This window comes from Trichoplusia ni, chromosome 1, assembly GCF_003590095.1.
Source record: "Trichoplusia ni isolate ovarian cell line Hi5 chromosome 1, tn1, whole genome shotgun sequence".
NCBI lineage: Eukaryota > Metazoa > Arthropoda > Insecta > Lepidoptera > Noctuidae > Trichoplusia > Trichoplusia ni.
In genome coordinates, this window is record NC_039478.1 from 8205024 (window position 1) to 8341372 (window position 136349).

The window sequence follows — 136349 nt, forward strand, 5'->3', positions numbered from 1 at the left end:
AGTTTAATACATCCGTAACATAGGTGAATTGAATGCGCAGTTTGCAATTTCGAGTAAATTGTTATTTACATTTTGTATTCGGTATACCAAAATAATTAAGTAGTTGTTTAAGAAGTAGGTATCTTTATCCTAAGATTTTTTTATTATTGCAGCGTTCTTCGTATGGTGATGAGTTTTCCAAACTAAGAACAAGCATTCGTCGAGAATCCTACCCGGGGATCGAACTCGCGGCTACTGGTACACAGTTAGTTTGCCACTCGGCTATCTGGCGCTATTTTGTATGCTTACATTGTATGCTTACAAGTTATAGTTGCCCAAAATTTTGACTTTATTAGTCTACTTAACGACGATATTTATCCCAAAAAAAACCGGCATTATAACCAACCGATCAACCAATCTGGGCAGAAGCAATTTAAATCAACCATACATCAAACAATTATGGACTATGTTAAAATCCTCGTTATATCACCATTTATATAATATTTGCTTCCATAAAATTACTAAGTAGATAAACACTAATAGTTTATTGGCAATTTAACGATCGTTTTCCTAAATTCTAGCCGAGAGTACGTTTAATCCATCAATCAGTGTATCTGTTGGGTTTAACAAGAAATCGTAAACATCGAGTGAGTAACGCACGTCCACCATTGATTTACCCAATTAGAATCGACTCAGCCTTCCAAAGTTACTATCTATATCACGGCAATAAGACCCATTTTGCTTTCCATTACTGTTTGAATATAGACTAGCTCATGAAGGTGTTGTTGAAAAGCAGCAATGTATATCAAAATAAAAGGGCACGGGATCGATCACAGGCGAATTGCGCATTTCGTAGTACAGTCCAGCATTGTCGGCGTTCAAGTTGTGACATCTTCCACATAGCGCACATCGCAACGTTACATGTTCAAAATATGGTTGGTGTTCGAAAAACGTCGCTTTTGACCTAACCGTTAATGTATCTGCTGCCATATACAACTGACGTATTAGACAAATTTTATACAAAGTAATCGATTTTCTTGTTATTCACGTTAATAGCTGACCTGGCTGATAGCTATTTTTTGCTGACATTTAGTTTGTATAGTTAATTACTTAACTTAAGGCTGCAAATCGCCGATACCTATCGAGCTAAAAGTTGGTTAATAAGTGACATTTTAGCCATAGAAGGCTTGAAACTAAGTTTGCTTTAGAACTAAATTAAATATAAATCTCCGTAAGAATAGATTACGATAATTTAAATGCATATTGCTCATTAATACTTCACTAAATATCGGAAGTGGTATGTGTCCAGAAGTGGTCCGCAACTGGATGGTGAAAAATTATATTTCTCAGAAGACAAAATAAGTTCAAGGTTCTCCTTTTGCCTTTTTCTTGAAGTCTAGTCCGAACTGAATATGAAATAGTTAATTAATTATACTTACAATTACGAATTCCGAAATCCTAATTTTCTCTTCTCCTTCGCCGTTTGTCACTGGTCTCTTAAAATAATTAAGAAAGTAATTTTAATTAAGACAAAATGTTTAACTTGCTTGCTTTAGGATCGAACCTGCCTTTGTGCATTATATTATCTACAACTACAATACCTGTTATTATTCCACATAGAATCATCCAGAATGCAGTAATTTTCTAGATTTGCTCCAACATCCTTATAAAGAGTTACATTATCAGTTCAGACACATATTTGTAGATAAAGTAATTACCCTTTGCCTCTTCCGCGTGCGTCTGCATAGTTTAGGTCGTATGCGACTTACATATGGATAGCTACCTGTAGGCCTCGATACAGATACACATCTCGGCAGATGAATAAACCTTTGTTATTCTTAGAAACTCAGTGTAATAAAAAAAATCTAGCAATACTGGTAAAAATGGATTTTTAGTAGATGGACTAAAGAGATTTTTGGTGGGATGCTACGTCATCATGACGTAGGAAAATGGTATCGTGATCATAAGATCGAGTTTAGTTAGTCGATTAGTCAGAAATTTATGTTATTTTTGTTTAAATAACCTGTGTTACGTGTCCTTAGACGTCGACGCAGCGATGGATGTTAATCAAAGATTACAACGATGTCACTCACGAAAATGACAAAAAGTTTAATCAAATGCTTTACCTACTATTTAGTATTTTAAAGTACATCTAATGTTAAAAAAAAACGGTTAACGCAGCCATACAACCTACTTACCTAATAAAACCTTATACACAACCTACTTAATGCATGTAACTCAGAAGTAACAACTTACACATCTAATGCAACAAAATGTCTTTAACTTAAATCGAATACTATCACTGTATACATGAAAAACAAGCGAATGTGCATTCCTAGACCAACATGGCTTATGACTGTGTTAGAATCCATATACGTATGGGTCTCGATGGCCGGTCAGTCTTCCCAGGCGAAGCGGTGATGAAACTCACTTACTGGAATACGTTCCATTCTCAGGGAATCTGACAAGAAAAAAAATGTTACGCACACTTTATAGGGTTAGTTTTTTTAAGGGTTGGGTCTAAGTGACAGCGTTTTGTTTATTTTCGGTTTTGTTATAAAAATAATGTTGCTGCTTGTGTTTGGTTGGTTAATCTAATGTTAAGTATGAATTATAATATTATATCAAAAATATCATGAAATTAAATTATTTGTGGTTAATTTTTCTCCTTAATTATTACTATTATTTCTACATGAAAAACTGTTTGCAAAAAAATGCACGATGTCATAATGCAGTCATTATGAGATCGTGCATTTTCTATCTAAAGATTTACTTTGACAACAGCTCCAGCTACAAACCCAAGACAGATATTAATCACTAACGCATATTCAAACAACAAAACACTTTTTTTGATACGCAATAAATATCTATATTTTTCAAAAAATAAATAGCAAATGAAACAAAGTTCTAGTAATCACCGCTAACAGCGAGACCGAACCCGAAGCTCACCGCGACTCTCCCATATAGAGCAGTAACGTGCTGATTAGCCGAGCGAATATAGCCTTTAATTACAATGCAATTAAACAGTCAACTGCACTAATTGATGCGATAACATCTTTAGCCGTGTGTGCGAGGTGCGGTATGTTTTTTTGCGACTAACGATGCCAAATAAAAAATATGTTAAGTACGAACGTTTTAGTTCTGAAAGAGTTCTGTAGGTACGTTCAAAAGCAGCAATGGATATGCACTTTACTTGTGCATTCGAGTTTTACGGTAAATGTCAACACCTTCCGTAATTGGTTGTGTTCTTTATAATAAATTATTTTTAATGGTTACCTGAATAGAAATCTTTATGAGTTGACTTTTTCGAGATAACTCTTAATGGCAGATGGAGAATTATGGAGATATTTAACAGATAAGCTGTTTGACTTTAAATAAGTCAGATTAGGCTGATTAAGTCTGACTTCTCTTTACAAAGTGAAGTCAAGGAGGCTCCGATCATATTGTAACTCTACCTTCGATTAAAATAGTACAATTACTTCCAGAAGAACCAATAGAAAAACCACAATAAACTTCTTTTCCTGAGGGTTACCTTGTTATATGGTGCAGGATGAACGAGACTTAAATTTGTGGTATCAGGAGTCAGAACTGGTTAGTCCTCATACCACCAAATTTACACTAGTCAGAAAGTTTACATGATCCCATCCAAAAGTAGAGTGGTCCAGACCAATAAATTATCGTCAAAGTGCCTGACAGACAAAATAACTATAACTAAAAAATCTTTAAAATATTTTTTTATTAATTGCCATGTCGAACCAATTAATTAAAAACTGAAAACACTCGGTTTCGGAATCTTATCTTACTTCACATCGACCCAATCACTCAATCGGTACTCACTTTACTTACTTTCATAAAACACTTCCGATTTTACTTTTAATTAACAGCAGCAATAAATTTAATTATTGAACCTAAACGTTTTCTCATTCGCTTGCGGAACTTTAAAAATGTGTCAACTCGTTTCCGTTACAGTTTAAAGAGAATTTGTTTTTTCTATCGCCACCCATTAATTAGGTCGTGTTCGTCTCGTAGAAATTTTGTAATGTATCCTCAACCTTATAAGGATTAAAAATAGAATGGATGTGACTCAACCACTCATGATTGTAATATACAAGGGAAGACAGCATTAGCGTTTGGTGTTGCTTCTTGTTTTTATGTGAGCCTGGTACAAAGCGGCTCCTTATTGTAAGACCACCCTGTGCATTTCTCGTTAGTTGCGTAATTAAATTAAATTCAATTGAGTTTTTGTAAAAATAAGTAGTTTTTTTTTAAATTTGTTTCGTTTATGTGGGTTCAATCCCCGCGTTGGACAAGCATTTGTGTGAATGCTTGTTCTGAGTCTGGGTGTCATTGTGCATGTAATTTGTGTGCTTTTGAAACACCCCGCAACACAAGGAATTAAATTCCTTGCTGCGGGAGTGGCTTTATATATTAAAAAAAAAAACAATAATAAAATACCAAGCTCAGCCCTCTTCCCATATATGGAAGATTCAACATTGATGTGATTGGCGATTTCAAACTCCAACAAATTGTACGTAGGCTTCCTCACGATGTTTTCTTTCACCGATTGCCAATGGTGAGAGTTAAGAGTGGACATATAACTTTGTCACATTAGTACGTAATTATAAGTTTTAGTAATTCATAAAAAAAAATACAATTCCATACATTTCGATGTACAGATCACCAAAAATTTATCAGCTCTAGGATAAGCCGAACATTGAACAGTAATCTCTTAATATTAATAAATCACTATTATTTAAATTAAATCCTAAGTAGTGACAGATCACCAGGCCGACGCCTACGCACTACAATGACACATTTTCCTCGAAACAGTGCTGTATTAGTTAATAACATAAATTTCACACAAATATGGCACAAACGTCGTCATGTAATGCTTTACAATGTATGACAATTGCCGTGATTTTAGTCATGTTTCTTGTGGATAGTATCTTAGTTTTAATATGTTGTATTTGAGAGTCAATCTATGAAAAACTTTGCGCAGATGTGATGACTATTTGGTATCACACTACTGGGCCCCAATTCTGCTATTTATAAAAGACAATGAATGATGGAAATTGGATTAAACGGACACTATTCGTATTGTTCTACGCATTTTGGCAAGGCAAAAAATGGAAATTCAGTACCTACGAGGTGGAACACGCTCACGGTCAATATAGTGAATTATCAGCTAGGTGTTGGCAAAATGCTTAAGCATCCTCATTTCAAAGCTAAAGTGTTTCGGTGATCTTCGTTGGTTACGTTGTAGATACTAGATCCTGGCTTACAGGAGTTGCAATGGCGGGTCTATGTCTCGGGCCAAACCCATGTATAAAAAATCTGCACAAACGGAACCTCTTAACTTGGCTTGATGTGTAAGCAGACAAGCCTAGATAACTAATAGTAACAGTAGTCGCTATTTTCGGTAGTTTGAAAGGTCTGCAATACTCCGACAAGATGTCATGTAGTACGTCAGTGGTCGAGGTATATGGTATACAATGGAGTGGTCGCAACACGGCACACGCTACGAATAAGATCACGAGCGACGCGTCATGCGGATTGCGGAGATTAGGTCAGTTTGATACTCGCGGTAAGGTGAACAGATTCGGTACTCATTGTTAATTGACTTCTTGTTTTTAGTAAATTAATGAAAAATGTTAAAATCGTAATGTTTCCAGGGTTTTTGGTAAGCTATTATGCGACAATATTTTTTTAAGTTCTTTTTGGCTTCCCAAGTAATCGATGTACGTGCATGGGATAATGAATAGACTAGATATAGAAAGTGAGAATATATTTAGCTGGTTTTGATTCAGTGTAAAAAGTATAATACATCACTGATTTAATTTAAATGAAATTGCACTTAAATGTGAAATTAAAAGTCTTTTCCTAGTCATGTTTTTAATGTTTAGCTAATCGATAAGAGGTTAGTCTTCCCTAAATAAATTTCATTTTTAGACATAGATCTAATCCAGTGACATATACCAGAGTCTAGTCACAGGGCACACGAGTTCGCGTGCCGTTGCGACAGTGCCGCGCCCAACCGCTAATACTAGTGATGTGCGTGCGCCAAACAATATCGATTGATGTACACCATCATTATTTATACTTTCTTCCAATACCTACTTACGTAGATTAGAATTCTTCATTGTACGTACAGAAAATAGAAAGTTTTAATAAAACGTCTGAAAATTAGTATTGCTACGTGTATTTCACATTTTCTGTGTTTTGTTCTTTTACAATGAGGACATCGAATGAAAAATATTTTGAATCCACGTTAGTTTAATAATTTCACGTATATCCATAAAACTGTATTAACATGATTAAAAGTGATAATTATTTTGAAGAACATTTCACTAATAATACACAAAAATAGTTACATAAAATACAGCGACACCACTAGACTTTGAGACACAAGAGTTTGCGTGCTATTACGACAGCGAGACCGGCCAGTGACGTGCGTGCAACAAAATTAATCACATTGCATATCGATACATGGTATACACTTGTATCAAATACTGAGCTACTTCGGCCAGGAACTCTACCACATCTGTTACAGTAACATGCCTGGTGTAGAAGCGAGACAACGCATTATAGATGTAGAGCGTCATCTCTGTCCCACAACAGTGATGATATAAATTTAAGAGGTGATAGTAGGGACCCTGATAGCGGCACTGGAGCTCGCGTGCCACAGCCGCGCCTAACTAGTGATGGCGTGCTTATAACAATATCGATGCTATATCGATATACTCATTTCCGCATCGACCGTCATTCGTAACGGTCCGTGTTTCCTGACCAATTGCTCTTGTTTCGTATGTTACTGAGGATTGATTGTTACGTATGTAAGACTGTAGAAAACTATGTATATTCATCGACTTTAAATATACTAAAATCTGAGGGATAAATTTGACGTCGTAGGTATTTACTGCAAACAAAATACGTGAAATAACAGTTTGCTTTTTTACGAGTCAGATATCTAATTGTAACGTGTAAGTGTTTATGTAGTCAAATATAAGGTACAACACTATAAAACGGAGCGATAGCACAATTAAATGTAAGTATTTGCAACACTAGGTGCGCACGCGCCTGCCGCCCCTGTCCGCGGCTTTCTACAAGAAACCTAACAAATGCACTAAAATCATGATTTGTCGTTGCTCGTGCTCAGAAACATTTTCTAATGCAAGGCGATGTCACAACTCTTGTTAACTCCTATTGCTGTGTAGTTTGTGGTACGTTCAGACCCATATCTAGCAAATAAAATCATGTAATTTGATATTTATTAAACTAAAAGTAATTTATTGTAGAATGGAACTAAACAAACGTCATCAAAGCCTCCGTACTAAGAGGTTTAGCCTCTTACGAACGAAAAATCCAAGCAGCTAAAAAAAAAGTCACTCCTCAAAATTATCTCTATTCTAATTTTATTATAATAATATATTGTGACGACTTAACAAGAAACTATAAAATTTCTATGGCAACACTTTACAACTTTACCGTCCATAACATATTGATAAACAGACGGACAGACTGCTTAGTCTTGGTAATACGCTACAAAATAATTAGATTTTAAGTTACATTAAAAAATACATAGTGTAATAATAATATTTTTAAATAATACTTACCGTTTACTTTAAATATCAGTGCCTTTTGTCATAGTTACGTAGCCTTATAACCTTTGCCAAACTTTAAATATAAACTTTTTTCAGACCTTAATGTCGAATCGTGTTGCTGAAATGACAAATCGTTATTTTAATGTGTTTGCCAGAAGTGTTAACACGATATGTATGCAATAAAAGGATTTAATATTGCAAAGATAATTACACGGAAGTTGGTCGATCGTGGTGCCCTGAAGCTTAAACGTCTGGCTTCTTATGTATAAGGTTGCTTAGCAACAACCCGGTCACAGCCAATGTCAAAATAATATTTTTACTCTAATATATCAAAGTTCATACGAGGCATGAGTAATGAGTACATTGAAATGTGTTTAAAATCAAATTGCCCAATTCATTTTTTAGATTTATCTCGGTAAGGCGCTCTATGTCCGTTTATTGTTAATAGCTGGTTCCGAACAATTAAGGCATCGTTGTTAAAAATTATAATTAAAACAAATATCATTACGAAAATTTCTGTAACAGATAAAAAAGTAAATAAAATCAAACAGCCGATGATGCAAATAAAATACAACATCTCAAGTAATATTTATAGCTTAAGTAATTAAACAAGAAATGATATATCCAGCTATGGTCAATCAATTAAAAACAAAAGAATGGAAGCATCATAAAAATACCTATACATAACATTCCCAGACATCATAACCGAGATACCGTATCATAACTCAGTTATGACATATTTTTAATAATGACAGTTTCTTTATTATTAAGATATTATTAAATAGTTGCGATTTATAAGGATAATGTAAAGTATTCGATCAGTATTCAGCATCTCCGGAAAGCGTTTGTTTGTCACGAGTTCTTGTTGTTTTCATAGTCAGGTGGAATTACCGAGGTCTGATGAGTCGATGTCGAGCATTGTAGAGCATTGTTTATTTCATGAGAAATAGATTTATAAAATAAAAAAACCCACGTTTGTACATTTTAAAATTTTATCAAAATCGGTCGAGACTTTTTTATAATTGTAAATTATAATGTTTTTGGGTTTGAAGCTACCCTGATAATTTCAGTTTGCTAGCTTATCGGGAAGTGCCTCAAAATTGAGTTACTAAAATGCAACCGGAATGACAAGCAAACAAGAAACGTGAGTTTTGATGTCTTTCCACACACATTCCCATGAAATAAAAGAAAGTGAAACTCATTTCATGAATACTTATACGGATACACATTCAGCTGCGAGTTAAAGAGAATTAATTACTTTATCAGACAATATCATAATTAATAGATTTTTCATAAAAAAAAATATAAACAGAAACATTTTTTCTGTAACTTACGTTAACCCTCATAAGTAATAATAATTATTGACGTCATAAATCTACAAGATAATGAAGACAACATGGCCAGCCATTATCACTTGTTTGGCCACCAGAAGTGATCAGTGTAGCTCCATCCATCACGGCACTGTCAAAGGTACTTGATCGTGCGTCTCATGTGACTCCATGTTTTTACGAATAAAAAACGTGGTCTTTAATATTTAATTAATTTAGTGTACTTAAATTGTGATGAATTTAATAAAGAATTGTGATAGTATTCCACTACTACTACTCTGAGTATTAATTGTGTCGTCAGGAAAGTTTGAAAGAAGACTCCAGGATTGAATATAACAAATAAATAAAACTAAGAAAAAACTAAAAAAAAGACATTTAAGTTCCAATGTAAAAAAATAATCATTATACCCCCAAGATTTTAAAAACACCAACTTAGTTTTAAATCTAGTGAAGCAATCATAGATTGCAGCATCAAAAAAGCATCTCTATAAATCTTTTAAAAAGACAATTTATGTTAGAATGAAAAAAAAACTGAACTGGATTGAACTTAGTTATTAAGATTAAAAAGAAAAACAGACTTAACTTCAAAAAAATTCCTACCTCTGCTGTTGGGTAGATACTTAAGCTACACTTAGCAACGAATACGAATTAATTCAAAATCCTGTAACAATATAACCTAAACAATACAAACAGGAAATTATTTAGCCTTTCGGAGACAAATACAATAATCTAGGCTGAACGCCTACAAACACTAGATACACTAATTCCCTAAGTACAGTCAGCAAAATAATTCGGCTAACAGAATTCAATACGGTATTTGATAAAATTTAATAAGTTAAAACTGTTTTGTCTGACTGAAAAATATTATTACAATAATTAAAAGTAAGGAAAAACACCTAAGTATGTTAGTGGGGACCTAAAACGTCACACGCTAGTATAAAGCGTACTGGTAAGTGACGTCACACGAGATTTTAAATTACTGTATCGTGTTTACGAACTATGAGACAAAATACTCCAATATTTTTTGGCAATGTGTTTGATTTGAGATTTTTTAACAAATACTCTATTTACAAAGTACTTACCAGAGTTATCCAGTTACTTGTAGGAATTGATGTATAGTAAACATGTATTTATGAATATTTTGGTATCTAATAGCAAAATAGCAAATCATTGAACATGATTGTACACATTTACATTGAAAATCTGTTTTTGTCTCTGACTGTACTTACATTAATTCCTTTAGTACAATTAAATACACAAGTGCGAAGGCGGATTAAGCAGATACCCAGTGTTTTCCTTTCACTCTTAAACAGTGGTCAGTTATAATCCTATTGTACTTAGAATTACTATTAACATCAATACAAGTGCTATGTTTGTTGACGGTCGTAAACCAAATTCCTACTAATATTTTTTTATTTTTAAACGACTCCCGCACTAAGGAATTTAATCCTTGTATCGCGGGGGGTTTACAAACATACAACTCACATGCACAAAGACACCCAGACTCAGAACAAGCATTCGTGGATCACACAAATGCTTGTCCTACTGGGATCGAACCCGCGACACGACGCGCACAGTGGGTTTGGCGTGGTGACCTGAACCACTCGGCTATCCGTGCATATATAAACGCGAAAGTTTGTAAGTATGGATGGATGTTTGTTAGAGAGTCTTTCACGCATAAGACACTGAACGAATATTTGCAAAATTAGGTATAAAGATAGTTTATAACCTGAATTAACACATGACAGTTTTTAACCCAATTTTATGTTCAAGTGGGATCATTTTCGATTTTTAGCGAGCCTTGCTGCTGGCAACAGCTAGTGTTTTATGGTTGTGTTCGGTAAAAGGCCCTTTCTTATATTAAAAAAAACTATTGATAAAATGTGTACGGTTGCTATTGGTGATTTGGAATTCAGGATGAAGTTTGCCTATCTCTTTATTCTTATTAAACCTCTTTCAAATAATTTCGAAATTTGAATAATGACTGCCATGGCGCCAGTTGGTTCAAATATTTGTGTAGCCTTGCAAATGTTTGTACCAACATTTTGATTGAACTATAAATTACACACAATAAATGTAATTCATTGTTGACAATCACGATATTAGAGAAATTCATAGGTTTCATGTTATACTGTAATGTTGCAACTATTAATTCTCTTAGAGTTTAGACTTAATGAGATACTACTACTTACAGAATATACACGGTGATTTTTTTGTCGTCTTACAAAAGGAGCCCAGTTCATGTATCCGACGTAAAATACACCTAGGCGCGATTTTTTTTTTATCATCAACTAAAACCATAAGTACGAAGAAAAATTAAACAAGAGAAATCTTAAAAATGATAAAAACGCCGCCGCCCGCGCCCCTCACCATTGTTACAAGGCTTGGACCGCGCTCGCAACAGAGCTGTGTTTCTAAAAAACTACGAATTGCATCATAATATTGAATAAAAATTGCAAAAATAAAAATTTTAAATTTATTGAAATCTCATAAATACCAATTTTTTTATCATGAACGTGTTCTAGTCATTGGATACATGAACTGGGCTGCTTTTGTAAGACGACTAAAAAATCACGGTGTATAACTGAAAACGTTTTATTAGAATCTTACTAGACTCTCTTAAATTAGATCTTACTAGAATATAGCACAATTCAATAAGACGTATAACTTTTTTAACTTTGTCCAAAATCCAGTATTGTAGGAGCATAAAATACATTGCCACCTTCATCTATGTAATCGAATTCCTCAAGTGCAAGTTGGATTTGGAGTTAATGTGGAGCACAAAGGGTTCCGCACAAATAGATTAAAGATAAACAATAGGTTGAGTGCATAATCTGGCAAAACCCTGTTTAATTATCACGGTTCTTGAACTGTAGTCTATACAGATTGATGGTAAGCGGTGGGTCCCGTTTTATACTGAACAATCAAAACAAGGAGTTTCTCATTTCGTCCGATTTTGATAATTTATGTTTGTTAACTAGTACTGGATGATTCGATTTTGTCAATATTTTTTTGATGAAATAGCTGAATAATAAAAATATCATCAAAATTATCACAATAATACGTTTGTTACATAAATCCATAAAACAAAAATCCCTAATGAATATATCAAAGATAGGGTGGAGTAGGAACCGATAAACAATGATATTTATATCATATTGTTATTGGAATCAATGGTTTTATCGTTATATCCAACCTAATAATAGTCATAACGTATGATATGTGAGATCCTAGTATCGACATCCGCAATGTACGGGCATACGTCATAAGTCGTAAGTCATAAATATATCCTAGAGAATAAAGACTAAGGTGGAAGTGCCTTAGCGCTTGGAAACATTGCCTTAGCACTGGGAATATTAGTTTAAAACTTAATTATTTTCTGCTTTGAGCTACTTATATCGATTTTTGTGGTAAAACATCTACTTAAAGTGTTTCCTCAGCAAAGTCCTAGTATCCGAAATATTCTCACTAAACTGCTCTGTATGATTCTTGTCACTCTTTTTCAATTGCTTGAAATATTAAAAAGTGTGCTTCAGTTTCGATATGCAAAACTTCGATGCAAAAATCGCTTGTAATTTCGCATTTCCATTCTGATAAGTTTAAAAAGATAAAGTTGATCATCGTCTCCAAATTAAGACACGTACGCGTTCCTTATTGTCGCTTTCTAGTAATTTTCTATGTACCATGGTCATAACCAACGGTCAGATTATAATTAAAACGGATGTGGCTCGTAAAATTATCATTCCAGATCAAACCGTACTGTGGGCGGAGACTTTTGTACTAGTAATCAATAACTAACCAATTACATTATTTCGTTGAATTCTATTTAAATCATTGTCTCCACAAAAGTTCCAAGAAACTCGGCTCTCGCCACAATTACACGTATGATTACGACATTAAACAATTGTCAAGTCAAATTAAAAGCCACATACTCGCTACACTTTAAATTAAAGCAAATAACTTTTAATGATGTTTGAGGCAATTTCGACTTTACCACCAACGTAATAGTGACATCCAATTTTAATAACGCCAAGAACTGGAACGGTAAATAATAAGCTGCATCGATTTCCTGACGTTTTGTCACATCGCAATCTCGATATTAAAATGTTTCGAGTTCCCATTCTCATGATTTCAATTGAAAAACTCATGTCAACGAAAAGTTAATGAAGTTCTTAACGACAACGAACGGACAGAAAGGAGATTTATTGCTGTACTAATGACCAGTGGTTAAAGAAAAAAGTGTATGAAGAACAAGTCGAGATTAAATTGCGCAAGGCAAGTTCCTTGCTGCGAACATTGAACAATACGAGGGCAATTTGTATTGACATAGTAAAATATGGCGCGAAATACTTTATGGCCACTAACCGTTCATTTGTTTTGGCAACACCAAAGATAAATACGAAACAGTAGAACTATTGATTGGAAAATTATTTATACGACTTTGGGTTGGTTCAGTTTCATTAAAATAAACCTTTACTACTAATGTTCTTGATAATATACTGTTAGGTAAACAAATTCAAATATAAAGGTAAAAGCTACGCAGATGCCGTCTCTAAGCCCATAAAACAGAAAATTGTTCTCACAACTCAGTGCGTAATTGACACACCTGACTAAAAATGTAACTGCTTCACTTACCTAACTCAAGATGAGATATGTATGTTGATAATGACCAGTTATTTCAGCATAACCATCAAGAAATTGCGCAATATATCACATGTTGCAATTATTAAGGGCCACTTGACCACTATGACATTTGCAAGGGCCGGCTAATAAGACACATTTCTCGTGTAGGGTGTACCTGCGATTGTGTAAAACGGGACACCGTGGCGCCTTGTGCGGGGAAAGACGGACAATGGCCGCCGTGTCAACTCTTTAAGCGGAGTCTTACATGGATATACTATGTGGGCGAGTTAGTTCATAGTAATAAATACTTATTGCATTTTAAATAAAATTCTTTGAATCTAAATGTTTGCGTATTAAATAGAATAGGTAATATTTTATTATAACAATATCGACGTATCGTATTATCAGCTATTGTTATTTCTCACGATCTAATTTTAAACTTAAAACGATCGTTTTTTTTTTGTCGCATTGTGTTGGACATTTTCTAGACAAATTCTTCTTAGTCCTCGTATCTTACGAGTCTGAGTACATTACCTACTCAAACTCTAAGGGAAAAATAAACTCAAGACGATTTCTTCTCAACAAGATTTTTTTAATAATCCAATAATATTAGTACCAAAGTCATGTAAACAAACCCTTACATATAGAGTGGGCAGCGCGGTGACTACATGTCGCGATAGTGTCGCGAGATTCCTAGCAAGCAAGACCTTATTGAGAATATACTCGAAGCAAATGCTGCGTGGTCACATCACTATTTTATTTATATGTTCGAAAATGTATTGATATTGAGAAAACTCGAATTTCTCTTGAAACTACGTTTAAATGTGTTTGATGTATTTTAAATCAATGTTTCTGATTGAAATATAGTTTAATTGATTTTATGGAGATGTAGAAGATGAACGATAATTATTATTAAGGTGCGCCAATTCTTTAGAGAACTAGGCGTGTCAGGGACCGATCTCAATCGCCCACTTAATCCTCTATTATAGGGTACCGAGACGGCTGCGCGCGCGCCGACCGGCCGCTCGATAATGAGTGTAATTGCGTTATCTGCGTCCTTGTTACGTCCTTGCTTTCACTGATAACGCCGCTCCCTCGAGGTTACGTCTTATATAACAGAACAGTGATTAAAATCTGCCAAAAGGTCAATATTTTCTGTTAACCCTTGCTCCAGTGAACTGATTATTGACATTCTGGTGAGGATCGATTACGCTGTGGGTCTCGATTCAAGGACTGTGACAATCGGTACTTTCGAATTTCGATCATGTGTCTGATTGTGTAACTGTCGGGTTAAAAGTTTTTTTTTTGTTTGACAACCAAGGCTACTATTCTGCTAGAAGTTGAAACATTGCCACTTGTATGAATACGTATTATCAGTAGTGAATTGACAATGACAATGCTCTTATTCCAAATCAATTATGCAGATCAATAATTCGTTTAACCAACGCGGATTCAATACGATTGGTATCGTTTTAAGGTTATTTTCCACGGCATAAACTTTAAATTTGTATGAATTGTAGGTCAGTCATTCCTACAATCGAATATAATAATAAATGTTTCTGATGCGGTTTTAGCAGCCAATCGTGAACAAGTGAGAAACGTGAGTCGTCTCTTATTGGTGCGACGTCAACTCGTCCTTTAAAACTAACTATCATACATTAGACTGAAGTAATCATTGGTTGGTTTACAATTAAACGTAGCATTTAAATTAACCTATGATGTTTAACTTTGAAGTTTAACCGCTTAGGTATGTACACGATGGCACGTTTATAACGTAATGATTACATTTTAATTATGGTCGCGGAAATGGATTATTAATATACGTTGGATCATTCTCGTATTTAATATTTAATTACAGTAAAGTATTCTGATCCATAGCGTTAATTTATTTATCGTTTCTTGATCTAGATCATATTTATGTTAAATAAGTATTCATATTCAGCGCATATTATTAAATTATTTTTTAAAATTGTAACGAAACATCACGCATTACGTAATGACGTTTTTTTTTCAAAAACTTTAATATTTAATTGAGCCTTTTTATCTATGCCAATCTATTAACATAATACATTTTTGTATTATTACCTTTCATAATAGCTGAAGTAAAGCTGGTGTCTCAATTTTTTTTATAAATAGTCTTTTAGAAACAAAATTATTTTTATAATCGTTGTTAAAAACATAATTAATAAATTAAATAATAATTAAAATGTAGAACTGAAAATAATAATTAAATATAAGTTCATTTATTCTCATCGGTTTAACATTTCGTCATCATCCGATAAAATGGAAATGTTTTAACCGAACCGGTGGGATTTTACAGATGAGTTTGGGTTTTTAGTAGCTAAGGTTATACCTTTGAATAACCATACTCCCTGATGGAGCAACTCAGTCCTAATTAAAATCTAGGAAAACACGTCAAGATAAGTCGGAAGTAAATTACGCAGGTAAAGTCCTGGATAAGTACATAGTGTATTTGACTTTTGAATGCTTGTGAAACCTCAGCAAGTAAATCTTTATTTTTTTAGGTTAAAAACTTTTACATTATTTGTAATAACTCAGACGTAAGACAAACGTTCTGAAACCTATGGACGGGGACCGTTAAATTTTTCAAAGTCATAACTAAAGTTAATTAGCAAAAAGTCTTTTATAAAACTCTCTATCCATCCTTAAAACTCCTTAAACAGCACTTTTTGACTGCACAAATAGCCGACTATTTGTGAAACCAAAAACGACACAAGGATTAAATTCCTTAATGCGGGAGTCGATTAAAAAAAGCAATCATCCATAATGATCAATTTAACAACGGTTTTTTTTCATTGGTTTCTGTGAACATTGATGATAAGCAGTACCAAATATTCTCTAAGATGGTCATGAGTCACACAATTACGTTTCGTCTGGCCAGCAACCGTGATGATATTTAAAATCATGTCGCCATTTTACCGTAATTAAATGGAGAGACGTGGGAATTCTGACATCAGCCTCATGACGGCAAGGGCTATCACGACTTTACTTTATTACATATTTGTGTAATTTGAGTGTCGTTATTACGAAGGCATGCAAGCGAGATTCAGGTTCTATATAAAAATGAGTCATTTAATCTTATACATATGTTTACTTGAGTAATTAGGTAATTATGAAATGAAGTTTGTCTTTCAATTGTTTTTTTCACCTACTATAATTATTGTCGTTTTAGGATTCCGTATCCAAGTGTCAAAACCTCTTTCGTTCTCCTACGAAGAGCTGTCCGTTTGTCCGTCTGTCTATCACCATGCTGTACCAATGCTAGGCATGGTAGCCAGGCAGTTGAGATTTTAACAGATGCTCTATTTTTGTTGCTGTTATAACAACAAATACTTAAAATGAAAGAAGAGTTTAAGCAACGTTTGTTGGTGTTGCTCTAGAACTCTCTTTCATCTTTAAGGCCACTACAGAGAGTAGTACTTTGTTGATTTGTTTGTTATCAGGTATACAGTTCTAGGCAATATGCGGGAACTGAATAAGGTCTTATACATACATAAAGCTAATATATGCCTTGAAATTAGTTGTTTAATTGTAACCTGCTTCCTTGCGAAGATAAGCATGTATGATGAGATGTCCTAACAATTAAAAGGTAACAGTCAGGCTGTACAAAAGAAAAAGTGATAATTAAATGTCATTCCAATAGTTATAGCCATTTTATAAGACACTTTTCTGCTTTAAACACAAATGCCGAAATTTAAACACTACGTAAATTTTATCTTAAGCCTTAATGGTAACGATAAGCCTTTTACTCTTAAGATTACGAATCAGATCCTGCAGTTTTCAATTCTAAAGAGTAACATAACAGTTTATAGATTAAAAACCCAAATAAACATAAAATAAATACAAGAGAAATATATTGTATCGTTTTATTTTTAATGCGTTTACAATATTTAATATCTTTTAATTGAACTTGAAATTAAATAGGTACAAGTGTACTTAACATACGCAACTTTATCGTGTGACAATAAAACCTTAATGATCTAGTGCCAAGTGATAATTACAAATATCTAACTTTACAAGAATTGCTTTAATTATATTACACGGTCTTGAAAAGCAACGATTTTAATTATTAAATCTGTGAACGTACTGCATCATATACGTGAAAGTACATGCAAGGAGGTTGTGACAAGACATGATTAAAACCTTTTTGTTGAACTATTTGTGACATTTGGAACGACAAAATGGCGGCTCTAATTTCCCTACACTTAAATCGTAGAATAGCAATGTGACCGAAATTACTTTGTAAAATTATCTTACGAAGGTTCTTATATATTACTTTTTCTAAAGATACATTTAACTTTTCATCCGATACTTAATAGTACTGTAATAAAAATCGCTAAAATCTTTGAGCTTCGATTTAATATAAAACGCATGATATGCATAATGTGTATCGCGAACTCCTATGTACAACAAACGTGTAAATAACAAATATAACAAAATATTTTAATTGATGTCTAAAGACGTAATAAAGTAACGATTTTATTCACAATGCCAAACACTAAATTTCATGCGTATTAAGTTTATTTTTTCTTTTAAGTATAATTTCGAATAATTTTGATTAAAGAAAAACTTTGGTAGTTCTTTGACTAAACGAGAAACCCCGATAACTTTATCCAATTTGATAAATTTACAAAATATAATGACATATCCATACAATATTCTTTATATTTTATAGCTATATAGTTAATTTGTTTAAAAAATACAATAAAATAAATGATAAATTTTATTAGCGCTCTGAAATAGAGCGCAGTTTTTGATATTTTTTAAACATCCATTCATAACTAACTTTAACTTTTACCTACTTTACACGATAACAGACAAACACGTTTATGTACAAGATATAAAGAAAATACGTTTTAAGTCAATCTTAAATCACAATACATAAACTAGGAACAAATATTTAAGTTATCATTAAAACGATTTTTTCTTAACAAAACTACACTTATACTTAAATTACATTTATTACATTATAATATCTATACTACACTTAAGTGATTTGTCATGTCGCTTAGCATAATGTATATCTTTAATTAAATATTTTACAATCAACAAGGAGAAATCTGTTGTATACCGTGACTCCGTGCCTTTGTTGTTAAAAAGACCTAGAGTCGTTTTCTTACTTTAAAATACGATCTTTCATTACCTAGATCGTATTTTGTTACATGCCAATATCGGACTATAGTTAAGTACTAAAGCGTATCTTAAAGTAGGTAAGCCAAAGCACACAAAAAATAATTTGTTTTCAAATGAATGTAGATTTCACTATGTAAATTTGCATTTAACCATATCTTTTAAGTTCTATATTCGTCTCTACAGTTAGAGAGACTCACTAAAGGTACGTAATATACACCCGCATTACTGTTACGAGTTTCCTACTGAAATTGAACCACCCAACTTATTTACAACGATCCAACAACAATGTTCAGTTCACTTTAACAGTTGCATTCATCCTTCGACCGTTAGCGTCGTTCATCTCAGCACTATTCGTTAGTGGAAGGGCTGCGACCACAAAGGCGGCGGCGGCGGCGGCAGCGCGTACGCCGGCGGCGGGCAGGCCGGCGGCTATGTGGAGATAGCCAGCGACGGCCGCGCGTGCGCGCCGTGCGGGGGCGTGGCGGCCGGGGAGCGCGTGCCCGGGGAACATGTCACCTTACCCATAAATGACCTGATATCATCAAAATACGCATCCTCCCTCTCAGTGTCCGCCGAACTTGGGGAATCGCCACCTTCAGCTTCGTGCTTCTTCAAGTGACGATCGAGATTTGTCTGCTGTCCGAAACACCTCTCGCACAAGGGGCACCGAAACGGCCTCTCCTTGTTGTGAATATTCCTTACGTGACGTTGAAGGTTCGATGAAATTGAGAAAGAACGTTCGCAATACTTGCACTTGTAAGGTTGCTCCCCTGTGTGAGTACGCAGATGTCGTGTGAGGTTGGCACTGCGAGGGAACACTTTCCCGCAGAACTTGCATGCGTAGCGATCGCGCAGCTTTCCAGATCCAGCGCTCAATTCTTGAAACTTAGCATATGCGCTAGGTTGCCTGTCTGGCCCATCAGTACCGAGAAGTGGGGATAAAAAATTGAACGGACTCGGTACATAAGGCGAGTGTGACGAGTTTAGAATTGATTCTGATGAATGGAAAGACGGAAATCGAGGCCGGTACATAGCATCGAGTAAGCTGCTGTGCTGCGGGTGGACGGGCATTGGGAACGCAAGTGGTGGTGATACCAGTTGAGGAGGAGAATCTTCTCTTTTAGGTTCTACGCATTCCACATCAACGTCGGTTGTGTCATTTTCAGGAGTTTTGCTACGTTCTGCTGGGCTTTCAGGTGGCGAATAAGACTTGACTGAATTGCGAAAGGAACGGTCATCATTGTCTACTTCAGAATCCTTATCACTTTGTTTTCTTGTTACTGATAAATCCAATGGCTGGTCGCCATCATCTTTCTTGATATCTTCCTCAACATCTGAATACTCTGAAGTTTTGTCGTCTTCTACAACGTTCTTAGATAAATCTTTAGGCAAAGGTGATTCAGACTTCAAACCTTGGATATCATTGTTGTTGAGCTTGAGGGAGAAGTTGAAAGGACTCTTTTGTTTCATCTCATCTCTTGAAAAGTTGAATGGAACAATTGGTGTTGGCATTGGCATAACAGGTGATGGTCGCTGTTGAGATGTCGCTTCTTCAGCTGATGGTGGTGATTGTTTCGCGTATAAACTCGGTAGTTTGTTTGGTGTGGCTCGGTCTGAGCTGTAGCTGTCTCTCTTAGTTTCATAGTCCAGATTTTTGGGCTTTTTGTTGTCTTCCATAGAATTGGAGCTATCCATGCTCTTTACAGATAAGCGACCTTCTTGTTGTTTTGATACTAAGTTAGCGTTGGACATAGCCATATCTTCCATAGCTAGTCGTGCTCCTTGCACATTAAACAGAAGCGGACTAAGGAACTCTGGTGGGCAAGCAGCAGCCGCGGCTGAGAACAGAGCCGGGTAGTGAGCGAATGTGTTATACGGTAAGGGCAAAGTGGGTCCCCTGTACATAGGGAATGGATTGGTGTTGTTTGGAGTATTCATTCCGACGTTTGGTAAGGACGATATTTGTGGTAAGCCTTGAGGCATTTGACCTCGCAGATTGACTGATGCAGCGGCAGCGGTGTCGCAGAACCTCTTGTGCTTAGTAAGAGATGCGTAGGAAGTGAAGGACTGTCCGCATTTCTGGCATTCAACCAGAGCTCTACAGGCAACGTGCATTCGCTTGTGACGACAGAGGTTGGAAAACTGGGTGTATGCCTGTAAATAAAAATAAAATATATTAAAATTAAGTTTGTTTTTAAAAGAACTATAACAATATTCGAATAGTCATTTAATATAGGTAGGTAATAAAGTATTCAAATATTTTAATGTAATTAAATAATGTTCTTACCTTAAAGCACACCTTGCACTGGAACGGCTTGACGCTGGAGTGTATGTGTGTGTGCTGCTTGAGTCCGGACGAGGTGGCGAAGGTCTTGCCGCACTCAGGGCAGGCGTGGCTGCGGGCGCCCACGTGCTGCGCGCGAATGTGGCGCTGGAGGTTGGAAGGATCGGTAAATACCTGAAATAACATCAGGTTTCGCAAACGGTGAAATATAAACCACCGATAAATTACCCACAAATTAAACAGAACCCAGGGAGATTAAAACCCATAAACTTAAAAGTTAAGTTTATTTTAAGTTAAATTATTAGTAAGTAGTTAGATTGCAGACTCTACTGAATAATTGAATTTAATTAAACCCATGTTTTTTCAGGAAAATATAACTTTCTAAACTACATAATCTTAATTCATAGAAATATACTTCATAACTACAAGTATTCAATTCACACCTTAGGACAGTTCTCGCAGGGGTACTTTCTGATGTCGGTGTGCGCAAGAGCACGATGGCGCAGGAGCAAGGCGCGGGTGCTGTAAGCTCTGTTACACAGTTCACAGTGAAATGCTGCTGGGGGCTGCGCGTGCTCCGTTATCAAGTGGCGATCGAGACTGCAACAAAACACAAGAAATTATAAATAAAAATTCGTTCAGCCGGCTAAATGTCAAGGCTGGCAAAATTTCCCCTTGATATTGACATCCGCGTATGTCTAGAGAAAGTTAGTAAGCAATAAACACGTACGGGGATTCGCCTGAAGGTCGTTTAGATTTAGTTGTTGTTCAAGGATAGTAGCATTCTTTGTAAGGGTTTTGTACTGTGACGTATCTTGTTAGTCTGTTCGTTTCAAAGGAGCCGCGTTGACCGAGTCATGCAGTTGACCCGGTATCGATATCAGTGATCTGTTGTTGTCCTCCAAGCGTATGTACTCGAACATGCTATTGTGTTCGACACTACTAATTTCAACAATGTAACATTTAACATATAACAATGTAAAATTTAGAGATTTGAAATATGAAGGATTTTTTGTCGTGTTGTAAAACAAAACACGATCGCCATTTCTAAAACAAGCAATACATTAAGTATGTACTCAACTTGCAATTATTACCGGCAATTTACTGCACGTACGTGAAACATATGTCGACCCTGTCTCGTTTCAGTACCGCACGCTCTACTTTGTATCCGCAAAAGTAACATTCACTGTACCCCAACATACATCCGTGACATTCTCACAGTGCCAGTAATTTAACTTCATTTTATATTCTAATTGTATTTTATCGCATACCACCAACGACTCTATTAGAAAGTGAGGAGATTACGCTAACGAACTTGAATAGGGCACCGCTATCCACTGACTACTTATAGGAAAAGACAAAATAATAACATCTTTATGCATAGAAATCGCCCACGCGGACATAACTTACACACTCGACCATACATAATTCAGGAAAGCTTTTCGGTCTTCGGCGTATAATGTATAAATGAATTAATTTTTGCAATAAATTCTGTATGAACACGTTTTATGAGCGAATCCATATTTGACGCATATTTTATGAAATATGGAGCTATCTCAGTAGTATATCTATCTGACCCTGGTTTCTACGATTCGATAGAAAATACTGTTATCGTCGTCATAATAACTTGTGTCGACATTTGATGGAAAACGTATATCATTTGCAAAAACGGTCCGAGTGAGTCTCCTTGGCATAACTGGTCTGCGCACGCAACCCTTGCTGCCTCCGGCTATTTTCTAACGTTGCACCTGTTACACCTCGTTAGTCGAGTTTTAATATAAACACAGATTACATCGCCGCTTTTATTAAGGAAATAGAATTGACTAGTTGTTGCACGGGTAGATCTATGTTGATCTATTCGAAAGCGTCGTGCTCGTCAAAAGGCTGAGATGGAACGTTTTCACTGTGGCACGGCGGCGGGCCCGTCGCCGTATCTTTTAATTAATCTAGAGGAATAAAATCTGCCGTCAGTAATGGTACCGTCGCTTACATGCTGTCTGTCTGTCCGTTATTTATATCAACTAGTCACCAACTTGACGAACGGATTCGCATATCCAGGCAATGGTGCTATCACTAATCACATATCTATGCATCTTATATTTATTATTATTACCAAACAAAATTTGCGGATATATTAGGTCATATAAACATATTTTTTTGTTTTTAACATTAGTCTACTATTTGCAACCTAAACCCAACAATTAACCAACCAAAAATAAATTTTGCATCACTTCATCTAAATGAGGGCAAAGTACAGTCCATGCTATTTACTAGATTCGTAATCGACGCACGCGCAGCTGAGATACAACGTGTAGCCCCAGGGCTCGCTTGCAACAGCCGCGTATCACCGCATACGATCTTCAATAGTTACTATTCTCGGATATTTTTTCATTACTACCAACATCATCATAGTAAATGTAAAACAGATGTTTAGTTTAATAGCGTATTACGTAATTGTACCAATTGAAAGTGTATTAGATTTTTAGACATGCTTTAATTATAGCTCTAAATAAGTCCGTGTCTCTGCTCGATTAGAAAAAGTTGTGTAGTGTAATTGTCAGTCTATTGCAGCCGCTTTACATGATTCGAAATCTATCTGCCGATCTTTATAAAAAATAATATAATAATATGTTACATGATCGTTCTTTCACAGCAATAGCCAAATTAATATTTGAAATTAAAAAATACCAAAGCTTTCTGACGCAATTTATCTTTTTACATGTCATTTTGCTTTCATTTTCAATGCTATATAAACTCTACTTCAAGAGCAATTAATAAGGGCTATTACCAGATAACTGGTAGTAAATCCAAGTCGACCCAACATTAAGTTTACAGCGGAGATCGATACTGAACATGCTGTATTCGATATTCACCGATCATAGGAATAATCTACATGTTCACGAATTGATAACATCCAATGAACAACTTTCGTTCCGAGCCGATCTATTAAGCCACACCCACACGAGCCACCGATACTGGCTGGCAACTAAAATGACGCTGATTATGATGTGTGAAAAGTTAAAGAAAGTGAGATTACTAGTATTGCAAGTATCGTTTTAGTAGACAAAATAAACCGCATAGCAATAGTTACGTCTGAAGTACAGTTTTATATTCTGATCTACATATTATAGGGACCGAATACTAAAGTACTCATAAGCCGTTGAATTGAAATTAAGAAAACTATCTATAGTTATTCGAAAACGTTACGAACTCCCAATATCAGTGATTTTAAACGTGGTTTAACACCAAGAATTTTAAAATTTGGAAAATATATATATTTGTATAGCAGCATTTTAGCCTCTACACAGACTAATGATGTACTACCGACGAACGTGCTTACATTTTAATAATCGATTGTAGATCCCGGCTAACGCTAACAATCGGTTGAGAAATACCGTAGCTCAGTCCATGTCCGAGTAGATAGTATCAATATTACCCATCGTGTCGGATCCGTTTGTCTTTACATCGTATGAAAACGAACTTGTTATTATAGCATGTTAATCACCACTTACATAATCCTGAAAGTCAAATCCATCAGTGTTCCTTGAAACATTAATTGACTTATCGATCAAATTATCGAGTACAATCAATACAGCTCAATAACGTGCCAGCTTAATACCTCAAAATTACCACCTATATTGAATTAGAACGCCAACTAGATCAGTAACAAATAAAAATAAATCTGCGTTAGACAAATAATGATCGTAAAAAAGTATTCACGATCAAATGGCCTGTAATTTTAGTGTTTGACTGCGCAATCGCTACCTGATCGATCAGATATCGATTCAAGGTGTGACAGCGGCGATGATCATTGCAATTGTACACTCTGATGAAAGTAAGAGTAAGAGATTCGATAAGACTGATTACAATGTGATTTCGTCATACATTACGATGCATTACAATACGCCTGAACAAGTATTAAGAACGAACGTGACAGTATAATTTAATACATCAATATAAAGAATGGCTGATTCTACTGCTGTATATGAGATACGACAGAAGCATCTAATGGAACACTGTTGTCAATGAAACTTATCATTTGACCATATCTGATAGATTTCGATTACCTAAAAAGCAAATGAATTTAATTTTAAGCACATCGAGTCATATTAAAACCTCTTTAAACCTATAATCATTAAAAAGAAACAATGTGGCGCACATCTAATTACTAATCGATCTCCTGATGCCCTAGAAACGTTGTAAACGTTTAAAACAATAGTGATGGCGCGATAAGGACGGCGAGGATACGTTAGAGCGGTGCATGTCGATAATCTCGATCTCCTGCATTATTGACGAGCCAACGCTTCGATAGAATATGATGACACACGCCATTATGGCCTTCCATCGCTTGTCACGTTGATAATATATTCATGATATAGTTTCATTCGTGATGAGCCGTTTAGTTTATTTGTGCCACTGATCCTTATCAGCTATTTTAGCGACTGTTTGTTTGTTTTTTATTCGATTGTATGCTCGATATAGCAATGAAATTATTTTTAATATTTACCAGCATGGAATGACGTTGGTATTTTGACGTCAGAGCTATGTACAGCGAGTTTATCTGTACGTCACCGTCACTGAAGACGGGTAATCGTCGCGTGCCATCGACCCGCTCGACAACAAATCATCGACGTGCGTCTTATCGAACGAGCACATCTCTAGCACTAAATAAATCGTTACTGGCCCTCTACTCTACGACCAAATAATATTAATGGCTGGAGGTTAATGGTTCTGAAGACGTTTGAAATTGATAGACTTCTGCATCTGCTGGCGGACATCTTGAACGAACCGTTTAGATGAAACGCCCGATTGAATGATTTGAATTTAATTTGTGTAAGAAGTAAGTAGTAGTAAGTACCCATTTAGCTTTTTGATGGCAAACTTTTATTGAATACAAAATAGTAAAAATAATCAGAGATACACATCTATAGCGTGTTACAATGGCAATATTATAAACTGTTTAATGTTAATGCGTGGAACAATGGTTATGATAAGAATTATTTAGTAGCCACTTAAGCTAGCTAGACCTCAATAAATTTCCTAGACCGATATAAATAGAGTTACCGACCGATACAATCATATCGTCTATCGTAGCATGCCTTAGCGAATATCTTTTATAAAACCCGCGAAACTACTTCGAGATATCAAATAACAGGATTTATGTAACAATACCTTTGCCTTATAGGAATATCTTATGCCTTAAGAATGTTGCTTTTAATAAAAGACGATAAGCTCCCGATTTTCTATAGCTCAACTTTCAAGTAGTTCTAAATTATTTATTTTTACGCTCAAACAATAACTATTGGCATAAAAATATCATTTCTTCATACTCTAAATTTAAAAATCTGACGAAGGCCAGTTAGCATAAATTTTGACACATTCAAACACGCATTGCTTTAAATTTCTTATGTTTTTTTTAAGACTGACTTTACTATGTAAATATAAATTGTACTTACATGTCGATATTAGGGAAGGGTATATCGCAGAAGTTGCAGCGGGGTTCTGCGTCTTCTTGGTCTTCTTCCTCAGCTTGAGTTTTCTCAGCAGATGAACTCGCTAACAGGCGGCGACGCTCTGAAACAAAAGCGTTCATATTTTAAATTCAATTGGTTTTTTTTTTATCCAAGTAAAGCTGCCAGAGACTTCAAATTTATGTTTAGAACTCCGTTCTTTGTAGAAATTGTGACACTTCGATGCAAAATAAAAACTTTTTAACAGCTAGATTTTTTTAGAGAGGTCTTAGTATTTGTTTAGGCAAACAGTAAATGAGAGGCATTTCATGTTTAAGAGTGTTCAAATTATCAACTTTTTAATTTCCGTTTGTATAGATTTGATAATTTATATGATTGCCAAAGTTGTTTAGATACAACGTCAATTTATTATGTAACCAAATATGGTTGATTTATTTACTTTGCACGGACAGCTATCTCGAGACAAAACACCTATAAACGGTCATATCTTAGATAAATTAACAATTACTTCAGACCAACGTTATGTAGGTACCTAGAAATACACAGCTTTATTATAACTAATTATATGGCGAAGATACCTATTATGAATATACCTACCTCACTGTTCCTTTAAGGCACCTTTGTAAAATTCAATGGTCTTTACATCATGTCGGGATGACCGTACATTTTTCTTTAGCTTAAGTCATTCATACGGGTCTATGTAAATCAATAGGAACCGTGCAATTAAGCTGCAAACAGTTTTGTAATGTGCATAATTCATCGTCGTACGATGCGGCGTTGACACGACTTAATTTGTTATTCATTGATTTTGCACATTGATAATCCTAGTTGTTAACCGCTGTTAGGCAGTCAAACTAACAGAAACACTTCGGATTACTCAATTTCGTACCGAGTTTGAAACAACGTGAAAGTATATATGTCGCGGAAATTCAAATTCAATCTATATTTGAAATTGTACTAAACAAAGCAATTATTGAGTCTAGGAAACGTATCAGAGATACCGAAGTAATAACAGTAACTTGTCATACGTTTGCACAGAATTATCGTCATATACTGACGTAGACAATCACGATCAGGGCGTCGGAAGTATAAAATGGTTCGCATTGACACATGCAGAATTAATTCGAGTCACGACGGGCGAAGCCACGCCTCGAGCATTGTCTAACGAGCCGCATCCGTGATAAGGCAAGGCTAAGATAACTATGTGATTTCATCGGGCAAATATGAATCGATATTTGAAAATGATCGATGCATTGAATATGTAGCAGTTTCTTACTTTGATTCCGAGAATCGGTATTAGTATTCAAATGTTTTAACACTATGAATATAGAATGGAAATGCATGAGGTATTGTCGGAAGATTTATTACAATTTCTCAGGGAAGCTGCGCTTGTGTTGGCGTTGTAATGTGTGAGAGGATGTGAAGGCAACCAGTTGTGACGGTTATCTTTAAGCTTTACATACGCAAATCGCCACAAATTGTTTCAAACTTTCAAAAGGAAATAAAAAATACTCTAATGATATTAAAAGATAAAGTCCAGTAGTGAAGAACATTAATAAGAAAAAAGACACGAAAATGAAATAACAACTGCACAAAATTAAATTAAAATCTCAAATATAAAAAAAAATAACAACCAATAGAAAATCAAAAAACAAAACAAAAAAATAACATAAAACCAAAATCTTAAAACCTATTCACATACCTGAGAAAATTAGAATTACGGAATCGAATCAATGAGGTCAAAGTTAGGATGTCACTGGATCACGAGGGATGTCACAGGAGGTCATAGGTGAAACTATGTGTATTGTCAGTGCAGTACTGAAGTGTTTGTTACAAATTATCAGGGGCCAGTCACACCCCCACCCCACCTGCGCGAGGGTTAATATGCTCACTTGACCCGTCGGGGAAATATGGAAAATCATCTGTGCGTGACATGTGCGCTGGTTGTGGTTTTAAAGTTTGAATGTCGGATTAATTGCCGATTTCATACAAGTATTTGAGTTTTGATGTTAGTTTTAATTGTTTGATTTAATTATTTTAAAAATTTTAAGGATGATGTAGAGTTTTTTTAGGAAATTGTAGAGCTCTCTTGACCTACAAAAAACAAAACTAAGATAGCCTTATTATATTCGAAATAGTCATTTTTTGGTCACACATAAGGTAAAGCGATGACTTCATTATATAGTCACCAGGATATCTTAAAAATTACGCATACAATAATTTCCTAAACATTCCCTAAAAAGTTTCAGATCAAGATAATGAAACTTTCTTCATACCTTCCTTTACACTCCTAGTACTTCGTACTTAACTTACCTAACATATCTTATACCCAATAGCGTGAGCTGTCGCAACTCTCATCAAAGCGAATCAAAACCTAACTAACCAAAACTCAAAGTTCAATAAAAAAAAAAACATATCTTATACAATTATTCTCACTTTCCCACACAAAAAGTTAAACTTTCTCCACCCACAGCAATAATGTACGTAGAATACGAAATTTGCGTACGCAGGGTGCGCGGTCGTTAAGTTTTCCCACGACGTCACATATGTCGGAGCTGCGCGCGCGCACCGTGTCCGTGACTTACCGATTCCGTAATGAATTCCACCCCAAACGACTACACCTGTTGTTTCTCGCAATTTATAAGTGTTTGTCTAAGTTTGTTTTTAATTTTGTGTAACGGTTATTGTAAACGAGTGTAATGAAAAACTATTATTTTTACGCCTTATATAGGTATGTGATGGAAATTATTTTGAATAGTATAATTTTTTCAACTTCATCTAGTAAACTCAATAATATTTGACCTAAGACTACTTGTAACTCCAATATTTCAAAAGTTTGTACCAAACCATATTAAAATCGACCACTAGTGTAGAGAAGACCATGAATAGGCAATTTCAATCACGGTAACAAACAACAACAATTCAATTTAATCTCCAATGTTCTAGAGCACAATCGTGTACATAATCTGTTAGTCCAAGGTTCGCTTCCTGCGTGAAAATAGGTTCTATTAACGCTCGGGGCCCAGCATCGCATCAGGTGCGTCGCACGCGCATCTTACCGTTACGGCTTGAGGCGAAAACGGCGTCTGTAGAGTCTGAGGTACACGATGAAGGCTCAAGATGAAAATTGAGAGATAATTTTATGTAAATTATGTCAGTATGTTTTGACGGCAAAACAAATTAGTTTGTTTTTTGTTTTGTTTCGTACTACTGTTTAAAATAAGAACATTTCTTCGCTTTGTGTTTTTTTTTTTGAGGAATATCTTTTTTATTGTTTATCAAGATTCTGGTTACTTAACCAAAAAGTATACAATAGGATTTTAATATTTATAATTTGATATCTCCTAAATCCGAAACAATATATAAAGTCACGCACCAAATGTATTGTGGTATAAAAATTATTCAATTTCGCGTAACATCAAGATAATTCTAATCTCTACAAAAAACAGATCCCGAACCAGATTCAACCCTTTACTGGGGGCGGTGTTATTAAATTGAAATATTTCTATTTTATTGTCCGTAATATTTATTTGATTGTTAAATAAATACGCGATGTGGGACGCCGAGCGATTGTCGCCGCCGTAATGGAGGGTGCTTCTATTGTCGTTGGTTAATTTTCTGATTAATCATTTTGGTTGCGAGGGAATCGTCGCAATTGTATGACGTTTCAATTTTCGGTTTTGCTTTCTGTACGCTTAATGTGTATTGTGCAATAATATCCACAGTTCTGTGTTATTGTACGCGGCTCATATTAACAAATATTATATTTTAGATAGAATTGTAAATGCCTATATTGAGCATCTGTTCATTCTCGGACATGTCTGTAAGTACAAGATGAATAAAAAAAACAGAGGCTACACATTATTTTCTTATAAAACAAGGCGTGGCATTATCAGGCTTAACTTAAGCACATATTTGATGTCTGGCTACCGAGAGATAAAAACAATCGATTCAAAATATTTTTCTTATCAATATTTCATATGTATAATCACAATCACGATGTGAGATATCAGGGCTACTGCATGGCACAATGTGCGTGCGCGGTCCGACAAAGCAACGTCATCAATTTTAATCTGCGCGACAATTGCGCGATGACAAATGTCAACGCGAGTCGCGCGACACTCATTCATTACGCGCACGAATGCACGCGGCGATTTGAAAAAACTACAGCCAATGAAGGGTTAACTCCACTATTGTTATTGCGTATGACGGGAGATGGATTACTATGATTACAATTCCAAACTCGCATTATATTCACAATCACGTAACAACAACAGGAATCCCAATGATCTGAGCTCATATTAAACAAGACATATTACTAAATACTTGAGTTAGAGGCTAAAGGAATGAGGTTAGGAATACTAAAGTGACCTTTTAGAAAATATGTCTGAACGAATAAATCTGTGTCATTATTTTATAGCTAGTCTTATCTTGAGTATTGTACGGCGTTTGTATCAATGATGCAACTGATCAGGACTCGGAAGATACGTATGTAAATATTTGGCCATAAATTAAACGGGCGAGGTCAATCGATCATAATTGTCGTGTTATTCAAAAACTTTATCTCTGGACAAATTAATCCTTTCGCAAAAAAAGTATCGAGAAATTATTCAATGAATGGAGCTATAGGTGGCCTCTGTTACGATTAAGGCGCCATCAATCATGTCTTGTGCAATGGAGCCCGGAGCTCTATGACAAATGTTCGATCCTGACTGCAAATCGTTTCTAATTACAGATATTTAAGAGTCATTGTGGACGCAATATTGGAATGTCATGCAGCTTATGTTCGTATGACGAATGTGGGCGAATTATGTGGTTACTTAAGTAAATATGTACAGATAAGTATGTAGTTGAAATGTGATTGATATAGTAGGTAGTTATATTTTGGTGCGTGTTAACTAAGTTTCTATTGTGAAAGTATACATCTTCCTGTCTCTATTTTTTTATATACGTAGCTAAGCATAGGAATCGAAACATTCCAGACTATCGTACTTTTTTATGAAAATCTTAATATTTTTAGAACGTATTTTCTAAAATATTTTCTGTACTAATTTTACACTTAAATAATAAAGCATTATTTATGCCTATAATATAAACCTTACAATCAACAAGGGACAATCTACCTAAACACCTAATCGCATCGAAAGTGTCGAAGAGGGAAAGTCGGTAAGTCAGCGCGTAACATAATTAGACCAAGCCAGCAATTACGTGCAATTGGAATCGCATAAATCACCGGGACCGCGCCGGCGACTGCCGGCTGCGAGCCACCGGAAGCCGGTACAGGAAACCCTGAAGACCCTAGCGACACCGGTCCGTTACCGGTGCGAGTACGGTTGCTGGATGTGGCTGCGTCATTAAGAGCGCAGTTGACCTAACTTTTAGATATACTAGTACCTAGTTTATACGATCTACTGATATGTATCCGTGGAAGTATTTATTCGGATAAAGATTGTAGCTCAACAGATAAACCAATATTTTTCTATTAAAATTGACTACACAAGGAGGAATACACACATGATCGTCATGAACAAAAACTATAAAGACAGCTATATTCTCGTACGGGCGTACACATAACATAAAGTTATCTGAGGTACACAGTTTATTTTCTACCATCAGAATTATTAATTCTAGACTATAAAATTACCTCAAATAAATATTACAATTGTTCTATGCTTCTGTAGTCTCTTCCAGTAACAATATGTACCCCAAACAGTCGCCCCCGCATTAACGGAAGCATATGCGTGATTTTTCACATGAGTCGCGCGTACGTCGCGATTTATCTAAATTAAATATCGCATGCGCGCGTGGCACCGGTGTGTCCAGGCCCTAGGATTATGTGCACATACAGCATGTTTTAAAATTATATGAATTTCTGCGTGTCACGTAATATACGAAATATTAAACAGTATCCAAAACAATCCATCATTGGTATTTTGTGTATTAGCATTGAAATCGAATATAACAAAGCATTAAAAGGGAATCTAATTTCTTTTGAATATTAAACTTATTATTTGATTGTGAAAATGTTTTACTGACTTTTGTTATGTTTGTTAACTGCACAAGTTTACATATTTGAAGCCTTAAGAAATCTCGACTTTAAATATATTTTCGGATTACAGTAACGTCTGTGAATATCATTAAGTACCTCTCCTAGACATTTAGCCTATTTAACCTAATGTTTCTGCCTAACATTTCCTAACAACTGTAAAACACCTTTTGTTCTAAACATCGGCCTGTATGTCCTACAGTATGACTTGTCAAGGGTCTGTTGTCTGGGGCAGAGGGCAGGTGACTCCAATTAACTGTCGCCCGCGTGTCACCGGAGCGTGAATACGCGTGACCGTGATTCAACCGTCCCGCTGATATGATGGTGAGAACCAATGTATTTTGCCGCGTGCTATGTGTATTTTACTGAAACTTTTGTGATATATTATCAAAAGTGGAGTCATTGAGAAGCATACCTATATCTGCATCTTAGATTAGGTTTTTGCAAATGATCTATCAAAAATTTGAAGTTTAGAATCGATACGAACGAGCTTGAATTCCAAAATCAGGTTGAATTTGTTGTTGAACTGTAGCAAAGTTTTATCTAAACCTTACCCATAGTAGCTTTATAAAGTAGACATTGTTAGATTTCGAAAAGGAAGGTCTACATAGTCTCTTACGATCTTCACAAAAAAGACTCACACACATGGATAAAGTAATTTATGGTTTAAATGTTATATATTTATGGTACTCACTAGGATCTAATAGTGAAGAGAAGAGGTCCCCCAGAGGCAGCGGCGTGCGGGGACCGAGCAACAGCTCCTGTCCTGCAGAAATCTCGCGGACAACCTTGAACCATACCTGAAACATTTGTGTGAGGAATATATTAGATACATCAATCCTTCTTAAAATAATAAGGCTAAATACGAATGATTCTATTATGATAGTTGCAGTTATGAAAACGAAAGGTGATCCACAGTATGAAGAGCACAGTTTCTTTTATTAAACGGTAACGGTTTAAGTTTAATTGTGGCGTCTAATGAATATTCTCTTGAAGTATGTCTGAGTATTTATGCTGAAATGTGTATTAATATAAATAGTCCCTGAAATATAATAAGAACATAGGTATATACCCAGCAAAACAAAACTACGAATACACACAACATTCATAATACGAAAACATTCAACTTATTATTCCAAATCATTTGTATTCGAAAACCATTCATAACGATACCTCTTACGTTCGCGTCATTTAGCTAAAAAATATTTCTGAATATCATACCGCGAGCGTGGTATTGAAATATCAAATAGCGTTTAACCTCGCAGGGTACAAATAAGTGAATCTAATCACCGCATCTGTTCGCTCCCCTCATTGACCGGAAATGGCACACAGTTGTTCAGCCACCGATTTTCTGCCACCGGAAGTACCAACGTACCAACATTCAAATTTAATTGGGGTAGTGCCACAATGGGCTGTGAGCACCGTTGTGATAATCATTCCGTTGATTTGTGCGTTATTAGTTTTAATTGCGAGGTTAAACATGGGAAGACGTGTGGAGTGGAATGGGGTCTTTTGGGTGATGGGAAAAGTGAAATATAAGGAAACATTTCAAAAATAATTTTGTTTACTATACTATACATTCTATAACTAATATACATTCTATTTTGATCCTAAACTATAGAATTAAATGTTTTGTATGTGCCTACCGTCTATAATAGCTCTGTTTTGTGTTATGACTTTCAATTCTCCCAAACCAACAATATCCTACAGAAATGAACAAAAAATGTCAATGAATAGGATCATACTTGGCCTCCCAACAACAGATGCTGCACGTTGACCTCCTGAGGGTAGTTGGTGGAGCGCACCAGCTTCAGCCAGTTGCTCTTCTCTGTGGTGGCATCGAGCCATCCACTCACACCATTCTTGTCACGAACCTGGAAAAGTAGCATTATAATTATATATCCAAACTAGTTTTGGGATAACATCTTGGGAGGTACTGTTTACGTATTCTAGCAATTCAACCACTAGGATTAATAACCGTTTTAATAAGAATAGTTTATCCAACTAAAGATAAACGTTTTACTATTATCTAGTAAAAATATAAAAAGTTACCAAGACGCTTAAAAAAGCGCCACCTAGTAACTAGCAACTGAACTTTAGTAGCACCTGCCGTCTTAACCCAACCACCGCAATAAAAGTCGTTAAGTTTTTATATGTATCGCTGTGGCACTTAACTAAGATTATTAATTAAAGAAACAAAAATTAATTTCTAAATATACTGAAGTGGTTAACCATATACTAATCGTATATTTTTTTTGCACCTTAAGGCATATTTAATTCTTTAAATGTTTCTAGCTATTTACGTAAAAGCCAAACCGCATTTAGGAACAGTAAGTAATAATGTAGTACATCCTACAACCATTACAAATTAAACCAATACTAAGCATGACAATGTTATTAATAACGCCATCTCTCGGCAAACATTGACAACAGACTTAGCACCGGACATCGCGCGGCCGCAATAGATGGCGCTATTAGTCTGTGTCACGATGTAACGGGTTCGTCACAGCTTGTCCATTTGTCACCGACCTCCCCAATCTAACCGTCCCCTTTGCGTGATGATTTAATTTTATAAATATCTACGTTCTGGGATTATAAATCTGTTTTTTATGATGGTCGCTTTGTTTGTTCGAATATATTTTTCCAGTTATGAATTCGCTTTTACTCTTTATAATATTATTAACATTTCAATGTTTTGCTTAGCCTGTAATTATTTAGGTCGCAATAATAGGAATGATATCAAATTTAGGTTATCTAAGACACCTCAGCACGGTGATATAGATTGCAAGCATTCGGGATTCCTTTCCTTCATAATTTAACTTCTAAAATGATACGTTTGCCATACCTTACTATAAAAAAAACCCTAATTCACATCCTTTAACTACAATTCCACCCTTGTCTTGTCTAATCCACATAAGTTATGTCCTAATGAAACTCAAATATCGCATAAAATAACATGGTAGGTGCCATAAAACAGTAGCCGAATAACAAGGGGTACCCAACCTACAATTTGCGGACAGACACTCAAAATTCCCTTCGATATGCATTCGATTGAGTCATAATAGCAATAATAGCCGTTATTTTATGAAGATGTGTACCTTCCCGACGGGGGTTCATGTTTGTACTATTAAATTAGGGCTTTTAAAACTTGATCTATTGCTTCGGTAAACAAGACGGAAGGGTGTGAGGGATATCGACCTGTAACAGTTTACTAAGCGTCAGTGATCGCTTGATTGTCTTTTAAGTGTCTCATATATTAGCGTTTTATTTGATCTACCGCACGCACCACTTCATTACACACCCATCTATTCTTTACGTAACCAATTATTATCAATTTGCCACCTAGTTAAGCACCTTGATATTTTATCAACAATTTTATAATCTAAGTCATTTGTATTTTCCCAATTAATTAATGCAAGATTAATTTTGATTGTTTTGATACCTACAAACTATAAGACAAAATGTAGATATTAGGACAAATATTCGAAAACAACTCTAGGGAAGTTAAAAACGACGCATAAAATAAACAAGTTACGATTGCAACATCCGTCGCATTAAATAGTCAAGAAAACAAGGTGGCTAATTCAGCGTAAAATTAAAACACGATCCCTCTTTATCTTTATGGAGAGAGAAAAAAATCTAGAAGAAAATGATGCGAAAAATAAAAAGCATCTGTTGCACAATGAAAGTAACATAACAAGTGAGGTATTAATCAAACGTGAATGTTTGCCTACCCTCCGTTAACGCGTCAGCGACAAGCCTTTACGCGGCATTTATCACGTTATTAAAACTTGCGTCGGGAGCCCTCGGTAAAAAAGATAATTATCTTAGAGCACCCTCATCTTACACAGGGCTGGTGCTGATCCGAGAAAATATCTGCGATTTTAACGACTCGTTGTTATTTTGTTAAAGCTCCTTAGTCGATCGAGTGATTTTGTGAACTTAATAAAATGTGCATGGAAGCGGTTACAAAAATATCCAATCAAAAAATATATTTGTTGGTAAGTCTTATAAGACAAAAATAACGAATAATTAAAGACCTAAAACTTGAAGAACTGACACTAGATTCAAAGCCCAACGCAAATACTACCTAACCCTGGCAAACTGAAACTATTTCTAATAGAAACCCAGCTACTACCAAATATGAAAATTGGCGTGCAGCCCTGTTACGGGCGATGAGTTGCCGGGTGCCGGTGCCATATGCCGGCCATCAGTCATCGATGCCGCCCGAACCCGGTCAAGGATGCACGATGCCGATTGCGTGGACACTTGTTACCGACGCTGGGGTTACTTGAATTATGACGTACAAGCTAAATTAATGTTCGGTGATAGATAGGGCTGTCATATCTAACGATCCCAGTTAAAATTCGAATTCAAAATGAAATCCGAACTGTTCGAAAAGGGAAAAGCTAAAATCAGGATAAAGGCGTTCTCGAAATTGGAATTTTCAGTGGGTATCGGGCATTGGCGATCGACATACTGCAAAGCCTTTTAAATTCGTATGAATGTCCCGTAAAGTGTAAACTTGTAGTATTTGTTCAAATCCCAATTACAGTGAAACTCGCAGAGTACACAAAGCGACTAAAGCACTATATTATAAAAACCTCGGCCGCAATTTAAACGAACTGCGGGTAGATCTCATATTTTGCGCTCAGAGCAGAGATCGCAATTTCCCGGTACACTCGGAAAAGCTACAAATGTTCGTGACTCGTTCACGTCAGAAAATTACATTTCATAAACTTTAGTGGTGTTAAAATGTCGACACACTTTAATCTTATAAGCTCAAATGTATTTTTACGTATTGCAACTGTGTAAATCGAAAATGCAATATCTACTGCTGAGAAAATGACCATTTTCAATATCTACTGTATAAGACATACACAATAGAAATTAGTAACCTGTAATATTTTATTCTTTAAAGCGATTATAAATATCTTTTGATTAGTCCATTTTTTTACTATATTGGCAATTTCTAAGATTTTTTTAATGCCAGTAACTCTCAAGCAAATACCGCTAACTTACTCCAATATCCAAAAACTCTAATTCAAAACGACGCATCGACAAAACGGTTTATCGACATAACTGCGAACATCACTAGCGTTAACTGAAGAGCGTTTCCTGGCGCGGTTTGCGGGGATCACGCGTCGTTGCCCGAATCACACGTCTCGTTTCACAAGATAACAATTTGTGAGCGCTTATTTACCCGCGCGTACCTCGCCTGCGCCAAATTGGACCGCGTTGATCTTACATACTGTGTATATGTACTATGTATCTTCAAATTTAGGTTATACGCTTTTAATGGCGGAAGTTTTATATAAGTTTTTGAGTTTTGTAAATGAAACCTTTCTTTCCGATTGGACTAGTTAGAGGTTAAGAGTAAAAAAATGAGGAAGTATTAGGATAGGTTTGCGTTCTACTAGTTATTATATTATATACATCTTACAAGGCTTTCTTTTTAAAATTATCAGCTTTGTATTAAACGCTACCAAAATCCAAAACCAGTTAAATAGCAGCAAGCCTTCCACAATTTACATATTCTCATGCAGATATAAGTCAGCATTCAATCCTGCAGGCCGCTTAAACCCCGTCTAATTAGCCTAACAAATCACTTAACAAAACGCTTCCGTCGGACCGGACCGGGAAAAAAGCCTTCCGAAAAAAAAAACATACGAAGTTACCCTCTTCAGGGTTTTCCATACATCTTGCTCACATTTCTGGCGTTTCCTTCACTTGTCTGGTTTATCAGCTGTGGAAAAGCATTGCTTCCGGTGTTATCCGGACTTTTATTCGAAGGCTTTTTTCTTTATTTCTTTGTTTTTTTCCTTCGATACGATTAGATAGTGTCTTGTTTTCTGTTACGTATCAGCGACTTGTCGGGGTGCGGTGAAAGTGCTTTTAGCGAGGCAGTTAATGTTTCCTTAGTGTCAAAGTGTGAATTGATATCGGCTTTATTATTGTATTAACGTTTTAGTCACAAATGTTATTGGATTTTAGGCATGAGCAGTTTAGTAATAGAGATCAAACGATAAATATCAGCGACGTCCTTTTTGGGATAAGATTTCACAAATAATTTATCAAAGATTAGCTATTCTTAACCGGTGACAAATAAGTTCGTTCGTCAATTTCTTCTGGGCCATAAATTAGTCGTGAACTTCAATAGGATTTCACCGTACATCATTGTCACATTATCCGGGATACATTATTGTGAAATTACGAACTCCTTATACGGTCACGTTCCAACCATTAACTGGAGACAAAACGTTCTAATTCCTGACACCACCAAATATTCACGAACGGACGCTATCATTGCGCAAAAAAACGTTATACATTCTTTTCGTGTAGCTATTTCACTACACATACATTAGATTCAAGTCTTTATGGTTTAGGTGATTAGAGCTATTTATAGTTTGGCTAGCTGCATAGTGGGTGTTGTGATGTCCCATTGATCCGGCGTCAACAGCTCCCCACTGATTGGCACAAAGACCGTCTATCGTTTGTTCAGTGATCGGTGAACAATCACACCGCTGCCAATTGTCCGTGCATTCGGTTTTGTTTTGTTGTAAAAATAACACAAACAGGCGAACAGTAACATGATATTTGTGTACAATGGAAACTGTACGTACAATACTTTAAAAAATTATTGATTAAAAAACATGCTCCTGTATCGTCACGTTCTTACTCATGCCGAAAGAACAAAAACATGTAATACATACTTACAATCTAAAAGATGTTAACTTCAAAATTTTATGCATGAATTTGGAATCATATTTTTTTTGGACCAAGACCAGCAGTTTTAATGTTATCGCTACAAATGTTCGCAACAGAAAAATTACGAAAAATACTCAATAAACAAGTATATTTTATTTAATCATCTTAAATAGCGTGATAATTTTGTAAGAGCAATCGAATCCTTTGGGAACGAGCGCAAATCGACAGACGATGCAACCTCACATCTGGGTGCGTTAAAACGGATTAACTAGAAGATTACAAGAGAAAAAAACGCACACTGCGCGACAAAGACACCGGCGGCTTCGTCACGGTGACAATTGGTGGGATCCGGAATTATTCGGCTATTTCAACATGTTTTTTTGCTGATCATAGGATCATAGATGCTGTTTTTGGTGTCGTATTTACCAATAAAATCAGTTTTAGGGTGCAACTTTAAGCTGTGGATACGATGCGAGCTTGGGGTTGATCAAATCTGAATCATCTGCAGTCGCAACTACGAATGCATAAATGATTATTACTTGAGGTTATGAATACGAGAATATAAATAACAAACATCATTGTATCAGGAATACTTTACACGTACACTCATGAGTTCTGACCCGTTTTTAAATAGAATAACAGTGCAGCGTCAAAGTTAGCAATTTGGCATCGAACGCATCAACAATCGCCTCTGCCGAGCTTCCAGTATAAACAACGCTTAACCTAACCCAATAACCGGTGCTATATCGCATTGCTTTCGGAGTATTTCGTTATTTTGTCTACACGGATGCTGGCGATGGTATACAACCAACCAGCCAAGAAAGAAACTTTGGATTCCGTTGCCATCCTCTTTTCGACTCTAATTATTGAAGTTTGGCTAAGGGCGCGGGGGGTCTTAGTACACTGGTGGTTGGTAACATTGTGGCGCGAACGTGCCGTGGCTTCGACTCCACAGGCTATTATTGTTCTGGCCAGCTCAGATGAAATATTGCCCCACTGTGCACGCCCGCACTGTTTTGCGAACACGAATTTGTTGGGAAAAATATTGGAGCAAATAAGAAGCCGCACAGAGACGAGTCGTGAGTAAACTTTGCAATGATTACCTATACAATATATAGGGGTATGGAAAAAGTTTCAGCTCAAGAACGAAATGTATATCGGAGCCAATTCTCGGTTTATTTAGCTGTGTAGCAGTTACATAACGATGTATATACATACAAACCTAAAGAAAAACTTACATATTAAACTTGTAAAGCTTAGATGAAAAATAACTGACTAGTTAATTTAAAAATCACGTACTCATATTCTATCTATATTATTTCAAAGAAATAAATTCATTTAAAGTTCAAAAACTTCGCAAAAGCATAAAACACGTACAATCAAACATTCTTCGATTTCTTCAAACCCATCATGAGGGGAGACCGGAGCAAAATGACAATGCAATGCCGGTGTACGAAAGATAAATTTCTATCACGCCCGGGATTAGCGGCTATTGTGCAACAGTGTTAGATTAACTGATAAGTGTCTGCTCGTTAATAATAAGAGTTATGTTTATACGAGTACTAGGGGCGAAACCCCTGTGAAGATGTTGTCAATATTTATGAAGATGTTTTTATTTGAGGGCTACCTTGCCAATTAAAAAGAGAAGCAGAGATAAATAAATTGAAAATAGTAAAAGTCGTGAGGTTTGTCTTTTTTGTTTATTTGGAGAAAACTTCTGACTGGCATTAGCGTTCTTAAAATAATTGAAAATTTGTATTGTTAAACACTATTTAGATTAGCTAAATGAGAGGTACTCATATTAAGATAAATATATAGAGACTTTTACAATATTGTTGATATATCAATTCTATTTGAATCGATAGCTGATCGCATGGTGTCAGATGGCCCAGGTGTCAATTTGACAGCTACTGTCTGTCATAGATGCCGCGTTGATCCACTGCTACGATAATGCTTTGTGGGACAAATAAATAGTACTGCGAGCTTTTTTCCGAAGAAATTTTATTTTAAAATTGCCGATTTTAATTTAGGGTCTATTAAAAGTGTAAGTAAGTATTTACAGGATTTTTATTTATATGTTTTTTTAATCCCTTCACCTTCGTTTCTAGTTTCTCTTCTCTTTATTTTCTTTTAGACAGTTCGATAAGTTTGATATTTATGATATACAGTTTTAATTTGTCCGCCACTGTCACAAACTCTGTGACAATCACTGAGGCCCATCACATCTGTACAGCATTATAAGCAGAGATCAGCGCGGATCGTATAAATATCATGAATGGGGGCAATAAACATAATAACAATAATATTTTTTATTGTTAATATTACAATATGTGGGGTATGACAGCCGCCTACCGTAATGAAGATGTAATAGGGCCGCGTGTATCGCTAATCCTTTGCCGAAGGGGTGCCGGCCACTGAAAGGATGTCACATGAATATGACAGATATTTTGACAGTAATGCAACGGATTCGACGCTACCGATCGGCGGAATTAAAATTAACGCTTTTTAATTTGTGAGTCCAGAGGATTAGATTTTCCTTACTATGATTTTTGAATTTGCCTCATGGAGAAATGTTTTTGAAAATTTCAAATCTATAATTTCTTAGTAAGCGACAGTATCAGTTATAATGTTAAGATATCACAAAATAATATATTTAAAATATGACCCAATGACAATGTAACCGCAATTTAAATTTACCAACCATCGATGTTCACGTTAAATAAACATCATTACCATATTACTCTGGCACCAACGCTTCCCGTCGAAAAATCAACAGTACGCAATAAATCATTCATGGCCGACCTTTGTCAGCCGAAAACCGAACATTACCGATACAAATTTTAATTTACCACCGAATAAAAAATTCATCTCCCAAAAATAATTAGCGAGATCCATTACATGCCAATTTCACATCGTGTTTGACATTTGTACCCTCTGTACCTCAAAATAATAACGATAAATCCATAAATATATTCATATTCTGTCACTTGATTGACGTTCGAAGATGATTCTTTTGTTGCAAACAGGTTTATAATCGAAATTCATACTTTTTTAACTAGATAGGATGTTAATTTGCATGCTTGTGTAATGCAGAATTTGCAATAACAGTATTGATTATTTTTTTATTCCGGTAAACATCTCGCTGTCATTTTAAAGATCTGTGAGAAATAAATTTTATCTTAGATCGAGTGGTAATCGAATAAAAGAAATTGTTATTACTTAATTCGCAAGGAGATGCTCACAAGAGACTTGGTGACGTTTTTATTTGTAAAAAAACTTGCCAATCAAGTTTTCATTTAAAAAACGAACGCGGTGACATCACCTTTATTCAATTTGCCGTTGCCTCAAAATTGTTACTTTAAAAATTGTAAATTTGTTAAAAAAATTACTGATGGGGTCACGCCCAAACCAAAATTAGGGTTTATTCGCAACCTTTCACTGCACTTTGACACGGGATGTTCAAATAAAAGAATCTTTTGATTACCCAGATGTTTTTTACTGAAGATTTTTATTGAGATATCGACGTTTGGGAAACGGTGGTTAGATAATATAACCATCACTGATTTAACAATGGATTTAACCCCTTAAAGTTTATGGAGACATGTGACATTGAATTTAACACTTTTTTGTCGTTTTAAGTGTAAAATGTGGCGGTTCCTTCAGGTCACAATTAATAATATCTAATTTAGAAAATCTCTTTTTCAATCAGACTTGATTTATTATCTTTCCGTTTCTCTATTTTATAAATATTTTTCTTATACTAAAGGATAGTTATTACCAATATTTTAGCTGCAAGTAAATGCCATCAAAGGAGGTTTTACGTTCAGCGAGTTGGAAACGTGGTCAGCGTTTGTGGCACCTCTAATGACGGTTTAGATTGGCACAGTTACCCTGACGACACGTACGTTAACCAGATCAAGAGAGTTGCGGTCACAGAAGCAAAGAATTCAGTTGGAGTGTAATAATATAATTGTTGGTAGTATGGTGTGTCGGTTATGAGAACAAAATATAAGTGTGTGATCTTTAAAATGTATCGTACGTGTACGGGGTATCATGTATGTACCTTTAAGTTTTATAACATCTGTATCTAGTCCTGATCGCAATAAATATTTGATGTTTAAGTTTGAAAAATGGGATGTTATGTCAAAGGGCTGTAGTATTGTCAACGTTATTCGGCACTCCAGTATCCAATATAGTTTTTTTTTTTTATATATGCAATGACAATAAAGTTGACATAAATGTCTTTTTTTTATCTGAAAATTCCAATAAATTAAATTTACTTTAGAACTATCTAGAAACGTTACTATAATTTCCTGTTTTCGAGCTGAAACTGCGAATGGAAAGTTTCAAGTCACACAACAATCATGAAAACATTATTGTTCCTAGAAGTTCAAGAACTGAACTCATTGATAAGGCTTCATTTTGTATAATATCTATAAAGTTGATATGAGCTGGGAACTTATATGTAAGACCGTTACTTACAAGAGTAAAATTAGTACTGCATGCTACTCCGCGTCTACTGCATGGGTCCGCGCGAGTCATTAAGAGAAACTTTTAAAGAAATTAATATTTTAACGCTGCCGTCGGTTTATATTATGGAGAATCTCATGTTCGTTCGGAAAAACTTGCATACTTTTAGTGTAAATAGTGATTTCCATAACATAAATACGAGAAATAAAAATAAACTAGTAGTTCCAAGATTCAGGTTATCCAAAACAAACGCCAAATCTTTCCTAGAGAATTCTATTCGATTTTATAATAAATTGCCAGATACTATAACCAGTTTACCATTAAACAAGTTTAAAAATACCGTTAAATCTATGCTGGTAAAGAAAGCGTACTATAAAATTAGTGATTATATAAATGATAAACGCGCGTGGACTTAGTATTATCTCTGTACATGTGGTCTCCCTGGCGGTCTACTAGATCATTATCTTATTTTCCTTGTTATCTACTATTAGTTTAGCCACAGCTCTATTCATAGAAGCTATGACATGCCTTGACATTCCTGTTAAGGATTTGATTAGGACTACATATTTAGATTATGTAAAATTATCATTAAATTATTATTGTTTTCCTTTTTTTTTTTTTTTGTGAAATGTGCTTTGTATATGTATCAACAGTGTAAACCTCAGCAAAACTTACTTCATTGTAACGTTATTTTATTTTTCTTCTCTGGAGGTCAGTTTTTTATAGAAAATCATTAACATTTTGCTATTTGATACTTGTTTTGCTAATTTACGCTGTTCTTGCAGACATTCATTTTAATGTAAAATGCTACTGTAAAATTTTATTTTGAAAAGAGTAACTTATGGAGTTTCTTGCCGGTTCTTCTCCATAAGAATGACACTTTGGAACCGTGCAACTAGAGTCAGTAATATAACGTTTTAAAAGTGCCTGAGATACGGCCTATTTGAAATAAAAACTTTTTGATTTTGATTTTGATTTTTGATTGAGTAATGGTTTTAAGGCCACTATTACACACAATTACTGACATAATATATTGTAAATTAGATGAATACCACATTTTAGTAGAATAAAAAGAGCATTTTAGAATTATTAATAAGAAAATTTATTTCATAGTGGTTTATTCGCGTTATCGGGACAGACCCGAGGAATAAAATAAATAATAATGAATACGCTTTACGAAATACATTATAATATTAAAAAATGAAGCAAAAATGTTGTGGAAACATTATTCTTTTATGAATGACCTACAACTAACCGAAAATACAGGAATATTTACACTTCGGTAATAACATGCTACGTAGGTGGATACTAATTAGTTAACAGTAATTAACACATGCGATATATATTTCCTCATATATTAACGATTTGTAACTTGACAACAGACATTGTTAGATTATAATATATCTCTAAGAGTATTACCTATAGCAAAAAACATTATTGTTTTTGTACCAGTACTAAGATGATAGTTCATTTAAAGGCCATTAAAAAAACAACTATCTCGGTAGGTATCATTCCTGTACTATTAATTCTATGTTATTAACTATAAAAGAATGTAACTTTTTAACGTAAGAATGTAATTTTTTGAATTTGAACGTAAAGTCTGGTACAAATAAAACCTCATTTTAAAATTTCGAGTAGAATACAAATGTTACAAAAAGTCGTCACGAAAATCGCGTTCTTAATCCAATTTAACAGATCACAAACAGTTTCTTTTAAAATTAACTGTTTTGAGGAAATGCATAACAAAATATAAATGGAATCGTCCGTCATAACAGGACATAGAGATACATATTTATCTCACAATAATGCAATATCTGTACTTCGCAGTAAACTGCTTTATTTCCTTTAAGTCTAACACTAACTACCACCGCCTTTTATACAATGCTGTGAGGGGGAGACGGCGATATAAGGCATATAGCGTTGTCTCGCTTACACAGTTGCAACCATTTTAATCAAAGATTTAGTATCAGGGTCTGACATGACAATGTTTTGTCTAAATGGAACTGTCAACCGGAACTATATGTCCGTCCCACAATAGTGGTTTGACTGTAACTGTACACCCACTGCGCATGCGTTATCTGTCGCGCATATTCTGATATTCGATAGCCGTTTGCGCATCTTAATGCGCTATTATGTCCGATTTGCGTCCGGCCTTTTGTGCTGACAGTTAATAGTGGAAATATTTTGTACACGGCTTTTTTTTTATTTGAATTGGGTCTTAGATATAAGTTGACTTAGAAATTACTGAATTTATTTTCCGTTTTTTTCTCATGGCACACATGTAAAGCTTATTAAAATATACTTTTCAGATTTTTAGATTATCAAAATACATTTAAAGTAAATGATTTTATTCCAATAAATTAAGGATAAACACCAAATTATTGATTGAAACAGAATAATTGACTCACAACTTGCTTATAAAATCAATGTTCTAATACAATACTCATTCATTTCATAACATGACGCAGATTGCAAGTAACTCAATACTTTTACTTAAACATTCGCGTAATCCAGGAATACGATCCAACAATTGATTTCCGCTTCCGACCAGAGATAAACTCGCCACACCCCTCGCAAAAATCTCTGATGCGTTCAATTGAATCGTTCAACAGCCCACATTTGCAGAATAGATACCTGGATAAAGTTACCTAGCCATCCTTCAAACGAAAAAATATAAAACACGATCTCCTATTCAAAATAAGAGGTTTTATCTTAAAATTATTTTGGTATCCGTAAAAACAAGTCTCCCAAAAATGATTTAAAAGTTTGCCCAGACGTCACAGTAATATGAGCGTAGTCAAATTAAAAATAATTAAGTGTGTAACTCGTCACTTAAAGGAGAACACTCAAAGACAATAAAATCGACAGTTTATTGCATCCGCGCTTGACAGCATTCAGTTTCGGAACATTATTTATTAACGAACCGACATTTTTGACACTGCACTTGACCCGGGTACAAGAGGTTCATTCATAAGTAAATTAACTAAAACGAGAAAGAAAGAACGCTTTGTCATCACCTTTTTATGATAACAACCAAAGTGACATTTGTGTTCGAAGTCAGAAAACAGGTGGACTATTTGTGGAATAGTTATGGCGCTTTAAAATATGAGTAACGATGACACTGTTTATTTTTGGTTCTCAAGAAATATTGTATTGGGATATCGGTAGACTGTGACTCATACTAAGCTTATAGTCTACCTGAAGATATGCATCCTAAACTAGTTACCTACATCAGCCTACATGTGTTTTAATATTGCAACATAAATATAAAGCACATTCATTTGAATAGCAAAGACTTACCTCCAAAGCATATCGCCTGTCTTTGGGCTGCAACTCCAACAGCCCGAGGTACGGTCCATACTGAGTTTCATTAGCAATATTCAGTCTCGCAAATATTCCACCATTCTTATAAAGCAACTCAGTGGGTAAATTAAAATCTCTTTCCCCAGGATCATCATCTTTTGTCCCATCGTCTATTTCATCTTTCGGACTTTTTGAATCAGAGAATTTTTGGTTTGGATCCAAAGGCCTTGGCAGGTACCCTCGCCCATAGTCGGGGAAGTTCGAAGATAGATATGTGTCGGAGAGACTGAAGTCTATCGAGCCGTAGTACTCCTTGACGTCTGTCCCAGGCGGCATGGTCTCCTGCTTGATGTGGACTAGGGTGGGTGCAGATTCAGATGTGGCGGAGTCAGTCGGACTCGGCGGTGGGCTGCCAGACTCCTGGCTGTCCGCTGCTGCTGACAAAAAACCACACATTACTAACTAGAACACGCAAGACACGCAGAACTATCAAGAAAATAGATTAGGATCCTTAAAACAAAGAAACCGTAACGAAACGATAATTAAATTAATCTAAAGGAGTGTTTAGTCAATCACAATGTTATCTGGCATTTAGGCGACAGACATTTAATGAACACAGAGTCGCGTTACAATTCTTATTACATCTCATTATAATATTGATTAGTTTTTAATTTCCAGACATCTAGACGACACGTCTATTAATTATTAATATCAATAGAGGCATTGTGTTCATTGGCGTCACCGTTTTTAATCTAATCAGACGATTATGGAGACCCGAATAGGTTTCTGTTTAATTTGTAAGATGATGATAGATGTTTTGCATTACAATCTTAATTATTTCTCGTATTTAAAAACAGTACGGTAATAGCGTATAGTTAAACTGGGACTTATCAATTTTGTCATAATTATTACCTGGTCAATTCTTTATACTCAAAAGAGAAGTACTCAAATAAGAAATAATTGTTAAGTGATCGGTATTCGATGGTTTGTGGTTTTATACCATGACAAACTCTACATTCAGTAGGCTATCATTAAAATCTCTTCAGTAACTGACAGAAAGAGCAATAAACCCATATCTGGTATGTTTTATACTTCGGTAAAGAGCGAATTATAAAAAGGTGAAGACATGCAAGATGTTGATCGCATTATGTCTGTTTCCGCCGCTCACAAAGCGTTTCCGCTTGTCTCTTGTCTTTGGTACATCACTACATGCAAATCCAGACAGATAGCTGTTTGCTTTTTTTATTAATTGAAGTTTAACCTTAGTCTTAAAAGCAAAATATTTCTAGCCAAGCTTTTATTCTTGTCCATATTCTTTTAACTGTTAACATTTAATTTGCACCTTTCATCTCAAATCTTGGTTCTAACTTATCATGGGCCAACATAAACATATGTATTTTATTCGTATCGTTCAGTTAAATAAAATATTTGTAACATGTACCGACAACGTATGGTTTCACCGCATTATTCAATGATGTCTATACCATTAACCAATCGTGTTTACCGAAGGAAACTAAATTCATTCGGTATGATACGCGTGTCATCAATAAACTACCCTAGCAAATACAGCTGAAAGAGACATCCCATTAATCATAACTACCCCTAATGTACTTGTTAAAACAACCCCTATCTTGTCGCTATCTTCATAGCACGTGGCACAGGAAAAAAAGCACAAAATTAGACGATAAACGTTTTAATGATAACTGCTTAGCATAATAAAAGTGCAGTGTTGAATGGGCAGGATGCGAAAACATCGTGTCTATAGAATCCTTTGAATCATATCGTTCGAACGCTGTTGCTAAGCAAGTTCACCTGTCGTTTTTTGTTTTACTTACATTTTTGGTTATTTAGTTGCGGTTTTATTGGTCTAAACAGTCCAATCAGACAACGATTTAAAGATTTAAAAAGTTTGAATTAAAATATTCTAGATCGAATTTAATATTCACAATATTCCATTTTCCCATTCACTTTTTAAACAAAAGACAGTAAAATAAATTGTAAATGGAATGTAAGTGATTTTAAATGTTGTGTGAAGGAAGTTTATGTGGTAGTGATAAACGCGTGACTGAATAGATAGTGTCGATTCTATGAATCACATCGATGGAGACGCGCTGTCTAGTGGCCGTCGCAGGCGCAGACGCGACGACGTTAAACGTTCGCTACGTGACACTTTATACTTACGATTTACCGTTTTTGCACATGACTCTACAGATTATTAGCTGTTTGACATTGTCATAGTAACATTATTTGAAATGTATGTATCTTTCGTGACTTTACATTATTGTAATGAGATCAGGAAGACCTTATAACTTTATCATAGAATGATAAGTTTTCTCAGCGATATAGTAAGCCAGACCCGAGACGGACCTACTTTCGCACCACTGACAACTTATACAAATAAAACCGATGCAAACCCGGGACGTCCACCAACTTATGGAATGGTGTGCCATAAAACTGATGTTCGAATTTCAAATTCAAATTAGCCGTCGCAAGGTCCATTTGTCGCGTTTGACCGCGAACGCTTCGTGCGCGGACAATACGGACGAGCCGTCGTTAAATCTCCGGTTTCCGCAGAAACTCGCGACAGATTTAAAATAAGAACATGCACAGACATAGAATAGAGTGGAGCGGCTGAACGTTGTTACAACTTTTTCTTAAAGAAAGTTCCGTCCGTGTATGCTAGATGTGCAATGCAAATCTACCGTTAAGTTTCGAACATAAACTGATGGGTAGGAAAGATTTAACAGCTTTAAAGGAAACTTATGGTAGTTATTTTGTTATAACCGTAACTGTTAATAACGGATTTCGCAACCTAATATTCAATAACTCATGCATCGTGCAATATGAATGCCGCATGAATGTTGGCTTAGTAAGAGATATGTGAAGTGAGCATCTCACAAGATTTTTAGTCCAGCGGACCCCACGGCAAGCCGATTTCACGTGTTAGCCACGGCGACTGACAATAAGCGCGGTTTACGTCGCTCTGTCACCGACAGTGCACGGCTCGACTTGTGTTGACTCATAAAACACTAACGCGACAAAAGACGCGCGATAAACGCACTATAAAATTATTTCTTTAATGTTGCGTGTTAAGGTTTAAATTTGTTTGTAAATTATTTATAAACAGGTGAATGTGATGGCAAGGCAGGGCTTTGCTCATCGGAGATTCAGCGGCACCGTTGAGAAATTCACTTGACGGTCGAGTCTGAATGGCTGGACGTTCGCGGAAACCCGTACTTTCTAACATTACTTAGGTGCGGTACGCTTTAATGAGTCAGTTGTAACTATGGTTGCTTATGTAAATTTTCACATAAGAAATTAACTGAAAGATGCTTTTAACTTAAACATTATCATATGAAAGGCTCTTGGTATCTCAAAGTGGGTGCGTACTCGTGTGTTTCATGGCGTTGCAATCATTCAAGACATTACCTTTCTATCTTGGACATCGATTAATAACGGTTTGAGTGTTTCCTGTCGATAACATTCTGATTGTATCCTACTAATTTGCGGTTTTCAAACTAAGGCAGAACATTAATTGGTTGTTACTAAGCTCAATTCGAATACTGATCAAATCACGTATGCATGCAACATATGTCTGCTATATTCTCCAACAAGATCTATATTGACATAACAAGTCAGGGTATTATATTGTCTACGCCGATACTTAGCTGGAATTTAAACATTAAAGATATTTAGTAGAGTCCGTCGATATTCTTCGCCAAACCAAACAGACCCGATAATTTGAATCTTTTCGCACTGCAGTAATACAAACAACATTTTTAACAACCCAAGGTGTTCAACAAGAAACAAACATGCTTTGCAACCCGGCGGCGTCCGCCAAAGCTTGCGCTAACACATACCCGACAATATACCCAAAAACTACGATAGATTTAAAAACCATAAACTATGATAATCCTTTTTTTATTTTTCGCACACCCTTGACACAGATAATGTTAAGATGACGGATAAAAAAAGACGGTTAGTGATGTTTATTTGTGTTTAACAAGCGAAATGATTTGAAGAGCTTTCGGTTTATCCTCTTATCTAATTTTACGGTCATTAGTACCTTTGTAGCTTTGAGTATTTGATAATTTTGAAGTTTATTAGATGTTCGTCAAGTTGACATGACTGTACAATTGTTGGTTTAAGTGGAGGAAATATATAAGTAGTTCAAATCTTTTGTTTTATTTGGTTCATTGTCAATTCTAAGTTAATGTAAGAAAATTCAGTGCATTATAATAATATTGTATGTGAAAGTGTACTCTTATTTATTGTTAGCAGATTATTCCATTTAGAAAAATTGTCCAGCGACGGAGCGATGGCTAGCTGGACTAGACTAGAATAATATTTAAGTACACTGCTTTTATAAAAAAATGTTAATCTTAATCAAGTTATCCAGTGACAGTACTTTCAACAGATTGTAATGAACCATAAATTGTTCTAAAATTATAAAACTTAAAAAAAATATTTAACACTTCATAATAACAATGTTTACAAAAAAATAATTAATTACATTTCTCCATCACTAAAACTTACCAGACATCTTCATTTTAAAACTCGTATCAAAATTCAGCATTCGTAATGTTATTTATCATCGTCCGCAATCACTAGATAAGCTGATTAATTAATTACGCGAATAATCTCATTCACTGAAAAGTATCTATCTTAATAATCACAATAAATTAAAACAAAAATCGAATCACAATTCTAGAACAGCACTATCCCTGACGTTCGAAAAATTTTAGATATGATGAAAAAAAACAAATTTTGAAATTAGAAGAATTTTCAGTATAGGGATGTGCTCGTTACCGGAACGCGTGTCGGTGTACTCGCGTACGATTTGCGTGTGATAGTGGTGGCCCGGTATGTGCGGCGTCGGCGACGCACTGTGCCAGAATAACGCGAGAGGAAGCGAGACCCAGCTCATCCCTAGAATCCCGAATCACATACCCTCGCCCGGGCCACCCCCCCCCCTTCACCGCGCGCCCCGCGCCCCGCCTGTGTCTTTGTGTTACACCCCTCTCTCTCACACAAGCGTTTCGGGGTCGCAATACAAGGTTATCGTCTGAAAATAATCGCTGAGCTTTTTCAATGGACAACGCTTTATATTTTGGAAAATAGTTCGATGCAGTTTTTGGACGTAGGATTGGAATTCCTTAAAAAAATGTGCAGAAAATTTAATTCCAAATTCGTACTTATAATTAAAATCTAATCAGCAATCTAATGCAGGCATAGTATATGTACATATGTATAAAGACAATTTTATTAACAAAACGAAATTAATAAAACTCAAAGCAAAAGTTTGTGTTCGTATTTTTGACAAGCCCTTTGTCTTCCTGAACGGCGGACTCTTTTTATATAAGTCACAAGTTGATTACAATAACAACATTATTACAATATTTTACATCGGGAGCGACCTACAAACAATAGGCCTTCAGTTATCGACGGTGCTTTATAACAAATCACTTGTATAACACGACCAGACAACTTGGAGCTCTGACATTTCAGTTGAGTACTTCTCGGTGTGCTGCGAATGTATTGCATCTAGGGGGAGGAGGGGGTCGAACGATAGTGGTCGCTGATACGAGACAAGGCGCCGATTAAGAAAACAAACTTGATTGAATGCAAGCCAGCAATCTTGGACTCTTATCGTATCGTATTCGATCGGTCCGTACGGCTACTGTGCTGTATTTTGCCAATTTCAATCACCAGGTGAATCTAATGAATGAACAAGAGCGAACACATCGTCCTGAAAATTTCAGTTAGACGGAGACCATGACATTTGTTCAACTTCTTCGTTTTGCAAAGTAACAATCGGAGGTAAATGGTAGTAACGGAACCCTTTGGGCAAATAGGGGAATAAAACAAAGACGGCAGCCAAACAAAACTCACCCTTAGAAAAGGTTCTTTATTTTCAATTTTGACAATACCTATTTATAAAAATGAAAGTCGTCAATCCAAAAACCGAAAACAAATTTACAGCAAAACAAACTTATCTGAAATCTGTTTAATAAAATGCAAGACGTCCATTTTCTTATCCGAATAAAATTTCAGTGCACAGTTGCGTTTTATTCAGCGTATCTGAAAATAGCTATCGCCGTAGAATGTGCCAAGCGAGACGGCAGATAACTAGATAACGCTCAAGATCTTTGGCGGGCGCCGTGATTGGCCGCCGCAGTTAGGGGGCGGGGCGTCGCCGGTGATGCACCAATGGGATGAGCCTTATTATCTGCGTCTTTGTCTGTCAGCGGATTCTGTAGTGATGTGGCAGGTGCTTCGGGCTTCGCGAACGAGGTCGGCTGTATATACCTACTGCCGTTGCTGAAAGCACTGAAATTATGTTTATGGATATCGGTAATGGCTGTCTGAGGTTAGACGAGGTTCATTTCCGTAATAAAGGCGGGTATTCAATGGTCGCGTTTTATAACAAAGCTTGATCCATGGGATAACCAGGGAATTTTCCTGATTGTATTTATATCTTTGACGTAACTTATCGGTACCTTAATTATAATTATCGTTCAATATAACTTCATAGATTTCCATTTTTTATAGGTAACGATTCATTTTAGGTTTGTAATAAGTTAGTGAGCAAAGTGTGGCTATTTTTATCATCTTTTCCAATACTAAACTACCAACATACATTGGAATGCATTTTATATTGTATTCATTGCCGCAGACATAACTTTGGTTAGTAAATCTAAAATAACAACATGGAAACAATATTATTTTTTATTTTATCGACAGAGATATGTAAGCACCTGAGTTTAATTTAATTTTTTATTACTTCGCCGGAGAATGACAAACTGAACACGAAAACGTGAAGGTGACAACTAGAATCGATTTGCGACAGACACGATGGCCGATAATCGATTTCCCGTTTCTACCGATGCTGTAATCGATTCCGCGGTTCTTGTTTAATCGATTGTGTGTCAAGTTTTTATGGAAATTGGTGAATTGTAAATGCAGATGTGTTTATTGAGAAGTATTTGCGTTCTTACATATTCGTAAACACGCATTTTCTTGGATCTGCGAAGTTCTTGACTTGGTGTTATTGCGTGGAAACATGTTCGTAGGGAAAAACTGTATCCTTGTTGATTACACATGCGTTTGCGTGAGGTCTTTATCTGATTACTATGTCACAAAAAGTTAATTATGTTTTTCTGTCGGAAATGTCTTTGTAACAGTGCGTTTTTGCAATAGATATCAACAATTTAGAATTATCATATTTTTATGCTTTTTTAGGTACTAAACTGAGACAAAACTCGAAACATACAAAAAAAAATACAATGACTTCTTTATATAAATGACAATTATTAAGTTTACAGGAACATCAATATCCATTGCTCTAAACCTGTACAGCATGATTTAACAAAAGCACGGGAATACAAAATCCAATATAACAGAGAGTAGTTTCTTACAATTTCCCCCACATATCACATTTATCCGGTCTGTGAATATGAAAATTTAGTCCGCGCATGAGAATTTATATCATTTAATATCCAGCATTATGAGTTTGCGAGGAAGGCAGCGAGAGCTACATGTTTTATAGATACATAGGTTCCCGTAATTATATTGACTCCGATGTAACCTCTTTTTGAACCCTTGTTTGCATCAAGTGATACTGGCACTATTTCTCTTAATAGAAGTAGGATGCATTTGTAATTATGGAGTTAAATTATTCCACATCTTGTTTCTACACAATTCACTTCTTAGCTGCTAAGGGTCCGTTTCGTTATCCTTTTTGCGAAATATATAGTACGGAAATATCCGTACTAATATATATAATATAATAAACATGTTTTTTTTACTTCAAGTGACGGTCGTCACTAGCCTCTAGCAACTAATTAGTTATAAGGACCTGATTACCGATACAAACAATTAGTGGACGCAAAAATAATCAATTAAAAATGGATCAGAATCTAAAGAGCCATAATTAAACTTTATGGCAAATAGAAAAATAAGTTAATATTACCATTTCTATAACGTACTGTTATATTATGTAATAATAATTAAAATAGGATATAAAAAGAGACACTTCACTTTTTTCCAAAGGAATCTTCCAATAAGAATCTTCCGAAATTCGACCACATCAAATTTAGAATAACTACAAACTACTGAGCACATACTAAACTACTGCAGTATACATGGCATACCCATATACATGGCTGAATAACTACAATTCATCAACTCTTAACTTCTACACACAACACGAAACTCGAGCCGTCGAAACAAACCCGGGCCTCCTCGACTAGTGATCCGAGTTGAATTCCTAACGACTTAGCTACGTGACGTGGTTCCGTCCATTCCTGCACCGACGGGATTGTCCCCACCTATTGTTAGACAACCCTAGGAGAATGTTTAAGTGAATCGCGGAATTTTGATAGTGGTTATGTATATTTTAGAGGAAATTGTTAAGTTTGAGCTGCTTTGATTAGATATGAGGAGTAGGAAGGATTTTGGGGCTCTTTTTAGTAGAGCTCTAAGCTAAGCTACACTAGCTCTAAGCTTCTAAAGCCAGAAGTGGAAGTTTAAGGTTAGCAACAAAAAATGTTTGCTTCTTATATCAACCGGAATATACAATTACCAAAAACACCTATGAATCCGCAAAGAGCTACGCATATCATTCAAATGAAAATCAGAACATTTTAATTTCATCAACATGAAAGGTAAATTTCAAATTGCACAACGCTCTACATTTGCAGTCTAATTTCACACAAAATTCAAATAGCGATCATAACGTGAAATGCAAAGAGTATTATCTAGATCTATATCAACGTTCGTTTGCAATCGCAGTAAGTCAGTGAATGCCGGGGCATGCATTGTGATCGCTGCTATCGGCTTGATAAACTACCGCCGCCACTGTCCGCCGACTTTCAAAGGATAAACGATCGACTTTAAAATGTCCCTCAGTGGACCGACACAAAAGAGTTCCTGGAGAAACGTAATCTTAGTAGAATGGAATGAGAATTTCAAGTGTCTGATATGTTTGAGATTGATTCAAATCATTTTCTGCTTGTAGAGCTGTTTTAATCAAAATGTAAAGATGACTCTACAATTAGTCGAAACTGATTTCCGCTGTAACGAAAATTTAAAGGTATACAAAATTGTGGTTTTATTGACCCACATTTAAGTCAGAAACTAATCCAAAAAACACACGTAAACGTTCTCAAGCCCGTTAAATCTCCTTAATCAGTGTAAACAGAACGCACCTCCTAAAACCCTCCAAAACACCGATACAAGCCATTTTACTAACACGAACACCCGACCGTATAACGACCGCCAAAAGAATCGCCTTTAAAATGTCCGATTTAAATTGTCCCGACAAAGGGGCGAACCATTTCAATTTTGAGTGAGTAGAGTTCTAAATCGAAAAGTGCGATAGCCACTCGGTAAGCGCCTCCTGGGGCGACTCTATACAATTTATAGACGTAATAAAATAGCATTAGAAAGTAAGCTGTTACTTGCTGTGGATAGAGATTACCTTAAGATCTACGTAAGCACCCATTTTGGATAAGTGGTTAATATAAAATCGCGACTTAGAACATCATTGTTGATTTTCGACATTCCACATTCACTCGTGTTTTCTCCAATAAACAAGGGCAATTTTTCTTTCTTTTCAAACTGACTACAATCTATATTCCAAAAACATGCAAGAACGAACCAGAAGCGACTTAAAAATCCGTTTCAAAGAAGACGGTGGGGGAAATTGTAAAAAAAGATAAGAAAAACAAACTTCAGATAGAGCCTTTCATTTTCTTATACAATCCCACTTAACCTTAATTGTATAATGGTGGTCAATTTGGAAAAGCACACGACAGCAGCGGAAGCAACTAAGTTAATAATGTCTCGAAACATGATGGAAATGTTTTTAGCATGGCGACCGCGCGTGCACTGAACATTGTTTTTATTCCCATCAGTTGGTCACTAGCCAATTATAGAGTTTGAATAAGAGAGATACAATCGACAAAATTAAGTTGATCTTGCTTGTTAATAATATTTGGCTTGATGTCTGTCTTATGACTCAAGAAATGAGTATTTTTACGCCTTTCTGGATGTCGTTTTGTGGTACGGAAAATATATATATTTTTGTGTTTTTGACTTCACATACATGTACTTATTTTTCACTTTTTTCCATATAAAGTGTTATCTACTCTACTTCACAATCACAAAATTTAAAAGTAAAAAAAATCAGAGTGAAGCTAATTAAGGAGCACACTTTAAAAACAATTGCGGTAAATCGCAGTATGTCAAAACTCAGGGAGTATCATGTCAAATTAAGTAATCTTAGTGTAATTGAGCTCGCTATCAGAGAACAGCACCAACTCATCAATCAACCCACCCCACGAGCGGAGCTTAGCTTTCCTGTCCAAGTATAAAACGACTAGCGGAATTAAAAATATAAATCTGGTTTAAATCCATAGAGTTTTCACATATACTAAAATTAAATATTTTTTACATAAAAATCCATTGCAAATTATGGTGAATCGAATGTTCGCACTTTCCTGTCTAAAATAATGTTGTCTTGAGAAAATCAAGTAGATATAAAGGATATATTTAAAAATACCTGTTTACTTACTTATACGTGACTACGAAAGCAGTAAAAACTTTCTTTTACACTTTTTCCGTAGTAAAAAACTAAATAAAATTCTCCTATGACTTGTGGCATCGGAAACCAGTAACAGTGTTATCCTGACTTCAGTTTTAGTAGTCATTACGGGAATCTTGCTAATGCGTCTCGAAGTGTGGCGAGGTGCCGTGTAGAGCCTTACGAGGGGAGCCTTTATTTATCGCCTTAGCTTTTTACGTGCCAGCAATTAAGATGTTCAGTTTTTTTTTTTTGTTTTATTAATGATTTTGTAAGTTTCAAATCGTGTTTTGCTAATGTTTACGTTTTGTTTTGCAAGTTTTATCTTCAATTTGTTGTATTCATTTTATATCAGGTTAATTTATATTAAGAAATAGAATATCATTTATTGTGATCAATCATCACTATTCGATTAATATTCTTCTTGACCAATTAAAAATATATTTATTTAATAAAATCAGTATCATTGTTTCCCTAAGTAACTATGAATTTCAACTTCACAAGCATTCATTCTCACGGAACACAAAATCTTTCGACTTATCCATTTTCGGAATATTTCGGACCCTACCAAGTGAATGTATTCGAGTTGATAACAACGCTGTGCATTGACTTCGTCACAAAGGGCTCTGGCAAATTACACAGCAAGCCGGCAATTACGTGCACGTAACAACAGATACATTTGTATGACAATGATAGAGTTTTTTCGCGAAATATGATATTGTATTCGTTGCGACTTTATTGTGAGAGCAAGTAGTTTTAGAAAAGAAATTTTTGCACATTGATTTATTTGTTTTGACTGTTCATCATGTTAAAGTGATTAAGCTATTGGCTTTTTCTTTCAATCTCTATTTTTTTGTAGTTAATAATTTTACTGATCAATCTTTTTAACAACGATAACTAGTTCATAAAGATAAAAACAAATTAAACCTCTTTTAAAGCCACATTAAAAATTCGAAGTTCAAATACAAAAAAGTAATTAAAAACACATCGTAGTGTATCACTGATAACAGCGACCGCCCGGCCGTCTCCCAGAACTGATATGACATAACCCCTGCACCTCACATCCGAAACTGTTAACAAAAGTCCTACCGCTATCACTATTAGTAATATAGCTGTTATTGAAGCGAGACAGAGCACTACATAGCGTAGAATGGCGTCTCTGTTCTACAGCCGTTACGTTACTTTACGAGATAATGGTGGCTCCGCTGTGTAGAAACAGTCTGATCATCTTCGGGGAACCACGGCGGTGTGTTTGTATGTTTGTTGGTGTTCTAATTACAAAATAATACGGTGATAGGTGTTCGACGAATCGAGATAACTATTCACAGTTTTATCGATGTTTTGTCATTGTTTTTTTTTAGGAAGTGTTGCTCGAGAGAGGTTATTGAAAGGAGGTCATTAGACTATTAGTTAAATAAATTAAATTCCTTAAAAATATGAATAATTCAGATGATTTTTTTTCGGTAAATGACGGTACGGAAGTTACATATACTTTTTAATACATTTAATAGATAATTAGCTTTAGTAGTTTATTTGAGAAACTGCTATCAAACTGCTGTTATTTCCGGACACGTTTAAATATTTGAACCTATCAATTATTACAAAGGCTGATGATCTTATCAAGAAATATATAGGTAATAAGACCTTGAATAAATAATATCAAACCGTGTTTTAATCTATGATACAAATAGGGCAGCACTATCATGCGGCCCTTTTTATCTAAAAAGATAAATAAACTATACCTATAATTCCGGTTTAATGTACGTATAAATGTATTAAATTTTACTTTTCTCCGTGTAGAGTTTAAGAAGACTATTTTTCAAGAAGCCTTACCTAACAACTTAAAAAAGATATATCTATCGTCTCTATCTACCAGTTACCTCGTGTTACACGAGGTATTAAAAGATCAATCAACGGGAGCAAAAACGAAAACCGCTACAAGCTTATACTGCAGTAGTTGCTTTCTTTCTGCTTCTACTACCATCCAGCTAATTCACCACAAATCTAACCCATTTTATATATACCTAGACGCTAATACAAAACCATGGCTTCACATACAACCGAACAAAATCAACGAGACACCATCGTTATTCGGTCTATTCGCCTTTCGAAAGCATTCGGCAATGATAATGGGGCCGTCAGCGAGGCGCGAGGCTCCCGGCTGCGATCTGTCACCAGTGAATGCGTCAAAGGGTTTTTGTCAAGGCGCGAATTAAATCAGCCAGCGGGAGGCTCGGCGCGATTGATCGTACCGGTTATATCCAGGACACCCTGTAGGTACAGCTTCCGAATTTCGAACGGTGTTAGACGTAGATATGTATGTACACACACACACTCAAGCGCGTGATTGTTGAGTGGTTTTGTGTTGCTAAGTATAAAGTAAGTCGATAAGTCGACGACACTTTTTCTGACCTCAACTACAACATGCCGATGCACGATGTATTGATTTTTTCAAAGAATTAAGGTAATCAAAATCGTTTACAATTTAGTATCTTAGATAAATGGAATGCACGCAAACCGAAATATTATCAAAATATAATAAAAGATAAAACTTGGTTTGACTTTGAATCGTATCTTAAGTCCGGTATAACACAAGCATGCCATAAGTAATCTAATATCGATCGTTCCGATGGTGGCAATACATTTAAAAACAAAACGCGACGCCATAGAGAATTGAAAATGATAACTTAATCATTAATCATTTTCCTAATACAAAGTATGAGAAAGACATTACGGGAAGCGAGTTTCATCTGTTACCCCAATGTGCCGATCAAATAATTACCTTCTCGATAAAATATTGGCAGGGCTTTCCCCAGCGCGGCGCCGAGACGCGCGGCGTCCTCCCCGCGAGCCACAACTGTCGATGTCACCTTAATTTACGGCCTTCAATTATAAATTTTACATCGCACGAACTTTATAGCATGCCAAGTCAATATCTACTCTAACAACACTAGCAAAGAAATCTAATTTGAAAGCTTCGAAACCAAGATATAAAGTACAAGTCTCTTTCTTCGTGTCAAGGGAACAGAAATTTTAAGAATTACAATCAAACTTCAGTTTAGGTTAAAATTTTTAGAAAAAATAACATAAAAGTAATTTTAGATATGAAAGTTGTTTTGTTTTATCACAGAATCATTAACATTGAAAATGTAAAGATAAATGTGTATTTAAATTGAGTGATAAGTGATATTAATGGCGGACACTAACCGAGTTTCCCGTAATTAAAACTGTTTGCTACTGCTAAATGATAAAAATGATGATTAAAACACAGTTTTAACGATCGTGCAGCGCTAGTATGGCGTGTGTTACAAAAAGCTCGGTTTCCTCGTAGCTGACCTCTGACACGAGATATCTATCATCCTGCTAATTAAATATGTCGGTTATCGACAGGAATATTTATAACAAAAATAATAAGTCAAGTACCTAATAATAAACTTAGTTATATGTACAAAATGCTGTCTGTAAAACTAATCAACTTTGATAGAATATTTATTTAAATATTTTGAATACAATTTGAGTTACACTTTTGAACTTAATCACTACATCCGGATAAACTCTTTACTCTATAATTGAACTTGAAAATTGAAAACTTAGTAACCTTTTCTGATACTTTAAAATAATCACAACTGTAGCTTAATCCGAGTGTCTAGACATCCCCATTACAAACACAAAGATATGATTAAACTGTCAGAAGCCGCGCTTTATTTTATAAAATAAAAATCATTTGACGAGGGTCTGCCATTAATTTCGGCGACAATGTGATAAATAATGAGAGAGGTGTAATGCGGGGGCTACATCCCTCTAAAGCGTCGCTCTGATGGGCTGGTTTTGAAGTTTTGACGGCTCACATCCTAATTTTCTTTCTGTTGGTGCCCTCGGCGGTTGCCACTTTTCAATAAGAGTTTCTCTTTGTGACAATATTTCAATTTCCAAGTTTTTATGAACGAAAGCTTGGCTCTCTTGATACTCATGAAATTATATTCCAGAAAAATCCGAAATTCCTTTTACAATCTTTTAAATTATCAAATATATATGCGAATGAACACGATAAATGTCTGATATATGTTCTGTAATGTGGCTGCAATATAGCTTATCAGGTTAATTGAATTAGCGGGTGATGACGTCATCTAGTACCTCTCGACACAAACATCAAAGGGCCTGTCAGAGTCACACGTGATTGGGTACGTCTGGTATTGCTAACTAACCTTTACGTGGTGTATTTACAATACTGTATAGATATATTAGATATGCTTTTGTTTTGATACATGTAAGTGAATGTTCGTTATGTGATTTACATAATTGAGCTGTGATACATAAAGCTTGGAGATTAAAGTCGTCAGGTACTGGATATATGAAAATACTCAGTACAAATATTAGTATTAATAGTAGATTAATAGTAATATTATTTTAAATAGTTTTATTTTAATATCAATTCATTATACCCAATACGAAATTATCAAGTTACCTGTCAACCGCAACATGTAATATTAAAATCAGAAACTCATACATCGTAATAAACTAACTTCAAACTGCTCTCTAAGCATGTGAGCGTTCGCCGCGTGCATGTAAATGACGCACACACAGACAATATTAACAACGCAATAAGTCAAACAGATATCGCACACACATTTGGCACCAGTAAATCAAATTTTTAACTGAGTCTGGCACGGCTCGCGCGTGATCCATGAAAAATTGCTTATTTTAAAACGAGATTTTTTCAACGCATAGGGATGTACTTTTTAAAGGATGCTACGGTGTTCACAAATGGTGCACCAGTTTGGTACAAAATGATTTAATGTATTGAATTTTTCCGGTTTTTTCAATCGATTGTACCTACTTTCGAGTAAATTAGATCTCTTACTTGCAAATAATTAGATATATTCAAAATACAAAAGAACTAAAATTAAATCACATATTTCCAATTATACTTTAATAGATGTACTTTTGAATGAGATTTTAATGTTAGTTTTTGAATGAGATTTTAATGTTAGTTAAACCTCCCAGCGTTTAAGTTTATCAATAACACATTCATTATAATTATTACTTAGGCTCCCTTCAATTTAATTACAATAATAAATTAATACGTCCAATAAAAATTAAAAACATCTATTGTAATCCATAATTCGTGAAGTATGGTACCCTGCGCGTTCCATATATCACGCGAGGCTCATCACGTTTTTAATAAAATCCGAAGCTGTATGTTTGCTTTTATACATATATAAGTATTTGTATTTCGAATCAAGTGACTATGAAATCGTTATAAATTTTGACACGTATACTAATTGGATTATTGATAAATAGGAAATACTGCTACAATAACCTAGTCTAATGTCATATAGAAATACCGCCAGTTGAATTATTAACAATCATTTTTTCATCGCTTTCACGTCTAAACCACTGAACTGATTTTGATGAAATTTGGTACATAAATAGAGTTGACCTTGAGAAATAACATAGGATAGTTTTTATCCCGGACTTTTGAAGAGCTCTTTTGGCGCGGGCGAAAAGCTAGTGATGCAATAGTTGACACATGCGTGTTTATCAGGATTGCCTGACTAGTTTTACGTCTTACGTCAGCTGCCGCGTCAGCTCTTGATTAGGGACTCCGTTTGGGTCCAAAACTAGTCGGGCTTAAATTTGTTTCAGAAAGGAGGTTGTCAATTTGCCTGATTTTGTTTATATTTTATGTTTCTTAATATTTTCCTCGAGTATGACTCAGTAGGTTTTATTAGAAGTACGGTTGTACGTTTTTGTTCTGAACAGAATATTATAAAAAGTACTGTATGTACATACATTCCCCTTTTGCTCTCCATATAAAACTGCACACATGTATTCACTTGTGTACTATTTCACCGTTTAAGATTTCTTCATCTGCCATCAAATTATAGTAATTATAAACCTCGGGACCACTTCAAACCTCTCGGGTTGCTGTCCAAATATACGTTGGGGTCCGTTATGGGCCTTGCAATCAAAAGAATTCTATCCAAGTCGGACCCCGTATCTATTATTCGGTACCCCTAGTCTAAGAAACTCTCCTTTTAGCGAAATTGAGTCTTAAGGTGTTGCGTTTAGAATATAAATTAAATTGTAAAAGGGTCATGGTACATTTTTGTCGAGTGTCTACTAAAGAAATCGTCAATAAACAAAAGTTTAAGTTAAATTAATACTCTACTTCTTAGTTTGTATAGTTTTAATATACAGTATGCTGTTATTTTGCTAATAATAAAAGTTCTACTTAGTGTAAATTGAAAAAAAAAACGTTTCTAGGATTAAAAGCAATGCGCAAACATTTGGACAACACTTAAAGAAAAATTCTAATAATTTTTAGGGAAGAAAACATAAACTTAGAATTAATGTACAACAAAAAACACAATTAATCTCAATTTAAATCAATTTAAATAGATGAAATAAACAACAGAATAAAACACCCTGTGTATAGAAAACAGAACACTTGATAGGCCCTTAAAATAATAAAAGCATCCGGACATTTGTACCGGAGTCAGTCGCGACTAACTTCTCATGATTGTTTACAACCCCTGAATGATTGCACCACAATAGACCTGATAAAGTCCATGTTCACATACCACATTTGTTCTTGACTTGTATGCAAGTACTTGTAGAAGACAATAAATAAACCGTTGGATGTTGGTCGAATACCAAGATGGCGGCCATTAATGATTTTTCAAGTCAATGACGCTATATAAGGAAGAGGTATAAAAATACTAGCTTTTTACCTACGTAAAACTACGCTATTAAACTCGTGGTAACCCATATAAGTAAAGTTTAATTAATTCCAAAATCTGCTTCTGAAACGTAAAACAAGATTAAAATATACCTAATTAGCTTAAATATCACTTGGGAACCGTCAGTCCAGTTTAGCCACTTCATTAATATTATCTGAATAAACGTATTTTTCCAACCCAAAAACAATCGAATCAATTAGATAACGTTATCATACATGGTTGATAGGGTGTTAGGTACCTAGCTTACTAGTATCTAGGCCAAGCGCTCATTTACGTGCACATTACTGGCAAGTTTTGTAATTGTATACAAGCGGTGATAAGGCGTAAAAAAGAAAGAAAAAACCGTTAAAAAACAACATGACATGTGGGGGTCACGCCATCACATTACCCTTTCGCATCGCTTCTTTTTTCAAAAAATTACCCAGAAACGTTTTTTTTTTTCGTTTTTTTTGCTAGTGCCACAATTTTTCGGCTTTGTACGAAATTTCGCACGGTTCGTTATGACAATCGGTGTGTCACGAGGATTTGAATGCAACTAATTTTGGTTTCCCGAACCCTTTGATAGGACAATGACTCAGTATCTTCGGAAGGGTTTGCCTATCCTATCCTACCTGTCTATTGATGCGTCAAGGGTCGATCCTTTCGTTGACCTTTTGACACAAAGGTTGGGGTTAACTTTTTTGTGGAATGTGTGAATCTCGGATAAATTTAATTAGCGTCAATTGTTAACTGATCATCTTTTTATCTATGAGCTATAGGGAAGGCATTTTTATCTTTTACTTGACTTTTGAGAAATTGTGCCCTTTGTCGACAAATTTGTCAGTAGGTTACTGTTATAAACATAAAAATATCTTTCTATAAAAAAACATAAATCTTTTGTGATTCCCAGTCGATAAAAGACACAAATTGTAATAAAGAATTTACCTTCTATATCCGTATAGTAAAAAGGAATTTCGGTCTAACCGACTAGTATATCTACATGCTTCTAGTAAGATATGCTACCAAAAGTAATAAGTACCTTTGGACTCAACGACTCCAGATCTTAAAAGATTTTGTCTCATACATTTGGATTATATTTTTCAATTCAAATTCTCCATTCAATCGTTTTGACTTCACAAATAACATGGACATTACAAGGTACGAATTGTAAAGTCACCTGCTGAGGCCCTTAGGTGTTCTTATTCCTTTTTAAATTAATATCACTCAAATATGACTCTTATTTCCTACATGATAGGGTTAAGTATTGCTGATCGTGCCTTCAAAAGAACTTAGCCACAGGGCGTATCTCCTTAGTCAAGGTAGTCATGTGAATAATTCCACACAAATCCTTTTACTGATTATCATTTCAATGACATTAGTTGTGTTATGAGGGGTCATAACAATAGACGTACATAATAATCTGAATTCTGAACAAAGTATATGCAACATCTTAAAAGAGAAGCCGTAATGCTGAAGGGATTGTAACAGTCTACGAGTTATGTAATACATGCCCAATTACTTATTGATAACTTTGTAGCACACTGTTGCGATGGCCTTATATTTATCTAACCATTAATGTGATGTTAATGCTAGCGTTTCACCTAATCATGTCAGCTCATTACAACACGCCAGATAATACCAAGATATATGATGACTTTGTAGAAAGAAATCATTTATCTGCAATTTCGTACAATTATTCTGAAATTGAGGTTACCATCCGTGTTATTACAAGTGATAAGATAATTTTGAAAATCCTACGTTGGCGCCTACACGTTGCTACGCCGTAGACGTCGTAGACACAGATCGATCTGCGGCTACAAGTGACAAAGTTTTTCAAGATGGCGCGGGGTGGAGGGGCGGGCGGTGTATGGGGGGATGCTCATATTTTTTACTGTCGGCCGGGGTGAGCAGTGGAGCCGATCGCTACACCGCTCTCCACTCACTCGGCCTCTTAAAAGCCTCTCTTCCTCTGAGGGACGTTTCTGAGAAATACATGTGCAGAACCGCACGTAAGTGTCTATGTGGTTTTATGACGGAGGGATCTGTAAATGGGCAATCTTTGTGAGTGTCGCTACTTTGATACCGATCGTGAGTTGAATGAGATTCCAAGTACCACTATCGTACGTAGTTATGAAGCTCAGGTGACGCTCTGATACCCGAGACAGACATATGCCTCTTAAAATATAGATAAAGGTAGTAAATACCCTTTACATAGCTGGTTCAAATACGCGAAGTGTCATCGCTTTCCGTGATACTGATAAGATTACAAACTTACCCGAAAACTGGTATTTACAGGAAGTTAAGCCTTATGTTATTATTCACGGTCCATTTAATTTAATTGACATTATCATGTCTTAATATCACTTTAGTAGATAAACAGTATTTATAATTCTCGAAAAAAAAACATTGAGTTTAAATTTGGAGTGATGAGACATCGTTACTATCTATTAAAATGTTAAAGCAGTTGCGATAAATATGATATTTGTCAGTTTAATGAGATTATATATTTCGGGATTCGGGAAATACAAAATAAACGTTGATTTAACATGTGGTATGAAGATGTACCACAAAGTAACTTTAACAAACATACAAATCACATACACACAGACACCCAAGCAACTATTCGGATTCCTTCTCTTTTTCTTTTTAAAGATCGCATAAATTTAAAAATCTTTGCCCGCGGCCTTCGTTCCATGAATAGCGAAAATAGCCTAATTGTTATCCTATCTCTTCACTTAAATTTGACGAAAAATACTAAAAACACGAAGAAACATTACCTTTACATACAAACTCCTTACCTTGAGAATAAAAGTCAAACAAAATCATCTTTAATCGATTGGTATCTGCCACTATACTTTCCTAACTTTGAAAAAACTTAATTAAATTTAAATAAGTTTACACGCATAACGCAACAAGTATTCTGATAATGATTTAAGCATTCGTGGAAAAATTCGTGTAATCAAAAGTTCACGCTAAACTGAAGCACACGTGACACCTGCTATAAGATTGTCAACAAGATATTATTATCTCCTTTGACGTATTTCTTTCTTTCCAATTAAAATTATGTACTATCTTTTGGCGCAGTTGTTTAACCTTAAATCGGTGTTATGTGATTTCAAAATAAGTACTAGGTGTTTCTTTTTAATTTGTGTTAGGTTACTATGTGAAGAATTGAAACTCGATCACAAAAGTACTTTCAGCGTATTACAACAAAAAGTCTTTTTATTCTTTTATTTACCAGCATTAAACAAAGTACTTATTAAATTAAACTTAAAGAAGGGTTACACTTATACGCATTACCTAATTTTGAAGTACCCTTTTTTAAGTTTCCCAAAAAGCCACTTTTACAAAATGAACACATCTAATATCTTTAAAATAAAAGTTAAGAATAAATATAATATTCTATCTTTTGTTTTCAATCAAAACTCAAAATGGAAACTGTATTACCGTAAAGTTACATTAGCTAATAAAATATGTACAAGTGAACAACATTAGCGGTTGCCAGTAGATAAACGCCAGTGTCAGCGGATAATGCGCAGTACTCGGGCAGAGCAAACATCCTGCGCTATGTTTACTGACGGGGTATACCGGGATAGAGGGGCGAGTGGGAACGAGTTAGAATCTTACTGGAAATTAGATACATATATAAGGTTTTCTGAATTGAATAGAAATGAATAATATGCTTATTATTATGGTGATCAAAGCATAAATGTTGACTATACGGGAAAGGCAGAATGCAGCCTGTACCAAGCAGTAGGTCGTATATAGGCTGAGAAAAGAATACGCTATAAGAATGAAAATCTGCAGATAAAACCGAACTTATATTGGTAAGTACGCTTTCAATGCATTATAGTATCACATTATGTATGTACGTTTGTATCAAATTGTAGGAGAAAAGTGACAGGCATCAATTTCTGACTTATAGATAAATCTCAAAGAAGGAAGAGAAAATATAATAAAGTAAAAGCAAAAATTCATAATAACATTGAAGTCAAAAACTTGCCTTTACTCCAACATGAACCAGAGATCAGTACACAGGCAATGTACACAAATCCTGCAGCGTACTTGAAATTAATTTCATATAGCCGCCGGCAGTGGGGGTTAGCCCCACCCCACTGCAGACACGTGCGGAACCACGGATAACCGTGTTTTACCGCGTCGCAAATAGCCCACGGCCTGATTATTATACGATTGAATAACTTAATCATCATTTTCGTTCTCTAGATAATTGGATGAGGTCGATCAACAAGTGATGTTAAAATTGACTGATATAATATCTACTTTTGTTCTTTGTATATCACTATACCTATACATGAATCACTATAGACGCAGTTTTTTTTAATATTCAAGCTGAGAAGATTAAATTTGTTCTTCCTGTATAAAATTCTATATTAATATTAATAGGCATCTTTAAAGAACTGGAAGTTTCTACAAATTGTATTTATATTCGTGACATTCCAATGTTAAATTATCTTCAATCTCTTCTAAAGCCACAAAAATCTAACAAGTAAAATAGAGCATCATGTCTACTTAAATTCGCTCAAAGCCCGTATAGCGCAAACCTAAAAAAAAAATTATATCTTCCCTATCGGGCGATGATGTTGTTAACAATAAAAAGGGGTTTTAAAACAATAAAAATGAACAAAGCCCGAACACAATGGTCACAGTTTAATGTAAGAGTTTGCTCCCATTATATTTGAATATGAGAAGAACTGAATCCCATTCGGATGAAATCGTTTTTAATTGAACCAAGCTTGATATTATTCTTTCAACATTCACACGTATGATGATGAAGTGAAATTTCTTTAAACTGGCACATTATTACAAAACAGGTAAACATTGTTAAGGTTAGAACGATATTTTCCATAAAAATACAAGTTGCAATTAGCTTGAATATAGACGCGAAAACAACATCAATTATCAAATTTTCATGGTTACATTAAAGCGAATACAAAATTACAAGCATAAAAATTAGTTCTCTGTGTCTCACAAACATAAGTGCAATAATCATCTTTATTTGTAAAAAGTTAAGGTTAATTTTGGCTTATATGAAGTTGATGGTATATAACACTCAGACTTCACATTCGTATACATCGCTCACGTACGGATATCTAAATATGCGGATCCTATTAAATCAGAAATAGGTATCCAATCAGTGAGCGCATGCTTCAGTGCATTTATACAGCCGTTAGGTACTGTTATGTTCACGATATTAATACATCGCTAACCCTCAGTTGTGACTACATTCCTGCTTACTTTAAATCAAATTTACGTTCGTTAGTTCACTCAGAACTGTTGCATTTGTATGCTGTCGTGAGCTGTCTCGAAGTTATTTCGTTTATTTTGAAAACAAAAGAAAGGCAGATAAGGTTGCTTGAGGAGGGAGGGAGGTAAATGGTAATTCCAAGTAAAAGATGAATGATTATCCAAGCAATTGACCGAACATGGCGTAAGCGGATATAACATAACTGCACATAATGTTCGTCAATTTTCCGCGTCTCCTCGCAACCTCACTCGAGGGTTGTCAAAACGAAATGCTCCCCCACGATTGACAAAATAGCTCCGCCGCACAAACCCGCCAAAACGATAGAAAACTCTACAAAAGGCTAAAGGTACTCGACGACTCTCGACCTAAACGCTTTAACTATGTTCCAACCCCATGTTCCAGGACTGCTCACTCCACTTGTCTCCAAAAACCCATGAATATTTTATAGAATTTTATGCCCAAATAGCAGGGGAGGAAGAGTTAGCTTTGCGTGCGACAACCGAGATAATGATGGCACTTCAGCCGACGGTTTTGATATTGCTTCTAATTGGTGCTGGTCCTCATGTAAAACTGTTGCACGCGCCACCCCTATGTATATTACTAAGTGGGAATATATGCGCTATTATGTCATGAAGATACATTACATAAAGAATGAAACTACATGAGTGTTACAAAAAATATTATGTAACTTTCCACTCAGTAATGACCATTTAATCGATTATTGAAGCAATTTATAACTAACAAATGTGAGTTAGACAAATACTAGCGTTTTCAAAAAACATAATAATAGTAGGATTCCATAGAAACGACAGCAAACAAAAAACAAAATCGAACGTAACTTGTAAAGTTGAAGGACCCGGAAAAAAATCGGCAACATGACGTTAAAAACAAAAGCAAATCAATAGATATTAGATAAATCGTTAACATTCGAATTGATATTTACTATTAATTAATTTAAATTCAATTTTTATATTCAAATTTTAAACAATTCTAGTTATCAATATCGATTCATGGCATAATACCATGGAACAGAAGTCTTCTTAAAACCTAAACTATAAAATTTTCCCTATGAATTTAAAACATTACCTGAGGTTTGAACTAAACATTAAAAACGCAACTAATATAAACATTTCATATAGGTACTGCGGTCCGAGACAACGCTCGCATATTTAATTAGCGACCGAGACGAATGCAGGCAACACCGGCCGCTCGTAAAGCTGAGCGAAAGGAAGCGAGGAGCCTCTTATTAGTGCTGACAGAAGCCTTTTATCGGTTGTGTTGCCAGCTCAAAGGAAAATATGTTCATAGAATTTTGTATGTACAAGTAATGGTTTAAAGGGAATGTTCGACAGGTTTTTTAATGCCATTTAATAACATGAAAATATTCGAATCTAATTGGAATAGTATTAACTTTGAAGTAAATGAAGAACAAAAAAAAACTAGTAGGTATAGAATCTAAATAATCATAATTGGAATAAAATTAAGTGTTACCATACATATTGCGTATTATGCCACACCTTTTACTATATCATCACATTTAATTATCAATAAAAGACAACAATCATGAAAAATTTTGTTTTATTATTTACTATTTACATTTTACATAGAGCGTCGAGTTAAGCATGGCAACATTAGACAGAAGCCGGTTTATCGGTTTCGGGCGTGCCTCACGGCGCATTCCGATCGAGGCGACCGCGACCGTACTTTACGACCGACACTTAATGACATGCGGTTACGACCGGGAAGAGAATCGATTCACGACACATTTAACTATCGAACTATGAAACCACGACAGTTGTAATGACGCTTTTGAACAATACTCGACCCTAAATAGAAAGAGATGTGGATATATGTACAGGTAGCGCCATCTCTCTTTTTAGATGAAATGTTAGCTTTGATTTGTTATAATACGCGTGGATTCCTGTTATTCATTTAGTTCCGTAGTCAACATTTCATTATTCTATGTCGCATTTGGGTTAATTGTTCTTAGATTGAAGTCGCTTTGAACCATTCTTCCCTGTTCGTGTCCTGTCTTAATAAGTTGCGTTTGTTGTCTTGTGTCATTGTCATTTCATTGACAATATACTGAAACATTATTTCCATTTGTATTGGTATGAAGGAAACGCATGAATGAAACTTCATTCATTGACTCAAGTTTACTACGAAGTTAAACTGTTTAGGAGTTTTTATAGACTTCTTTGAAAAGCAGAAGGGCTAATCCTTAACTCCAATCTTCATTGAAACGCCTCAGGTTCTAACGAAAGATAGGTCCCTACAAGTTCGTTGAATACCTATTTAACACCATTGATATTGCCATGAATGATGTCAGATCACCAATATCAGTAAGGAAATGTGATAACTATCTGGCTATTTGATAAATATTTATTAGATACTGTAATTTAATGGAAACGTCACAAATCCGAATTAAAAACGTCTAGATTAAGTGATATGTGTTGACTGATTAGCTGGAATTGTATGGGTTTTTATGTTTTTTTTTTCTATTGAAAACACTATATAGGTATACCTACAGAATTTTGTTATATTAATGGTTACAAGAAACTTAAGCTTTAGCTTAAAGCGTAGCTTTAGCTTAAAGCGTAATTTACTGTCCTCTTCGACAATAACCATCATTTTACTTGAAGCAAACACAGAAAATACAAAAAGGATATGTAAAAAAGTTTTATATAATTTATTTTAATAATTTTGATATGAAACCTCTTTACCACTTTTTTTCTTCAACGTCGATAGTAGTCTAGTAAAAATACTTTTTGAATATAGAATATGTATGTTATACGACACAATCTCTATAATCTTGTACATGACATCCGCACGTAGATACTGTCAAAACAAAAGTACGTTGTAAAGTGAACGGTGAATATTATATCGAAACTAGCTGACCCAGCAAACGTTGTTTTGCCGATTTCTTTTTTCTAGTTGTAGGTATTTTTAATGCCACATTATAAAAAAAAATTAAAACAAAAAATTTCGTCCAAAAAATGTTTTTTTTTTTGGGTGAGCTACCCTTAACACTTAGGGGTATGAAAAATAGATGTTGGTCGATTCTCAGACCTACTGAATACGTATATAAAATCTGGTAAAAATCGGTTTAGCCGTTTCGGAGGAGTGCGGTAACTAACATCGTGACACGGGAATTTTATATATTAGAAGATTAGATAAAACACGTGTAAATATGAAATACAGTTTATACCAATTAACAAAAATAGACCTTATTCATTGGAGTTAAGACAGTGTTAGTATTACGCAAACTTGTGTGATGCCGTTGGATATAGGTGATCAATAAATTGATATACTTAAAAACTTGATTCATTTTTAACTGAAAAACTATTTTGAATAAAATACCAATAACAAACACATATTTTTAAGAATATTTATCATATTTCATTAAACATAATCTAATTTCCAAAGAATATATATCGATAGCTTGTTATCGGACTCAAATTAATAAATCTGATGCAACTATTAATCATTGAATGACATTGAAATAATATTTCAGCTTATTAAAATTTGTAACAAAGAAAGATTATATTGATTTTCAAATACTTTTATAACATTTAGTATATTACTAGCTGATCCGGCGAACTTCATTCTAAGCTGCATTGTAAATCTAAAAAATCCAGGGCGCAGAAAAAAATATTCAAATCGGCCCAGTCGTTTAAGAAGACAGTCAGTCAGTCACATACACATGGACAACAGAATTATATTTGTAAAAATATCATTTGGTAGTGTGAATGTTACATGAAGTATTTTATAAATTAACAGAGTCCGATTATCCATCTTTTTTCATTACATTACTAATGTTATGGTTACGATATTATTTATTATAACTCATTATTCGGCTCAAGATATATATATTTGAACACCACAATATTTGTCGAATCATAAAAACTCTTACACAAGTTGCATAACATTTCACGTCAAGTCCAAACGTGTACAAATTCTGAATATAATTCATTAAAAATACTCAAACAACGTATATTATCTAACTTGGTATTCGCATCGGCATTACCGTCATAAAACTAAATGACCACAAAACCACGGCAAATAAAGGGCCAATTTAGAAGAAAATATCTAATAGAAACTCACCAGTTCAAAAATCACAACACTCACTTTCAAGCACAGATATTTTAAAACCAACAGTAAAAACACATTCAAGAAATTGTATCTTTGACTATCCATGTAACACACACACGCCCGGCAATGTCGAAATGTTTGTCCATCACTGAAGCGAAAATCCTTGTGAGCCAGATAATAGCCAAGATACGTAGATTAGACAAACGATCAAATTGATACTGTAATCAGTAGTGCCTTAATCGGTATTGATGGCAGGTATGGTTCAAATTATGATTATAAAACAGATAAATGAAAACACGTAATTACTCGGTTGAGTGCTAAAGAAGGTAGAGATAAGACTGTTGAATTCGCCGGAAAAAAATAAAAGTAAATATGTTTTAATCAGGCTTATGAATCGAGTAGGATTGTAGTTAATAATGCAAATAAATACAAACATAGCGAGATTTAGAAGAATCAAGATAGAGTTACTCTTATGATTAGGTATGACTTGAAGGAACCCAAATATTGCATCATCGAAGAAAATACAGAACTTTCGTGGATTAAAAAAATCGTCTTCAACGAAATTCATGATCTTAGAACTCAGATTTAACTGAAATCAGAATTATTCGTTTTAATTATAAAAATTATATAATTATTTTAAAACGGCTCAAGTATTGAGGAATTAAATTCCTTGTATCGCGGGATGTTTCACCAATACTCAAGTCACATGCACAAAGACACAGAAAAGCATTCGTGGATCACACAAACACTTGTCTCCGAGTAAGACAAATGTCCATGGAAGAAGCAAGATGGAACTTGCGCCTCACAAAGTGGGTTTGACGTAATGATCTCAACCTCTGAGCCATTCGTACATTCAACTGTCTTGTGTAAGATAAGCTGAAATTCTTTGATCTGTGATGAGATCCAACCATCACAAAAGGAGAACACCGTTTCCAGCCACACATAAAATATTACTTAAATAAAAAAATATATAGATCCCTTCAATATTATAAATGCAAAAGTAACTCTCAGCAGATGTACTTCATACGTCTATAACTGCCGTGGCTGTTCTATCTCTATTCAGTATCTAGGCTTCTCCATCCACTTTATAATTATCTATTCTGCTATTTAAAACACAAACAAATCAATGATCACGAAAAATGACTCCCGAGAGGGGTTTCCATTACTTTCAGAGTTGGCGTCCAGCCGTCTGATCTAGAATAAAGATGCTATTACTAACCAGATTTTATTCCATAATAAAGATAGGTAAAAGAAATATAAAATCTGGTATAAACCGGTAAAAGAATGGGTATTTTATATTACGTCGCGAAGATTATCACCTGATACTGCAATTCACCGGGTCTAATATTTATCGTAACTACAAATATGACTGATTGTTCAATAATCAGATAACATATGTTTACTGACTGAACTTGATATATGAAATGATATATGAATGAATGAATGAAATTTGTTCACAAATACATATTTTGAATGATTTTTGTATGATTGTCGCAGGTGCATAGCCTTTTCCGGTTAATGAGCAACAACGGAAATTGTTTATGTTTTAATTTGGTAATATTTTATTTTTGTTATTATATAAGACAGGTTTAAGTTGATTAGACTACTTGTGTTTTATAGAAATGATACTGTTATGAAAAATTCAATAATGTTTAAATAATTTATTGAATACTTATGTCAAATGTAGGAACTACACTCATATCCCTTTCTTCTTAATACAAAACAATACTACATACAATTTTCAGATCGGATTTTTAGCCTTCCAGTTTATTCTTTAGTTTTTAGTTTTCCTCACTGTCTTTAACTAAATACCTTCCTACATTAAACATATACATCTCGTCACGTTGGAGAAATCATAAAGATAACAAGGCTAAAAAACATAATTTAAATAGATACTTATAACATAAAATATCGCCTTTATGTGTTTCACAATACGAGCTAATTTACCAAGGATAATTCGCACATTCAAACTTAATCAGTTATCGGTAAAAACGGAATTCCGCAAGATAGTCAATTAACCAATTTAAAAACAATCAGTAGATTAAAAATCGTATTTTTACATTTCCAAGAATTATTTATTATATGCGCTTAAGTTGTTGTTCAAAGCAAGTGGTAATTTACCTACGTAATTTCAGCTATTTTTCTAAATCAACATTTCCTTGTTATTTTTAATTATTATTATTTGTCAACAAACAATTGACTATTGTTGTTCAAAATTAATGTTCTTTAAAAATTCAATAGGAAAATTATTTGATATGTATGTATACTATTGTAATATGAGTATAAAAAAGGAAAAATCAAAAATGTATATTTTCAGACTCACCTGTGTTGTCATCATTTCCTAACGGTTCTCCGTCTTCCTCTGCGCCTGAAACAATAATGTTATATATAGTATTAAAAAATTGGCCTTTTTCTATTTAAGTGTCAATTGTATGTTAAAATTGTAGGATGCGGAAAATGGAAGATCAGGTGTTGCGGCGGATCTTGGGGGAGGCAGTGCTCCGAGATAGGCTGAATTGATTGATTTATTGATAAAGTTTTCGGAGATCGGTTTAAGGTTGGATTGGAGTATTTTTTTTATTAAATTAGTTTTCTCCTAGATAAAGCGAGTGACTGTGAGTAGAAATTCATAACACTCACTGATCAACGACACCCACCAAACATCGGTTTATTCACGAAGAATCTTAACATTTTCATCAACATTTTACAGATTGTGAACCTCAAAGTTTCGCACATCAATATACTTTTCGTAATTGAAACGGCTTGGCGTGAGGAAGCCTTCATTATCTGTTGTGCCGGCACGGGCTAGCACTGAAGAGGGTTCCTGACAGGATATTACCGGATAATACCCGGTAATTACACTAAATTGCATGCGTAATGGATCACACCTACTGCTTGGGGGCCTAGCAGTACTTATGAAAATGTAGCGGTTGTCGATATGAAAGACGAGCTAGCCGCGCTACCGTCTACAAATCAAAAATTATCTCACGGAAACATACAATCGGTATAAAAACGTGCACAAAAATGCGCAAAAAAATTTATGTATTCAGGTTATAGAATATCTGTGCACTAAATTTCATCCAAATCCGTGGAGTGGTTTTCGCGTGAAAGAGTAACAAACATCTATCCATGCTTACAAACTTTCGCGTTTATAATATTAGTAAGATGGAGAGCCCGACAACACCTTTTTAAACAAAATCATTGCATTTGTTGAAGCGTGACGTGCTTATCGAGGTTCACCCGGCACTAAATGGAATTTATCAATTAGAAGATCTGGCCGTATGTATTGTATGCAATGATTTCGCTTCGTCATAAATGCTGATGAAACGTCATATTCCATGTCTCAATAAACTAATTAGCAGGTGTGTCAAATGTCGTAAAAGGTTTATACATTATCTGTATGTTGTTCATTTATCTATTAAGTCCTATTTAATGTAAATAAGTGGTAGAAGGTGCTTGGTAGAAATGACGCTTGTAGAGGTTAGGTCGCTCTGCAGTTAGTAAGTCTGCTCCCATAGCAACTTTAAAGATAATCAGTTGATATTTTCCGTATACGTTCATAAGTATTCAATTCCGTATACGTTCATATTGAATGAAACACAAGAACAATAGACTATCGAGCTAAATAACAAACAATTTTGATACTAGTATTTCAACAGTAATCTCATTGTTTCAACCTTGATCAGATTGTGTGTGACGTATCGGTATCTTATCTGTCTTACGTTAATATCTGCCGATGCAGTGCAAAACTACGATTAAATATCCCAAGATCTTTGCTCTTATCAGTTTCGCGAGATACGCAAACTATTAAGCTTATTACGTCAAAGAATTTTAGTCACGGACGCCAATCGTTCCGAAGGAATTATAATTTACTACGCATGACTTTGTTTTAATTATTTTAGGATGTTGTTTTTTTATTCATTTTGTCTGTTTCTTCCAGACGGCGAGATGACGACCACAACTTTATTTTTCAAAACAACCTAAAGTCAAATCTGGCAAAGTACAGCTTTAGGTTTCAATTTAGACAGCTTTCAACGAGCCTAGGTGCTCAGAAACATAAACCACCATTTAAGCAAAATGTGCCGCGAGCCGTTGCAAACTGAACGCAACCAAACATCTTTAAAACGCACAACTGCTCATAATAATCATAATTACGCGGCTAGCAACCCTCACTATCAAATCAAAACATCTTGAGACGTTCAACGGTACATTACAGACGAACACCTTTCCACCTACTTAGTCAAATAATACCGCGGCACGCGACAGGACACCGGAACAAAGCTCGCTGCACTACAAACCATCATTACGTAGGAAGAAAAGAAGTCAGTCAGCTGCCTCCTACTTCCTCTCCATACAAAGCAATGCTTGAAATACAAGATGTGCTCATTGTATGGTTTATTTTAGGGCACATTCATTACGCCACTCGAATTGGCGCGTGGTCTTATCTTTGTTTGTCTGCTTGCTTGTGTGTCGCGTGCCTTGCTTGCAACTGTTCTTAGATGAGTTATGGTAGATATGAGTCCTGTTGTAGGAAGTTATTGGTTGGTATTAATTGATGTATTTGTAATAGTAAATCAATTATAAAAAGGTTTGTGTTTAATATTTTTATAGTAGTGTTTTGGTATGATAAAGCGAGTTATTCTCTACATTATGTGCACACGAAATCAATGCATGAACAAGTTTTGATTAATTCAATATCATCATAACCGTTCAAAAAAATAAAACGACCTTTGTATTTTTCGTAGACTTTGACACTGTGATAAATAAGCAACGAGTAATCAGTGGATTTGATAGCCAGAAAATAGATAAACTCGTTTCGTATGTGTTGTTCACCCAAATATTGTAAAAAAAGACTATTATATAACCTTAAAAAAAACGGAGCAAGTTATTTTTTCATAGTTAACACGAAAATGTTCGTGAAGCATTTAATGTACTCCTCTTTCGGGTCATAAATATTCATGTATTTTCTAATTACCCCTAACATCTTTGTATTAAAAGACACGTGTCTTAAGTCTCGGAATAATAACAGCCCTCAAATCTGGGGTCAATAATACCGCGTTTATTAGAAACCAGTTTTGACGTCTTAAAGCGCCATCTGCCGAGGGCGGCGTCTTCCGCTGCATTGTGAGCACACCGGCCGGGCGGCCTGCGCACGCGCTTGCAACGATAGTTTCCTTTACGGTGTCAGATGTACTGAGGTCATTCTGTCTGGAGGGTCACAGAACTTGAGGCTTTTTTGTGTTTTTTTTATGTATTTGACTTGCTTGTTCATTTGCTGTAAGAGAATGCAGTTATGAAAGGGCAATATAATTTGTATAATCGTTACATTTTTCTCGATAATAAAATCCCTCTACAAAAAACCAATCACCATATTGGTTCGTTTCTTAAAACTGACTCATGAATTACGTTGCAAAACAAATAATACCAATAATAACCGACCAATACTTTTTATTATATTTATTTAGCAATATTAGCAGCGTATTCCGAACTAATAAACAGTTGCAACCCTCAAACCCGCGGTGGTATCATTCAGACTCGCCGCCCTTGTTTGCCAGGAAGCTAAGCCGTGTAACGGTGTTTGTCCCGACAAATTTATGTGTGTCGTTACCGTACTGTCACAAATCTACTTATCTACCAGAACCACGCCTTCAATAATACGAGCTTTAGCGTTACGGACATCTGTGAGCCAATATAGTTTTATGAATTTGTTACCAGAAATAAACCTGATGAGTACTGCTTACCCGGCCAGGACATGTGTCACATTACTCGCTATATTAACAAAGGAATTACAATACATTACAGTTAGACTTTAGTTTCCAGTTTACAAGAAACCAAACACAAGCGTTATGCAATATAAAACACGTATCAACACGCACACAGACAAACATTAGATGAGTGTATTTATCGTATCGAAGGTACGGGCATTGTCCATTGTGTCGACGCCTTGGCCTATTGTTCCGCCTTGTGTATGTACCCACTCCAGCCACATCGATCGACTTACATATACACTGTTATGACTTCCACTACCTATGTTCTGATATAGCCGCACTAGAAACTACTCAAGGAAATCTTGATGTGTAAACACCAGCGCCAGTTTCCACGGAATGCTTGTTATATGGGAATTTAAACAGAATATTCAAGTACATTTGCGTGCTGCCCTTTGCGGGAAATGACAAATCTATTCCTCCCCTTAAGCTGTAAGATTTAGAGTTGATCATATGAGTAAACCCCTAAAATGTAATATGCTTCGGGAAATAAATTGTTATATTCTTGTAATTCTCGTAATAACCGCATGTTGCTGTCATATGAACAGTATAAATCCTCCCGGGGTTGTGTTACGGCCCGGGATGCGGAATTCGTATTTCGTCACCAAATTACATGATTTATTGTCATCGCGGATCATACTAGAGCGTGTGTATTCGCACAGGGTGATTTTGTAGTTTCAAAAATCGATTTCTAAAATTGTCGGGCTCAAACAAAATAAAATCGAATAAGAGATAAAATATAAAATCACATCGTAAGCATAACATGCAATTCTTTAAAGGAATTGATAAGATAGCGCCTACTCATTTTGTTCACCTATAAAAAAAATTTTGTGAATTTTTTGAAGTTTATTTTTGCTTAACTTAAAATTAAACTTAAATCGAAATATAAATTCACCAGTGTATAACGTGTTAAGCTAGTGAGGGGAAATGAGGGCAATATTGAACGAAAATATTATAATAAACTATGAAGCTATATTGTGAATGTGACAGTCCGCGTGTCGCCGTCCCCCGTACAACGCCATTTAAGGGTTAATACTGCGCCCTGACAGAGGGTCGTCTTTGTAAACTGAAAGGATTATTTAGAACAATAAGTTCCGAACATTTATCACTTTTGTTCACGCCCGATGTACTAATAAAGATTAATAAAGTTTTGACAATGTCTTAAATTTGGTTATACAATTATGTGTTTCATGGTTAACCGAAGATGCTTTATCGAGTTTTATTTTATTGGTTGTACAGATTTTCGCATTTTCGGAAACAAGCTGTACATATAAAAAAAAACTGCAAAAAAACTGTACTGTAACAAAATTTCACTAATACATGATTAAACAGAACACATTTCTCATATAACATTCAATAACTGAGTAAACTCGCCTCCCTCCCCTACTGAGAAACAAAGTTAAGAAAAACTGCATTTCCTCTAACGCGTAATAAAGCGACTGCAGTGACACCAAACATGAATTAACTTTCAACAACCCTCCGTCGCACTATCAATCGTAAGACACGGACACGATCCGTTAAGTGGTCGATCGGACCCCGCGGCGATTTAATTCACTTCTCACGCGGCACAGGGGGCGGAGGGTTAAGGGATTACTTGACACGCGACTCAACAGATATTGTCGATTTAGGGAGATGAGACGCCCGCGAGTAATGATGCTGTATAAGAGGAATTTACTTTACGATACATTAGTCAATCAATTTAGGTTTATTAATTGTTGTTTTGGCGGTAATGTTGATTAGTTGTAATAGTATTTGTGACTACGAAGTATGTAGTCTTAGTAAAACGATGTTTATGTAAAAAATAAGTTTAGATTTTGTTTTTCAAAAGAAGTTTCGCAATTTATCAGTGTTTTGTTTTTTTGTTTAAACCGATTTTGTTGTTAAAAAAATTACTAACTTTATTTAAAAAATTATTGATTTAGCTGTCATTTAGTCCTATCAAAGTTTGTTTCTGTTTTTTTTAAAGTCGATTTCATGTTTTTCTGCTTAAAAAATGTTATTCATAATTGAAAGGCATCAATTTCGATACGATTAACGAAACCAATTGAGACTTATATACCCTATGTGCAGGTTCCATTACATCTTGCGACAAACCTATCGCACTCATTAAAATATTATTGCAATAAACTAATCTGTAACAATATTATCAAAATCGTACAAACTTTATCTCGTTCACGAACCATACTGCTATCAGTGAGGTAACTAATCATTCGTATCACAGCTGTATTATTGATTGTATCGACGGATAAATGTATAAGATAACAAATTATATGAACATTGTTATTGTATATTCATCCTTATCACTCAGATAATATTGTTTTCTTTCGAATAACCTAGCTCGTAGCATGTTATATTTGTGGGATTTTCCAAAAAACACTGACCGAATCAAGGATGTGATTAATTATTTTTAATCGCAAGATTATGGTTTACTTTGAATGATATTAACGTGTATAACATGTAAATAAAAGAAAACAGACGTGACATATTATGACTAACTTCAGTATATTCCGATTTTTAAAGAACTCGTCGTTGACATTTGCATACAAAATACATACAATTTATGGAGTAAGTTTTCCCCTTTTTTTAATATTACACCAACTAATTTTAAGTTCAATTATTCGCACACACCTATTACCTTCTATTGGCACAGCCTTTTCTTCATAAAAATATATACATAAAAAAAAATTATTTACATCAAGCACAATTACAGCTGACTTTACAAACAATAAAAATAATTTAGAAAGAACATTAAAAGCGGATAGAACAGTCATTCGTAGAATACATTAGGGAGCATTATCCACTATTATAGAGATGTCATATTTTGTCATATATTCACCGTTAGCCACGGGGATTTGTTGTCACTCCCCCGGCGCGTGCGCAAATTAGCGTAGCATTGACGAATTTAAAGCGATAGTGTTATGTTGAAGATAACGTTGTAAACTTAAGTGTAATTTAAGGTACTGTTACTTTTAAACTATGATTTAAGGTTCCTGACATATTTTGAAATTAGGAATGGCAGAATCAAGATGTTCAAAAGTTTTTTCTAATATTATAAGTATTTTGCTTGAAGTTTTTTTTTACATCACTTATTAACCTTTTTTTTCTAGCCCACTGTGTCCAAAGGCCTCCCCCAAATCCTTCCACCATCCAAATCCATTAACCTATTGTTTGTAAAATTGTTATTCATGTTCAAAACCGAAACAAAAAGGAATCATAATTAAAAAGGAAGTATTTCTAAAAAGTGATTAAAATAATTTACTAGCAAAGCCATAATAAAATATTATCTTTTTTAATGAACGACATGAATAAAAGCTTTATTTTTTAGGAGATATAAATGACAAATTGTCGACAAAAAGTAACACCTCGTGCAGTTGTAATGGGGTCATTATAGATAATGGTTAGAGGCCATTTATTTCGTATCTGTATTTGTTCATTCGCGCCCTAGACATATCCAATTGTGTTACACTATTATTGTGCGCGGGATTCGGTCGACAATTGCGTGGAATATCAGCAACCCCCAACATATGCTACGGAACCCTACTATATAAATGTATTAATACAGTGACGCTAGTCTTTTGCGTCATCTATGGATTAATCTAACTACTAGCTATTGCTTGCGATTTCGTCCGCCTAGATGTCAGTTATAGCTGCAAAAAAGGAGTCTGAGAAAAGTAAGAAGTGATACGTGAAAGTTGTGTCCGTGGTGTCAAATTTCTATCAGACTTGCTTTTGGCGTGAGGAGGTTACCAAAATACACATACACACATAAAAACACACTCACATATTTTCGTATTCATAATATTCATGTGATTAACCATCGCAACGAATCCTCACACCGCACATTAATGCACATTTTCATAGCTCCGCTACTCATCCTCTTACGACACATTTGTCTAGCACAGCTTTTGTGAAAATCTCCACAATTTTTTTTCGAAACACATTCCTTTTGCACATTTCTCGTGAAAACGCAGCCTTATAATTAATGAATGGAAATTGTTTAAATCAATTGTATCCATAACGTTATCACACTTATCACTTTGGAATGTTTGAATTAAGAATCTTGCCGTCAACATTCAGCTGGTCCACCTGATCCGATGTTAACTGTACACACGTGATATTTGATAGTCATCACAACTTTATATTTATCAGAAATTTTTAATCATTCAGAATAAGAAGAGATTGAGAGATTAGATTAAGTACAGCTTAACATACTTTGATAAAATACCTACAGTGGGTAAAATAGCATAATCTTAAAAAGTTTCAAGTGACGATTGCTCATTACACTTAATTATTGTAAACAAAACACAAGTACCTACTGAGGCCAACTAATACTAAGTACTAGTACAAGTGTGGAAGAGAGACGGCGCTCTATGAACTGCATCGCACCATCTCGCTTGCACAATTGAAATAATTTTACTTAAAGCGGTGATGGCAGGCCCCCTGATACTCCTAACCCCTCTCAAAGGTGGTCCACTTCTTACAAATGCAATAAGTGACAGATCTCGAAACTTTTTTTGCATCCATAAAGTTGGAGACACACGATCCGTCATCGTCCGAAAGCGTTTTCGTCTCGGCCGTCATGGAGCTCGTAAAGCCCGCAGTTTACGACATTGGCTCCCGATCTGTTAAGACTTGCCCACTTCATAATATGTTTGCCGGATTTAAACACATTTCGACAGTTCCTCTATTATCCGTATGAGTGATGCGACAATAAATATGTGAGTTACTTTCTCATTTGTTTTAAGTTATACGCGGTAATGTAGTTGGTTCGTTGTTTTAGAAACCATTTGGACTTTGGAGGTTATAAATAAACAAACTTGTTCCTATAAAATTGTTTTTCGTAAAAATGTATTTATATAAGTAAAAAAGACAGAATAAAGTTAAAGATGATAAATTGAAAAAAAATTGCCGAAAAATATTTTTTCAAAATTTATAATTTAAATATTTTGTTATTTGATTCAAGGTACGAAAAAATATTTTTACTCCATAATAGTAAAATCTATTCTGGGATCAATAGCAACAGCAACTCGCTTCGCCGAAGTATTTAAAACACTCTGAATACGTTTCATTCAAAACCATAAAAGGTCTTTGATGAATTTTCATTTGTATTGTCAATAAAGAAAATATCTACGCGTTCAGAAACATGTCTAAAACATAACAAAGGAACGAATCGTTTTTGTTCAAAATGCGATGGAAATAAGCAACAAAGTTATGTCACCTACACATTTCGAAGTGGAACAAAAGAAAAACGCGAAGCCCGATCGTCGGCGGCGCGCCGTGTCACAAGAAGATAAAACAAAGGTTCGTTTGATCCTTCGCCCTCAACACTTGAGAGGCATCACGCCAAACACGCAATTTACTTGAGACAAGTTGCCACCATTGTTCATAGAAATCAGACGTAACTGCCGGAAGATGGGCTTTTACAGGGCTTCAGCCATCCATCGTCAGCCCCTTGTTTAATTTGCGTAATGTTAAACGAAAAACTAAACGCATGTTACGCAAATATGTTGTGTTGATTTAACTCTGTTACATGTTATTATTATTAAGGTGTATTCACAAAGTGGAATTAATCGATTATTTTACAGGTATAAATCGAATATCGTTTAGTATAGAACTTGTTAAACTATTCGTATATACATAAATGTATTTATGACACGTCTCTATTTCCGACTTGATTATGTACACGATCAAATACACCGTAAGCGTGTGTATTAAGTATTTTATACAAGCTCGCTAAGATTGTGCGCAAAAATTGGGAATGATTTAATTTACAACTTATATAATTGAATAATTGATATGGTACCTAGTCTGTGTTATAACTAAGTTACAATGACAACTCAAAACATACTTTTATGTGTATAAAACATTATTGTGTATAAAAAAAGAAACTAATCCCCCATTCATTATCATTAACTTCAATTAATTAAACAAATCCTTTGTAATTCAAACAATGCTTAAAAAGCTACGCAGCGTAAAAAAGTAGTAGTATTTATGTCAATACTGTAAGCAGTGTCTGACATAACTCGTATAATATAATACATTTCATCCGAGCCGAGTTCTCGGTCCCAGTTTCCCAGACTCTATTGTTCCAATTATCCAAAACAATTAAACTTTATTCGAATGAAGACTGTCGAGTGTTGATTGTTGGTTGGGAGTGACGTCATCTGGCGGATCGAGCGACAACTCGCTAAGGAATTATTGTTATTAATTAGAGAGGGCCCTTGGATTAATTAAGTAGCGCCAATCACATCGTCATCCGTTCCTTGGTGACGCCCGTCTTGTGTCGAACGTCTTTACATCTTGACTACAGACCAACTGAACCATAGACTGAATATCGTATTTGAATTTTTCAATTTGTATTTTTCTTGACATTCCAATTGGAGTTCTATTTGCGTTCGTCATGTTTTTCTTGTATCGTATTTCAAAGGCAAGTGTTTCGTTGGATTTTAAATTGTCTAGAGTATTAGGATTGCTTGCATTGGTTACGGTGGACAGCGATAATAGTGCTAACGGTTTTATGATTAACAGTTATGAATTTTAGAATGAAGATATTATTTATTCAGCAAAATATCTGGGGTTTTGGACGTGGTTAGAGGAATACGTAAATATAAGTTGAATGGTGGCTGATCGTAAATCAGTCAAGAATTCAGTGCAGTTACAATACAAAGTAGAGTGAGCGTCATTTCTACATATACTCGTGTCTACGTCAGTCGTCACTCCCTCAGCGATAACCGAGGAGGATAATTTTAATCGTGCGCGAATTGCCGAACGTAATGCCCGGGCCACGTGGCGCCCAACTCTCAACTACACCCATACTGCGACTTCTACCGAATCTTCAAACTCATCGGTAATTATACTAAATTTCAACTTTATTAAATATACTCGTCGTATTTATGTCGCAGTCAAAACTTGGACAGTTAACGTAATAACGTAAAAACAGGGGACATCATACGCCCTTCGGAATTTAATTTGGCGCTAATTCAGATTCGGTTCGTTTTGAGAACGAGCGAAGTTTGTAATAATCTTTTAATTTTATTGGTATTAATTAAAATGTGTTTCTTTGTATTGATATAATCAATCAAAGAACCAACATAGGACGATGTGCGGATAGGTTTGATGACAAAACAATTATGGGTGGCGATGTATTACGTCTTGCTAAAACCACGAGCTTTATATTTGCATAGATACTTATTAGACAGTCCAATTAACTCCACGTTTTGTCTTTTTCACTATTACATTACTATAAATTATATTATTGGACATTGATAACATCTCGCCGACCATTTGCCACCTATAAGATATTCTGAAACGGAATAAGCTGTCGCAATGACAAACTCTTTACATAAACATCTGTCAGCCATTTTGTAAATGGAATAACAGCATTTGCATGCCACCCCCAGCGGCAACACATAGGCCGACCCATTAATTCTCAGGAAGAACGGAAATTCTTTAATTCCTTGTGCAATTAACATCCGAGGTCGGACCTGAGTCGGTGCTGCGCCAAGTGTCATCGTAAGTTTCAAAACGCGTCATTAAGGGCATCTGCAGCGCGCTAAATAACGAAAAAACTCCACCGAGGACGGGTGGGGTAGATGAGAGATTTTATTTAACAAAGTCTATATTAACCCGATGCAATTAGAGAGCGTTAACGAGCAAGTCGTAATGACTGGCGGGGGACTATTCTCAGCTCATGCGACACGGTTTCGAGTGATAGAGAATTTAGTGCTGCAGAGTTACTTTTGGACGACATTCCGGTATTGAACGTTTATGATAGCATTCGTCATTATTTTAGCGTGTATAACCGTCGTAGTGTTATAATAAATTTTGATTAATTTTGTTCCTAAATTTTAATGCGCTGATTTATTAAGGCTAATTTTGAGTCTGGTTTTATTTCTTTAATGCCTTGTTAGCATTCCAATACCCATTCCTATTTTCTCATTGGAATCTTGCACAGGTTTAGTACTGTTTCAAAAAAAAATGTGCTTCACCAAAATATGCCGACAGTCGATATAGATTCGCGAGATTTTTGCTTACAGAATAGGCACCCACGGCTCGCGTTGACACATTACCGGAGAGTGATGCGAATTCAAAGCTGCCGCCTTTGAATATAATAATCGTTAGGTCGGCGGCAAGCGGCTATTTATTGTTTAATTAACCCCCGCTTCGTCCAGCCGTTATGCCAGCCATTGCGCTTAACACACCCCGATATTGTTTATGTAATCTCCAAACTGCTAAATTGGAGAACTTGAAAAAAAAGAAAAAATCTCCTTCTGTGATATAAGAGATGTTGTTTATAAATCACTTCTTATTACGGTCGACTTTATTTCTTTTAGAATTCTTTATTAATAAGGGCAACAGTAAGGGCAGTTTTACACCGAATTATCCTTAGAAATACTAAAATTCAGCAGGCGTTATTAAGAGAGCAATTCAGCGATCCGTGTTGTAAATGATTACCTTTAACCTAGTTTTAAACACTTTTGTACTTTTTACCATTTACGAAGACGAATGCGTCGTTGACATGTTTGACTATTTCTTCTATATCTAGAATCTATAAAATACATGCGATTGTCTTTGAAGCTGTGATATCGTAGTGGCAAGTTTCAAGTTACCAGTTTATCCCTAGGCAAACACTCACTGGCATTTAAACCTTATATCGCGAGGAGTTTCACAAACATAAATAGGTCACAACAAAGACCAAGCGTGTTTAGATCACACAAATGCTAATCCTGCTCAGATCGAAACCGCGACACGTCGAATACTGTGCTTAGCGAAGTAAAATATACCGTCCTTTACCAGACGAAGAATTATTTAGAAATATCAACTAAAACAAACAGTATTAAAATCAAAGTTGTTGTATTACGGCAAAACATTTCTCTCTTCCTTAGAATTCGCACATGTACAGTTATTAGCTGTGCGAAGGTTGATGGGCACATAATATGTTATTGTTTAATGTGTGAAGCCATCTCCTGTTTTCTCTGTTTACGTTACGTCTGCCTTTGTGACGAACTTTATGATATAACTGTTAACCGTCACGGAACTTAAGAGCTGTGAGAAGAAAATGATGTGTTGGATATGGGATTTTTAGGGTTTCTTACGTGAAGGGTAAAAACCCTACTAGGTACTAGGTTCTAGGCTAAGTTGAAATAAAAAAAAGTATATTTAGCACGAAGAGGCATCAGTATTTTTTTTAATTATTGTGACATACAAAATTTAAAAGTTCTTTTACTTGCAAACCATTACCAATACTACTAAAACTATGAACAAAAATAAATGATAATATCTTTCCTAAGTTGAATTATGATATTGTTATGGCCCTCTATCAATAACTAACTGCAGAAATTGATGTTATACCGTAACTGATCCTTTTGACTCCTAACCTTCGAGTAGATCACCAGTTTACGTTGACCCACCCTTCCCCCCTCGCATCCGAACAAAAACTAACGTTGTAGGGGGTTTGGAGGTAACTGAGGGGGTCAAGTTGTGTTAGTTCGTGTAGGGCTGCAGTAAATGACATGCGCCATCTGGTGAGCGTTATAAAAACAACCCTCTTGTAGCCAATACTCGTGTTAGTCGTGATAGTTTCTTGTAAGGGGGAGAAATCATATCATCGTGTTGTTGCCTCCATACTTACGGAGCTATGCTATGGTTATAGTTTCCTTGAGAATTGTTTTGACGTATTTTTTCTTAAGGCTGAAAACTGTGAAGGGAATTATTGTAAATGAAAAATTGACCTATTCAATTAAAAAATCTGATCGTATGTTCCTAACCAAACAATTAATTATAACTATAAATGCCCCTAGTGATTTCTTAGGTTTACGCGAATGTTAGAAATTAAACCGCGATAAAATCCGTAAAAGTAGTTTCATTTCAATATAAATGTCCCTGTTATTCTATTCTCAGTAACAATATTCGATTTTTCAGGATACATAAGTTGTGGAAGCAAAATTATTATCAAACACAAATTAAGGTAAAACTAGAAAAACAAATATTTAAGACATAACAAAACGTCTTTAGCTTCATATTAGTATGGATAATCATCCTGAAACTTAAAACGTAAAGCACTCAAACAAAATCTAACACTACAAACAAACAATAAACATTTCACAAACAATTTAACCGAAACGCCACAAACAAAATAATTAAAAGCCAATATTTAATGGCCGTTGCGTGATAAATAATCTGCAAGTCAATTAGGGAGTTGAGAATTTCATATAAAATTTCTGTCTTGTTTCCTGCACTGGCCACTATCGCAATATTCGATCTGACTGCACGGTCAAAATTACCCCCCTTTTATGGATATCTCACCCCCCGGGGGACACTTGACCCCGCTATCTGGATTCATCATCTACCCCTAAAACGAACTAATGGCATAACGTGATAATAATTTTACTGGAAGTGATATAAAGTTGGCTGAGTGTAATTTGTTGTGGATTCAATAATTATAGACATTTACCTTTAAATCCGCCTACTTTCCATAATATATACTACATACTTCGTAGTACCGAAACGTTCTTAAATAAGAGAACGCCATTAAATTTTATTCTTTTAGATGTGGATTTAAAACAAGACTCTGTCAAAAAAATCCTCTGAAACCGTAACAGACACGGGCAAACACGGAATTAATGTTTGTTTTTAACCATTTTAACGAAATTTATTCTAACGTAACATTTATACACCAGATGTCGCTCTTAACATTTTCTGGTATTTAAAAAGGAAAAATACATTTGACTTCATTGTCCTTACCCACTAAAATTCGCATTTAAATCAGACGTACCTTTTACTGATATGATTTTATCTAAGCAAACAATTTTTTAATATTATAGAACTGATATTTTTGCGCAAAGAATAAAAAACGAAGTACGCTCAATGGTGTTCAGCATTTCTATAGGATAGCAGCGTATGTGTCATGGCACATCCAGAGAAAGTACATCAAGGAAAGTTTATATAATCACTATCCAGAGTTCACGATTGGCGTTAAGTGGCTATTCTAATAAAACATAGTCATCATACGACTGCGATTTATTTAGCGATAAATAAATCTTATCTAAGAAATATTGTATACATCAACGTCGCGGTCGTTAGATACGTGACTTATTAATTTATTTGTTTTTATTTTGGTACTTAACTCGGCACTATGTGAAATATAAGTAATATAAAATACTTTTTGTGTCGTAAGTCGACTGGTAGAGATTTCTTTTGAAATAAGAAGCCCTGGGTAGGTACATCCTTACTGTGATCATCGCATCAAACTAACTGTGCGCGACATGTCGCAGGTTTGATCAGCGCGTACAATAAGCATTTGTGTAATCTGTGTCGCCGTGTAATTGAGGATGTGATAGGAATGTTTGAAAAACTTACTTCGAGAGTAAATTTTTTTCTATTTTGGGCAAATACTTCCAAGCACTTCATAAATTTAATTAATCATAACATTTTTTCGTAAACAAAAAGATATGATAAATGATAGTACCGTCTAGGTAACAGATGATTAGATAAATACAATTAAGCGCATCGAATTTCCTTGATTTGTCGTCTTAATGCTCTATAATGATGACTTTGTGAAAAAAACAATTTTATTATATTTAGCATATGATTTAATTTTTGTTGAAGATTATCACATCCGCCTGGAACCCTTTCTTTTCCTCAGTCTGTTGCATACTGGTATCGTCAAATTTTATACGAGAAAAATCTCTAATTTCCTAGGAACTAATTTCGATACTTTCAACCGAAATATGGTCGTTGACAATTTTACCATCGTTCAATTCAAACACGGTTACAAAAATGTCGCCAGCTCAGGTCAACGGCCTATATTTTTGTTATGGAAAATATGAAAATAAGTTGACGCTGAGTCACTGGCCGACGCGTGCATGTCTGTCTGACAAGCACCCCTTAATTTCTTCGTCTTTTACGTATTCTGATATATAATTAGATTAACGAGACAAAAGGTTACAAACCAGCCTTTACATCATAAGGTACTTATAACTTTTGGGGTAGGTAGCGGCTTTAAGACAGATGTAGAAAAAAACAATTGAAAAAGAGTTGGGTTGGGCGTTATGTATTAGTCAGAAGTCATAACAAGGAGATAAAAAGTATTAATAAAAAAAACAAATAAAACCGCCTTGATATTAAGCCAGTCAAGTATCATCGTGACGTGAATGATTTTTAAGGAAAAAAATATATTTTGAATTGGATCATACTTTATTATCTAGATTACTTATAAAACTTAATTTCACGTTTTTAAGTCCACAATATAATAATCATTGCGACAAACGAAAGAACAAAAAGGGACAGACCAGTTTAGTTTCGTCTATTACATTCTCCCACAATACGCCCCATCGTTACAATGTTTTAACGCCCACTTTAGCTCTTGTCACCAATTGTACCTATACTAATTAAAAGGTAAATATTCAATTAAAAGGTAAGTTTTAAAAAATCTCCTAGAAAAAATATTTTTACTACAAATCACAACACATATCCTTCAAGTTACGAATGTCACAAATATTTTAATGCAGCTAGAAAACCCCCATTAAGCATAATGGGCAGTTACCCATAAATGAAACATGCACCATGGACCAACAAAACTATTTATCAAATTAAAATTCAATTAATTAAACGAAAAGGAATTCGAAGATGAAATTCAATAACATGAAACTCTATATTTGCATGCCAAACCGCTTCAGATATAGCGATATTCTGCACTCTTCACACAAATTACGACGCAATACGAATACTTTTTCATTAGCCTTCGTGCCAGCTCAGATAGCACACAAAAATCCTTACAAAAACAAAAGAATCAAAGACATTTGACAGGTCGCATGGCACTGGGGGTCTTCTACCATATCCTAAAATAAAACTACGATAGATGCGGAAAAGAGAGGCCGCTCTATGAAATATAATGCGTCGTCTCGCTTCAACAACTGCAACGACATTACATTGGGAGTTATTGGTAGGCCCCCTGGAAGCGGTATGCTAGGAATGGCGAGCGCAAGGATATCCGCCAGTATAGTGGGCACTTATTCATCGCAACACTCATTATCATAGTTAGAATACGAGTATACGACGAACGGTGCATAAATTAACACACACAACTACTTATGAATGCTATTTGTCTGTAAAATTACAGCCAGATAACGGACTTGAGTGTACGTCAAAATTTGCCACGAAATTACATTGGTAATGACCAAACTGGGATAACAATCAGTTTTAGGCTGCCATTAAGTCTCATACTGTTTCGTTCCTTCACTACTAACTTGTCTAATTATCTATTATCATTTCTCGAAAATCTTTTCAATGAATCTCTATAATAAGTATGATAAGCATTTTTCAAAAGTGAAAAAGTCACGTGAAATAAATTCATTACACAATAGTTTAAATGCACAGTGATTTTGAATAATCCTGATAACAGTTACTAATTCTGAGCATAAAAAAACTTGAAGGACAATGAACTTTACATGAAAAATATGTACCACACCATGCAGGAAGTCAAAAGCCAACTCCACCAGCAAAAACAGCGATATCAAAGCTTTCAAATTGTCCGCATAATAATGTAGAGTATTTTTAAACATCATTACAAGCATGGAGTTTACAGGCAGGTAAACCACACTCAATTAAAACACGTAATGAACAATAAGCGACGGGTGGACTCGCCTACAAAACCACTTATGAGCGGCCTGTAAAAAGTACATACCTACCATGTAATCTGGACCTATAAAGCGGCCGTGATAACTCCTCCGATAGTGAAGCAATTTCTGAACGACACAGTAATGACACCTATTATGGAGCTGCCGACATCCTGTCGCATAATAGCCCCACGGCATCGGTCGGCCAGAATGGATAACCTACTTTTGATTGTGGTCGATGTTGGTAGCTTTAGCCGGTGTCTACAACGAAATGGAAAGAAAAACAGTCAGTCCTAGTGTTTTGGTTCATACATATCTAAGAGATTATCGAATGTCAGCGAAAAATACAAGAAAATTGCCGTATTTGCACATACTTATTACTGCAGGAGTCTATCTAGCCTATACATATTTCATGACAATAAAGCAAGTTCACGATTTGGAGCTCAGTTTGCCCGGGAATTAATCCATGTACATACAAAATATATCTATTAAGGCCTATTGCCGAGTACATAATCAACATATGTATTATATAAGAATAATAATAGGAATGTAAAGGACAAACCCATGAATCTCAAGAAATAACATAAAGCTTATGATTCCTTTTATAACTGCCCATCTATAATGGACCTTGTTAATTCATTCACGCGATATCTCCATAAGCACGAACGAGAATTTCAAATCGGCAACATTTTTGTGTAACCGAGGCACGTTGTGAGCTCCAGCTATCAACATATTTTAATCATCCACTTAATATTACCGCCCAATTATAATTAATCTCTCACGAAAGAGCGGTTCTGGTTGGGCAGTACATAAGTCTAGACGAGTAATCTCAGGTGAGATCTAATTCTAAATAACTCCATAATTAGAGCGGGGACAATAAAGCGGGATCCGTGTGTTGTCGTGTGAGGCGCTCGGCGGCGGTCGCGTGACGCCGGTGTCGTGTCGCCTTCGCCTTCGTCCGACAATAAAATTATAAGTCCACCGCAGTGACAATCCAGTGATTTACGCCCGCACACACGCGAATATTCTAATATGAAAAGACCTTTACTGCGGCGTTGAAAAAACTGGAGGCGGACAAGTTAATGAAGAAAATGTGTTCGCCGGTGAGATACGCGCCGGAGTCGGCGACATGCGTGACCAACTCCACCGTTTATTAATGACTTTGCCTAGCTTTTATGGCTGCGACTTAGATTTGATTATGAATATTTAGACGCTACGAGCATTCAAGTGAAGTTTTACGAGCTTTGTAATACTGAATTACTGTAAAATTGCTTCAGTGTCCCCCTTTTCATTTGTTTTTGTTAGGTCAAGCAGGCAACAAAAAAAGAAATCGCATTCTTTTAAAAGCATGTACTGTAAGATTATTGTAATGTCATACCACCTTTCGTTTTGTTGAAAGCTAGATGGCGGAATAATTTCGTCGAAGTATCTGTCTAAAAACGATTGTCATCAACAGTTGGTTGACAAATCACTTGACATTAATCACTCTATTATTTAATAAACACAAATCTAACCGTTGCATCTCCCTTAATAAAATCACGAGGTCTTCCCTATTAGTCAATAAAGCTGAGACTACACGGAGGTTATATTACACTAATCCGGGCAAAGGGGCGAGGGTTACAACGGAATTCCTTTCCCGATAACTGAGGTAAGTGGATCACGGCTTTCCTGCTGTGTACATGCGAACTCCTTGGCTTAATGTCTAGTCTGTATTACCAAGTTATTTCATTCGAATGAACAGTAATTTTGGTAGGCGTGATGCGGAGAAAAGTTAGTTCCGTTCGTTACTGAAGGTTTATGACGATAATGCCTTTTTTTTATGCAGGGCAAATCATTATCATTTTCCCCTCTTTTCAGTTCACCACGCCCTGTAATTAAACATGTAAACAAAAAAGCGCATTGACGTCGTGAACAATAATTGTAATTATTGTTTTCAGTTTTCAGCCAAGATTCGGTAAAAAAAATTGTGAAGGCCCTCTCTATGTAGGTAGGTAAAAGGTGGACTGCAAGAAACGTCCAAGCTTTAGTATGCGTTGTTGTATATACCGTTAAACATGGTCTTGATCATAGACAGAATGGAAGAATCAAGGGGATGCTTTGCCCTATAGTGGGACAGCAATGCATAAAAGAACTAGATCATCAATTCGGACACAAGTCAAACATACTTAAAAAATGCACATAAGCAACCAAATAGTATGTAAAATCAATTATGAATTCTCTTAATAAAGCGATTACACTACAGAAAATATATTGATAACGCAATGTTTACATAAGCTATCCCTCATGTTTACATAACGCATAAGCTACCTCAACCAGTACATAACATATGTGTGGCCTCAACAAGAAAATTATGTATCAATGCACTGTCAGTTTTAATAAGTAGGAAAATGTAATAACAAATAATTTGTCCAAAACATCTTCTATCTTGGTTCACGATTTTGAAAGTCATCGTATGTGTAATACTTTAGATGTTTTCTGCGAATCTTATATGCTCTATCACAATGACTCGTTATCATTTTTTTATCACCGATTTATAATATGTATATAAAGAAGAGTAGCTCCTGTATGTAATTTTATTCATATTAGAATGCGATAGGGAAAGTGTATAAATATTTACTATGATAGAGAAATAAATCATGTGAAAGCAGTCAGACCCTGAGATTTCTTGTAGATGTTAGCATAATTTGGCCTAGACATGCAGTTTTACACAGAAATTAAGGTAACATTTTTTATAAAGTATAATTTAAGCTACTCGTAACAACAAAATTGCCATTTTGATGTGTTTTTTATTTAGTGGATAAACTCGAAACATCGGAAACATTCACATACCTATATCCGACGGGAGAAGGGGATAAGATTGCGGGGCACAGCTAGTGTTATGAAAGTCTAGCTTTTATAGTACACAAAAATACTGTGTCGGCAACTTAATAGAGGCAAAAATCACCTAGCCCATTAAAAAAACAACTGTAGGTACTATTAGGAAGAATAATGAATTTTGTATTCTGGCTTATTATTAAAATTGCAAAATAGTTACCTAAATTATAATCATATTTAAGTGAAGCAAACACGAAATATTATAATATGACTCAGAAACCATTAATCCTAATAAATTACTTAGTACGCCAATTGTTTCGTTTTATCATATTCGGTTGATAACAGCAACAAATGATACTAAAAATGGCATTAAAAATGCGTCAAGCACTATGAGGTAATATGTACAATGACAAACAGAATTCATGGAGATTATCCTATCTTAATTATAAGCTAGTAGGTGTAAAACGTACGACTTGTAGTGTTATTCAAGCTTAATGTATATTCTTGGATTAATTTAAGAGTGACAAATGCTAATTTATCCATTCAGTCTCCTTAAATAATGATTTAAAAAAATCTTTTCACTCGCCCATCATAACACACTTTTATTGTTAGTGATAGGCACCTAATTTTCAGTTACTAACTACATTTTGTGTTCCTAAAATTCCTTTTTTTTGTTGAACGATATTTTATCGGAATGCATTTACTTGATTGTTTTTATTGTTCATTAGTTTTAACAGTTTAAGCACATTTTACGAATACTGCAATAATGTATTCAAGTCGCTGAAAGAGTGCCAGTGTTAATTGCAATTGAAAATAGGTTTGGATGTACTACACTCATTTGAAATGAGTGATATGAATATCGGCTAAGAAATTTAAATTAAAAAAGAACGAAAAAGTCGTCTTGTTGAAATATAAAAAATCACCATCGTGAAAACTGTTTGCAGACATACTTATGATATATCTCAGAGTCTCACACCTATTTCACATAAACACCCATTACTCTAAAAAACTAAAACAATGCGAAAGCGAAACTATTCCAAGCACACATACAATTAGAGTCAGCAAAGCTATTATCGAAAGAAAACCTTCCGTATTGATCTATAAATAAGCAGTCAGTAGCACTCGCCACGTTGAAATCCAACGAATTCTCTCACGAAAGCTAAAGCACGGTGTACACTGGACTGAGTCCTACACAGTCTTGGAGTAAGATTAGAGTAGATGTGGGAGCAAGATAGCGTAATACAAGGTGTAGAGCGTTGTCCCTTTTTGATGACTGCTACGGTCTAACGAAAGTGCTGTGAGCTCCCCTGTACGAGTGTGCACTGATATGCGATTATTTATATTGAATGTGTTTATAACGGCGAAAAAAAACAAGAAGACTATGTATCAGTGGTGTTGGATTTTAAGGATTACCGCTAAATTAAAATTAAAATTAAAATGCAAAATAATCAGAAGCATACTCAAAGAAAATTATCGGGAAAACTGGCACAGATGAGTGTTGAAACAAATTCTCCAAAGGTCGAATTTCGACATTTTTTAATCCTTTACTAACATACAAGTTAATTACGAAGAAGAAAGTTAAAAGTTTTTGATAATGGAATTCTTTGTTTTAAATAAAAAAGTTACAAACTTGACATTCAAAAGTGCTCGAAATAATTTTTCTTCGTAACAACAAAATTAAGTTGAATTTATTTGAAACTTTTTACGTTTCCGATTAATTGTTTTGTTTTTATATAACATTTTTCAACTGTATATAACACAACATCTGTTTGAAGTAGATTTTAGATACTATTGTTTTAGTAGTTATTTTAAGTTTTAGCTATTATAGAGCTCGTTTCTCATGAAATATTTGATTCAGTAGGTGTACAAATACAACACTTAATAAATTACGTATTAAAATGACTCATTTTACTTAACAGTGAGAGCATAACTCCTTTTTTTACCGTGGTGTGAATCTTATCACTTAAACTCACGGGCATTTATAGAACTCTGCGGCAACATCATTCTTTAACATATTAAACATTGTAAATCTTACATGAGCTCAAAACTAAAAAAAAACCTCTACCTCAAACTTCTAAACACCAATCCATTCACAACAAAAACAAATCAAACCAAAACTCAAAGACAAATAATTGTGCTTAATCTACCATCTAAATTAAGTATAATTGTTAGGTAGGGGCCAGCCCTCTATGTAAATAGGCTGTATCAGGCCGGTTTCTTTGTTTGCGCCGCTGATGTGTGCAAATTGAAAGTTAATTACCACCGCGAACCTCGTGACTTCTTTATGGCTGCGCTAAATACTAGAAAAAAGTAAGATATATTTAATGGTAACGAGGGGAATAATTTGTGTGTCTTTTGTTTTTGTTTGTTGAAACATTTCTAGTGTACTTTAAAGCTGTTGTGTTTGTAAGTTGTGGGTTTGCGTTTTGTTTTCTGATACATACATTGCTTCAAATGCTTGCGAATTGCAAAAATGTTTCTAATGCGATGTATCATTGTCTATTCCTTCTGGTACAGCTCGTACTGATCAACTTTTTAATATGTATCAATCATGACTTAGCATTTAGATCTTTACTGAATTGCTTCTTTTTTATTTATGTGTTGGATTTTAATTTTAGTAGGTAAAAAGCAGATGGTAAAAATATTACTGATATATTTGTTAAGTGTCTTTTCAGTATATTTTATAAACCCAATCTCTTTGATTTGAAAAGTATTCATGTTATTTTAGTGCAGAATTCAATTAACTACTTTCCATCACACTGAAAAATCTGTCCCTAAATTTTCTTCTCATGTTTAAACTACTGCACAACCTAGCCTACTCCACAAAAATGTATAAACATTAACGCAAACAAAACACAAGTACCAGCAAGAATATAGTAAAGATTAAAGAGAAATGAAACCATCCGTTTTTATTGTACAGCAGCATAATTTCCCGACATAATACAACAAGATTGCAACTAAACACATACCTATACCTACTACATACGCTTACACACACATACAAACGCCTACAGCGAACTGCGAGTTATTTAATTATTTTTTATTCTCGCTCACAAGCACACATGCGCACACAGACACGTCATATAAACGCCTGCAAGGTCGTAGAGCGCTGACAAATATATTCCATAAAAGTATACGCAAACGATTAGCTTACATGTCGTGATCATATTTATTGTGGCCCGATTTTGATACAAATCGTGAAATGACCACGCTAGGAGATCGACCAGCCATAAGTCACAAGTCACGAAGCAAGATTACGACTAATTGACGTGACTGCGCCCTACGCAGCCTTAATAAGCATTTATAACGATATAACCTCCTATTATCAAAAATACTTAACCTATAAAAGTCGGTACTCCATTAGAATGTTAACGGCAGCAGTTAAAACGTAGCCATATATATTTTTAAATTACAGCAGCTTAGTGATTTAAAATTATTTTTCAGTCATGACACTTGTCTATTGTAACATCCTATTTATATAAGGGAAAACACGAAATTAAATTTAAGAATCCTTGTTAATTTATTTAGCGTCGTAAAACATGATTTTTATTTAGATCAGATTGATTTCAGATAAAAGTAAACTCAGTTTTGACTGAGTGTACATAAATTATTAATCATTTTTGTATTTAAAATCAGCCAATTCCGGTCTTATTCTAGATAGAGTTCTCCTGCAAGTTGCACCTCAACATTCCATCCAGCGACGTTACGTAAAAACACAAAAAGAATTTAATATGTAGTCATATAATTAAGATAACTGGTTTCAAACAATTGAAAAGAAAAAAAGCAATTCTATTCTAATTCATTGGCCTAGCCTTTTCCCAACTATGTTGGGGTCGGCTACCAGTCCAACCGGTTTCAGCTAAGTACCAGTGTTTTACAAGGTGCCTATCTGACCTCCTCAACCCAGTTACCTGGGCAACACGATACCCCTTGGTTAGACTGGCTGTCAGACCTTTTCAAGCTTCTGACTACCTGTAACGACTGTCAAAGAGGTAGGAATAACAGACGGGACCCACAATTTAACGTGCCTTCCGAAACACGGAGGAACTTGTTATGACAAAGATGGTCACCCATCTACGGACCAACCGCGTCAAGTATAGCTTAACCTGTGATCGAATCACTTACGCGGTTATAGCTTAATCTTTAAGCAATTCTATTCCAATTCTAAATTCTAAATCCCAGAAAACAAACGAGTGACTACACCGTTGGTTATATAAGCGGTATATAAGATTGAGATATCGCACACAGATCGTTAGGCTGTAACAGAGTAATTCAGTTTCATTAGCGACCGATCGATAGCCACGACCAATTATTCGCCTTTATCACCAATTAAATGTTTACGATGAACGGCCATCGCTGCTGCCGAGATTAATATGTAAATAGAAACGTATATAAGTGTTCGATTTACGTCGGCTTGGGATAACGGTTTTGTGTTGTTAAGCGATGATTTTTAGCCTTTAAGTTGATTTGTTTTGGATTTAACGAAGCTTTGACTGATTAAATTTACCCCGTATTTCGAGTACGATATTGTATCTACTATATTCACACAATCATAAAATACATCCCTGAGCACGCATCTTGCACATTCTCTCCCAAACCATGACTGTCCAGGATCAACGTTAGATATTGAATACATATTTATGGCCGCAGATAGGTATACGTATCTTTATTAATTTACTGGAGTAAAACATTAAAATAGTTGTTCACTATTCTTAAGGACTCTCAATATTAATATAAAATAAAACCTTTTTTTCTCTAAAATCTTTCAGTCATGTTCTCCTGACCTATTTGTAAGATTACATGTATTAAAGCCTTTTTTAAAGTGTTTACGGTTCGCCTGTATATTATACTGTTAAGTAGAGTATTCATAGTTAGGTCAAGCAGTCAAAGCTTGTGCTCAGACTTAAATAATAAAAAAAAAATCTGAATACTCACGACTTCTCATGATATAAACTATTACTTATTATTAAAGTTTGGTTTAGAAGAATTGATTCTATTTAGTTACTTAATTAAATAGACTAAGCAATATCCAATTATATTAATCCAATAATAAATAATGATTCCTCGGCTTGTAAATTGTAAAACTCATTTTTTTTTTTAGTTTCTCTATAAGTATTTTAGGTGGCTGATTTTTTAGATAAGTATATACATAGAGATAGAAAGATAGGCATATTAAAATTCATTAAAGACGGAACATCATACCGTAATAAGCTTTTTTACATAATTCCATCATCAATTTTCAAATACCGTCTCAAATAGAACCGTACTTCATCGAAGTTTAAACATTAAACGCCAGTGAGAACGCACCTTAATTTAATATTAGCGACCTCGTAAAATGTCATATGTACTCATTAGTGTTTAATGCTCAGCCTGCCACAAAAATCCGCCGCTCCGGTATGCGTGGCCAATTATAAATTTTAACCTAATTAACCAAATCGGATTACAGTGTCGACTTGTTGAAAAATCTTTTTTAGTACATCTGATTTAGTCGTTATTATAGTAGATACTGTTCGTTAATTACTTTTACTTTTGTAATCATTATGATAAAGCTTAATCCTTTTTACATTTTTGTTTATTAAATTTAAGTTGCTCGCTGTTCACTGTCAATCAGTCTATTAACCACTTTTAATACCACGGCTGTGTTGGTAGGGATCTTTTATGAAAATATAAGCTCCCTTGCACACCTTTTCTTTTATGTAATGTTTTTTTTTCCGTTTTCTGTGCATAAACTATCCAATAAATGAGTACTATTACACCTTCATTTTAGAATCAAAATGCCATTCTTATTTGATTACTATTATTGCTATAACTTAACACCATAACAATAAAAAAAACACACACTAAAACCTCTTTCAAACAACCACATATTCTTAACGTCAAATTTAAATTTAGAACCTATAAACGTCACTTGACGCCTACCAAAGGTTCTAAGAAATTGACAGCTGAACAGTCGCGTTCATTTGTTGGCGCCAAAATCTTATCTATTATCGTATGTATCGTATGAATGTATCCTTTTCAAAGTGGCTGTTATTAACAATACACAATGAACAGTACTGCCCTAATGGGGGTACGTGCCGAATATTATAAACAACGTGTTTTGTCTGAGTGTCAAACCAATCTTTATTATGACTACCGATGAAACTCTCGAATTTAATACTACAATGTTTTAAAAGGGATAAAGAATTAATTTATGTATAGGCTGTCATAAGTTATTGATGATGTATATCGATTTGCAAGATTTATGTAACCTGTTTCCTATATTGTTTGGACCGTGAATAAAGTGGAATTTAAAACAATCACTGTCATGAGACGAAATGAATCCTTAATGTACCAAAATCTCTGTGCTTATGTGACATCAGATGTGCTTTAAATTAAGAAAATCCCGATAACTTTGTTTCTGGCCTGAAATAGAGCCGTTAATTCTGAGGACATTCATCTAGTAATACAAAAAAAAATCAGGAAATACTGTACATATTTTAAAAAAATATTTTAAAACGAAAAAACTCATTTTTTGTGCGTGTCATATGACTATTTTGTATATTAGTCCGAAAGTTACCAAGCAATAAAGAAGGCTCTTATGAGGTAATACAAAATAACATGTATCAAGACTCTAACTGAACTGACTCTAGATTAATGGAAACTTTGCTATTAAACTCAAACTATCATTGAAACTTGCTTCCAATATCGTTATCAGAGTGATAGATAGGTTCCAGTGACAGGTCGCGCGATCGTTCCCGGTCCTGTCCTATTGTCCCGGTGACGGATCGAGGATCGACTTCCACTGATGGAATATCTTTGGAGATAGGTTTGTAGGAGTGTAATTGTTTTGGAAGTGAAGTTATAGAGTGGTGATAGTTTTAATGATGTTGATGTCAAAATAGTTTTTTATGTCTTGTTTCAGATGGAATACAGCTAGCCGAGGGGCTAAATGTCTTAGATTAAGGTTAAAAAACATCCACATTTTCAAATAAGATCTTGAAAAAGAGGAAGTTTTCAATTCGGCCTGTGTTTTCTTTGGAACTGTTTCAAATAAGTTTTTCAGATAACGTGTCACTGAGAAGCTCAAAATAATTACCGATTATCTATGCTGATAAAAATCTTAAAATATTAAGCAATCGTAAATTATTTAGATGCTAGACTTTCGTTTGACATAGATAAATAGATTTGCTCTTAATTACAAACATCCTAAAGGATTAAACCCATACTAAAAGAAAATTGTCTAAACTAATAAAGTTGTATCTATGTGCTACATCGCCTACGAAGCTACGGCCGTAGCGAGACATCGTCCGTGTAGCAAAGAGATAGCTGTATTAATAGAATACGTATCATGTCGTAGCACTAAAGCTGAGTTGAATTGTCTTATAGTAAGGTTTTGTTTTGGACTGAAAAAATACTGAAAGTGAATTTCGAAGTACAATGAGCGTGGTGTGTGTGATGTATGATGCTGTATATTTAATTTGTTGTTATAGGTAGGAAAATATTTATGTTTACAATAAAAAAAGAAGTAAGTGAATTCTCTAATATATTTCAAGAGTCGACTTCAAAGTTGAATAAAGAGTTTAATTAAATAATATCAAAAACGTTTAATACACTAGTTTTTTTTGCTCTTAACCAACTTATTCACCAACAGTTTTTAACACAATTGTCTCTACTTTTACTCATTTACAAGACATAATGAAGTTTGTGATTGATCACAATAACTGCTTATAAGTTTCGTGTTTCAAAGCTATTATGATAATAGTGGGCGACGCTAGGAAGCTAGATAGTATCGCATCGCGAACTGGGGGCCTACTACTGACTCCTGAAGTAGCTCTACTGTTGCTGAAGAGAGGCAACGCTCTATACGTTGTAGAGCGCCATCGCTCTCCCACAACGCGCTAGGAGGTGGTAATAGACCCCCTGGACAATAACCTTTGGAAAGAATCATTTATTATAATTACCGTTAGGTATAGATGTGACTTTTCATAGTTTTTGTTGTATTATCGTTTTAATGTCAAATTGTACGCGTTGGTGGTCGAAATTTCTTTGGATTACAAAAACGATATTTCAGTAATGTATTGCTATTAGTCTTCAGTTTTTACTAACATTATCAATATTCTCAAACTGTCTATAAAGATATTAATTGGACGTCATACTTCAACGACTATTTAAACTTGAACTCATTACTTTGTTAAAGTCTGACTATTTTTTTTCACCATCTGAAGATCTTTTTTTTTAAAGTTAATTAATATTAGCAAAAAAATAGAATTAAATTCCATAAGTCAAATATAAAGTTTCTCACTTCGGCTACTTGACCAATCCAACTAACAAAGTTGGTATCAATTCACATAAAGAATAACCAATTCTCATTACATAGACACCTTACAATTCTGCCTCCCATTTCGAATAAGTCGTGACGTTATATAAGCCCGCTATCTAGTACACGGTTGCGGTCGCAGATGTAATTATAACTTATGTTTATGACTGGGACATATTTCTTTATGTGCTGATAAGGCCCTTTGCCATTAAGGCCATTTCCCTACTTTTAATTCAGCTATTTCATTAGTTTTTATTTAGTAACCCTTATCATGAACGGTTTGCTTTGGTGTGAATTATTTTGATTATTTTACCCCTGTGTAATTGCTTTTGAACTTACCTGGTAAAGATAAATCTTTTAGGCCCGATTTTTCAATCGTCAGATAACTTTTATTTGAGGAATAAATATGGCCGTTTGACATATTTTCTATACAAAAGCTGTCAAAACGTCAAACATATTCGTCAAATAAAAGTTATCTGACGATTGGAAAATCAGCCCTTAATGTAGAAAACTTAATGGTTGACTTTGGCCAGAAGGGGCTCAACATTTATCGCTTGCCAAATTATTCGTAGACCAAAATGGAGTGGGCAAATATTTATGGCAAAAAAATCAATGTTCTGATAACAGTCAGTATTCAGAAAGTATGGTGAAAGAAATAAAGTCATAAACATGGACCTTCATAACACTTCTTTTTGGGTGCTCTGATCAAAATTGGCTAACGAGCAATTCTTTACTACATTCCAACCGGCCTTACAGTTTAACAAACATTCATACTTATATTCTTGTTTATAATATTAATACAAGTAGATTTAATTCCTCCACTCGCGTAGTACGTAATTCAGAAATCCCTTTTCTCTTATTAATACAATAACAGTAACTATAACCTTACCCTTGGAGCTGACGGCAATCAATGTGTATTGACCATCGTGCCCCGGGTGGCCTACCACGACCTCTTGCAGTAACAATATTGATGGTGTGGAAAAGAGACGCCGCTCTATACCAAGTATCTCTGCCCCGCTTCCACAAATACAAGTGTTATATTGCGGGGTAGTAGGGCCAACCGCCCAGCCCCAATGAGAGCAACATTAGGTGTCAAGGTCTCTGCTATTCCGACCATTACTTCCTCACTTCCTACTCGCCTGATTATAAGTGCCTGTATTAGATTATATTGTTGCCAAAACAAATGAAACTCGAAGTGTTGCTAAAATCGAAATGAAATCTGCCTTCGTTTTTTGTGAATTACTTATTGGCATCTTACGATATAATTACAGTTTATGGGAAAAATTAAACGTAGTAATAATAAAATTATACTAAATATAACATCTACCTGCATGCCAAATTTGAGTCTGATCTGTCCAGTCGTTTCGGCTGTTCGTTGTTACATCACTATGTCAGTCAGTCACCTTTGAGTTTTATATATTAAGATATTATGTAAATTACTTTATAGCTAGTCAAGGAGCTCGTGGCTAAGCTATAACCGCATAAGTGATTCGATCACAGGTTAAGCTATGCTTGACGCGGTTGGTCCGTAGATGGGTGACCATCTTTGTCATAACGAGTTCCTCCGTGTTTCGGAAGGCACGTTAAATTGTGGGTCCCGGCTGTTATTCCTACATCTTTGACAGTCGTTTCAGGTAGTCAGAAGCTTGAAAAAGTCTGACAGCCAGTCTAACCAAGGGGTATCGTGTTGCCCAGGTAACTGGGTTAAGGAGGTCAGATAGGCAGTCGCTCCTTGTAAAACACTGGTACTTAGCTGAAACCGGTTAGACTGGTAGCCGACCCCAACATAGTTGGGAAAAGGCTAGGCCAATGATGATGACTTTATAGCTAGTCAATTTCTAAAGGCTCATCGCGCCAAAATGTGTAATAAGAATAGAATGACAAATAATAATAATACTACTATCCAAACGTAAAAAAGCAAACAATTTTCTATCACAGTATGCTTTCACTGTTACAATTCTTTCAATATTGTTCATTTTCCAACCAAACGTGAACATTTTATCTACCATTGGAAACAGGAAAACACTTTTATTATTACGAAAATATAGGTTTATCGTGATAATTTTATAACGATAGCACAAACGAGCAATTACTAAGAAAAATCCGTGAAGTGCGTTTGTACCTTATCAGTCGGATGCTGGCTGCATTCACTATGACTCACAGATCACATCGCTGAGATCATGCGTCTTATCGCACACTGTATGTACTTGTATGATCTTACTAATGCTCTAATCGTCAAAGATTTCTTAGGCCGCAAGAACGTATTCTAATGTTTGTAAGACAAAAGAAAAATTGTAATACTTATCATGATCGTCTCTTTGGCCTATCATCAATATTATTTAAGAACATTCATAAATATTGCTTCCAAATTTCAGTACCCTAATATAAATCATCACCTTAAATATGAAACCATCTATTTGTAAGTTGGTCTTACTCTACAAACTTGACTGCACAGATAGCCGAGTGGTTGAAGTCACCACACCAAACCCATTGTGCACGACGTGTCGCGGCTTTGATTCCCGCGTAGGACAAGATTTGTGTGATCCTCGAATGCTTGTCCTAAGTCTGGGTATCTTTGTGCATATGATTTGTATGTTTGTAAAACCTCCCGCGACACAAGCATTCATTGCAGGAGTCGTTTTAAAAAAAAATATACTTCAATACCTACCAGAAGTATTCGACTTTCATCCGTTCTACTGACCACAACTTTACCACGACAGATAATTCATCTCTCATCTTTTCTCACGTTTTAATTCCTCATACTACTTAATGTCACCACTGGAGGCATTCATCAAAGCATTCAAATATAAAAAACATACTTAGATTATCATCAAAATACTGACATTGAAGCTATTTAAATAACAATTAGTCACTCAGACATAAGTCTACTTAGATATGAGTAGATATTATTTTCGTTTCCACCTGCAGGTGAGTCAGTGCCCAAGAGATATGTCATATCGATGTAATTTCATATACAGATAGACAAGAAAACTTAGTTCCGCATCCATTGATAATGTTAAAGCATTTTTTAACTATTGAATTTGCTAATTATTACTATTGATTTAAATGGAAAAAAGTCTTTTTTTACTCTTGTAAATCTTGTTCAACCCAGATATTTAAGTTCTTCAGAAATTGATAGTAATACCTTGTGATAACAAATACGCATTAAAGGTACAAAAACTATATTTAAGTGTCTTGATTCTGTGACCAACTGACGCTAATGTTTTCCACGAGGTGATCCGTGCCCACTTTGGTGAGCGGTATATTTTCCATTTATATTTTGGCTTATGAAACTCAAAAATAACATGACTTACAATTAATTTACTAAAGATTACTTATTTACTTAATGAAAACATGAGTCTGATATTATTCAATTCAAATTAAAGATAAAAATACGGAAGTTAAGAAAATGAACATTAGACTCAACAACTGTGTCAGGTGTGAAGAGATAACTTTAACTATGATAATGATTCACTGTAGACTTTGATTAGTGATAAGTATGTTTGGACTGTGACTGTGAAGTTACTGATAATAAGACAATACAAACTTCACTCCCTGTACTATGATCTTTGGAACATTTCTGCCGCTTTTATTGAAGTGAGACAAAGCTGCAATACGCGTAGCGGTGTCCCGTTTCCTCAACAAAAACAGCCCTGGTTTATACATCTCATAGTAAGAGCCGAAATTGTGCGTAGTTTTGAACGGAAGTTCAACAATCGGTCTATTTATTAGTTATGTTATAAATAGTTTTAATTGTATTAGGTATCGTTCAATGCCCGCTGGACTAAATCTATGCTTCCAGAAATAATTGTACTCGAAGTGTTGATATTAATTTCAGCCCTTAAGACTTGATATCAAGTGCCAATTAAAGAACTAATTAATTACACTCTACTGACACCAATAAAAGAGCTGAATTTTATGATTACTATTGAAAAGCTTACACCTTGACTGTTCCGGTAATAATGATTGATATCAAAATAATCATTACACCCACGATTTTTATTTAAGTATTTGTTGTTACAGTAGCAATAGAAATACATCATAATATGTGAAAATTAAAACTGTCCTTAAGTACCTTTACCCAAATAATAAAAACGTGTAATTTGTTAAATAAAAAAAGTATTTGCAAATTACTAAAACTAAGCCTATACTCCTAAAAGAATTAATTAAAAATCCTTTCAACCACTTGAATGAGCGTCGTCATCATTGGATACCTTACCTCTATACAATCTTCAAAGCGAAAATACAGACAAGAGAAACATTTCTTCAGTTTTTCCTCCCGGAACACATAACCCCGTCCGTAATTGAAAGGTTGCTCGGAAAGCGAAGCCCTGCCGCTGCCGACCTCGATTCCTTGACTCTCGGTTTAATTATAGCTCGCCTTCGCCCACATTTCTCTAAACTAGTTTGTTTATGCCAATAGTTGTCTTAACGCTAGCTTCAGATGCAATTGCATGGATGCACGTGTCTGTAGAGAAGGGATAGGTGATGTCTGGTAGGAAAATAAAGAATGATTCGTTGTTGGTTATCAGGTGTCAATATTCGAAAGTTCTCGTACTTATGTGTGGCACTACATGGGTTAAGTGAGTACTGATAAAAGCTGCCTCATTACAAATGTGACAAATGCTCTATGTCGAACCGGAGTCATGAAACTTGGTTCGAAATAACCGTATAGTGAATCAAAGAAGATGACCAGCAGGAATTGTTGATAAAACTAAAAAACTGAGGACTTTGTTCATTTAACTTTGAACCTATCTGAACAAAGTATATCTACCAAAACCCCTTCGTATATTTGCTGGAATTGCTATAAAAGCAAATTATTCCTTCATCAAATCAACACGGACAAAGTGAAACGTAGATCTTAAATCAGCAGCCAATTGAAAATCCCTTATTCCTAAACAAACACACGACGTATAATATTGGGGCATAAAAAACGTCGACACAATGAGGTAATGCTTATAAAACTTCAAGGAATCAAAACAAAAAGAAATCAAAACATTTGTTATGGTTACCGAGCGCCTGTCAATATGTTAACGACTCGAGTTAACGCCTTTCCCTAATAATTTCTTGTTTTACTTACGTTTGACCCGCAAATCGTTCAGCAAAGGTGGCAATGCCAGCGGACACGGCGGAACGGTAGGCTACAGCTTTTTAATACCAAAAGAATTACAAATTATCAAAGAAATGTAATTTTACATTGATAATGTCTTACGTTGCTTCTCCTTGAGACGAGCATTAAAAGTTTAAGCCTCGTTTAATTCTACACGTTTTAATGATAACAAATATTCAATGCCATTACTGAGTTTCCATGGGACTGAATAAAATTGATCTTTATTAAATGATGTAACGGTTTACTCACGCGTATTTATCGGGGTAGCCGCGGCGGGATCGCGAGTCAGTTCGACTCGCGATCCCGCCGCGTCTGCTCATGATTAAGGACTCCGGTTGGGTCCGAAACTAGTCGGGCTACCCCGATAAATACGCGTGAGTAAACCGTTACATCATTTAATAATGAATCAGTCTCACGATAGTTATTATAAAAATTGATCTTTATTATTTTCGGTAGTGTCACGAGGAGAAATCAAATTTAAATTCTTAATAATATCATTGATTTATTTTCGAAAAGGATGAAATCCTTTAAAAAAAAAGACTTTATTCTTTTAATAATACGAAACCAAAAGTTGCAGCCAAAACGTCTATTGAATGAAAGAAATTCACCACTATTCAAATAGTCATCCTTTTCATTAGGTAACTTGTTTCTGTTGGAATCACTGACTAATTCATAATGATTTTCTTAGACATTGCAACGTGATTCATGCCAACTGACGCATGACATGACTATGCACAACATAACACGTATATACTGCATCTCTGACGAAACAGCACGAGTTTATTTTCAATTGGTCGCTCTCATATCTGAATGCGATAGTCAACTGTCAAAACAAAATGCTATTAGGGATAGTGATAATTGCTTTTTTGCAATGTTCGTCATTTATGTAATTTATATCATCATTTTAAATTAATTAAGACACACTTTAATAAAACGCCTATGTTATTAAATACAAACTGTTCAACTCATACCTATAGTTATAATATTTCAGGATTCGAAGATCAGATAACTACCATTTCTTCAATATGTTAAATCGAAAAGTTCACGATTATTAATGAAAACGAATGTCGCCGACCATTTGAAGTCTTCTATCCATGACTGCCATGCGATGTAGGTACATTGACTAGACCCTCAGGAACGCAAATCCATCGACGGATAGTTCATAAGTACTTGTTTGTGACGTAATATCGCTCACGCTTGGACCCCGCACATTTTAGCTTAACACCTTGTTATTGAGTATTGAAACTCAATCTTAATTGTGCCGGAAAACAATTTGCAGGTAAAATACATAATGGCTGTTTTATCGTCAGCGTTTTATCATGGCATTAGCAGCCGCTCGCCTTGTATAAACATCTGCTGAATAAAGCTTTTCTTGTGGAAGCGAGATCAAAATATTGATTGTGGGTACCTATAGAACATTCTAGCTACTAGATTCTAGGTTATTTTTATTTTGTGCCTGAATTATTTTAATTTATCTGTAAATTACTTAAAATAAATTAGAGACTTTTCTCCAGTTTGTTATTTTTGGTTCGCTTTTTACCAATAATGACAAGATCTCACAAAAGAATTTTATTAAATAGGATTGTAGTATCAACTCCTATTCTTTATGTTAATATTCAAATAAGAAACTGCCCAATAAAGAATGGATTATTTCTATACGACAATAGTAGAGTAATGGCATATAAATGTTAGCACTGAAATATTATAAATAATGGCGTCACTAGTTGGAAACTTATTCACTGCATGCATAAAACAAAGCTGAAAAGAACACGGCCCAAGACGTCGTTTCTTAATTTACGAGGGCGTTTTGTGGCGAGTGGTCTCGTCATATCCGAGCGCCATCTGCAGGTAAGTTACGAGCGCGCGCAGGCACGCACGCACGCACACATGCGCGCGCGCACGCACACCACGCCTCGCCGACTGTCCACCGGCCGAACAATCGATCGTAAATCAGCTTCGATAAAATTATAGGAGGGAACACAATGGATGTCGCGAGGCAACATCTGCGACGCATAATCTGCCCTCCTGCCATCGCAAAGAGTCCGCTTTCACGCGCCACCTGGCTGCTCCCGCCACGTAACTCTCCGTCTCCGAGATAAAGTCGACATTCGCACGTGTACAGACAAGAAGTGTTTATTTTGAGAAAGTCGCGCCGCGCGATTCTCACCTCTATGGGAGAAAGCTTTGCGGCGAGATTCCGCTGCGTTTACCAACACTCTCGTAATTGCGAAATTCACGCTTCGCGGTGCGGTACAAAAATAAGATTATGGATTCTGCTGAGCTCCAGCGTTATTGTGATTCGAGGATCCGTCCGTAGGTATGTCTGCGAGCTTTACGACTACTATTCCTGGAGGAATAAACCGTCGTGCTTATTGAATATTGTTCAGGTTATTTATGGAAGACATCGCCATTGTCCAGAGCGCGACGCGAATTCTTAGCCCTGGAAGTTTGTTTAGAGAACCATTGTGATTGCGTATTTACAGTTCATTGGCTAATGTTACCTTAAACTAATCCTTTCATGTCTTTGTGCTGGTATTATTCAACACTAGAAGCCTGTCAGGAGTTCAAGTTCCGCAAAGGTTAGACATGTTACGAACTCCTTACAAACCTGCCTAACCTAATCAATAGAATAAACTTTTGGTTCGGTAACTTTCTGTTTACAACGTAACTTAAGTTTAACTCTAATACCCTCGAATTTTCTATAGACGCAAATCGTATCAACATTATTGACATGATAACATCTAAGAACCAATATCGAGAACTTAATCGGTACATCCAGAGCATCGATTGTAGAATCGAATACAAACGAATGGCTCGGGCTGGGCAATCAACTGGCTCGCACAAAGGGGCAACGGTCAGGGATCGAATTTCCCGACACTCGGTGAAGATCGTTGGGCTCCGCACACGTTTACGATCGTCGTAAAGACGTGGCCAGATATTGAACGAGCACATATACATCCTTATGTATTATACCTATGTATGTGTACTTATACAACCTACTCGGAGGTGTACTGCCGTGAGAAAGTTCGAAAGAGGTTTAAACAAATATTACGAATACAAAACCTTAATTACGCTATGAAAGTTAATGACTATAGGTAATATATGTTATATGTATAGTTATTTAATAAGTTATACATTTTATACTTTATAATGTAAACGAGATAAGGAATTTGTAACATAAAAGTGGTAATAAATCACTTTTTAATCAATATCTTAGCTGAGGAATTTCATAGCCATGACCTGCAAAAATCTAGAATATGTCACCAGGTGATACAATATTCCTTTAATCATTCTACAGATTGCACTCGAAACCATTCCGTCCCATTTACTTTCAAACAAATGGTCTTAAACAACTAGACAATACATTAGTCTTTACTTAGTCTAACTCTAACTCAATAGGTTTAATAAACGAGCGACCCCTTTTACAGCAGCAAAACATAAAAACTAACGTATTTTAATATTATCACATAAATGACATATTCCACAAAAACAGCTGAGACAATCAACATTCTTTCCAACTAGAAGGACAATAACCCTGCAGAGGTAACAAAAAAAAAAACAAAAATAACATGTCAATTAAAAAATCCAATGGGTATGTAAATTTGAAACATAAATCGTATACATTTACACGCGTTATAAACATGGATAAAGTGCAAGCGTAGTGCGGATAGCGTTTCGAAACCATTTCATTTTAATGACACGATAAAAACGCCGAGATATGAATGCTATATCAATATAATCTTTATGTTCCAATGTACAATATATCTAGCCTATACTGCGCTCAACGTATAGACATACTGTATGTGTTCTACGGAGTACGCCGGTATTTTATGATTTACTTTATTAGAAGTATAGTTGTGTTCGCTAATTAAGTTTGGAATTGACACATCACGGCCATTTTGTATCCTGGTTCGAGATGTCTGTATTTTAAGAGTGGATATTACTGTTTTTTTCGCATAATATACATTTATTACATTCATACTTTAGATTATTCGAATATTACAAAAATGGCTGCTGTTAAATATTTGGATATGTTTTTATTTCGCTTATCCGATGGTAGCAGTGAAGGAGTTACAAAAAAACAGAAGACAGAAGGGAAGGAGGATACGGTACTTTCATAATTTTGTTGACCTTAACTTAGGTACTTTCGAATTAAATGTTTTCTAAGTAAATAACGTAAACAAATACAACAATACATTGAAGATAATACATGGCCTCAATCTTTAACATTCACGACTAAACTTACTATTGAACTCTAAAACGTAACTTGGTATTCGTTGATTATTTATTTTATAGTTTATTTACTCACAATATAGTAAACAATATAAATTACTGTATATATTTTATTTCATAAGTAATTCCTATCACAGTATACATAATACTGGCAGTCAACAGTTTGCGTAGTAACAATATTTATAATAAGATTTATTTTGAATTCATCAGTTAAGAAGAGAAATTAACGATAAAACTGTCTAGATAAAAATTATAATCTTCTTAACAAGATCGACTAAGAGAAAATCACGATCGGAATAAAAATACGTTTTAAATACATTTATGTATCAAAAGTGAATATTTTTTGACGGGTAGATCCTACTAATGTCATAAACTCGAAAATGTATATGTATGGATGTTTGTTTCTCTTTCACGCAAAAACCAATGAACGCATTTAGACGAGACTTGGTACACAGATAGTTTGTAAGCAGGATGTATGTAGGATAGTTTTATTCCGATTTTTGTTCCCGTGAGATCGTATTCAATTTATAACTGTTTATGTGATATTATAATTTAAAAACAAGCATTAATTACCTAAGATAAATAAAGTTAAAAATCATGATTGTACACGGATGTAATCAACCGAATCACTAATGTTACCCGAACTGCTGAAAGTTAATGATTAGATGTTTCAGACTTTCATGCCCTAAAATAAAAAATGGAACCATGTTATTGAGCATTCGCCTTGTCTGTCTTTACGTCCGGCAGGCCGTCACCAGGCGGTATCCCATGAACAGTGTTAGCTAGACATATGAAGTGTTCCTAGATTATATGTTTCTTTTGACGTTAAACAAACAAATACAAAACATAAGGAATGAGGTTATTCAACGGTGGCAACTGTTACTGTCATACATTTGTCGGTGGGTTTCAAAATTATTTGTAACTCAACCGATTTCTTTTCTTTCCCCACATTTCCCGGTTTTTAATAAATGAAAAAACTATACTGTTGTATATTTGGTACAATTATGTAACTTCTACACTCTATAAGTACATAGTCATTATGTTTGTCCGCTTATCATATCGTGTTGTCTGCGTAAGCATTATCGTTAAAAATAGACTAAGATAATCGTTTATAGTATGTATTTTTATTCTTTTCTGAAAATTATACAAACTTTTTTACATGGTTCAGCTGAATCTATATCTATACTATAATTTATATCTATATATATCTACAATATATAAAGCTGAAGAGTTTGTTTGTTTGATTGAACGCGCTTATCTCAGAAACTACTGGTTCAAATTCTGTTTGTGTTAGACCATTCATCGAGGAAGGTTTTAGGCTCTATAACATTACGCTGCAACTTATAGAAGCGAAGATACAATGGAAAATGTGGAAAAAAAACAGGGTAGGTCTAAATCATAACTTATATCTTCTAACCATGCGGACGAAGTCGCGGGCAGCAGCTAGTATAATATACATGCCGGATACTTTATACCTAAAGTGTTAGAATTCATGAAAAGGCTACGTTTTTCATTTTTTATAAAACTGAAATTGTTTAGTGTAGACTACCAGTTTCCATATCAAAACTTGCATCTTAAGCATATGTTAGTATGTAAGCAAAGTTTTAACATCGGGAACCTTCATTTTGACACTAAATATCCGAGTAATACCAATTAATGCAAATTCTTTGCGCAAAAGTGGACAGCCTTCCATTAATAAATATTCTAAGATTCTCTTGCTACTTTACAAACGATGCAACACCCTGTACAATACCAATTGTGCCTTTATACCTACATGACCACACAGTTTTAGCAGCTATTATGTATTCGCATTATCTAAATTACTATCAATATGATAAAATGATGATTAAAGCCTAATACGGTTTATTTTCGGGCACCTTACATAATATTTTTGGCAAAATAACAGAGAAACTAAGTACCTACCTTAATCAGTACTTTCAAATGTCAATGTCATTATTGTACTCAGTTTTGTGTGGACAATTGATAATTATTTTATGTCTTTATCGCGGCGCAAGCCGAACTCATAATTAAGGAAACCCGTTGGGTCCGCAACTAGTCGGGCGATCCCGATAAATACGCACGAGTAATCTTCTTAAATAATTATAGCTACGTATTACTTTATAGCATACATTGGCATCTTCATAAGTCGTTTTATTAGTGTCTTGTAAAAGTATCTCTTAACGTAGCATCTTCGTAGCAAGTGTCCGCAGAAGCGGCTACGAAGTTTAATTAATTGGAGCTATGTGACTGTAGTATCAAAATTCATTTTTTGACGTAAATCAGCAACCAATCTTCTATTTATGAAAAAGAAAAAGAATTATCTTTTAATGAGCCCCATTGCTACCGGTACTGTTTTTTTAATATCTAGCTTACCAATGCAGAATTACATTGCATTTTGCAAATTCAGTTCTGTTCTTGCTATGCTGTGTAGTCGTTTGTTGCCTATTTAGGTATACCAAAATCCGTGCTAGTCAGTAAATTCCCTCATATTTCCATGTTACATAAGTATATACATACAATATACAAAATAAATATAGAAAGAGGCTTTACAACAGGCATGATAATGCTACGGAACCGATCTTGTGTGGGTCCCAATCGCACTTAGCTGATTTTTCTTAATCTAATAACGTCTGTTTAGTCATCATATGTTCAGTCTCATTGAGATAATTAAAAAAAATGATTATTTACCCTCCCTTCCACAATATATTTAAAGCGGTCTGAAGTCTTGATAAAATTTGTCCTTGCGTTCAAAGTTTAAAAAAGTAAAGAACGGTCAAGAACGGATTCATATGCGCGTGTTTGCAGGTTCATATCTGCCTATGATTGAGGCATTTACAAGCCAGTTTTATATATATAGACAAATAATACGACTTAGCACAGGGGCTATTATAACAGTTCATGTGACAAGTTGTATGTCCTTTTTAACTATTTTAAAAAGGACATAAATCACACTCATGAACCTTTAATCCTAATCGAACAAGAGATGATCAATACTCATTCTACAATTATAAATACTCTTGTACAGCAATAAGACATATACCTAATATTACATATTTTCAGACCAGAAAAGTTCTCTCTAAACCTCTATCTGCGTCGGTAATACGCTCGCTATAAACTGAATCGTTAAAACTGATGATTGGTAGCGATTGTGCAACCAATGTTTAGGAAACAGATGTCTTGATACATTGATAACAGGCTCTCGATGTTGACTCTACACTTAATATACAAACAGAAGACTGGCTCTTATTGAAGCCTTTTGGTGCATTATTAGCTGATGGCGAAAATAAGAAGAAAAACCAAGAAGGTGAAATACTAACAGAACTCTACATTAAACCCAGTTGCTTGAAATTAAATTGAATTGACCTGCATTTTAAAATCCAGATCCGTTAACTGACTACAAAAAGGTGAAGTCCTTAATTTTTTATTAGAATAACATTCTACTGACTCATAAAAGAACTATCAACGCCCTTTAAACGAACTCACAATAACTTTAATTAATTATTTATTAAAAAAAGAGATAATTTAGTTACTTGTTGTACCATCCTATGTATAGATTCACTAAAGTGTTTGCAATCATTTATGTTTTCGTTTACTCAAAACTAAGCCAATTAGAAAAAATTGTTTTAGTATTTTCCTCCTCATTAGTCTCTTACCTTAACTCTACTTAAAGGCGAGTTAATAAAATACGAATAAATTGGTAAATACTGTAAACTCATGATTCAAAATAAGAGCTTTAAAATAGTAAATCAGATCTAATCGAAGAAAGTGCGTGCAATAAAACAGTGTAACAAAACGTCCTTGTGACTAGGCTGAACATCTGTAATCGTTGCACCTGACTCATCTGACCAAAGAGAACAATCAACAGAAATATCAACAGTACCCGCTGAGTAACTCTCTTATCGCTGGTAATGTCAATATGTGGTCAGGATGCCTTTTGTTAGCTACACTTTCATGTACGCACGAAAAAAACAAACGAATTTATTTTGAAGGCCCGTTTTCAAGTCACACATACAAATTGATTGAATTGACATTTCATATAAGTTCGTTTATAAAACAAATCTTCATAAATAAACAATTGAACGGGTACGTAACTTCCAATAAATTCGAAAACACAAGAACTCTACCTAAAAACAATAGATACATATCACGCAGTAGCGTACATACGCAAAGTAAATAATGAAAAGCCTCCGTGCTCATCCAATGACAAATGACAACGGAGGGAACATCCCTCTAAAGCTAACGCACTGTAAAGTAAGCTCTACTGCGCGTTTATAGAGCGTGTTATTGCGCGGCGGAGCGCGGAGGATGTCCCTCGCTATCTTGTCTGGCGGGGGAGGCGCCGGCCAATTGGCTCGCGCGCTCAGCGCATCACTGTCCTTATCTGTACATACCTACTGCGCATCCCCGGAACATAGATATTTATATACATAAATCAACAAACTTTTTGATCCATGAGTTTCTAAGAAATAAAATCAAGTTGACACAAAGAAAATACAAAACTCACCTTGCGCGTGAAGGCGCCTCGCGACCGCTTTGGACCGCATCGCCACCGCAGCGACACAGGACACTCTTCTAATAATTAAACGTCGATCGATGACACTACAATGTAATTGGAAAAGTTTTTGAAAACCGAACGGGAAACCGTGTTGAATAGCGCGCGCGTCGTGTGTTGTGGCAGTGGTGCGCGGGCGGGCGCCGGGAGCGTACGTCACCGGCGGCACCGGCGTCCTGCGGGAGCGGCGAGCGGCGGCGAGGAGCGGCGTATCACGCGAGCGGTCGCCGGGACACTGCGTTCACGTGCTCTACCGCACCGCGACCGCGGGGAAAGCGATTTTCACGCGGGAAACGATAGTGACCGGCCGCGCTGTCTCGGCCCGAACCGCGGCCAACCAACAACTGTCACTCGACACAAGCCTTACGCTCGACAACACCCACGGCAAGCGACGCCTACACGCACTTCATTGCTGGCCGCGCTCCGAACGGAACCACCTCGCCTCTACACTACTGTACAATCTACTCTACTCTACGTTGGACGTAGCACCAACAACCATTCATTCCCCACCGATGCTTTTAACTTTCAGATTTCGTACAACCTTTTCTGGAATGTCGCTGTCGTATACCTACTTAAGTTATTAAATGAATAACGAATGTACGAGAGTTTCGGAGGAACCAAAAGTTCATCAACTAAGACGAAGTTGCGAAACAAAACGACCGGGGATTATATAATGTTTTGATTAACCGAACTAACTTTAGTTCGGGGCTGTGGGTACGATGTTACTTGGCTTCCCAAAAATGTCAAATGTTTTCTTTCTCATCTATTACATCAGTGTGCTTCGTTTACAAAATAATTGTTTTGATTTCGAGAATAAGCAACTGGGCGTGGAGAGTGGTTTTTATTTTTGCCTCTTTTCACGGTTTTGTAACTATAAGACTTTGAACCAGTTTTATGGAACTATACTCAAGGATTTGTTCTCAAACACAAACAATCGAAACTAGACTTTTATATTTAACTCTACCAATAGTGTATTGAAATATCCAGATCCATTTTAATAACCTGAAACCATATTTTGAAACAATATGGCTACTATTATTGAAACATGTCATAGCAGTCAACAGGGAATCATCATGACAAATAAACGTGCTTAGCAAGATATAAAAACTTATTACCCAAGAACTTTCTAGAACAATTTTTAAATCAGCTCCTAACCCTTTATCTACGTTAATAAGTTTCTAGACAACAAAGGTAGGATATTGACTTGCTGAAAACTCCTGTTCTAACGTGGTTCGGTGGACAGCTGGGCGGGGGGGGGGCAACCCCACACCCACTCCCATCTCCCGAGTGCCGGAGACATACGAACCCTAACTCGCATGGAAGTCGAAGTCGGAAGCTTCTGTACTGGTTAGATGGTTTGTTGAACTTTACCGTGAAGGCTTCTATTAAGAGAACGACCTAATGGCTTAGAATGCAGTCGAAATTGAATAGAATAGTTTTGCATTTGGTAGTTTCTTGCACCTGGGGTTATCATGGAGAACTTAAGTCTGTACTTTCCCATTGAGGTAAGAGAGAAGAGTCTCTAATGCCTTTGCCTGTCTCCAATGCCTGTTTCTTTAGAGAAAAAAAAAGTTAATCCCTCAGAAAATAAGGTTTCTATAAGCGGCAGCGGAGATCATCTCGCTCAATTATGGAGGAACACGTGACTTCTTTAAAATGACTTTGACTTCTCAGTTCTATAGGTACATTTGAACACGCTAAGCAGGGTCGGCATGGGTATACCAGCTTTTCAACTAAAGATCCTAAACTGAACAGACAAAAGATACACTTTTACAAAACTACTTCGGCAAGAAAAAGGAAATCTTACAACCAAACTATTTCACAATAATTTTATCTCGGAAAACAGTCGCTATGATGTAAACTTTGATGAAAGCTTGTCCCTAAAGCTTAAGTGGTTAAAAGGTTACTAGGAAATTCACAAGTTTTTCAATGTTGTAACATAGGATTGGATGTTCTTGGTAAATTTTATTGCAATATTGACTTTGAAATGTTTGTCAAAAGTTCTTAAGTTTGTGTTCATGAAAAATTAATTTTCTAGTTTCAAGTACGTAATAAGTATGTCGTTACTCTAAAATTTAATGCGATATTTCGTTTTGTTTTTCTTGCACCGAAAGATTTTATTGAAAGTTCATTTTTTTGTACACGAGACAACGTCAACGACAAATTAGTCGGGATAAGACTGAACAAGACGTTTTTCGCAGATATGTGCATTAGACTTGCATTCTTGTTGTTGTTCGCACCGGGTTGCACAAAGGGTCCAGGAGCTTTTTAAGGCTTACGCCAGTCGTTACTGGCACTTCGACATACTTTTTAATCTCGATATTTTATTTCATCCATCCAAGGAGTCACGATTCTTAACAGCAACAGGGTTTTGATATGAAAAAAGAAGAATATTTTTCAACTCTTGTATCTAAAATTAAAACCCTTTAAAACGTAAGGAACTAACCCAATATGATTTAACTAATTTTATCTCTATTATTATATATTACTAGCTGACCCAGCAAACGTTGTTTTGCCGATTTTTTTTTTCTAGTTGAATATATTTTAACGCCACATTAAAAAAATAAATAAAAACAAACACTTTCGTCCAAAAAATAAAATATTTTTTTTTAGTGTGAGCAACCCTTATTACTTAGGGGTATGAAAAATAGATGTTGTTCTATTCTCAGACCTATCAAATATGTATACAAAATTTCATAAAAATCGGTCGAACCGTTTCGGAGGAGTACGGTAACTAACATCGTGACACGGGAATTTTATATATTAGATATAACCAAAAATAATTATTTCACCATCACAGCCTTACGTAACATTCCCGAGTGATTACAACTTCCCACAACCCCTATCTAGAAAGAACCATTACGTAACCAACAGCGCAAACATTCTATTTATCATATAAGCCGTCGATATTAATTTTACCAACACAAACTGGTGTAATACCAAGTCTGATAGGTAGAAGTCTGAAGAACATCGAGGACGACCCCACCTCACCCCCTCGTGGGGTGAAAGCGGGTTGGGTGGGGTGAAAGGGGGTTGAGAAGCCGTAAATATGATTATCAGTGGGGGAGGCGACGCGGACTAATCATATTCTCTGCAATTTACATAAATATTAGCGTGTTCCGTGTCACACGAGTGACCGCCAGGGCTGTCCCTTATCAAGGATACTAGAAATAGTCTACTTACTTATTTCATATTTTTTATAGAGCAACCTTGCGCTTGGTTTTTCTCTTGTAGTGCGTGTTTTATAAATACAACAAAGAAATATTACTAATGCATTGTGGATTTAATGCTTTACCTTTATCGTTTTTACAAAAGATAGACCTAATGGGTCAGGACTGTTTATTGCACTTACACGTCTAATGTTTTCATATCATATGACCAGTCTGCATTAATCTTCATTATATCAACATCTCTTCTACACTTCATTTTCGTATATATTTCTATCTCATTTTCCGAATCGCCTTACTTCAGAGAGGCTACCTCATGTTGGGCATTATACCTGAAAGTTTACAAGTTTCTTCATATTAGTCGTAAGTCTTTGATGGTTCTTATTACAATGGAGTAAGGTACATTTTTACTTGGTTGTTTTATTAACTTGTGTTTACCAGCCCTGTGCGGTCATTAGGAGCGTCGTACGTACCTTTTAATGATACTGTAAGGTCGATGGTAGATACCACGTAACTCAGAAGTCGCTTTGTCTTTTTTATGAGTGATTAATGTTTATTAATGTTTACGGCGAGGGCCGCCATGTTTGCTTATGCATATTCAAAAAAAAGTAACGATTAGATATATTTGGATAAGTCTGTTTGATAGTACGTAACAATAGCAACTGAGATGTATTTATGACAGCTGGATTTAATATTATATCGAAGATGGTTTCTTATGGTGTTGCCAGTGTTGTAAATGTCGTGTTGCCAGTGATGAAACCTGAAATAAGGGTTTATTTTTCGTTGACGAAATCTATTTGAATAAAGGTCATGTTTGTGAGTAAGTATAAGGCTCCAACTGAATTGCTACATTTTTATAAATCAGTTTCCGAATTATTAACATTTATTACGGATCTTCAAACATCTTAATATCTAATAATGGCATGAAAATGTTAACTTTTCCCAACGCGAAATTAAATTAAATTGATTTGTATGTATATACTCATATATTAAAAAGCACGTCACTTTCCAAAACAAACATCAATTCCCCAAGATACTCACTTAAAAGAAGCCACGAAAGGCGGGTAGTAATAAAACCGCGGTATTGATGAACATTACAACCGTATGACGAATGTTCCTGACGCCAAGAAACTCAGAACTGCGGGATAAAGCGCCTCCAAGATTTCCAGGAACACGGGAGTTACTGGCGCCCGGTCCAAGTGTCACGTGTCAAACTTCTCATCTCGTGTTCCAACGTTATAGGTTAGGTTATGTTGATATAATATTATTTACCTTCTGCGTTAAGTTCAATTAATTGATATTGCTTTGTCCTGAAACACTTAATAATCTCGTTATATTAATCATTGCTTTGTTGAGTGATAACGACAAAGACATATATACAGTTGACTTGAAATAAAAAAATCTACTGGGCCAAATTAGATTAAATTTGGATGGCTAAATGACAGCTATTTTACGTTAATTAAAGAATCAATAGAATCATTTCATCGAGTCCGTTATGAGGTAACTGAACAATTAGTTCACTACATGTATAGTAACAACATACGACATTTACCTTTTTGAAACTATTTTATTTCATTTTATTCCGGCTGGAAAACTTTCCATAGAAAAGTCGTTTTCCGATAAAGATGAAACACCCCATCTATATCAACCATAAAACATTATTAGCCAGGTACATATTATAATCGTCATCATATTTTTTACAAAAATACAATCCGATTATTGAACTAATAATAGTTCTTCATTATTTTTGTTAATTTGAATGTCTATCTTATGCCGTTGTGAATATTAGTCGATACATTGCCTAAAATTTAATTCACTGAAAAAAAAATGTTTTTAACATTATATTCTTCTTCAAAATTACAACTGCAAAAAGTTTCAAATTATCTGTAGTTTTGAATATAAATTATTGCTATATAGCCTAATGAGAGCATATTGCTAGTTTCGTACGGTCTACATCCAACCGTTCTCAAGCATTTGTTCTGTGCATCAAACCGATTGCGTTTCCAACGATAGAAAATACGATTTTCTGCAATAAATCTTTTGAATACTTCGCTAATAAAAACATATAGTAACACGTGTAACCATTATATAACATGCCAATAAACTATTCTCCTTACAATAACACAATAGCATCAAAGTCATAAATTACTTAAAGTCGACAAGACTTGATACAGCGAAGTCGATTCCGCACCGGATACAACCCCCCAAGCAATCATCAACAAAAATAAATTATTAATTACTACACCTTAAGAGCAGATTTTACCCTTCCATAAATTAAGAGCCAGATGTTAACAGACTCGGAACAAACCCCAAATATATTGTTAAGCCACCCACTGAGTGTCACCGGCTCACCGCAGACGGAGGCACCTCGAACACATTTCTCCGAACGTTTTGCAACTCACCCCTTAATAACGTAACCACCAAGACTGCATTTTCCTGAACGGTGATGGTGTTTTTGACTTTATCGACTCGAGAGCGTTTCTTCCTTATATTATATCGTACGAAGATGTATCACCGAACACTTAACGACACCTGAAACATTTAAAGGAAGTCAAAATTCAACCTTAATTCTTGAGTTTTAAAAGTGAATCTAGAGTAAACCCGTGTTGACTTACGGCTGTTTCTCGATGTCGACCATGTGATATGATATCAAGGCGAGACAGAAAGGGACAGTAGAGCGCAGGCTCCTCGGCAGACGTCGCGGTTGCCATGGCAACACATCGATTTGCTCCCCCGCCCCCCGCCGCCCGCCGCCAGCCTCCGCCGGATCCAGGTCATCCGAGACATCACGACGGATGTTTGTTAACATTTAATTAGTCTGTTATGACGGTAATACTTGAATTCGCTTTGAAATACACTCATTCTTCGCAAAACGTTTGCAGTAGAGAAGGCTTTTTGGTACACATTTCTTTCAATCAGACCTCCTCATTCCATCGAAACAGTCGTAATGTTATCCTCATCTAAACAAAGAATATAAGAGTTCTCCATTCTCTTACATGCTGTGAGAATTATATTGGGTGACCAGAAATTCAAAACTCATATTAATTTAATTTAAAAGTCAGGGCTAGTCCTTTATCTTCCTTCAAAAACCAACAAGTAATGCATTCACAAAATAATTCACATATTAAAAGTGACTTCTACTTTTTTAGACAAATAATTTCATAGAAATGTCACTTCAAAAACAGATTTCTGTTTTATTGAAGTAGACGCAGTTTATTTAACATTACGTTAAGAAACTGTTCTTCATGGTATTAAATAATCAAGTATTAAATTATACAATGTTTTGCAAATCAAACACAAAAGTTAACAGAATGACGTAACAATACTGATTCCGTACAAGTCTTCGCTGTATTGAAAAGAAACACAACAGAAATGTGTTCTAAAGGGGTATAGAGTTCACTTGTTTTTATTTTAATTGACGCCGAGGACTTTTTTATATTCCTGATGGTATTTTGGATAAGCCAGTGTTTAGCGTATAGTTCAGTAATATCAAAAAGGTTAGAAAGAAGGGAAAAGGAAGGAGAAAAGAGACACCCTAATTGTAGGTTGGTAACTAAGGATTATTGCACGTAATAAAAAAAATATCTTACACCTAATAATTAATCATATTATACTGAGTTACCGGTTGTACCGGCGGTCGTAATTGTTGAGACCCTCATTCTAAATCAAAACATTGTAGAGTTTTATTGTCCGTGCCCTTGCCAAGTACCTTTGCCATTAATTGTTAAGATGTATGTTAGGTCACCTAACTTAGGTGATACGCAAGATGTTACAAATGTTAAGGTAACCGAAAATGGATCCATGGTATGATATCGACATGAGCTTTCTTACTGACTTAGATCGACAAAATCCAGATTGAAAAAGTTGGTAAATGTTTTTCTAAAATTATTTTAGTCAATATTATTTGAAATCTAATCTTCCCGATTTCATTAAAACCTTCAAGCCGCGATTCGAATCGTATCAAAGAGCATTAGGTACTATGTTCGCATTTCTGATATTAGTAAGAATTTATTGATAAAACAGGCAAATAAAAAGCCACATTTCATGGCACTTAAACTAACGTTACGGTTAAAAAACCAAGAAATATCACAAGGTATGTTTACTGTATTAAAAATATACTTACTTATAAATATTACTTTTTTTAGCTATAATTCAGAACAAAACATATTACACATTAACACGCAAATGTATCCTAAAAGTCAGCTTTAAATCATATTTACGGACTTCTAAGTCCGTTATTTACTTACGAAATATATAAACGCCAATTATATAAACATTATTAGGTACTTAGCTGCTTAAACAAAATGAAATTCCTTAACAAGGTGAATATTTGACATTTTCTTTGATGTTCCAAGAAAATGTCGACCCAATTCTTATCTCAAAGACACGTCAAGCCCCGCTGAGTCGACAAAGGCAAGAGGCTGGACCTAATAGGGCCACTCGAGGCTGTATGACTGCCTTCCCTTGCCCTTTCCACCTTTGACGTGCCGACGAAATGAAGGTAATTTAAAAAGGTAAGACGTCAGGTGGATTTTTGGCGGTAACCTACTTGTTCCTGAAGTGACAGACAGGGTAAGCGTTTTGGATAATGTAACACAGCAGTGATATTTTTGTAAACACAATATTTTTTTGAAAACAATGCCATTTATAGATTACTTATTTTGTATACAAAAACTCAATGGTCGTGAAAGTTTATGTTTGTCCTTAGTCCTTAATAGAGCAGCTCTTATAAGACGTAATTGACTTTATCATCCTCTTAAAAAAATAATATCAGATCATTGTAGCAGGAAATATTGAAAGTTGCTGCCAGTCGAATAAGTACCTACGTAAGTACCTATATCTAAGTGTTGCCATTTAGTATTTATGCTTTTTATTTAAATAAGCATAAACCGTACCTACATTAATTAAACATTAGTTTGAAACAAACAGAGTGACTGATTAACAATTTTCTTTTTCAGCAGTTTTTATTTTTAACCGACTTCAAAAAAAGGAGGAGGTTCTCAATTCGACTGTATTTTTTTTTTTATGTTTGTTACCTCGTGTTGTGACCTACTTTCTCAACATTGTTTTTTTGTTACTTCTTGTCTTTATTTTTTCCCACACATACCTATAGGTATAACCAAAATTTACCACTTATATACAAAATCCAAATAATACCTAATACAATACCCGTACCCATCATTGTCCCATGTACCAAAAAAATACTAAACTATGGCAGACAATTTCTTAAATCATTATTCATATTTTGCCGTTTTGAAAATTGACTTGAACCGGCAGATATAGTAATCCTTAACAAATCGTCAATGCGGCCGTGAAGGATGCATGTATCCGATTTCTATAACTGTCTATAACAAGTGTAGATAATCGGCGACTCTCTGAGTTTGCTTTATGGCTCATGGCTTGTCTTTAAAGATATTCTGCCGAAGATAAGTCACCGTGAAATAGAGTTCACCTTATTGTTTTATTATTAGGTGCGTTTTAAATCGGGATGTTATAAACATAAGAATGTCGAACAAATTATCGTTTGTTATTTGACGGATTCTTATTATGTAGCTGATTATAAATGTTTATATTTTACTATTAATAAGTTACATTGCATAGGTCGTTTTTGGGGGTAAGAGATTTAACTTTTATCGTTAGACAATTTTTACGGTCCCGAACCTCTGAATAACTGAACATTATAAAGAGTCGCTCGTGTGTCCGTTTGTTCGTCGCGCGTCAGTCGAAATTATAGTTTATTTATTTATTATAGATATGCATAAGTATAGCATGTATGATTGACCATTGATGCAAAAAGATATCTTGGACCATTAGGTTCCAGCAGTGTTAGTGTTAGTGGCAGTGTTGTGCCAGCAGTGTTAGCGCCATCTTCATTAATGATCGCACACCAACACAATGCGAAGCAATCCTGCGAACTAAAAAGCTATCTTAGCGACATCTAGTTCATTAGTCAAAATTATAACATCAGCCTGTGATTTGATCAATTACAAAGTGTGCCACTAGATGGAGCTCTGGACTGTTTTACCGACTAGTGATCGAACTCTGGCATTTTTTTTTAATAATAATTGCTAATACTTTCGCTTTCTTGAATTTTAGATTGTATTCCTGCAAAACTATAAAACAATAACAATATCCGTTTGTAAGAAATAATATAAACTTCGATAGTGAACAAGAACAACTTTGACATTTCTTAGAACTAACAATTAAAATGTAAACTTTACTTGCGTAATTTAATTCGGTTTATTAATCACAAAATTTTGAAAACTATTTTGCTATTGAAAATTCGATACGATTCAATATTATGTATAGAAACTAAATGACGCCAGCCTTATTATTGATGTTAAAAACAATAATTCAACTGCTTTACCGACAGAGTCGAAGAGACGCATGCGCGTCGTGCGTTTTGTTTTTTTCTCTTTTTCTATTGGTTTGTTTTGTGATTTGTGTCATGTCCCGAACCCTTGCTTGTATTATCCATAGCTTGTGTATTTTATGTTATTTAAATTAATTACGATTATTTCAAAAGTTTGATGGTAGAATAAGTAACTTAACTATTTATAGTATTGTGATGATAAGTGCTGTGAATAAATATAGTATTCAGCGCTGGGAAACTAAAGCGGCACCGTGGAGTCACGAAAACGAAGGTAAAAAAAATGTTTTCATTGTTTCTAGTGACGCTTGGCTTGCAAAGAAAAATTGACGCCATGGCTTTAGGCAAGCTTCAAACTTGGCAGTCCAAGGATTAAGTATAAAAGTTACTTTGACTTGATGTTTGGGTGCTTAAAAGTTTGTCTTTTGATAAAGTTAGGGCTAGCGAGCAACGCGAGCCACATGGGTCGATAATCATTAAATGTAACCTGTCGGCTTCAATTCGGTATTATTAAATATTGAGGAAGTATTGGCAGAGGAGGTATGTCCGTTAGTGTGAACATAACACAGGTAGTTTCTATCTACCTGTATGCAGGTAGTTGGGTAGGTACATGTGGTTTAGCGAACAGCTGGGTATTGTACTTCGTAGCTAAATAAACAGGCGTCTCTCGCCTCACGCCATTCGCGTTTCTTGAACGCCAAGGTCCGAGTTCTGACTCAGTCTTCTCACTTGTAAGGGTTCATTTATGTTTCACTCATAATATAGCAATAATATATTAATGTTGCATCTATAATTCGTACCTACATGCAAATATCTATACTGACAAATTTGTTTGTTTATAAAAGCTTATCAACTTCTAAGATTGGTATTTTATCAATGTTGTCAGTTTGTTAAATTTAATAAAGTGTATTAATGTTGCCTAATCTTATAACAAGAACTTTTATAAATATTATTCTTGGCAGACTTTTTAAAAAAAACCTCAATTTGATTTAATAATTGTAATACAACTGTTAAAAACGGCCACATCCTACATTTCAACTATTTCTCAGAAAAAAACATATACTTACCTATTTAAAATAAATATAAATTACAATTATTTTTGTTAAATACATTACCTTAACCGTCCAAGAAGATATTGTATTTCCTCTAGTTTTAGTTATAGAAATTACTAACTACATTAAAACATTATAATAACATCTAAAATGGGAAACTGAGTCATGTGCGGTTTTAATAATTTAATTATTTCCTAATTAAATTACTCATCTTAATGACTCTCTATCTTAATGAGAAATAGTTAAATCCTTTGTTCAAATATTCTAAACTAATTTATCCTTTGTGTTTGTTTTCTGTTCTGTTATTTTCCATACTAATACATACATTGTCCTTTTTTTCAGGTAATATATGACAAAAAATTATAATCTTTACATGACATTTGAAGTTGGTAAGTAATACCAACTGAAAGTCATACAATAAACTATGCTTTTTATGCTGTACCCAAATTATAATCCTTTACAAAATAATTTATGTTGGTATCATAACATAATTGAGCAATTCAATTCAATCAAATCAACTTAAAGTTCATGTTATACAAAGCTGTTTTATTCTCAGATTTCTCAGTAAGTTTTATTGCCAACGAAATACTTAATCACTATGGTATCATGTTATTAAATCATATGCATAGTGATTATATTATTGTTATTTATTTTTTGCTCAATACTTGGTTACTTGGGCATTCTTTATTTCCTGGTTTGTAGATCACATAATTGCTGGTACCTGAGTATTCTGATACTTGTTTCATTATTAACTCAACACATATTAAAAAATATTATTTGCTGTATGTAATGATTAGTTATTAATAGTTTCATATATATAAAACCACGAGTACAGATTTGTTGAAAAAAAAACATTTGGGTAATACAATTATTTCTAGAGAAATCATTCAATTTTTTTATTTAATTTCCTACAGTCCCTTGATACTATAGTTTCCAATAAAATGCTAATGAAAACCAATCACGGTCTGAGTGTTTTTTTAATTGCGTGGCACTAAGATAACTACGGAAAATCTATTGCCACTCTAGATACTCGAAAATCCAATTAATATTCTAATTATAATTTTATTCTGTTTTACTTTAGTCGATAAGATTTCCAAAGGCCATTCGTCTCGCTCAAACACGTTCAGCGTAGAATTTAAGCAGTAATGCATAACGACGTTTTCAAAATGTTACCTAAATGTGTACGTATAGAATAAACGTTTATTATATTCAGCAGTCTACCTGCTCGCGCGGTCCGCACCGCTTCGGGAGCGACTCAGCAAAAAAGTAAAAAGATAATTTTTCGTAGAGTCGGGCCACGAACGAGAAAGAACAAAGGTTTTACTCTCTTACCTAGTTATAGCTAGTTATACGGGCTCCCCGCAGGTGTAACTTGTTATCTTTTACCGAGAATTCCTTTATTTTATTTTTCTCAAGGATCTCAAGAGAAAAATGTGTATGGTGTAGAAGTAGCCGCGTAAAGTGTTTTGTGTTTAGACGGTTGTGACTCGTTATCATTGCGACACCGCTCGGAGTAGAATCTCATACGTTATTCAAATTAAGTAAAGGTTCGCTCTGCGTACAACGGAAGAGTTCAAACGAGATTTTAAATTGCTCATGGCAGCGTAAAGTTTACGAATTACGCTTTTACGAGTTGAGTTGGATGATTCTTCAATTGCATTTATAGGTAGTAAATTTTGTGTTTCATTATGTACCTACGTATACATGTGAACTGAGTTCCTATGTCCTAATCTGGTAACATGACGTGAGTCTGCTCTATACAGTCCAAGTCGTTAGGTATTAGCAACGCTCACTGTTCATCCGGCTTCGATAAGCCCAGTCGTCACGTAAGCGGGTTTTGATGGTAAAAAACCTGACTAGTGGCATTCACCTGACGCCCTTGAACTGGCCGACAGTTCACCACTCAGCTGGCCCGGGCTGTTCTAAGCCTTGAGTGCGTCTAGGCCGTTAACCTAACTCCTGAAATAACCATTCCAACAATTGTCCACTAAAGTAATTACGTACCTAACCAGATAGTGACACAAAATGACGATGACCCGCTTCTACTGTGGCGGTATCATTAACTTTTTAATAACACTCTCAAAATGGCCCCTTTAGTTCACGGCTGTCATTGGTCATAAGTTTCAGCCTCCTAATACACGGAAGATTAGCGACTTAGATATCTGGTTTATAAATAACTATGAAACAACTTGACATTTAAGCAAAATAAACATAAATTATCACAAATTGATCAAGTATTATGTTCATAAATGCGTTGATTCCAACAACCACATAATTACATATTAGTTAATGAGCAGTTTTGTCAGTTAGATTTACAACTTGATAAGTTTCTATTAACTATCATAAAGCGACTTGGCAATTGATTTTATAACATTGAAATTATCATATTAAATTGTTTTCAATTGGAATATTATGAATAGTTATACCTGCTATGGTTGTGTACGTAATTCCAACATCTGTATCTATGTTTGTTACGCGAGAAAAACCTATTGTTTCTGAGTGCGGCCAGCTGGTGTTTAATATCTCGGTTTATTAATCATACAACCAACGCTGACAAGACAGATTATTAATGACTAATTATAACAATGAGTGGTGAACAATAACTCCAGCGAGGTGTAGATATTTAATAAGATTCCGCAACACGATTCCTACAGACATTGGGCATATCACGTTACCGTTTGGACGAAGATTAATTATTTCCCAAGCCCGACCTGGGCTTGATTTGTTTGGTACTAAGGTCGCATTTTGTAAGGAGGTACTTCCTGCAATAAAAAATATACTTTCCATTGCATTCACAAATTAATTACGCGACTGTAACAGTTTGAAAGTGACTATCGATGGTTTATTTCGATAAATTATAAGACTAGCCAAGATGAATGTATGCAAACGTATCATGTTTGAGTGATATCTTAAACCATAGTTTTAAGAGTTTTATTAGTATTGACAGCGACTTATGAAACGTCAATTCGTTTTCTCGTTCGGTGTTACTGCATGTACCTAGTCACCGCAACCTTGTTGTCCTAGCGCTCATTAGTTTGATGTGTAAGGATATTTGCTGTTTGTGTGGGTACCGAGTGGGTCGTAATATCGCATTGTTACTACCGAACCCATTAACAACGTCAAGAGTCTGGACACTATGTACTTAATTATGATCTGCACACAACTGCTTCTTATGATATCGTTTTGCGACATAAACTGCCCCTTAACCTAGCTCTTCTAGATCTCTGTATTTAATATAGTTTAATGTTCTATGCGGCTGTCGTTAAAATAGTAGCAAGTGACATCTACTATGATGGGCAATAAGGCACTGGAGCATCGATTTATTGAGCCATAAAAACTTTTATAACAGTTAATTAAATCTCCAATTCAATATGTAATGTAGCGGCGATATTGTATTAGAATTGGAACTGAAATGCAAAGCGAACGCTACAGAATGTCAATCCTCTACAATCTGCTCACGTACGGTGTTGTCAACTTTCGCAATGCTACCTCGCGACACTCAACAGTAAGGCGGCTTGAAGGCTAAATAACAGTCGAGGTTGTGAAGCTGCCTACGTGATGTATCATCATTATGTATTTTTCACGTATGATTTTCTTTATATTTTCTTACTTATACTCCATTGTCTAGACAGACTACAGCAGACGTGATTGAACAAAATAAATTAAAACCCCGAAAAAAGATTAATAAATGTTGTGAATTATAAATACCTCTTACTTAAAACCCAACAATATGTATAGAAGTAACGATTTTTAAGTTGTTTGATTTCCATTGCCATGTTAATTTTGATCTAAGGTTATAGTTGTGATTATACAGTCATTAGCAATGGAATTGGGCAACAGTGCAGAGGGAACGCAATCAAGGTTTTACCGCGGGTCAACGTGTCCTCAGCAAGCATCCTTACTTTAGCCGAGCCGTTCACTTTGTACAAATTTCACCTTGTGTCAACTGCATTGTGTATTTCATCAACGTTCACATCGTGCGAAAGGTCAACAACGCGGTTATACCAATGTCAACTGTATCCGCCGGTGCCTTCTGATTTAACGAGAAAGCAACGCTTTCTACATTATATTATCCCTGCATAGAACGAAAACTAGTCTCTTGAACTGCATATGTCCATTACGTCTATTTTATCAAAATGAAAGTCATTTTGCAACAATCCTATCTTATATCTAAATGTAAATTGCGTAATAGCACGTAACATATTTTTGCTTATTCGCATTTGCAGATAAAAGTCGTGCAAAACAAGTATGGGATAGCGGTGCTGTAAACAAGTTTTGTACATCATGAAGTTCCTGTCTTGTGTAGCATTCGCGTTTCTATCTCATAAAAGTAAAAGGTATCAAGATATATTGCAACTTATCCTCTGACTACCGTTGCTTAGTCTAATGTATGAGATGTAAACATGTCAGGCTTGAAATTCATTTTTAATATCAAGCTTTTAAAAGAGAACGAGTTTCTGAAAGTCATTAGGTACAAAGACGAGACGTAAGTCTAGGTTTAAAAGGTTTTACACAGATTTCATAAACCTGACTCCTCAGGTATAAAATTTGTCAATAACAAAACAAAATTAATAACTTTGACTACCTTATTAACTAAAACACCAATAAAACGCATGAATGATATAAAATAACATCTGTTTAAATTAAAACCTCGTTAAATAAACCAGTAAAGATGGCGACTCCGATATCCCCAACATCCAAGCCAACGGTGGGTGAAAACATTTTCGAAATGAAATTTAAACCATAACACGCTTTCTCTATACATGATCTGTTATGCTCTTTTTGTTAAAGACCCACGCTGCGTTCATTTATGACCCGAGTTCTTGTAGCCTGTATACGTAGACAGCCGAAATCTTCACTATTTACTATTACATATCATAACGACCTCATTAAAGTTGAGTGACAGATAATGTAGTGCGACGTGGGAAATACTTCGATACAATAATTACGCTGTCACTTGACTGATAAGAAGCAAGTTTGAAATATTTTTAGTTTTGTCAAAATGTATTTCAACATGGTTTGTTGGTTCTTGTTGTGCCAATCCAAATTGTGTGCTAATCTTCCACCGCGTTTCATTATTCTTTATGCTACTATTTTAATGAGTGGTCATTGTTATTTTTCGAGTCCTGCGGCCAATGCCTTAATTGTATTGCAACCTTGCTCTGTCCCTTATATTTCTAAGAAACATTTAAAAGACAAGGACACGATACTTGGTAAATAGTTTTTTATTAGTGCTTGCTGCCCTTTTTGAATGACTGACTCAATAACTTTGTATCTACCCTGAAACAGTGGCTTATCCTCCTTTTCTTCTCTATTCTACATACAAGACATTTTTTGGGGAACAGTAAGTTATTGAATAAACATGTAGCTTACTGTCTTATTAATCGACTCACGAAGAGAAAACGTTGACGAAACCAAAATATTTACACTAAGCTAACCTCAGACAACAGGCATATATTTGAGGTTAGACTAAGCACTTAATTGTTTGCTACATTTTTTTCCTCAATTCTATTTGGATGCATACGTAAATGTGCATGAGGAAAACGAAAACAACTTGGTAAAGTCCATAAACCCGTACGAAAATTATTTGAATTTTGTTTATTACTATACTTCTTTGCATGCTATATTACTTATGAATCACTCATGTCTGTAACATTTTATTTATCTAAAAAGCCAAAAGCCGAAAACCTAAATCTTTAACAACCACACCAAGTAAATCTATGTTATTTGTACCGTGAACACCATCTGACTGTCATTATATGTCAACGTGCCAGCACCAAATAAAAGACTTTGTTTACAAAAACGTATCTAGACAGATCCTAGTGTGATATAAAGTGACACTCGCGGCACCGTTCCAAGCCTGAAACTACTGAAGTAGCTCTACGTTTTCGATCAGAAAAGACAATCCTACCTACACTTAAAACTTAGCTTTACATCGATCGTTAAGAAGCGTTTTCTTTTGCCACAGTACTTGAGACGGCAATGTAATCTGTTCAGCGTAAAAACTGCAAGTATCTCGATCGCTATCCATTAATTTGTTTCCCAGGATAGCTGAATGTCATTATTGGCCCGACAACCTTTAACGTGATGCACGATAAGATTAGCATCTTATCATAACTCTCCTTGACTTACTCAGGGCGGTTCCAGTAACTAATAAATAATATTTAATTAGCACTGATTACGATTGTAACGGGCGTGAACGATTACTTGGCTCACAATTAACATAATAATAGACCATAAAACTTAACTAGAACTCTTTAGTCTTAAACTATCTTACTGACTATTGAAAGTAACACTTGTTGTAAATAAACGGCTTATAAAAAATAACAGTATTTAAATTAATTACTTCGTTCACTGGAACTATTTTTTTATAATTGTCATTATAATAAATCATCAGAAGCGTGTTTCTAAAACATTATCATTGTTATTACTCTATTTAGAATTATATCCCTACATTTACATACTTTATTAATGTTGATAGGGCCATAGTTTATGGTAGCGGTTTAGAATAGACAATAGAATCAATATTTAGCTTATAATATGCTACCACTTATAGCTTTTATCACAGTAGATATATCAAATGAATATATGGATGATTGTTTTTTAATAGACAATTGCTAAACAAGAAAAGCGTCGAGGTTTTATCCTGAATAAATAGCATTATTCAAATTATGAAAAAAATAAAACGTGATAAGAGAACCACGCTTACATTGCGGTAATTTTATTGTTATTACAGTAACTTTTTTATCCATCACGTTAACTGTAAATAACTGAAATATATAAGAAGGGATCATAAAATAATACCCAATTAACTGCGCCTTTAGTCATATATTTAAGGCATCTAAATTGTAACATTGATTGGGGTAGCAACGTTAAGTAATGTCCTCCTGACCGAATTTCGATCACACGGTCAATTTCTGCAGGGACCAGTGAACTACACAAGAGATTGTAGAAATGTTTGTGTGTACTTATGTATACTTGTATAGTTATCTGATTCTGGCTGAGACAAATCACGAGACCCATGGGCGTTACGTGCTTGGCGAGTATTATCTCTATCTTACTGTAGAGTGTGTAGAATTATCTAAAAGGCTTCTCTTGTTGAAGTGGAAAGGTTCACAAGAATTTTCAAGTTGAGAGTCAAGATAAAGAACCTATTTTACGGCAATCTTTAACCTGTGCCTTGTTTAGGGATAACGTACTATTGCTATATTGGTATGAAATTAATTACCATTGGCATACTGTGATTATTAGGCATAATCGATGACAACCGTCTGAAAAAATTGGGTTAGACTAAGCGATCCAATTAAGTAAGTAAAAAATTGACCCTGCCAATCCGTGTACCCCTATACTCAGAAATAGTAAGATAGACTTGGGTTTCTTTGTCGCTCGTGAGCCACTATTATTTCTGAGTCGAACGGCTCAGTTCCTCGACGTCCGATATCGGAATGGTTTATAGCCAATGTCGTCAGTACGTGCCTTGGGTAGTAAATCGAGATCCGTTTAGCAAATCCATGTTCCGAACCCCTGATCAACCTCCAGGTAACGACAACGATGAATTTTCATTACTCTTTTCACATAGATAATTCGCTTGTTACGGTTACTCTAATAGGGCAGTCTAATTGTAAAAAATCGTTATTGTTCATATGGCTCCCTTGACCTGTAAAATTCGGAGTGAATTTCTGGTGCGCTTAGTACCTGGCACTCATTTGAGACAATTATTTAAATATAGAGCTAAATTTAAA

General features: G+C 35.1%; 1 protein-coding gene across 7 annotated transcripts; it reads right to left on the reverse strand.

The window, feature by feature from the left end:
• Nucleotides 1-17407: 17407 nt before the first annotated feature.
• LOC113493168 (MDS1 and EVI1 complex locus protein-like) lies at nt 17408-118207 on the reverse strand. Of its 7 annotated transcripts, none has more exons than XM_026871051.1 (9): nt 117971-118207; nt 75956-76000; nt 46965-47401; nt 34232-34360; nt 33181-33286; nt 26426-26543; nt 21413-21569; nt 20973-21143; nt 17408-20839 (listed from the first exon to the last, which is right to left on the reverse strand). In XM_026871051.1, the coding sequence occupies exons 1-9, from the start codon at nt 118008-118010 to the stop codon at nt 19115-19117; spliced, it is 2928 nt and encodes a 975-aa protein (XP_026726852.1). In that variant the 5' UTR covers nt 118011-118207; the 3' UTR covers nt 17408-19114. The 7 variants fall into 7 exon arrangements, with proteins under 7 accessions (XP_026726852.1, XP_026726800.1, XP_026726810.1 ...); XM_026870999.1 differs by having other exon boundaries at nt 46965-47398; nt 117971-118179; XM_026871009.1 differs by having other exon boundaries at nt 20973-21116; nt 117971-118179.
• Between the last annotated feature and the right edge of the window lie 18142 nt (nt 118208-136349).

What these genes read in the sequence shown, in the direction of transcription:
- LOC113493168 (XM_026871051.1), bottom strand. Translation starts at nt 118,010, where the DNA reads ATGCGGTCCAAAGCGGTCGCGAGGCGCCTTCACGCGCAAG. An exon ending in AGGAAATGATGACAACACAG is followed by an intron (nt 47,402 to 75,955) that starts GTGAGTCTGAAA and finishes TTTTGTCAGCAG; the next exon opens with CAGCGGACAGCCAGGAGTCT. An exon ending in ACAGGCGATATGCTTTGGAG is followed by an intron (nt 34,361 to 46,964) that starts GTAAGTCTTTGC and finishes CTACTTTTCCAG; the next exon opens with GTTCGTGACAAGAATGGTGT.